Raw genomic sequence first — 144,179 nt, 5'->3', positions numbered from 1 at the left:
GAACAACCCTCGTAATTTTGAATTCATACTCTGAGTATAAAACTGATGTACACAAATTATTTTTTTTTTTTTTTGACGTGATAACGTCTTATAATTCGATTTAGCCAGCTGCACGCACGAAAAAATGTGTCGTTTTCTTGCTCATGCGTCGTTATCTTGCTCAATCGTCGTTATCTTGCTCATTCGTCGTTACCTTGCTTGAACTGCAAGCGACAGCTCAGAACGAACGAGAAAGAGCACAATTGGCCCCCGCATTCGGCAACGTTCGACATCTGGCTCTCTCCTACTTGAGTGAGCATATATATGTATGTATATGCGCATATGTATATAAATTCACATATTTGTATTTGCATATGCCTTCTTCCTGCGTGCATGGTAATGAACCATTTCTCTGTTGAGAATAGGACGATGATAGGAAAAGTAAGAAATGAAAGGGAGTATTTCGAGTGTAATGTGTCTTGAAAAAGTCAAATCGATGATGGTGCCTCTTAGAGTTGTTGACTTATTAACGTCTGATGCACAATCGAAATTGAAGATATCTTGCATGAATTTGATAAATGTTTCGTCATTTTTCACGTTTGTGTAAATGTAACTTAACCTATTCCATTGCAATTCCATTTACCTCCTTCTCTATATCCATACAAAATATCTGTTTTTTTTTTTTATTATTCCTACATTAATCATACATCTGTCATACTGACATCTAGTACATTTTTTGACAATTAGTTAAGAAAATTATTAAATATATTTCATCATGGCCAGTGCAAAGACGAATACAGCGATTACTTTTTAGGAATAGAAGTACATTTTATATATACAGTTATTTTAGTATACGAGAATTAATATTTAATTTAATAGGTCAATTGGTCGGTTTCTCTTCACACGTCGTAAAGTTCTTCTTTCAAGTTGTGAGAGTGTATTGACTTCTCTATTTTTGTGCTGGTTTATTTCGTTAAAATACCTTGTTGATATTGCTTTTATTTCTTCGTCGATTAATGGTATATTGAACGTAGTATGGATGTCATCATTTTTTGTGTACCTGTCGGACATTGTTATTATACGTAAGATTTTTGATTGTTGTCGCTGTACTTTGTTTATGTGAGTTCTTTTTACAATTCCCCACACTTGAAGTCCGTAGGTCCAGATTGGTTTAATGACCGCCTTGTATACTAAAAGTTTGTTGGCAATATTGAGCTTAGAATTTCTGCCTATTAGCCAATGCAATTGTCGAAATTTTTCCTTTATTTGTTTTATTTTCTTTTTGATATGATCTTTCCAATTTAGTTTTGAGTCCAGATGGATTCCAAGATATTTTGCAGATGTTTCAATTTGTATATTTTTATTGTTGAGCTTAATCGGCATAGCAGCAATCTCTGTTCTTGTCGTAAATATTACTTGAACAGATTTGCCCTCGTTTACTTTTAAACTCCATTTGTCAAGCCACTTCTTTACATTGTTGGTGTACATCTGTAATTTTGTTGTTGCGGTTGAGAGGTTTTTGTCAGATGACAATAAAATTATGTCGTCTGCGAATGTTGCTATAGTAGAATTAGTTTCGTCTGGTAGTGGTATGTCAGAGGTGAATAAGACATATAACAGTGGTCCTAGAACGCTGCCTTGAGGAACTCCTGCTGTTTTTGGATGTATATGTGAGTATTTGTCATTGTATTTAATGTAGAAGCATCGGTCAGTAAGGTAGCTCTTGATAATTAAATAATAGTCGAGTGGTAATATTGCCCTAATTTTATGCAAGAGGCCTTTGAGCCAAACTTTGTCAAAAGCTTTTGCGACGTCCAAAAATACAGCAACGCAGTATCGTTTATTTTCCATGTCTGAAATTATTTTTTGTGTAACTCGATGTATTTGTTGGATAGTTGAGTGTTTTTTTCGAAAACCGAATTGATGATTTGGAATGATGTGTTTCGTGTCAAGTATTGGGGTAATTCTGTCATGTAAAAGTTTTTCTGCAATTTTAGATATAGTCGGAAGTAGGCTTATAGGTCGATATGAAGTTAAAGCTGTTGGGTTTTTACCCGCCTTTGGTAGCGCAATGATTGTAAGCGAAACATTGCATTAAATACGTTTCTAAGAAATAGGTAAGCCTCAATTGGTAGTTCCGTAAGTGCTTTGCCTGTCAGCATATCATATCCGGGTGCTTTTTTATGTTTAATTCGAGTTTTGATGCATACTATCACTTCTTGTGTGCTTGTTTTTCTTATTTTTGTGATGGTATCAGTATTAACATTACTAATCGTGTCAATTTGTTTATGTTCATCGTTCGATAGGACATTTTCAAAATAATCTCCCAATGCCGCTGCTTTTTCATGATTTGTGTTGTCATCTTTTCTTAGTGGGGGTTGATGCTTTTTCTGGTTTTTGAGATTTTTTGTACATTTCCACAAGGAATAATTTGTGTCATGTGTAGGAGTTAAATTTTTTAGATATTTTTCAATTTCCTTATTTTGTATGTCACATAAACAAGCCTTCAAATTTTTTGTAGCTAAGTTTAACCTCTGTTTGTCTGCAGGAGATCTGGTTGTTTGCCATCTTTTTCTCAATTTTCTTTTTTCCTTGATTTGCTTCTTAATAGAAATGTCATTTGAAGTGTTTTGTGCGCTATATTTTTGCTGCGGTGTGAATCTGAATCCTGCGTCAATAACTATGTCATTAAAATGTATGATGCTACGCTCAATGTGAAGTTGTGTTTTCAAAGGTGTACTTAGAATGAGTTGTTGGGAGATTTGTTTTCGATACTCATCCCAGTCAGTCCTCTTTGTAAATATTTGGGGTGTTATCTGTATAGGGTCAATTTTTGATGTATAGTTAAGTATTATCGGCGAGTGGTCAGAAGATAGTTCATAACTTGGTTTAAGCTTTAGTTGGTTATGGTTAATATTTTTTGTTATACAGAAGTCAATTAAATCTGGAATTTTTTTAACATCCCTAGGCCAGTAAGTTGGTTCACCCGTACTTATAAACCTGCAATTTTTTTTATGGATTGCGTTAATTAAATATATACCTTTTTTTATTATCTTTATCAAGTGTCGTAGTGGACAGTAGATAGAAGATATTGATATGGGTCCATTGTTGTCAACAATTTGTATAGACGTTGCTTGGATGTGAGGTGACACATAGGGCAGTCGTTCAGTATGCTTTATGTTTGTTTCGATGATAATGGCTGTTCCTCCATGAGCTTTTCCGTCGGGATGATTAGTTGCATATAATAAATATCTATCAAACAAATAAAATTAAAATTTTGTTTTGAAAATTGCAACCATTACATCAGTATTTTCTTATGACGTTGTCACGTTAAACTATCGTCAGTAAACCGACTTTACAGACAACCTCTTTTATGTTTTTGTTTTTTATTTTTTGTAATTCTGAATTCTATAAAATCCTTGAGTTATCATAATTTTATCAAGCAGAATTTACATTACAGAATTTGTTTTTCGACAAAATTTTACATTTTGAATACCGAATTTTGCATGCAGAAAATTGCACACAAAATTTTCTCAAATTTTGCTGTTTCATGCGCCAAAATTTGAACTTACGCACTTCCGAATGGTAGTCTCGCATCAACTTATTCGGCTGCCTGCCTTCGAAATCATCGTTTTATTCACGGCAGCGCTCGGTGATAAGAAAATATACAGAAACGAATATGACAGGCCAAGTCATTTAATCCCTCTGTATTATTTTTTAAAGCCACTTGTCTTCGCTTTAGTGCTACTGTGGGTGTGCCAGTCAGATATTTAAGGAGACCCGGTGGTCTAGAAATTTCAAACAATCGATTTTTTGTTTTTTTTTCTATGTTTCAAAAGTATAGTATCTAAGGAATATACTGTGAAATTTTCATTCGGAAATTCCCAATATTATTCTACAGCCCATTAACTAGGTAGAAATTTCAATGAGTTGCTATTATTTCAATTATTTCGTATATTTTTGATTAAAAAACTGAAAAAAATCAATTTTTATAGTGTCAACTTCAGCCCATTCTTAATATTATTAAAATAAAAAAAATTTCAATTTAATTTTTTAAAAAGCCTAAAAAATTTAAATATCGGTTGTCATTTTTTTTATTCTAAAACAAATTCCTGAAAATACCCTAAATTTTGGAGCTCTAGCCCACCGGGATCCCTTATCGTAGTAGTCTGTTCAAATACCCATTTTTTAAAGTCCGCAAGTTGGTAATTTTAAAAAAGAAAAGCTCCATTGTAGCACCAGAATGACAACCCTACAGAATAATAATGAGTTTAACTTTTTCGTTTCAGATGTCTTGAAGAGCCGAAATCCTGTCCACCTATCTTTTTATTAAGACGCTTACTTTCGTGCCACCCTACTACAAAAAAATATGTAAAAAAAAATTGTTTTTGTATACTACTATTTCAAAGCAATCGAATTTTATTTTCTTAAAACCCAAAATTCCAAAAAATATCTATAAAATATAAGTATTTTCCTTATATTATTTTACTGGCCTACGTGAATAAGGTGACTACTATTGCAGACTTAAAATGTAACATCGAGGCTCAACATTCGTGACATATGATCATAAAGGCTTAAAAAAGTTGTCGAAAACTGGTTTATCCTGGAGGAATACCTCAGACACTTTTGCGGTGGAGCAAAAGCATTTTCCATTAATGATGTGATGAAGTTATCTACCAATTTGAAAATTCACATTTGACTAGCAATTACACCCTTTTTTTGGAATTTATGATCGTTTATCACCATTAACAAGACAGTCAAATGCAATTAAAAACAAAAAAAAAAACAAAATTGCAATCTTGAAAATTGTTAAGTCCAGCAAATGCTCATCATTAATTATTTATCTTGACAAATGTGCTTTATACTGTAACATCATGCATATATGGTAATTTATTTGAAAATTTAAATTATATTGTTTATTTAATTGCGCAGTCTCTTTATTAATACGTTTGACAATTTTTTTTTCAAATCAATATTTTATTTTATCTTTTTCTTCTTTTTCAGCGAAAATCTTCTCTCCGAAAATATTCTGTTTAAGAAAGCAAACAACATTTGCAAGCACAGTAGCTGCTCGATTATGCAAACTAATTTAGAGAAGAGGCGTTCACTAAATATTTTCATATACATACAATATAATTGAGCACAAACTAACACTTTATAAGACTCTCATCATGCCTGTCCTGTCATATGGCGCATAAGCTTGTACGTCGTACAATGTACGATGACAACATTCGATAAGGTGTCCCTTGGAGTGTTTGAGAGAAAGATTCTTACACTCACATACGGTCGCGAAGTGTTGGTGCTGAAATCAAATGAGGTCGATCAATTAATTTGTTTCGAAAGAAAGATTCTCAGAAAGATATATGGCCCTGTACGACTTGAAGAGGATACTTACCGCATTCGGTACAATGGCGAGTTACTCACACTTGTCAGAGGTGCAAATGCTATCAGATGCGCTAAAGTGCAAAGAATTCGATGGTACGATCCCATTCTGCGAATAAGTAATGATAGAATTGTAGATAAGATCTTCGAAACAAATCCACAAGGCGTGAGAGGAAGAGGTCGGCCGAGAAAAAGATGGAGAGATGGCATAGACGAAGCCTTACGAACTATGGGCATATCTGATATCAAAAGAAAAGCTGAAGTCCGAGTAACGTGACGTCGAATTATAACGGAAGCAATGGTTTACACCGACCTGCGATGCTACAATGATGACTATTTTTACCTACAAACTACTAGACTAAGTAATTCTAAGTAAATATAAAAATAATAACAGGAATTTATTTACCCTTAAGGGGGGCGTCTTATCGATTTTTTTACTGCAATCGATAGATATATTATAGGTTAATATGCCCTCAAAATTTAATAGCGGAATTCAAAGTGATTTCGGAGTTACAGGCCTGTGTACCGTCCCTTGTGTGAGTATACTGTCTGCCTTCTGAAAACTTTGAAACAGGTTTTCTCAAAACCATGTTTTTGAAAATGGCGAGTAAGATTTAAAAAAAACGACGAAAGTTATCGTTTCAAACCGATAATCTATATAAAGATAATTAAAATGCGCAACTAATTATCTAACAAAATACAAAAAAAAAATTCATTTTTTAATGTTAATTTACACCTTTATTGAAAAAATAGCGAAAAAAGCACTTTTTTCAATAATTAATTGTGTGTTCATTTTTTCATATTTTTATAAAAGAGTAGTCTATTATATGCGGGAACGCCTTCTGAATAAGAAAATATTTTTCTTTTGTGTTTCAGCTGAAAATTACGACCGCAATCTTACACGCCGTTTTACTAACGCGCAATGAGAAGCTGTGCGAGATCCCTCATATGTCCCCCATTTTGTTTTTTTATTTAATATATGTTAAAAAATTGTTTATTACTCTTCAATCATGCTTTCAAATAAATGCAAAAGATTATTCCTGTGTGTCGCTTTTTTCGCCTCGAAAAAAAATAGAGAAAAAAACACCTTTTTTTGAAGCCACTGATAAGAGGCCCCCCTTAAACCATTTCTACTTTCCGAGAGTAGGTCTAACTGACCACTTAACTCATTAGGTGCTTAACACATCGGTTAAGTGGTTTATTTAAGGATTAGTTGGTTCAACAAAGAGGACTGAGGTTCTCCGTCACACTGTTCCATAGCAGTGTAAAACTGTAGATGGAATAAAAAAGTATCGTCTAAGAATTTTTCACTGCTGACATCTAGGCGTCACTGTTATGTATATGCGTGTGCACTAGGTCGTACCACTTTACCAGAAGAAAACAGTGCCATGCACACCCCTGAGTCTAAAGCAATTTCCAGACGATTTTTTAATTTTTTATTTCAAAGTTTATTAGCCTCAAATAACCCGTTCCCGTGCTTACGGAGTAGATCTAAGTTTCTACTACCCTAATGTCAGTCGGGTAAAGCTCAACAAAAATCTTTAAATTTTTGCTAAGGAAGTATTTTGATTCGAAGGCATTTTTGATTCTGTTGTTTGCCTGACAAAGGGCGTCTTAATCTTCGGTAGGCGTAGGTGGGCCTTTCGACATTTTTCGTCATATCTTCGGTTTTTGCAGTCATAAAGGATATCATACTTCATGATGTTTTGCACTCGGATTTTTTGGTTTTTTTTGCTCAAAGTTAATTAGCCTCTGGCCACCGTTTCAGAGAAAAACAAAATTTCGAAATTGCCTTGAAAAAATATGTTAGACTCTCAGTCTGAGTGTACAGCGAACGTTTTTTCGGCACGGCCTAGTGTGCAAGCAAAGTATCTAGAAAAAAAAGATAAAAAAAACAAATGTTGATAAAAACTGAAATTCTGATTGTGTTTATAATTTTGTTCCTTATAACAACGCGTTTTAAAATAATTATTGTGCAACACTTTAATATTCCTTTTACCTATTCAAGAGAAGAGCAGTCTTTGAACTTAACCCTTAGCAATAGACCTCTTTACTGACTACGTAGAAAAACACCTTTCATTGAAATCTCGCCCGTACATATAATCGAGAAGTTGTGAAGTTGTGATGCCGGTGTTCATTCTTTGGATCCTCATATATTTAAATTTTATTTACTATTCACATTATTCAGTATTCACATTTAAGTCGACGTTCATATAATCGAGCGACTACTGTGCACCTATATTAGATATTTGTTTATATATGTTAACACATATTCAATATTCAATAATTATAAGTAATTGCTTTTGTAATTTGTGTAGGTACTTTAGTTTGACCTAGAATTTCCAAAGAAAAACCCGTTCACATTTAGACAACTTTCCAACTAAAACTGCTCGCTATCAGAGCACTGCAAATGAGTACGCTGCTCGGAAAACCCCATAATCCATAATATTAACATACAAAAGTATCTTGCAAATGATATATACATACACAGAGTGCATGCATACATATGCAAAAATATATGCAAAAGGCGGTAGCAATAATTTTATTATCACTAATTAGCGGCATAGCGAATGCATAACCACATACCGACCTTGCAACATGCTGCTATGGCAGATAGTGGAATCCCTCACACACGTATGTACAGGCCCGACGAGAGGGGGGGGGGGATCGGGTACTTTTACCCCCGGGCCCGGAGTTCTCAGAGGGGCCCGGACTCGAGATTATACGTATTTATATGAATTACACATTATTGGAAAGGGCCCGCATTTGCAATTTTCCCCCCGGGCCCGGATATGCTCTCTACGGCCCTGCGTATGTTTAAATATATACATATGTATATGTGCAAATCTTTATTGTAAACAGTTTGCTTACTTGCATATACTGCATTGCATTGGCGATCTGATCTTTAGCGCATGTGATTCCCAAGAAAACCCCTTACAAATCAGCTACTCAGTTGATAAGTTCTATACTCGCATCGCTTCATTTCTCTTCAATGCTTACCTACATACATATAAATGCACATGTATGCATTATATACAAGTAGGTGTGTATATTTGTAGAGATCACTTCGCATCCTCTCGTATCTTTGTACTTTTACGTATATTTGTTGGGGGAATTTTTGCGCTGGTTATCATTTTTCATCGGGAAAATACAAACAACTGTCAGAACATAAATACCCTGACAAATTAAGATAGGAGCGCTCACACACACATGTGCCATAGCAGTAGATGTATGCCGATAAGTGCAAGAGTTCCCCCGTTCATTTAAGCAGACATGTGCTCACCCCTCCAACACATCAACAAATCAACAGTCGCTTCTCCCCATGCCCAATAAGCAAATAAATGTGAATTCAAATTGAGGTTAGTTGAATTTGCCAAATTTTGCATGTCTATTGAAACATCAAAGCATTCTCAACAAACGGTATTAATGTTTTTTGGACGTTTATATTTGTGTTTTGTTGTTTTTTCAGTTAACAAAAACCTAATTCTCGTCTAAAAGTTTTAACTTTTTGTCGTGAAAGGCTTTCGATGTCATTCCTTAAATTAGCTTACCCCATAGGTCGTCTTAAGCTCATTTGTCTTCCCGCTCTTGCTAGCCGTGCAAAAATGTTAATAAAGGGTGGCCAGATTGGAGGTACTTCTCCAATAGGTTTTTTTGACACATCACACGTGACTACTGTCAAACTACATTCATAACTTTTTTCAGTATTTATTGACCTCTCATCATAGAAAGGCTTACGCCTCAACAACATTTACAAATCGTAAAATTGTGTTATGAAAATTGACGCTCTATGAAAAATGTTCACCGCGCGCTCTGGCCAACTTAAGGTGTACATAACCATTCTACGAACGCACTATTTGGCAAACCATCGGCAAAATTGAGAATAATTTTAAAATAAATTGCAAATCTCGTGCAGCCCGAAACGTAGAGAACATTGTGGTTGTAAATGAGAGTTTTGCCGAAGACCCGGAAGGATCGATTCGGCGCCGATCTCAACAACCTGGACCATCTTACGACACTACTTGGTCGATTTTATGCAAAAATTTTGGATCTTAAGACCCGCTTTTTGCTTAATAAATGCCGTATTTGGGCTGAAGAGCGACCCGAAGCCATTTAAGAACAGTCATTGAAAACAATCGTTTGCTGCGGTCAAGGGACTGGAGGAATCATCGGACTATATTTCTTTGAAGACGATGTTGGCGCTAATGTAACAGTGAATGACGAACGCTATCGCGTCATGATAAACCTCTTTTTGATGCCGGAAGTTGAACCGCTGATCTCCTCAATATGACGTGAGACATTGGATGTACTGCATCGTCGTTTCGGTGAGCAGCAATTTATCTCTCGCCTCGGACAAGTGGATTGGCCACCCAGATAATTGTGATATCACACCAGTCCAATGGTTTTTTGGGGGTTAATGGTTAATGGTTGTAAAGGGTTAAGGTGTTGATCTATTGTGCACCCTATGCTGTCTATTGACTGTTAAGTATGCTTAGGAATTGTACCAGCTCCTTCTGAGGGAGTGATTGAAGGTCTTCATCTGTAAGCATGAACTTGTTTAAACACCTTTTCCTTCTAAGCGTCAACCCCGGACATTCGATAACGAGCTGTTCTATAGACTCCTCTCATTCGCAGCAGAATCTGTAGGTGCTGGTGTTAGTTATGCCTAATTTATGTAAGTGTTTGTTGCAGGTGAAGTGACCCGTGAGGGCGCCTGTGAGAGTGCGAATGCTCTTTTTGTTTAACGTGAGGGCCATGTTAGCTCTTTTAGCGTTGAAACTTAGGAACTTTTTGGAGTGTCTAAGACCCTCTACATTGCTCCAATGCTGATTTAATAGAGTTTTGGCCCAGTATTTTACTTTTTGTTTCAGGTTGTTTTTGTTGAATCCGAACATAGGACTAGGTCCGATGAAGTTTTCATCTGCCCCTTTTTCGGCTTGAAAGGTACCCGTTACCTAAATTAATGAAACAATGTTTTTGGATGCCAGATTATTGAGTGCCTTGTGGCATTCTAAGAGGGTTTTTGAGTTGTAGGTATAGCTATCTAAAGCTTTTAGAACTGATTGGCTGTCCGAGAGTATTTTGATCTTTACTCTCTTGTGGTTTCAACGTTGCATGATGTTTACTGCTTCCATTATTGCGTATAGTTCCGCTTGGAAGATAGTGGTGTCCCTGGTGAGAGTGTATGATTTGTGGATTCTGGGCCCCACTACTCCTGCTCCTACACCATAAGGTGTTTTTGATCGATCCATCAGTGTACCATTTTTGTGAATCATCATTCATCCATTTCGGGTTTGTTTTCCACTCGATCCTCTCAGGAAAGGTAACTGTGTATCCTTTTGTGAAACAGAGGGTTGGGTCAATGTGGTCTGAAACTTGAGCCATGCTTATGGTGTTTTTGATTTTATTTAGGATATTTAGGTGACCGGTGAGGTTGCCCAATTTGAAATTTTGTTTCATTTGTAGCATGAGTGCTTGCGTAGCTGCTTCCTCTTGGATTGCTATATGAAGTGGTGGGAGATTAAGGAGTGCTTCCATGCCAGCTGTTGGGGTAGTTCTCATAGCCCCTGTGATGCATAGGCAAGCAAGCCTTTGTACTTTTCCCAGTTTGGTTATCGCTGTTTGTTGGATAGATTTGCTCCACCATACTAGTGCCCCATACAGTATGATTGGTCTAACCATTTTGGGTGTATATCCAGAGGGCCATACTAGGGCTGAGGCCCCAGGATCTCCGTTGTTTGGTTGTCCACAAGGATTTCGTGGCTTTTTTTGTTATATTATTTATATGTGATTCCCAAGTGAGTTTTTTATCTAAGGTTAAACCTAGATATTTGACCTCTTCCTTTAGTTCTATCACTGTTTCATTTATTTTCAATGCAGGAAACTCTAACTTTCTTTTTCTTGTGAAGGGGGATTATTGTGGTTTTGTTAGGGTTGATCGACAGCCCCTCCTTTTTACACCATTCCCATGTTGCGTTCAAGGCATTTTGCATTAAGTCTGTTAGTGTCCTTTCATGGTTGCCTTTTATTATAACAGATATGTCATCTGCATAACCAATGGTTATAAATCCCTTATTGTTTAGGTGCTGCACCAAGTCATCAACTAGTAGGGACCATAGCAGTGGAGAAAGAACTCCTCCTTGCGGACATCCCTTAACTGTTGTGACATTAAGTTCAGCTTGGCCTAAGGAGGCTTTAATAATCCTCTGATTAAGCATTTGGCTTATCCAATGTGTTAATATTGGGTTTGCACCTCTTTTTTCGAGTGCTGTTTCCATGGATTTATAATTTGCATTGTCGAAGGCTCCCTCTATGTCCATAAAGGAACATAGGGCTATTTCTTTCTGATTTAGAGCCTTTTCTATATTGACAACGAGTGTGTGCAGTGCTGTGACTGTGGATTTCCCTTTTTGGTAAGCAAATTGCAGCTTATGAAGGGGTTTTTTGAAGATTATTTCTTCTCTTAAATGGTATTCGAGTAGTTTTTCCATTGTCTTTAACATGAACGACGATAGACTGATTGGCCTGTAAGATTTTGGAGAATCAGGTTTGTTACCTCCCTTAGGAATAAATATTACCTTCACTTTCCTCCATATCTTTGGAATGTATTCCAATATTAGACTAGCTCTGAAGATTTTCACCATGACTCGGATCAGTTCCACAGTGCCTTTGGATAGAAGCGCTGGGAATATTCCATCCGGCCCTGGTGATTTAAAGGGTTTAAAGGAGTTAATTGCCCACTCTACCCTTTCGAAATTTATGATTTTATTGACAAATGAGACCGTCGATCTCCGTTGATGGTGAGTTACCATGTCTAGACTATTGTCGATTGATGGGTCATGACTTTTACAATCCGGGAAGTGAGTCTTTAGAAGAAGCTCTAGTGTTTCTACGAATGTGTTGGTAATAGTTCCGTTTGGACCTTTTAGTGTGCCTATGGGACTTGAGTCACCTTTGGAAAGTGATTTTTGGATTCTAGCTGTTGCTGGAGTATCTTTTAGATCCTCGCAGAAGTTTTTCCAAGAGTTTCGTTTGGATTTCCTTAGTTCTTTGTTATAGTTAGTTAGGGATTCCCTATATTCGTCCCATTTGTTTGTTTTCTTTGCAGTGTTGAATAGTTTTCTCGTTGCTTTCCGAAGTTTGTAAGGTTCGTTGTTCCACCAGGGAACCCTCTTCGTGGAGGATTTCATTTTTAGTGGACAACAGTCTTGATATGAGGCCATTATTGAGTCAGTCATTTGATGTTATTTTGCTTACGCTGTTATTAAGCTTAGCTGAAAGACATTCATTGTATCTTTTCCAGTTTGCTGTTTTTGTTCTTCTGTAAAATGTGGAGAACTTTACCACCCCATTTAGGTTAAAGAGTATGTGTTTGTGGTCAGACATTGAGTCCTCATCCGACTCTCCAGTTACTGATCATATTCAAAGATTTGTTAGTAATTAGAGTTAAATCGAGTACCTCTTGTCGTATTGCGTTTACAAAAGTGGGTTTATTACCCCTGTTTACTACTGTTATATTACTAAGTAATAAAAATTCAAGGTGTGACTCACCTCTGTTGTTTGTATTCGTGCTTCCCCATGCCACATTGTGGGAGTTGGCGTCGCATCCAATTACGAGGGTTTGATTTGATTACGACCTCTCTCTTGCTTCCACCAGACTCCGCTTCGACCAGTATTGTTGATGTGTCGACATCCATAAATTCTGTGAATGGCGAGAATTTAATATTGGTATCTATGATTATCGCAGCCCTAGGTTTGACAGCGCTTTTGTCATAAATTACCTGTGTGTTTTGGACATTGAGGCCTTGAGGACGGCCTCTGTAGATCCAGGGCTCTTGGATCAGCCCTATGTTGATACCTCCGGCAAGTCTTCTGCTAAGCTCAGTGGTAGCAGCCTTAGCACGGTGAAGATTTGCCTGGAGGCACCTCATTTCGTTGGTTGGTTTTCGGGTCTTTGGGAGGATTTTCATCCTCTTCTTGTAACTCCACTGCCTCCATTTGGTCAACTAACTCTTCGGTCGTTATGTTTTCAGATTTCAGCCTGAGGGTCACTTGTATGAAACGGTAGTTTACTCTACCATTGTACTCCTTCAGGCTGGCGGCTGATTTTTGGTCTACCGCTACGACTAGCGTTACGTTGGAGCCTCTTTCGGCTCTTTTTAGTAGGCGCCAGGAATCAACATTGAGGCCTTTATTCTGCCCCTGCACAAAGTCCAGTATCTTGGCTGTCTCGACTTTGACTGAGTTGGGAAAGTACCCCACTGCGATCCGAGAGTGAGGAATTTTGGATTCCTCTGTGGCCCACAGTGTTGCACCCTCGCACGGCGACGCATTTGAAATGGCCGCCTTGACCCATTCCGCCGATGTGCTCTCCTTACAATGCAGGACAAGGTATCCTGCCTTGTAAGTAGTGCCCAAGAACGCTGGTTTTGTGGCCATGTTTTTCCCCGCCAGTATTTTGTCTAACAGGAGTTGTTGGATGGAGTCCACTTGTTCGGTTGTCAGTACCGTATTGGGGTAGTCCCTAGCAAGTACTGCCAACCTGACTCCTGTTGTTACGTCTTTGTATGTGGCAGTGGGCTGCTACTTTTTGCTCCTTAGAGCTGCGTCTTTCGATGTGGACGGACCATCATCTTTAGGCCGCTTTTTTGCTGCTCCAGCGTCTTAGCATATGCTTCTTCTCTGGTTAGCCCTTTTTTTAGGAAGTGTGCAAGTCTTCTCCTCCCGCACCACTGAGCTTTTTTGGCTGTTCCGTTGTCGGCCCTTCGCCATCGGTGTTTGGAGTCGTCTCGGCAGTTCTCACGCCTTCAACTGCGGACCGTTCCTCCTTATTAGTTTGAGGCATGGTGGCCTCTTCCTGTTGGGGTGTGACCGCCTCTGTTTTTTGAGGTTTTTTGTTAGCCTCTTGGTTGAACCCTTCTTGGCCGCTTCCGCCATTTTTTTGTTTTTGTTTGCTGGTATTCATTTTTGTTCCCACGAGTAAAGGGGTATATCGGTCACCTGCGCCAGTGCCCCGGTAGCGCAGGAAGGCATTTTTGAAATGGGGCCTCGCCAGGGCGCCCCAAGTCCGCATACTAGCGACTAGATCCCCCTCTAGCCAAGCATCCCTCGGCGTATGCTGTTCCAACTTGGATTGGGGATTTATACTTACCCAAGGAAGTTTACTCTTCCCGCCCGACTATATTAGCCAGGACCCCAACAGAGACATGACCGTGCTGGGATAACCTGTTTCCAGTGGCCACCACGGGGAGGAATAGTCGAACTTCCGACAGTCTTGCAATTACGGCACAAAGTCCACGAAGGCCTTTGCGTTGTTCCCCCTACAAAGACTGCCAGCAATGACCACCTTTGTGGGGGTAAGTAACGTCTAAATGCTTTGTGGATAAGCCAGCTTCCATTGAGGCATTGGAAGCTGAACATTACTAAAGTTATCCATTTCGATCAATTTGAATTATTGTTGTTTTATTTCAATTTTATATTTATTTATTTATTTTTATCTGAAAGAAATTAACCTTTTTTTTTTTTTTTTTTTTTTTTTTTTTTTTTTTTTTGTCGGGACAGACTAGCAAGTACAGCACTCAGACACAATCAAATACTGCACGTGAGCTCCCTTTTCAATTTTCTTCAAATCAAAATTTCGCCGATTCACTCACAGATTGAATAACGCTGCAGAATTCCCTATAAGAAGCTCTTTTCGATTCCCGAATAAACCTCTTGTCAGTCCCCAGCAAAGTTAGTCTTGAGGGCCCGGCTTAGAAGTTTTCTCGACTCACGCCTCAACATCTGGAGCTCTCGACTCCACCAAGGAACGGGAGTCCGGTCAGGGAGAGGTCAAATTGGACAGGCTGATTCAAAATATTTAGTTAAGGCAGCGTTGAGTTGCTCAACAGCCGCCTCAATGCCCTGTTCTTACCGAAGTCTTGGTGGCGTCAAGGTCCCGCAACGCCCCCCCCCCCCCCCCCTAAACTTCTACCAGTTTGTTTTTCTGAGGCTTCTAGAGGGCAATGGCATTTGTGCCTCCTCGCCACACTGAAACTTAATGTACCTGTGGTCTGAGCACGAATCTTTAGCAAGGACTCTCCAGTTCTTGATTGACCACTCAAGTTTTGAGTTTCATAGGGTAGGATCAATCACCTCCTGCCTTCTAGCAGTTACATACGTCGGCTGTGTGCTCTTGTTGTATATATCTAGGCAAGAGGAAGCGATAAACTCGTATAGCCGGGAGCCCCGTCCATTGCACTTGCTGCTGCCCCAGATTGTATGCTGAGCATTTGCACCGCAACATAGAACAGGCTTAGATTGCGCTGCTCATAGAACCTCACGAAACTAGTGATCTGCCCAGGTGGTGGCCCATCCAGAGCATCGTAAGGAAAATAACCAGATGCAATCACAAACTTCCACCATCCGCGTCTACCCGCTGCTAGATCTTGACAACAGAATTGCTCAAGACCCGTCGCGGTGAGGTGGGATGATGCTATAAGACCGGTCTTAGATCTACTCAAATTCATATAATAATGTGGCCCCTTTCAAAGCGCTTAAGCCACAGAGGCGGCCCCTAAAGGGCTCTTGCACTGTTGTTATGTGGGGAATGTGTGCAGCTGGGTAAGCCTTCTACTTAGTAGTGCGGTAGGGGCTTTGGAATGCTGCAAGTTAATCTGTGTAACCGTCGAGAGTCTTACTCTTAAGTAGCAAGTCCTTTTAGGCCTACTTTGAAATCAATCAAAATACGAATTATGGGCTTAATAAACCATTTGAATTTTAATACCAAGATTTTAACTCTCATTACAAAACATTTCATAAATCGGACTGACTTTTTTCAGTTAAGAAAACGATGCTATCCTCTCTGAATACATGGTTGTCGATGGCATATCCCTAATTTTATATTCAGCTGATGACTTTTGCTGTAGTAGAAAAGAAATAGAATATTTTTGCTTAACAAACTTTTGCATTTCTTGGCCCTGCGCGAAAATGAAAGCTATCCGTATGTCATGCTGAGCGCGCCCCTTGTGTCGGTTGGGTCATTGATTTATTATAATTATTGTTATTATTTTGTGATTATAATAAAGTATTGTATATAAAATAGTTATATAATGGCAATAAATCAAGACTTAACGTTGCGTTGCATAAAGAAGACAACTCCCAGCTGGGTTTTTATTTCATTCGTTTAATGATTTTTTCCCAATGCACGTAAACTCCCGGTAAATAAAAACATGTTTTACTTGGATTGCAAACAATTATCGCTTCCAAAGGAACTCATTCAAGTTTTATATAGCACGCTTTTGAATATAAGTATGTACTAAAGACCATTTACTTGCAGCCAGTTATATATGTGTAGGTGTACAAATATAAGCAAGTTTATTATATGAGGTGCAGGCATGAGTGTTGTGTCGTTAAACATTGTTTTCAGTAAATAATCATTCATTCTTATAGCTGTATTGTGTAGTTCTTAATTAACATTTCTTATAAAGTTGTGCTTTTCATAGCATTTCCTATAACAAATCGTTGAACTCCATTGAATGCATGTAAATATATTGAAAAAAAGAGAATACTGCACTTGTAAACTGAATGTACGGCATAGAATATTTTTATAACACCTGGAAGCGACACCAGGCAGTGATGCACAAAGCGCATTCACATTGTGAATTAAAAAAAGAAAAGGAAAAAACAAGAACGTGAAATAATAAATTCATTCATAGCTCAAACGCCGTGCTTAAGATAATAAACAATTTGGTGATGTATTTGCTGCGATTATTTAGACACTTTAAAAGATAATTTTGCATTTTTTTAACAGCTCAATGGAATGCGGTTCGGTGTCAGCAAAACAAAAATTATCAGAAATCAGCGCAATTTTTGAGCCACTTCAAACTTACATATTATTATACCAAAATTCAATGGGCTATAAAACTGCGCACTTGAAAACTTTCCAAAGGGGCTGATTAAAAAGTTTGAGATTTTGGTGAAAACTTGTTGGATTTTTTTTTTAGTTTTTTATCATTTTTGTTGTTGTTTATACTCAATATTTCTATTTAATTTTGATTTTTTAAGCAAATAGAAATAGTCAGAAACTTGAAAGATATCGCGCTGCTATTATTGTGAAAATAGGTGTGCATATGGTCATACATATCTCGTTTTACAAAAATTAAAAAAAAAGTAGTTGAACTTTCCGCCTATGAAATAAAGTATGTGCAATGGCGACCTCTGCGTACATATTTACCTCAGCAACTTAAAGCCCTTTAAAAAACTAAATAGATAAGCAAGGCAGAGTATGCGGCATTATTACGCAGAGTATGCAACATTGTTACGCATTTTTAGTTGTTCTAAGAACGCGATTTTTATATTGTATGCCGATGATTTAAAGATATAATCAGGGGTTGCAGGGGTTTAAGGGGACAGATACCTGCAAACGGCCATATTTTCCCTGATTTTCATTAAAATTATTTAAATTGAAAAAGTCAATATATTTATTTCAAAATTGACATACAGTTTATTTATACATTAAAATGTATTTATTTTTATTATTTATTTTAATCATTTAAAATGGCGGATGTACACTCAATTCTTTCAGGAAGATCGCAGCGGGGCTCCTCAATCGGCGGGCTTTGAAGCATCGGCAGTGACCTGGATACAAAAAACAAAAACATTTTTACTTATTAATGTCATAATTTCTATATGAATTAAACAAAAATAGCAAAAAAATGGAATAAAATGGTTAAAAAAAAAACTAATTTTGGGGCGAATTTTCCTACAATTTTTGATTCGAAAAAAAATAGGTTTTTGAAAAATTTTCGAAAACTTATAAATTCACATAGAAAGTAATATCATAAAAAAGATGTATGCAAAATTCAGGCAGATCGATCAATAAATTTTCGAGTTATCGTGTTCGCCAATTCGAAAAATATAGTTTTGAGAAAAATGCGTCTAAAGTTTGAATACAACGTAACTATACCTCTCCCAGCTCTCGAACGCAAAGAATACAGTCGTCATGTCTGACGATCTATAAACTAAGAAATACTTTAATTTGCGTTCTAAAACTTTCTTGACATATTCTTAAAGGATTATATTAACATTTTATGAAATTTTACAGGTATCTGTCCCCTTAAACCTTCAATCTGATTTAGACAACGTTGTTGATTGGTGTAAAAGAAATAAGTTAGATTTAAATACCTATAAGCAAGTGTTTTTATGTTTCTTATTATAAATCTTGTTCTCTTGTGCCCACTTCCTACCACATGTGTGGCTTTACTTCATACAATCGAAGTGAAATTCTTGATCTTGGTGTGGTAATTCTCTTTCCAAAGACTTTTAATTTACACCATTTCAAAGTCTTATTCTGTACTTGCGTTTATTCAACGTTTCAGTTCGGACTTTGTTGATCCAAATACTCTAAAGTTTTTACATACGTCTCGGGTGCATTCGAAGTTGGAATACGCCGTCTTTATTTGGAGACCATATTATCCTTGTCATATTAGTAGGCTTGAACGTGGCCAGAAAGCTTTTGTGCGTTATGCTTTGCATTCTTTAAATTTTACTGATCCAATTCCATCCTATAAAAGTCGGTGCCTGGTCATAAATCTGAAATCACTTGATATTAGAAAGACTGTTCTCTCTTTCCCTTGAGTCCTTTTCGATTTGATAAATGGGGTCATTGACTCCCATTGCTACTAGAGAAAATCAGTTTCAATATTCCTCAGCAAAGTTTGAGGAATCATGATTTTTTCTGGTTAGGGATGGTAAGAAGTAATTATGCTTCCAATGCTCCATTTTGTAGAACTCTGGGAGATTTTAATTCGCTTTCAAATCAATTTTTCTTCCACAAAGAACCACTTCAAATTGGTACTAAATGAATTGTTGAAGTAAATTCTTTGTATTATCTAATAATCTTCCTCTGTAAATTATAAGAAATGTTATATTTTTTGTTTTGCTCATTACAATTGAAACTAGTTAATTATAAAATTAATTTTGTTTTGATTAATTTATTTAGCACTAGCGTACCCTCGCCCGCTTCGCTAGGCGATAAATTCAATGATTTGCTGAAAGAGAATAAAAAACATAGCAAATTCTTTGATAAAATTTCATCCATCTTTCGCGTAAATGCATAATGACGATGGTTTGTCTACTCGTGAGCAAGCTACATACAATTGTCCATGAGAAAAAATTGGGTATTCTAAATTAATACCGCACATTTGTAGAGACTGTCCTTGGGCCTTATTAATTGTCATAGCGAAGGCAAGGCGAATAGGGAACTGCAAACGTTTGAAATCGAATGGTAAATCCGTTAGAATCCGTAGAATCAAAACGTCTTCTCCTTTGTACTTTCCTTTCAAAATTGTTGCTTCGATAACGTTACCCACTAGCTTCTTCACAGCGAGTCTGGTACCGTTGCAAAGTCGTGGCACATTACTGTTGCGCAGAATAATAATCGGCGCTCCAATGGTAGGCCTGGCAAATCGAGTGAGTTTAAGAATTCAGTTGGATAATTTACGACATCATCTTGATCAGTAATAGTGTCCATTGACTTATATGCAACTATGTCACCAGGTATTTGATTCAAAATAGCTGCATTTATATCATTGACGTCCTTATTTTTCCCCACCTAAAATTGCACGTACGTTTGTAGCAAGTAGCCTGTTTACATGTCTCCATAAATACGATGATTTTAAACATGCATTGATTTCATCTGCAGCCGTAGATTTTGGGATCACAGGTAATGTTTGCCTGAAATCTCCAGCCAATAAAATCATGGCACCTCCAAAGACTGTTTGGCTTCCTCGTAGATCTTTCAAAGTTCTTTCAAGTGCTTCCAATGATTTCTTTTGTGCCATAGTACATTCGTCCCATACGATGAGCTTACATACTTTAAAAACTCTTGCCCTTCCAGATGTTTTCGAAATATTACATGTTGGTGTTTCATTTACCTGCATATTCAAAGGCAACTTTAATGCAGAATGTGTTGTGCGACCGCCTTCCAGTAATGTAGCCGCAATTCCGGAAGAAGCGAGTGCCAATGTAACGTTATTATTTGATCGAATTGTTGCTATTATCAATGAAATCAAAAAGGTCTTTCCTGTTCCCCCAGGAGCATCCAAGAAAAACAATCCACCAGTTCCATGGCTAACATTATTCATGATTGTATCATAAACATGTTGCTGTTGGTCATTCAATTTCGTTATATTTGATGTTACAAATGTGTTTAGTTCATTACAATCATAATGGTATTCACGCTCCAGTTCTCGATTGAGAACTTGAGATTGTGTTTTCGTTTCGTGATGAACAATTTCCGTCTTTGACTCGTTGTTCGTTGAATTTTCGTCTGAAACAACAATCACATTGTCCTCATCGATCTGAATTTCCATGTCTTCAAACACGCTCATATCGTTGGAGTTATCTGAATTTTGTGTATTCATGTGTTCATCCTCTTCGGTAAATAAATCCACAACTTTATTTAAATCTACCATTCCGAAAATGCAATGTTATTTTTTTCAATTCGTATCAATCCGGGAACAATGTATTCTATTGTAATCTTATCGATGTGAATACCCAAAGAAAACTGTCAACACACAAGGCCTATAGATTTACCAGGTCTGCTTGAAACTGCAAAAACAAATTTTTTCTGCCACATCACATGGGGAAATGTATAAAGTGGTATGCGTTGGTGTGCGGTATTCGTAAACAAACCGTTTGAACATTTCCCTTGTTCTTCCAAAATGTATATCTCGTTTGACATAAACCCAACAACAACTTCTGTCAAATTCTCTGAGAGGCGAATAACTGTTTTCTTGTCTGGCAAACCTTGGTAAATCTTTCATCCTTGCCTCGTTTGACGTAAACCCAAAAACAACTTCTGTCAAATTCTCTGAGAGCAGAATAACTGTTTCTTGTCTGGCAAACCTTGGCAAATCTATTATCCTTGGTCAACACACTTGTTGCTCTTACAAATGAACTGCACACAAAACACAAATCAGTAGTTCAGGGTTCGTGTATGTGTACTGAAGGATTTCTCTTCATAAAGAGCGTACAAACCTCTGTGTTTATGTTTACTCTCCGTCGAAAAAAGGTTGCAACTTAGCAACACGACCCAAATCATTTCACAACAACGAAAAATTCGTATATTTATTCAAAAAAAGTTGTACACAGAAAATGAATTTTCACTAAAAACACAATTTGTACAATATTTTGATTTTTTCTTTTTTTTATATGAAGAAAATATTTAAAAAAAAATTTTTTTTGCTAAAAACCTTCCCCTAGTGAATCCCTATAACATGAAAAAAGAACGAATAAAATTGGCCTCGTATCGGCCCAAAAAAATGCGTACAAACGAACATCATTTCATTTTTATATATATATAGATTTGTTTTCATAGTCTGTAAAAAATACTCTATTTTTCAGACTGTCAATTGAATAATTAAGTAAATTAATAAATAAATAAATAAAAAAAAATGTATGGTTTGTCGTGTACATGAAGCTTTGCTGGATAACTAAAAAATTTGATTTTTATCGCACGGTGTAGTACTCAAAAAATTGTCTCTAAAATGAGCTGTAAAATAGTATCTATGCCCAATCCGTCAAGGCAACGAGCATTTCGCAAAGCTACTACTGCCCTGCAATTACTCTCTCACTTATAAATGTGAGTGATAGGTTAGGTTAAGTTAGGTTGACATAGACCTATCGGTCCTTATCGGTATCAAAAGGAGCTTGACCCTTGAAGTGAAATTTGAATAGGTCGAGCCAAGAAGAACAAGGAGATTTAGTGGCTCCTAAAACACTTAGGCTAAAAAGCCCATTATACGAGGGGTGCCTTTTATATGTCGGGATTAGAGAACAAAAACAAATTTTAATCATCGAAAATCACTTTATTGTTTTTCAAAATATTCTCCATGAAGATCTATACACTTTTGCATGCGTTATAACCAATAGTCGGAGCACTTTTGCCACTCTGAAGAGGTACCTCCAAAACATGCATTCTGAATGCCGCAACCGCTTCTTCAGGTGTCGAAAAACGTTGACCTCTCAGTTTGTTTTTTACGTACGGGAATAAAAAGAAGTCATTCGGTGCCAAGTCAGAACTATACGGCGGATGACCCATTAATTCGATGTTTTGGGTGCTCAAAAATGCAGTTGATTGAGCCGATGTGTGAGAGCTCGCATTCTCCTGGTGAAGAGTGATCCGTCTTTGGCGATTGGTTTTCCTAACTTCTTGGAAGATAACTGGCAAATAAATGGTTGGGTACCACTCAGAATTTACTGTTCTGCGTTGTTCTAGTGGTGCGGTTGCGACATGTCCAGTTTTTCCGAAAAAGCAGGCGATCATTTGCTTGGAAGTGCCTCGAGCGCGAACAACTTTTGTTGGATTTGGCTCATCTTGAAACACCCATACAGTCGACTGCTGTTTACTTTCGGCCTCATACGTGTAAATCCATGATTCATCACCTGTCACGATGTCATAGACATGTTTCGAATCCCCGCGATCGTATTTTTTGAGCATTTCCTTCGACCAATCGAAAGGAGCCTTTTTTTGAGCGATTGCCAAATTGTGTGCGATCCAACGCGAACAAATTTTTTTGACAGTCAAATGTTTATGCAATATTGAATGTATGCTGGTCCCACTAATGCCTAAGATTGTCTCAATCTCATGATAGGTCACATGACGATCTTGCAATATCAGTTCGCGCACAGCATCAATGGTTTTCGGAACAACAACTGATTTTGGACGACCTTCACGAAATTCGTCTTGGAGTGAACTACGACCACGATTGAATTCACCATACCATCGATAAACACTGGTCCTTGATGGAGCTTCATCGCCAAAAAATGAATTAAGTTCATCCATGCAATGTTGCTGAGTTAATCCATGTCGAAAGTTGTAAAAAATAATCGCACGAAAATGTTCACGATTTAACTCCATTTTTGGACCGAGATGAATCTTTTAAGTTACTGTAAACAACACAAATAGCGCTGGTATTTCAAAACGTTCTGAGTACGTAAAAGCCAAAAAATATCAAACTTTGCGATACAGCTGTCAGTTGCCAGATTGCAACACCAGGGTTGCCAAATCGCGACATATACAAGGCACCCCTCGTATTTAGAGCTCTGGAAAGAGGGTAGAGAGTCAAAAAGGGAAGGAGAAAATTATCAGGAAAAGAGATAGAAAAGAATAGAGACAGAGACAGAGGTAGTTGGTCTGTGAGAACTTTCCAGATTCTTTGGAAAATCCGTAAATATTCCGCAGTTTTAGAGAACGAATATTACTCATTCTCATGACATCGGAACCCAAAACTCGTAGCCGTGCTCTAGCAAAGACAGGACACTCACAGAGAAAGTGCTCAGTATTATGATTCCAATGCTGGCCATATGCTGACCAATCTGAAAGCATTCTGGATTGCTCCATTACTCACACAATGGAAATCTGACATCAAATTTCCTCCCACATGAAACTATGGGTATCAGGTCGTCTTTAGGTTCCAAAAACAGTGGGTACTGCTCAGATAGCATCTTAAAGATTTCTTTGTGTCCCGAAGTTCCGTCTTCGTGCCAGAAGTCATCTTTATAGAGTCTACACATTGCTTTTATTGCTTCCTGTTGTATCTTAAGACCCAAGCTTGACCCTTACGCTTCCTTGTAGCAGGCGTCTTGTAATAATTCGTGTTCTAGCTAATGCGGGATAAGAACATAGAGCGGCTTTCCCTCTCTTCTAATTCACAGCGCTTTTGGCAATCTAGTGTGCAATAACGTTTCCTGTAATGTCCTTATGCCCGGGTACCGAATAGATGTGGAACCATCTGTCTGCGGCTAGTCTCTCTATGACTTCCCTGATCCTAAGAACGTTTTTAGAAGAAATCTCATATGAGTTTATTGATTTCATTGGCGCTTGACTGTCAACGTACGTATTTATGTTGGAGTTGCTCGATGTATTTGCTAGTGCTATTTCTGCAGCCTTTCCTACCGCAAAGACTTCTACTTGAAAAATACTGCAGTGGTCAAAAAGCGTAAGTGGCCGCCTGATGTCTAGCTTTGTGCCATAAATCCCTGCACCTACTCCGTTCATCATTTTTGAGCCGTCAGTAAATATATTAAGCATTATTGGGGCTAGGCTCCATACCCTATTTTTCTCTTTTATAAGTTGGCAGTGCTGAATCGCATGTGACAAAGCGCATTGAAGGAGTCTCCGAATCATCAGATGCATTACGTTGCGTAGTGGTATGAGAAACCAATGTTTTGAAACACTGCAGAAAAACTGTATTTTAAGAATTTAGAAGAGGAGAATTGCATTATCCAAGAGATATGATTAAACCCATCCAGGATATATGAAAAAAACATGAAATGGTTGCACATTTTTTGGATCTGATAATGTCTTAGAAGCGGCAGGCTAATCACCTACCCTGCCAAAAAACAAAAATAGATTAACGAAACCAACGCAAGACGTCTTGTTGAGGCCCTATGCTCCCGAGTGGAGTAAACAAGGAAAAAATGTCTCAGACAATTTCTTCTTAACTCTTCACATAACAGATTGCAATCATACAATGTTTTTGAACTAAAAACAACAATTTTTTGTTGACCAAATTCATGAACGATGAAAGCCACACATTTGTTTAAAATTCAAAAATTTTAAATTTTCTGGCAAACACAAAAACCAATTTAGATGAAAGGCGAATAAACAAGCGTTTCATCTACAAAATTACGAATCGATAAAGGAGCCATAGTGCATTGAACTATTTAAATACACTTGTACACATATATATGTACGCAAACATATACTTGTGTAGGTCTGTATGTGAATAAGCTTACAACACCTGTGTATATATGTATGAATCTATTTATTAAATAAACATAAAGGGAACAATTAATCTTTTCTACAACATAAGAAAGGGAACAGTGCAAGAACAAACTCGTTTTTGTTTCCCTTCAATATGCAAATATAAGCACAATAAGTTTTACAAAAAGGTGTTATTAATTTTTGTATGAATTTTTATAAACATTCTTTTTATTCAGCCGAAAAATTATCAACTCAGGTAGCTGAAGACAAAATCATAAGAAAAATCATTCAAAGATTATGAATCATATGCCAGAAGAAGACAGGCTAACAACGTTCAATATACACATACAACTACATACTTGTATATGCGTATGAGTGCGTGTAACTGTAAGTACCCAGCAGGAAAATTTTGGCCATGTCCAGTGTCTTACACTCTCACCGGAAGTCAAGTATCTTGGTGTAATACTTGACCCCAAGCTCCACTGGAAGGCGAGAGTGCAACGATGGCTTAACGAGGCTAAGTTAGATTTAGCCAGTAACAAAACCGAGGCAGTTCTAATAAGTGCTGAAGGGCGAAAGTCCTTTGAGCTGAACATAGGTGCACACCGTATAGTCTCGAAAAGGCGATCAAATATCTTGGGGTCTGGATCGACACAAGACTTTGCTTCAGGCAGCATTTAATAAATGTAAGTTCCAAGGCGGCTTCTATCAATCGTGCCCTAACGCGATTTCTCCCTAATATAGGAGGGCCCCAGGGAAATCGCAGACGGCTACTGTCATTGGTTGCTGACTCCATAATTCTGTATGCAGCACCTATCTGGGCGGGGACCAAAAAGTCTAATCTACGGGAAGTCACCCAGACATACAGGCAAGGCATGCTCCGTGTAGCTTGCGCGTATAGGACGGTGTCTGATGATGCAATCTGCGTAATAGCGAGAAAGATACCCCTAAACCTCTTGGCAGATGAAATGTTTCGGCTCTATAACAGACAGGGAACGCGGCCCACACCTGGAGAAAAAGCAGCGGCGCGACTGCTGACAATAGGCCGGTGGCAGGAGCGGTGGGATGAGTCATAAAGCGGACGTTGGACCTACAAACTCATACCACGTGTTGATGAGTGGTTAATGAGAAAATATGGAGACACCGACTATCACCTTTCACAATTGCTCAGCGGACATGGCTGTTTTCAGGAATATATGCACCGTTTTAAGCTGGCAGACAGCCCTTTCTGTCGAAACTGCCCCAACACAGACGAAAACGCAGAACACGTCATGTTTTATTGCGACCGCTTTAGAGAGGAACGAGCTATACTGGAGCAAGCCCTGAGTCATAAACCGTCCTCCAGCACCTTCATACGAGATATATGCGCAACCAGCGGTAAGTGGGAGGCAACGCACACGTTTGCAGGTAAGATTATGACGCGACTCCGCCATATTGATTGGGAACGCAAAGCGTTTCAGCAACAGAGAAGGCGGACAATCTCTGACTAACCGACAACAAGCACAGTCGTTTGAGTGAAACACTCAATACAGTATCATACAGAAGACAAGACGGTAGTGAATTAAGATAACACTACTGCAAGCTTTCCGATGCCTCCTTTACTTTGGACCACCTATAAACATAGTCGGAGTAATTGAGACTATCGACGGTGTATAACCTTCATACGCCTACAGGAGAGGAACCTGGACGCGGGTACCTGTTGTGTCTTCGGACATAAACGCGGCTCTACCCAGAAGTTATACTTTTGCGGTCTCAGGGAAGAACTAGCCGAGGTGGAGGATTGTTATAGTATTAGTGGGAGCGTGCCCCATATACCATTGGTGTGACGGCACCTTTAAGAGTGCAGAGACCTGCATGTGTGGGCATCACTGGTGCTTGTAGAACATGTCCCACTACTGCTCTCAACGTCATTCTGTACTTACATCCCATGGATCTGCAAGTTAAATCCATTGCTGCTCAGAGCGCTATTAGGTTGAAGGAGATTGGCCTCTGGAGGCAACTTTCTGTAGGACATAGTAGCATCTTAAAGCAGATCTTCCCTTCCTTCTCTGTATTTCGCACTAATCTCTGCATCCGCAAACTGGGTTTTGAGGGTTGTGCTAGGGTTATCTTTCCGAGCAAGCAAGATTGGAAAGAGAGGAGAGTTGGCACGGATATAAGTGCCTCTGTTTTCACTGACGGATCCAAGATGGAATCTGGAGTGGGAGCGGGGGTTTTCTCTAAATCAGCCAACATTGCGTTTTTCAAGCAGCCGTCTTCGCGATCTTGCAAGCTTGCAAAATGCTTAGGGATCGCTGTTGGGAGAGAGACATTCATATTTTTTCCGATAGTCAAGCTGCGATCAAGGCCCTGTCATCGCCGTATTGTAGGTCTCTTCTAGTAAACTCCTGGAAGGAGGAACTTACACGTCTCGAACGTGCAGGATATTGAGGGAAATGAAATTGCCGATGAGCTTGCCAGGAAGGGGTCGACAGAATTGGTTTCAGTTGTCTCCTTCTCAGACATCGGTGTCCCTTTGACCGTTGTTAAAGGAAAACTACACAATTTCTTTCTAAAAAAAGCTGAAGGCAAAAGGCAAGAGGTCTGTCTCATCGTGTACTATATTGACAACAATACGCCTTCAATACGATATATACTAGGGCGGGTCGATTTAAAAAACGCTCATTGCTCTGTGAAAATCGTATTCTAGGGATCAAAATAAGAAACTTTGCCGAAAGAACCATACCTCTAAAACGAATTCTGATGTCCCCCAATTTGGGTTTTCGCAGGTATATCATTTTTCCACATTATATCAAAACGGCACATAAGTGCTACTTGTAGTGTACCTGGGGTACTCTTGCCATCTATCCTACCTACCTTCAAAACTTCTACTCATCTAAAAAATTTAGAACTAATCTAAGCAAAACGCACCAAAATGGTTCAACTGCTGTCAGAGTAAAGCACCTCCAGGTACCAGCGTTTGAGAAAAAAAGAGCGCGGAAAGCATCAGGATAGTTGCAAAATTGTTAAGACTAAATTCTATAATGTACAGGGCTTGAGAGACTAAATCATTTTGACCATAGTTTTTAGGGACAATCTGAATTTTTTTGGTGTGTGGAAAAAAGGGTTTAAAACAAAACTTTTTGTTTAGAAAGAAAGCAGTCTTGAAAAGATGGAGGGTAATAATGATGCCTGGTGGCACATTTTGTTGCATATTATATTTCTAGAACCTCAGAAACAAAACGATAGTTACAGTAAACTTTACGGGGGCTCTACCAACAGGTTTTGCAACATTTTCAACCTCCAGCGCACAAACTTAAAAAATGTGAGCACTGAAAATCGACACAAATGGCTTCACTAACACGAATGACTATCGAAAAAAATAATTTCAAAGAGTTGACTGTTTGAGTGAATGTCTCGAAACTTCCACCTAACCTCAACTTGTTGCTGTTATTGTTGTAACAGCGTAAACATTCCCAATACATATAAGGGGAATGCTGCTGAAGTGACAGTCCTTGGCCGAACATAAATCCGAGTCGTTTCGGTTACGTAGAACCGACTGTCGTGAGAACGAAAGATACTTTTTGTATTAATTTTTGTGTTTCATGCATGGAGATTCGACCCTGCGCACTTCCTATTACGAGTAGTAGTTATACAGCGACCTATTCGGCCACGGTTACAGCTCAGAAAAGCATGCCTTTCTCAGTGATTTCGCTGTAGATCCGTTGTACAGTCTGTAAAAAACAGTAGTCGGAATTGATCATTTAAAAAGCCTGTTAAAAGATATTATCGGAGCTCAAAATAAAAGGAAAGACGTTAAATACAGAATATGATCACGTCGTTATGTGATACCTCAAAGAGCAAATTTGTCGAAAAAGGCCAGACTTGTGTGACGAAAACTCATGGATTTTGTACGACCATCATTTTGCGTTCTAAAATGGCTTGCATTTCCCGTCACTATTTGCTCAAAAACTCGACCCATAAGTAGAGTTCCGCTACAATCCTATTCATATATATAAGGTTTTCCAAACAGAGGTGTTATTTTGATATTCAAAGAAAAATGCTATTTTTTAATATAAATGATCGGATGTTTATTTCGTTATAAAGAGGAGTAATTGACCAGCATGACCACGATTACAGGGCAATATACTTTTCATGAAATTTTCCATAACCGAATTGTAAGGAGGCTGCCCTATGTCCTCGATAGCCTCACGAATTCCATCTTTGAGGTCTTGAATCGACCCTGGGCTGTTGGCGTAGTCCTTCTCTTTCACGTGGCCCCAAAGAAAAAAGTCACAAAATGTTAAATCACAAGATCTCGGTGGTCAATTGTGATCACCTCTTCGAGAGATAAGACGGTCCAGAAACTTTTCCCGTAAAAGACCAATGGTTTCGTTGCTTGTGTGGCACGTAGCGCCGTCTTGTTGAAAATAAACGTTGTCCAAATCAATACCATCCAATTCCGGTTATAAAAAATCATTAATCATCTCTCGATAGCCCAATCCATTCCATAAAAACACCAACAAAAACCCTTTATGTTAAATGTATTATTTCGAAAATGGCTTATCTTGAAGCTGATACCATAAGTTTAAATGAATAACAAATATTTTGTATTGTATTTCATCGATCAATGCACGATCCTTTTTTCAAAAACTATAGGAAAAGTAAAAAAGCATTTCCATACATTACCCGATCACCATGAGCAAAATTTCCACTTGGGCATATCTCTGTACCTTTAAAAAATTTATGCGATTTCCAGTGGCTAATAATTCTTAGTAAACAACCGTGAAATTTATTCTCTATTATTTTTTTCTTAGCTTGGCTGCGGTGCAACTTCAAAAGATTTGCCGTATACAACTCACATCGTTTTTGTTTTTATACTAACTGTTAACTATTTTGTAACCCATGTATGATAACATAGGGCATAGACAAATTAATTTAGTCATCTTCACAAACACATACCATACATACATACTTATATATATGTACCATATATAAGTATATATTGTAGCAGCATTTTCCCACTGGGCGGCCGCCGTAGCCGAATGGGTTGGTGCGTGATTACCATTCAGAATTCACAGAGAGGTCGTTGGTTCGAATCTCGGTGAAGGCAAAATTAATAAAAACATTTTTCTAATAGCGGTCGCCCCTCGGCAGGCAATGGCAAACCTCCGAGTGTATTTCTGCCATGAAAAAGCTCCTCATAAAAATATCTGCCGTTCGGAGTCGGCTTGAAACTGTAGGTCCCTCCATTTGTGGAACAACATCAAGACGCACACCACAAATAGGAGGAGGAGCTCGGCCAAACACCTAACAGAAGTGTACACGCCAATTATTTTTTTTTTTTTTTTTTTTTTCCCACTGAATCCCACCGTGGCAGATGAACAATGGCATTAAGTTATAGGCTTTCATTCAGCTCTGACAGTAATGGCTTCACGAAGTGATCGATCGTAATGCGTTTGCCAGGCTAGAGCATGAGCCATCATCGAGACGGGGCATATGCAAAACAGCTGGATACTATCTGATGAACTCTGGGCAACATGACACATTAAAGTAGGCGCCATTTTATGCGGATCTTAGTTTATTGGAATATAAGAGTATGGCAGGAAATTTTAGGGCGAACACACGTTAGTATAGTATTTGCTAATTTAAAATTTATATTTAAAGATTTTATAACATAAAAACGATAAGTTTGAAACGGTAAGAATTTTTAGGTTATATTGCCCGAATCGGCACAGAAAACAATCATAAAGTGTATACTTTATGAAATGAGGTGACATGTATGGTATTCCGACATCAATTTTTGGGAATTTTAATGGAGTTTCATGAGTTTTAGTGGATTAACTAACACGATGAGTACTACCCCGATCCCTGTATACCGTCGCTAATCTTTCCCCGTATCCGGCTCCGGTTCGTGAGGACCGTCGTTATACTTTTCGCGGGCCCGATAGTATTAAAGATAAAAGATGTATGTAACCTGAATAAACGTAGTCAAATGTACTTTTAATGAGTTTTATTGGAGCATTCTAAGCATACATCCACACCGAAATCCCACATGCAACAAAATGTAACAACTTTTTTTGCTAAAATTTTGTCATTCTTAGATCCAAATAATCTTGAATTTTCATTATAACAACCAGAACAGAATATTCGAACTTCATGGACGTCTCCTTCCTTTCTCTGTAACTTATGAACAATTTTTCCGAAGTGGAATGATCTATCCGCTGTGTCAGTCCATTGACCAATTGCCTATATTTTGATAGTTTTTGTCCGGTTATGTCTTGAAAGAGGAGCAGGCAATTGATCTCTGATAATATTACAGACGATATCAGCGATCCACTCACTACCAACGCAGGCGTAAGGCAAGGTTGTTCCCTGTCGTCCCTTCTCTTCGCCATCGTCCTTTATGACGTCTTGAGACAACTGATCCTGCACAAAAAAGGCATCGTATGGAGTTTCACCAGACATCTTGAGGACATGGACTTCGCCAATGACATCTGCCGCCTCTCTCACAAACTCTCTGACAAGCAAGCGAAGGCGGACAAATTTGTCGCACTGGCACGCACTGTCGGACAGTAGGTCAACATTGCCAAGACCAAGGCTATGAGAGTTAACCACAATAACGCAAGGCATATATTGGCTGACGGATGCCCAGTGGTACTCGGTCAAAGCTTCTGCTACCTCGGCTGCATCATCACGGCAGATGGCGGAGCAGATGAAGATGTCAACTGCAGGCTAAAAAGAAACAAGGGCGGCATTCGGGCGATTTCATACAGTATGGGAGAGTTGGCAAATCTCCAGGCGCACTAAACTACGAATATTCGGCTCATGCGTGAAGTCCGTATTGTTGTATGGAAGTGAAACATGGCTGGTATCTAACACCATCAGACAGAAGCTACAATCCTTCATCAACAAATGCCTCCGCATCATATGCAGAATATTCTAGCCAAACACCATAAGTAACGCCGCACTGTGGAGATTTACGAACGAGGAACCCGCCCTTAGGCAAATCAAATGCAAAAAGTGGCGATGGATAGGTCACACATTGGGAAAACCACCAGATAGCATCACGAGAATGGCACTGTACTGGAACCCGCAAGGGAGCACAGGTCGCGGTCGAACGAAAAAATATTTTGAGAAGGTCGATGCTGTGCGAACTAGCAGATGCCGACATCTCAATGGATGGTGCAAAAACAACAGCACAGAGCCGTGTACGATGGAAGAGTATTGTCGAGGTATTATGTGCCTGTCGTGCTTGGAGGAGGCGGATAGCACTGAGCATTTTCTCTTTGAGGGTCCTGTATTTGCTAGAGCAAGGCTACGAGTTTTGGGTTCCGATGTTACGAGAATGAGTAATATTTGTTCTCTAAAACTGGAGGATATTTACAGATTGGCCAAAGAATCTGGAAAATTCTCACAGGACTAACTATCTCTATCTCTGTCTCTATTCTTTCCTATTTCTTTCTCTGATACGTTTCTCCTTCCCTCCTTGACTATCCAGAACTCTACAAATACAATGGGCTTTTTAGCCTGAGTGTTTCAGGAGCCACCAAATCTCCTGGTGCTCCTTGGCTCGACCTTTTCAAAATTTCAATTTTCAATTCTTGTCGAGGCCCTATGCGGCCGAGAGGAGTGAACAAGGAAACAAAAATATTATATTACCTTATGGCATACTTAGAGAGCGACCGCTTTCTGCTGGCTGATGAAAAAAGGTCGGAAATATCGGCGCCGGGCTCAACATATTAATATACGATATCATCACTGGAGTTAGTGGTATTCCGAGGAGTAATTTTTCACAAGTGTATACCACTTATCAAACCAGACTTCACCTTGATTGGTTGTCAGTTGATAGGAGCATGGAATGAAACTGCAAGACAAATCACGTCTGCCCAAATAACGCTTAATATTGTTTTGCATGCGATAACAAAGAGATGTTTGGTATGTCTCGTTCCGCTTTTCCCCAAGCCAAACTGCTGCGATCTAGTAAACCTTTGGATTTAATCTTTTAAGTATTGCGTTTCATGACTCGCCGTCACGCGCCTATTTTTAATGCATTTCTCAACACTAGAAATTTCTATGCCATATGCACTGACATATATTTATTACATTTTTTCAACCTTGACGCTAATACTCAGTATATTTTCAAAGCACTAAAATCCGGAAAAATTTGTCCTATACTGTTGGAGATAAAGTGCCATTCAACTCCAAAGTTATTTGAGGTAATGAAATGTGCAAATTAGCAGTTAATATCAGTTACTTACCTCTGCTCACATTAAGCCGTTAATTTGGTTTTACTTTCGGCCACCCACATTACGATTACGATAAAAATCAAGCGCGAAACACGTTCTGCAACAATAAATCTGCTCATTAACCAAAAAACAAGCAAACCTAAAAATGAATCTAAAACACTGCATGTAAGTACATACGGGTATATGGCATAGTAGTGCATATGTATGTGTTGGCGAAAAATTTGCATTTGCATTTGCATTTGCACTTCCTTTACAAAGTAATACAATATTCATTGCAGCAGCAACGCTAGGCACGATCACAAAAAGGGTAGTAAAATAGTACAAATTCCTGCAATGTTTCCTCATGAAAAGTGGCTTAGATAAACGAAAAAATTAACCAAAATTTGTTCACAAATAAAAAATCAAAGCCAAGTAATGAATTTGGTTTTGGCGCAGGTGCAACTTTCCTTTCGAAAATTTTGTAGCAAAACAAAAAAAAAACAATACTACAATACAAAAAATAGTATCAAAAACCTATTTTGATAGCACAGACATATGTACGTGTAAACGCGCATGCACACAATTAAGCTGCCCCATACATAATGCATGTGGTACAATACTCGTATGTGTGGGTATGTATGCGGTATGTGGTAGCTTGGTGCACTTTTAAAAGAAGAAAGGCAAGACAGCCAGCCGCCAGCCATTGACGCGACGACCATAAAATTCACTAAATTAAATCAGCTGGTAGGAATTGGTAAACTCAGTAGGGCTTTGGTATTTGGTATTGAATGTGATTTTAATGCGGCCGAAAGTTAAAAAAAAACACCAAATTTTCCTGCCAAAAAAACGATACAATACATTAACAGTATACTTTACACATGCATATGTACATATGTACATAGTTACTTAGCCCAGCTAGAGTTGTAGTGAATAGATAATGCTTGGTGGCGGTGATTATCTGGCCCATGGCATTTCCTCCATGTCGATATGATGGGTCACAGTTTGAATAGCAAAGGCATGCCAAAGTAAGGAATATATTGGTATGGTGGTGAAAAGTATGCTAGTCAGGCTGTCAGCCGTCTTCGTTGTGCTACAGCTACAAACTAATGTGACATTTGCATATTTTTGTGGCTGATTGTTTATCGGTGTGAATTACTCTTCTAACTACTTTTTTATATCAACTTTCATATGCCTTTGGCGTGCGAGTGTGATACTCGTATTGGTATTGTGATAGTAATAGCCTGTGCTGGTGTGCTATTGGCAAAGCCGGCTGGTTTGATAAAGATCTCTTGTACACAACGAAAAATTTTGGTAACAAACAAATAGAATAGTTGGGAATTTGGATGGCAATGAGTTGAGTCAGAGACTAGGCGGGGATCAATCGGAGATTAGACAGGGATCAATTGAAGATCAGACAGCGATCAATCGGAGATAAGACAGGGATCAGTCGGAGATTAGACAGGGATCAATCGGAGATTAAACAGGGATTAATCGGAGATTAGTCGGGGACTAGTCGGAGATAAGTCGGGGACTAGTCGAGGACTAGTTGGAGGTTAGTCGGGGTCAAGTCGGAGATAAGTCGGGGATTTGTGGGAGATTAGCCGGGGAGTGGTCGAGGCCTTCGCAAAGGAAGATTATATTATATTATAATCAATATTTATCCCTTTTTTTGATATTTATTTTAATTTTATAAAAGTTCACATAACCATAATCATTATATAAAATAACAAATTACCGCATCACTAGCAGCAGAGGACAAAGGAGGTCAGAGTATTTTAGGTATTTGTATATGCTTGTTATGTTATCAGCTGTGGGATTTCTAAATAACTGAATAGAATCTGCATTACTAAAGTAATAATGTCTCTGGGATCAGAGTGCGAAACAGGATGACAAAAGATGATTCAAGCTGAGTGAAAGGTTGCCAAACAGGCATGCCCAAGGTTCAGCGCCTTGAAGTAAGTGGGAGTGGGTGATAATTGTATGGCCACGATGAAGCCAAGAGAAAGTTAATTAAGAGAGCGAATAAATATTTAGTAGTGTCCATATTCCACTTGTTATTCAAATATAATAATACTATCAGTTTTTCATTCCCTGACAACAAATAATTTAATGTAGAAAAATTTAAATGAAAACCGAATTTGTATTTTAGTACCACAACTCATTAAATGTACTCATTGGTTAATTATATTAAATTTATAAAGTAATAATCGCTCACAAACTATTTAACAAAATACATTCCCTAGGGCATAGAGTTTAGAATATTAGCCAAATTGATTTTGTGAAAGAAAAGGGCGCTCAATGCGAGCATAATCCGGTTTGGCATTGTCAGCATAGAAAAATAGAAAAAAACTCAGAGTATTATTAAAACTTATTGCTCTAAGAGCGAAAGGCCATTACACGAAATAAAAGTTAAGGAGAGAAAATACCTTCTTTATTTAAAGATTTAAACTCAGCATGAAAGCTGCAATTAGTGGGGCCGTAGCCATAACGCCAAAGTCGTAACTATTAGGTGCGCAACTAAGTTCCCGCGGTTTGTGCTAGTCGATTCTAACATAACCTAAACCTCATAAACCAAGCTTAGATATATAGTAAACAAACTGCTTCGACATATTAATGATTTTGTTTTGTCATATACTTTTTTGTGGAAATGTCTGATTTTATGCCGAATAATCGTCATTTGCGGGAAGTGTTGATTTTGCTCTTTCATTCGAAAAAAACGCATCGAGATCTACACAAAGTTTATGGAGGTGCTGCTTTAAGTGAAACAACGTGCCGAGATTAGTTCCGTCGCTTCAAAGACGATGATTTTAATGTTGACGACCGTCCGCGTGACGGAAGGCCAAAATTCTTCGAAGACGCTGAATTGGAGGCATTGCTCAATGAGGGGAAAAAGGAAGGGTTTTCTTCATCGCATCGTGATGGGCAATAAAAATCTAAAGAAAATAAATTCATGGGGACTGCCCGGTCATGTTTCTATGTCATCGCCTAGGCCGAATATTCACGCTCCGAAGGTTATGCTACGTATTTGGTGGAGCCAAGTTGGTGTTATTTATTATGAACTGTTAAAACGAAGCGAAACCATCACTGGGGATCGGTATCGACTTCAATTGATGCGATTGAGCCGAGCACTGCGCGAGAAGCGGCCGCAATACGCGGAGAGGCATGAAAAAGTGATTGTACAGCATGACAACGCTCGGCATCACGTTGCCAAACCCGTTAAAACCTTACCTGGAAATACTGAAATGAGCGTCAAACAATTTTGAGGAACACCTTCTGGATGCGTTCTATTCTATCGCTATAGAAATGAAAGAGAACAAAGCGAATCTATTAAAGGTTGGTCCATGTGATTGTCAGCACAGAATGAAACAAGGCGAATTCATTCATTGTTTCCTACTTTGCCAATACTTTGCTTGTTCAATCAAAGATTTAAAATATTGTTGTTGGTCTACTGCACTAACCTCTAAGGAATGCGCCTTGATAGAAAGGGTGCCAGATTTTCGGCGCATACGCCAAATGAGAACAAAGGAAGGCGGTACTTATATATAGCAATTTTAAGATGGTTGGATCATAGAATTTAATGTAATTCCACCGCACTTGGCCAAATTACGAAAAAAATAAAATTAATTAATTTACATGAAGGCTTCACTTTGTTAGAATAGAAATGCATACTTCAGTTTACGTTTTTTAAAAATTTCGCTCAGTGTACTTAATCAATTTAGCTGAGTTGTTTTTTCATTCATCATACGAAACTACAAATCAGAAACATAATTTTCGGTCAATCACATGTCCATCTGAAAAATGCCCATTTGGTCCATTTTTTCTGCTTTGGGTTGCTTAACCTCTATTTGCCGCAGGCAAATTTACTCATTGACTATTTGCTGTTTTTGTAGTATAATAATTTTACATATAAACGCACATACAAATCTGTATTAATAAATTGAATGACCACTCTCGAATGCGTGCGTTTATTTGTGCTGTTATAAAGTGCTCTCTATTGTTATTGTTAGAGTTGTCGTTGATGGTGTCCCCAAGTGTTGCTTTAGCTCCACTCAACAAAAAACAAAACTCAACACAGCTGCAATACGAGTAATAACAAGTCAGCGCTTAGCGGTGAAAAGGCTAAAACGCATGAACCTTTAGCTATTATCGGCATTTACTTTTATAATTTTTTTTTCGCTTTTTTTTTACTTTTTACCTTTATCTGTGGATGCCCGTTGTTTTGGGCGAGTTCTTGGGTGACTGCGCAAAGAAACGCAGTCGAAACCAGAAATACCAAATTTACAATATACGTATTTATGTATGTATGTATGTAAGAGTACTTTTTTTTTAATTTCCAAAGAATTCATTGACCTTTCTCTTCCATGGCTCTCTCACGCATTCAGCATATTTTTTTAGCAAAGTTAACAAACAACAACAAAACAAAATCGATCGTACTCAGCGAATTGAAGGCAAGTGATTCGGCGGTCGGGCTTAAGCAGCAATCAACCAACAACGTACAAGTATAAACAACAAAATGTGTTGAGGCAAGAAGTCAGCTGTGGAGTTTATTGTAACGCGCTAACAAGTGTATTGCCTGACTTGTGGACGAATCCGCCGTTTCAGCAGCCCAAATCAAGAATATACGCTTAGCACCGTTCAGGTGAGGGCTGTTGTTGTGTTTTTGCTTATGTTGTGCTTACCGTAGCTTAAATTTTTTGAATTTTCATGTGGATTTGGGTTCTTGTTTTGGGAGACAGTGCTGCGTGTGCGTTTTTCGGCAGCGTTTCCTTTTGAGTTTTGAACTTTTTCTTTTTGTTATTCTTAAATTTCTAGTGTCTGACTGAAGTATTTTGATATGGGCTTCAACTGTTTGGGTTTCGCTATGTATTTATTTATTAAATTGATTAGTGCATTAAGGTTTAGTGTTTTTGTACACAACAACACAAGTATTAACATTGATGTAAACACGCAAAATATTGGAAATTTTAACTAAAGAATTTGATATAATTAGATACCTTTGCGAACTTCCTTTTCTCATACATTTTCTGTTCCTATTTTCCATTTTTCCAAGGCTTGACTAATTTTTTCTATCAAATGCTACCTACTCTTCCATTCCACTGAAAAAACCAATTAAATAAATAAACAAACTTTGGCCCAACTCCCAGCAGGTAGGCGACCATGCCAATATACCCGCACCTCACATCCAATTCAACTATTAGAGAAACATTTATCGAGGTGTTCTCTAACAGTAATACCAATGTGCGCCAGATGTCCACTAATTTCCCCTTCACTTTCCAGGTTTTCAGCTAGGAGAGAGAGTTGAATTCCTTAAGCTCCAAATATGCACCGCCATTCAAAGTGCTAGATAGAAAATGAGAGCCAATCAAATGGCGACCAACTACACTCGCCTATATTTAAGAAAATTTTTTTTTTGTCAAGAGACTTGATTTTGCAATATGGGTTTTTACTTTTATCAGCCCATTCCAGCTGGATTTCGGTAAAATCTCCCTCTAAATCAGAAAATTAAGCATCTTTTTTCAAATTCTATTTAATTAAATTTGTTCCCGAGCTATTATCGGGAAAGAGTGAGTGAAACTCAAGAAGTATATTTTATGTTTAAAAATTTATTTTTTATAAACTAGAATCAAATTATTACCTAATGTTCTTTTTTTCCGTGCTAAGTATGATCAAATTGGCATCCCTATTGGAATTGCTAGTACGACACTTTTATATTCTGAAACCCAACATAGTAGTGGTGAGGCCTATTTTTATTTATTCGCATATTTCCAAATTTTAATGCTTTTGTATAATTGTGGCAAAATTTCAAGGAAATCAAAGAAAAACTGAAGGAATTACGAAACATTGACTGAAAGAGTTTAGGCAGGGCAACTTGGTACTAGTGAGGTTTTACCCTCATTTGGCCGATTTTAATTAATCCTATTTTGGTATTTTTTGGCATATTTAAAAGGGCAAAAGTTTTCGTAATTTTGTGTAAAAATTTCAAAGAAATCAGAGAAAAACTGGGGCATTTATAGTGAAAATAGTGTAAATAAGCAGTCGCCGTAGCCGAATGGATTGGTGCGTGACTACCAAATGAAACTACTTAGATTCGAGTCTCCGTACATGAAGCACCAAAATGATCACCTCTTCTTATTCATAGTTGCCAGATTTTTCGATCTTGTCTCGTTGTATAAATTCGTATATTTCATGTCACTTTTTATCTGCCTCGGCCATGTATGGCGGGGTCGGCCTGGCCCCCTCGGCGCCGTGACGCTGTCTAGAATTTACTTTGTCATATCGGATTTAAGCTTTCTCTGGACATGACCATATCAGCAAAGAAGGCTGTCTCGTAGTTCCTACCGAAATTCCTACCGTAGTTCGTACTTCAATCCGCGCGATTTTAAGGCTTCCACGAATGTAGTTTGAAGTTTTCTTTCGTGCAGTTTTTAGAAGTCAGTATTCGGCTTCCCGGGTGGGACGCACCACAGCCATTTTATAGATTTTGTCCTTTAAATGGAGTGGCATCCTTCTGTCCAACAGCACGCCATTTAGGGTTTTCCATTTTAACACTGCTGAGTTTACCTTATGCTGCACGTATCCACTGACTTCTCCGGTATTCGTTACAATGGATGCCAAAACTAACGAACAAACAAATCTAACACTCTATAAGTCGCTCATCATGCCCGTCCTAATGCATGACGCAGAAGTTGAACGATGACACAATCCGATGAGGCGTCCCTTGGAGTGTTTGAGAAAAAGATTCCACAGAAGGTTTTTGAACCTTTGCAATTTGGTGACGGCGAGTATCGCAGGCTCTGAGAAAGAAACGGCTGGTACGCTTTGGTAAACTCGGCCAAAATCGGGTAAGCGGTTATCGCGCTAATCAAGAAGAAGAAGAAGAAGATTAGATGGATTGGCCTTATTATAAGAATGCCAAAGGCAAAAATTAAAAAAAGAGGAGGAAGGAAAGAGGCCGACCGAGAAAAAGATAGCTTGATAACTTGAGAGCGATGAACGTTCGTATTCGGAAAAATGTAGCAAGAGAGAGAGAGCGAGCGGGAGAGAGCTGTGTGAAGCTAAGAAGAAGAAGAATATTACAGAAAAGAAATATTGAAAACTCGTCAAAATGTTGAAATACTATATTTTTTCGTGGACTGTATTTGCCTTAATCTGTTAAAAATTGGTTTTTTAGCCGAAAGTATAGTTTTTGAGAGTCAGTTCAAAATTCCAAGTATGCAGTTTTCTTCTACTTCACTCGACCTACAATTTGATGTTTGGCTTGAGAAAGTCATATTTTTACTGTCACGTAGTGTAATTGTAATGGAAATATGTCTTGAATGAAATTTATGCATTACTTTTTCTAACTTAAATTCAGTAGGTGAAATTAATGCATATTTTTCTATTACAAAATAAAAGAACATAAAAGTTATAGCCAGCGACTTTGTTACCCTAGAATCACTTTGAATTAGAAAATAATTGTTTAAACGCGCCCTATATATGCAGTTTTCATCTTATTTTTGCTCTATTTTCTTAAGGCGTTTTGGCTCTTTTAGGGAGGCAAAAGAGTGTCAAAATAATTCAGCCTAAAACTTAATATTTTTAATTCAAGTAAAATTAAATATTGTACGTCAATACTCTGCTAATAATATGTGCATACATACGTACATATATCATAACCTCCTTTATTTTAATGTAAATATTTTTTTTGGTTTTTATCCAGACAAGTGTTGTGATGCTAAATAGAACAATAAATTTCTTATTCTCAGCCATGGCGTGTACTTTTTCACCCAGCAACTTGTCACGCTTTTTAGTACGCCCCATACGCATACATGCATCCATATACATATACATACACCCACACATGCATACATCCACACATCCACGCATACATCCATAGACACATACATCCACATTTCACTTCGCTTTTCAGTAGTCGCACCTACGAATGCCTGAGTAAATTTTAGCGTCCATTTTGATTTACTTTCTTTAATCAGTCGCACCTCCTTGTTCTTTTATTTTTTTTTACTTATTCTGAATTCATTTTTTCGACAAATATTTGTAGGGCTGTTGTGCTCGATTACTTGTGTTTAAACATATGTTTTCACCTCTCTGAGCCTGTTTTTGTTTAGCTGTCACCTTTTCTTTTCCACATGCAAGCAAAGCTGCCTTACTTCTTGGCATTTCGGATACATTGGTATGTGTATGTGTGTATGTGGTGTGCATGCGCATATATATGAATGTATATGTGATCTATCTAGTGCACATATACGTTCTAAATATTTCTCCTAATATTCCACCTACCCAGTTATTATTCGAATGATAGTTTTTTGGTAGGCAAATACACACTTTCTGTGTTAAAATCTTGAATTACGCTTTTTTGAATGTTAAATATTTGCGAGTAAATAAGCTAATAATTTGAAAATACAGGGTGGCTGATGAAAGCCGCTACCAAAAAAAAATTGAATAACTTTTTTTCTTTTTAAGTTATATGTTCCATTTTTGTTTTAATTTGCAGATTGATCTTTAAAATTTATTAAAATGGATAACTGGGACACGCAAACAAGAATTTGGATAGTCCGCCGCTATCACGCACTGGAGTCCGTAGTTTTGGTACAAAGAGAGTACAGGCGGATGTTTGGCGGCGATCCCCCGAGCAGATGGACCATAATGAGACTGGTGAAAAATTTTGCTGAGCAAGGAACAGTCGCAAGAAGGCCTTATCATCGAAACCCACCAGTTCGGACGGAGGAAACGATCGCTGCTGTAGCCGCAGTCTTTGCAAACAATAATGCACAAAGATTTAGACTTATTTCCCTACAAAATTCAAATGGTTAACAAACTGAATGCAGCAGACTTGCCGATTCGCTTGGAATTTTGCCAGAAGATCCTGCAAATGGTGGAAGAAGACCAAAACATGTTAAACTGCCTTTTCATGTCTGATGAGGCCCATTTCGATTTAAACGGCAATGTGAACAAACAAAATTGTCGAATATGGAGTACTTCTAACCCACAGATACTCCACGAGACGGAATTGCATCCTCTTCGCGTGACAGTGTGGTGTGCGGTCTTCACGCTGTATTGTCGGGCCTTATTTTTTTGAAGAAAATGGTCACACCGTTACGGTTACTGGAGGCCGTTATTTGAAAATGCTGAAAGAATTTTTCTATCCAGAACTACGCCGAAAGAGAATTCCTTTCAACTCTGTGTGGTTTCAACAAGATGGGGCAACGTCTCACATAGCCCAGACTGTTATGACAGAGTTGCGACGAAAATTTCCCAATAAACTGATTTCAAGAAACTCCGAATTTCGTTGGCCCCCCAGGTCGCCTGACCTTACTGCACCTGACTTTTTCTTGTGGGGTTTATGTAAACAAGAAGTTTATAAAACAAAGCCAACAAATTTGGATGAACTAAAACAATCCATTCGGGCAACAATTGCGGCTATTCCTGTCGCAACTCTCAAAGCAGTAATGAACAACTTTTTACTAAGATGCCGCATTTGTGTCAACGAGCATGGGGGGCATTTAAATTCAATTATTTTTAAAACTAGTTAAGCTACATTTAATATATTAAAATTTAATGACCTTCAACTTGAAAAAAATAAATAAATGAATTCCATACACTAAAAAAAAAGTTATTTGAGTTTCTTAATGTAGCAAAATTCATCAGCCACCCTGTATATAATATTTAAAAACGTTGTTTACTGTTTTTTTTTTTTGACTTAAGAAGTCAGGTAACTTCTAAACCCATTTCGTATTCTATGTAAAAATTATTGCCAAATAAATATTTACTGCAATGAAAAGGATTCAGCGACTCGCTGCCCTATGCATAACAGGAGCGATGAAAACCACCCCAACGGCGGCGTTGGAAATGATACTCAGCATGCCACCTATTGACCTTATGGCGGAAATTCTGGCAGCGAAATCCGCGGGGAGGTTAGTGGCTGCTGGAGTATTCACTTGTAGAATCTTCGGACATAGCTCAATAGGATAGAGGAGTTCAGATTGCACAGACTACATGACTCCGTACATTAATTGAGAGAAAAGGTTTCGTACTACAATTGAAGAGAAGGGATGGCACAAAGGCATGAAGCCTAGCCATAGAGCTTTTCACATCTCCACAGGCGGCTCTAAAACTTTAGAGGGAGTGGGAGCGGGCATTTACTGTTAAAAACTAGGGATTAGGCAGCATATCAAGCTGCCAGACCAGAGCAGTATTTTTCAAGCGGAAGTTTTTGCTGTGGGGAAAGCCGCGGAGCTAGCCTACACAAGAACAAAAAAGAACTCAACAATTAATATTTTTAAAGGGTGGCTAAGTTTCAAGGGCCGGCGTTGGTTTTGAATAAAATACAATTTTTTTGGGAAATTATTGTCATTTCTCTTTATTATGATAATATTGGTACAGCTCAATTACGTATAGAACTAAATATCGCTGCGGCCTCGGCGGCACACCTCCATCCGATGGTCCGAGTTTTCGATGACGCTGAGGCATAATTGAGATTCTATACCGTTAACTAGGATTATCATTCGCCCAAATTCGGCAATTCTGCTTATTGACGGATCCACTGAGGTGAAAATGTGCCTCATCACTGAAGATGGTTTCTTTGATATGCATTTTGATTTGAACGCCCGTTTTCATAATAAGCCTGCATATTTTTAACGCGTTGCTCGATTGTGTATCTTTCCATAGTTCAAATTGAATTAGTCTGAAATTGAAAAATGTTAAATGAAATGCAGAAAAAAACTTGACGTTTAGGTGTGGTTCACATGCATCGGCCCTTGAAATTTAACCACCCTTTATTAAGTCCAAAAATTTTCAACGTTTGTCCGGCATTATTAAAAACTCGTTTAAAACGCCTGGGAGCCCCACTATTTGAGGGTCTAGAGGACGTCTCAAAAGCGTATCTCTCAGTTCTGCTTAGATTCACCAAAAGCGTTGACATGATGTCTACTTTCAGATCTGTCTTTATCTGGGTATCGCTAGGGACCAAAAGGTCTATGCGTGGCTTAATGCCAACCAGGCTAACCTAACCTGACCTTAATAATTGCAGCATTTAAGTTTGATACTCGTATACTGAAACCATCAAACCGGAAGGTGACTTTATTTATAAATTTTACAATCTGTATTCTGCTTCCAAAGCAATTTCTTTCCCTTCAGTGTCTCCCCCTCTGACATATATTACTATTATTATTATGCAAGGATTTAGCTATGCGACCTGAAAACTCTATTGAGCCCCATTCATGGATTAAGCGCATTTATCGGAGCTCAACTTCGTCAAAAAGGTTTAGTATTTTTCCTACTTTATTGAGTTTTATTATCTCCTATGGTAAAATGTGTTCACCTCAGTTCTTCTGTCACTTAGGCATCAGTCCTAGGTATGATACGATGCCAGGGCATATTTGTCGGCTTCTTCTTTCTCCCTACAGAACCTGCAAGAGCCATTGAAGTAAATTCCTAAGTTAGTAAGATGATAGTTTCAGAAGCAGACCGTTGACAAATGAACTAACACGGATACCTGCAAAATAACTAAACAAACGGGGCCCAATTTCAACGAATCCAGAATTACGTCAACAATAACCGAGCACTGGCCTTTTTGAGACCATTCCAGGAAGATGGAGTGGACGTACAACAATAAATGTAGAAGCTGCAATCAAGAAGATTCTAAGGAAGCAGTATTTCACTTTTTGTGTGAGTGCCCAAGCCTGGGTGCTCTACGACATTGAATGCTTTGGGAATTCTCTTGGTTAACTTGAAACAAATTACAGAAAAGAAAATAGTCGACATAGGCAGATTCATATCAAGATGGATCGACTTATAAAAAGTAGTGGTTCTACAAATGAAGTATCAAAATGGCATTTTTTGTGCTAATTGGGTCTGGGCTGTGTCACTCAGACAACATCCACCACCGAAGATGATAATGCCTATAAAATTTCTGTGGTGATTTCTTGTCTAAATCCATCCAATATTTGAATCGGTCTTGCAGCAAGGCATTTGACATTTTTCATTTTACGGACATTCAATCTACTCACTTATATTTCTATGTCTCTATATGAGTCTATGGTTGTGACAGCCGATAAATTTCTATCTCATCTAACGCCTTTTATTCTACTCTAAAGCCAAGAAAAAAGCTTGCGGTTTTACGGCAGCTGTGCTAGCACACTGCCCCTCAAACTGTGAACTTCCTGTTACAGAACTGCTTCATCAGCACTGCTCTCTAGTGTCAGCATAAAGGCAAACCACAACATAACACTCAGGCGCAATGCCTTAGCGTGCGTGCATAATTTGTAGACACTGTTGCTAACAATGCACCCATTTGCCACGTTTTTCTGCGCCGCTGATAACTCTGCCAAATTCACGAAAAGCATTCAAACGCGTGGTGGTCGCGATATGACTTCTTGTCTTTTATGTGTATTTAAATGAGACTTCCTTTTGAAATAAGTTTGAAATGGGTAATACAATATATTATAAAACTTACCTTCTTTAAGAATTTATACAGGGTGGGCCATATAGCGTTTGCTTTTTGAACTACCTATTTTTTTGAGAATGGTAACAAGTCAAATGTGTTCATAATTTACTTAAAGGTGTGACATTTACGAAATGGGACGCTATACGATTGAACAAAATTGGGAAATATTGAAAACCTATTTCCAAAGAGGTGAGTCTTCTTCTTCTTCCGCGGTTACAGTAAATGGCGAGCGTTACCGTGACATGCTCAACGAGTTTTTGTTTCCAAAAATTGAAGAGGATGACATGGTCGACATTTGATTTCAACAGGACGGTGCAACTTGTCACACTGCCAAAGTTACACTCGAACTTTTGGCTACCGTTTTTTGAAAACCGAATAATCAGCCGAAATTCCGATATCATTTGGCCGCCTCGGAGCTGTGGTTTAAGCCCGTTGGACTAGCCGTTAAGGACAAATGCTATGCGAACGATCCAGAGACGATTAAAACACGAAATCGAAGTTGCCATTCATGAAATTGGAGCCCAAACAATCGAAAATGTGCTTAAAAATTAGGTTGATCGAATGGCCTACCGTAAAGCCAGTCGTGGCAGTCATTTGAACGATATTATTTTTCATTCATAAATGACAATGTCCAATCTTCAAAATAAAAAAAAAATTGAAAAAATATTGTTTTTTTTTTTTAGCCGATTCAAAATCAAATTTTACATGGCCCACCCTCTAGTAGAGTTGTATGTGTTTATAGTTCTTTGTAATTATAATTAAGGAAATAAACTGCTCGATTTGCGAAATTAACAAAATTCGTAACATTGACAAACTAAGCGTCAAGCTCCTTACTACATATCGCTCAAAATCTTATGTGATTTCATTGCTTTCGCGCTTGAAAGTATGCACTGAGAAATTAGAATTCATCTTTCAATGCTTACAACCAAGGATGCTAGATACCAGGTTTGCTCGGTAGGTACGAGTATGGGGAAAAAAAAATTGTTTGAGGGGAACTTTTGATTCTACGACATTTGTTTTATGTTTCACAAAATTTAGCATTATCTTAGTGAAACACTAAACGAATGGCGTCGGCATATCTATCAAATTCGCTCATAGCCTAATAACGGTCTGCTAGGTAGTACACCTTTAAAAGTCTTTCTCCCATGGGTGTGACCAATATCAGACCGTTACCCGGCTCTCAGCGATATGGGCAGAATCAGTGGATGAGCTGACTTAGTCCGTATAACGAATCGACTTGTTAACGAAAACACTAAGAGTGAGTTAGTGATATATGAAAAAAAATAACTAATGTCACTTCGTTACCATCTGCACAACGACAGATTTGACGAGTGTGTGAATATGTGTTTGGAGTAGTGTGTGAATATGTGTGAAACGATCGTGCAGAATTCGGCTGGCGATTCACGAATCGTTACGTGGTTCCCCTCACAATTTTGTTTTTCACCATTTTCACCATCCTTGATCACTTCCTCCGCATAGTTCCACGAAAGGTGAGTTAGTTTTTAAAATTGTTTTGAGTAATATAAAAAATCACTCCGTTGAAAGGAGGAGGAAATGTTTGTTTTTGGTTTTGTTTTTGGCAATTGCATACTCAGTCATGAAAAAGAAAGCTCAGTCTATTTTTTTTGTTTCAATAAAAGAATCAATCTTTTGTTAGTAACATAAAAATGTCGTTTATTAATATTTACTTAATTCAATTAAATTTAACCAACTTATTATAATGCAATATTTACATTCTCCGAAGCGAAAACTAATTTACTTAATTTTAGCTGCTTTCACAAACATACATTTCGCAAATAGAAATTTTAAGCCTGCTTGAATTAAATTAAAACTATTTAAAAAATTTAGCCTAAATACATTTTTGTTGCAAAAATCATAATACTATTTTACACGATTTGCACACACACACGTACGTTAGTTAGAAAGTAGAAAGTTCAGATCACCGATTGTATTTTTTTTTTTAATTTTGAACACTAACTAAGATTTATATTAATTAGCACAAATTTTTAGAGAAATTTACTAATTTGGTTTTAAATTGAGTGCCAACAATTTAAACCAAAAATGAAGAGGAAATTTTTAAATGATAAACTGAAATAAATTAAGAAAATACGCAGAATTTAAGATTTTTAGAAAGAAAAATATTATTAGACGTTGGAATTTATAAAATAAAAAAATAAAAACAAGTAAGAAATATTTAAATAAAAAATAAAAATGTGCAAATCAGCAAAAAATTGACTAAATAAATAAAAAAAAGAAACAAGAAAAAAAACAATACAAAATAAGAAATATTCAATCGAATACTAAAAAATTAGTAAATCAGAACAAATTGACTAAATAAATAAAAAATTAAAAAAGAAACTTTTTTAGAGAAACCAAAAAAAAAAAAAAATACAAAGAATTTCGAAATCAATTTGTTACAGAAAATTTAAAACTAAAATTGAATTCAACAGTCTGTAGTTAATATTTTTTTTTACCTAAAACATCATAAAATGAAAAAAGTTTGCAATTAGCATTTAATATAAATTTGTTTGAAATACTGAATTTTTTGTAATTTTGAAATATTATTAGCATACAGTTGAGTTTTAAAATAAAAAAAAGAAATATTCAAACAAAAAATAAAAATGAATATGAAAAAATTTTGGAACTAAAATTTAATTGAACTAAAGAAATAAATAAAAAAACTCCTCAAAAAAATATCTGCCGTTCGCAGTCGGCTCAAAACTGTAGGTCCCTCCATTTGTGGAATAACATCAAGACGCACACCACAAAGAGGAGGAGGACCTCGGCCAAACACCCAAAAAGAGTGTACGCGCCAGTTATATGTATATATATATTAAGAAATAATATGGAACAAATGTTGCGGCCATAATCACTAAAAGCCGTTTACATTAAATTTTAGTTATATTTGAGGGCTTAAAAAACATTTTGGGCGTTTAAAATTTTATAAAAAAAATTTTCTTTTCATATAAACTAATCTGGCTATGAGCCAGAAGACAAAATGACTGATGAACATTTATGTAAAGTGAATATTTATGAAAAAAATCAAACTAAACGATGAATATGAAATAAAAAAATTACACAACTTTCTCAAATCTCAAATCTTAAATGCAAAAATGGTTGCGAAGTTGGTTACAAATTGAAATTAAAACAAATTACGAAATTTACGAAACAAAAACAAAAAAAATTATAATAATTTAAAAATGTATGAAAAGTATTAAAAAAATTATGAAAATTTAAATAATAAATAAATTTGAAACTTTATTTGACATGGAATCGTCAAGCGGATTCAAGCATTTTGGACTTGGCTTTAAATTTTGAAATTGAAATTAAAAATACCAAAATTTATAATAATTGCAAAATGTATGAAAAGTATTAAAAAAATTATGTAATTTAGTTCTAAAACAAAAAATAAAAAAAAAACTTGACGAAAGCATTTTGAACTTAGCTTTAAATTTTGAAATTGAAATTAAAACTTTTTTTTTTATTTACAATAGTACAAACATAGAAAACAAAAAACCAAAAATGTTTTAATTTAAAGTCAAGTCCAAAACTAAAACTAATTACGAAATTTAAAAAAAGGATAGTTAAAATATGTATGAAAAGTATTTAAAAAATTACATTTATTTACGACTGCCAATTTTAAATCAGAAAATTTAGTTCAAAAATAAATTTGAAAATTTAGCAATTCCATGTCAAGAGGATTCAAGCATTTAAGGCATGGCTTTAAATTTTTCTAATTTTTTTTTAGGCTTTATTAATATAAACAGTTAACTGGAAAGGTTTTGAAACAAATTTTATAATTTTTAGATCTTTTCAATTTCGAAAATTTTGATACGGAGTTTTAAAGTAAAATACCTTTTTCTATAGTCTTTCTTCTGTTCTTTTCATATTTGTATAAATTTTGTTTTAGAATTTTTGGAAAAAATATATATATTTTGTATTTAAAACGTGCTAAAAATTTAATTAATTTAATTATATTAATAAAAATTTATTAATTTAAGTGTTGGTAAATCAGCTGATTTGTGTTTTTTTTCTTTCGCTATGTCCATGTGGCTGTCAGCACAGAATAAAACAAGGCGAATTAATTTTTTGTTTTCTACTTTTCCAATACTTTGCCGTGACAATCAAACGTATAAAACATTGTTGCTGGTCTAGTGCCACCACCTTTAATAAGTGCGCATTGGAAATTTGAAATCAAAATAATTGTGAAACCCCGAGAAAATGGCAACCCAAAAAAATAAAAAAATATTCAAAATATTAAAAAGTCCTCTTAACTTATTTTATTTCAAAGCAACATTTCTGCATACTCCAAATTCTTTTTCACGCACCCTGGGCGTTTAGGCCTCGTTCCGGCCTCGAGCATTTCTAATACCAGAAACCAGGCGCCGTCTGGTGTTTCCATTGGAAAGTTTGACATATTTTACCACAAGCGCCGTGCCAGTGTGAGGCATCTTTTGATGTTTAAGGCATTTCATTTTATTATCATAAATTTTTTGAATGAATAAAAATGGAATTATACCTCGAACATTCTAATGCGTTTATTTTTGACAAATTTCAACGTGAATTAATAGGCAAGAGTGCATCGACGAACCAAAATCATTATATGGTGCAGTAGCCCAGCAACAATAAATTGGAATAAGTGATTTCACCTAATATGCGATTGGGGCGTTCTCGGGCATTAGTATGAGGAGCAGCAATTTGATTTTGCATGGTAAAAAAAGTTTATTCGCATTAGATTCCGCACAATCTAAACACCGTTTTCAAACGTAATAGTGAAATTTCATTATATTTGGATGGAAAATCACAACCAGCAATTGTTCGTGAGCTCGAACACCTTAAAGTAAATAAAGTTTTTGTTTATCGCGCCATTACTCATTACAATGATACTGGTAGCATTGCGAAATGCCATGGAGGTGGTCATCAAAAGACTGCAACGTCACGTTGAACAAGACTCGGCATCGTCTCACAAAGCTCGAGTGAACCACGAATGGCTAAAAAACCACGCTCCAAATTTCATAACGTCTACACAATGGCTCTCAAATTCACCAGACGCGAATCTGTTGGATTATTCTCTTTGCACCATTTTGGAGCGCCAGGTCTGAACTAAAAGATGCCCCAGTCTCGAGGCCCTGTAAAAAGGCATTGCTCGCGAGTGGACCAAAACACTTGCAAGTCACATTCGGGCAGCTTGCGATTCGTTTCTGGACCGTCTCAAGACCATGGTCAAGGCAAAAGGTGGGCATATCGAGCAAAAGTACATTGATTCTTAATTTTGTATTATTTTCACACATTTTTTACTTTGAATTGAATAAAAGTAATTTTCCAAACTAAATTTATGGCCTTTTTAATTGGTTACACTTCGAGTGCCGGGCCCTGTACTCATATGTAAACAACTTCAATACTGCTTTATCGCTAGAATTTCAAAGAAGTTCATCTAAAAATGTTGAAAATTAATTAAGAAATGTTCCTAATTTTTTGGTACTCGTTGTTTGATTCTAAATTGTTTGCTATCTAAATTTTTTCATAATTTTTTGTCATTTTGAAACTAAAAAAGATCTAATTGCGATAAATGAAAGTGTCATAAATTAATAAAAAAAGCACAAAAAAACAAAAAGTGCTTATTTTCGTTAAAAAAATTATAAATTAATAGAAAAAAGTGTTTAATTGCGATAAATAAAATTGTAATAAATTAATACAAAAAATAAAAAAAAATAAAAAATAAAAATAATATAAAAATCAAACACTGCGCATTAAATAATAGTAAGGCCAAGATTGCAGCTAAGCTTATTTGTCTACGTTCTCGATAAATTTTCCCACTAAATTTATATCCTTAACTACTTTATAAATACATATACATATAAAAATTCATACACACTAAATTATGCACTATTAAAAAAAAAAGTTCTTTTAAATTAAAAATAAATACTCAATATGAGTAATTTCTGGCTTACAATTAGTAAATGCACTTCACTGGACAAACATTTCTCTTAGCAAAGCGCTTACAACAACAAATGTAGAAATCTTATTTTACTGCAGATCAACATTCTGAAAAACATATTCGAGTTGAATATGTTTTGTATTACTATTTCTTCTTCTTCTTCTTCTTCTTGTTCTTATTTTTTCGTTTTTTTTTTTGTGGCAGACTTAGCGCCTCTAATGGCACATAAAATGATACTATACAACATTTCACGAAGCGTTCCGCAGACATATTTACACAATTCTACATAACCAGTTGACGTAACCAGTTTAGGACGCATCTCGGCAAGCTGCCAAGCAGCTAAGGGCACATTTGAGCAACCAAAGGTACGAGTATATTTAGTCTACTATAATAAAGGCAGTGTTCACACACATCAGTGATCAGTTGAGAAGCTATTGAAGCGCTTCCTTTAGCCACATCCAATACGCGCTCTCACCCCCCTTGCGTGGTGGTATTGTAGTACCGCCCATTGCCTTTGCGCCACTAGAACTTCTCATCATCAATATTCGAACGATAATTGTTCAGCTGATGGGAGTTGCGCTTCAATGTGCCCGTCTCGCAGTCATTGTAAGTCTTCGCCAACACTTTGGGTGTGTGATTGTGTGTCATATTATTTCGCGTTAGTGTGCCCGTATTGCAGCTCTTCGATGGCGATGGTGAGCACATATTGAAACTGGATTGTCGTTTCACTTTCGGTCGCACCTCGTAGATCTGTAAATTTAAAGACTGCTAATATTTAGAGAGCTTCAAGTGGGTTTTAGGGTGGAGTGTATTTGACTACTTACATCCTTTGTCGGTAGACTGGAATACTGATTGGCATAGGAGTCGTAGTTGGGCGCAGCAGGTGTGTTATTCTTATTCAATCCCAAATCGATGGGTTTCATAAAACGTTTGGTCAGATAGAAAGTGCCAATGATGGTGGCGATGTAGATTATAGATACTAGTAGGATGATCCAAGGCCATGAAGTAGAAGACGATAGGCGGACGGCTGGAAGAGAGAAAAGAAAAATGCATAGTTTAGTGAGAGTGGCCGATACTCAAGTGGAAACAAATATAATATTTTTGAAGATAATCATTTAAATAGCAGCACATCGCTTGATAGCAGAAGCTCTATTCTTTGTGTCCATTTTTTATTCGCATCCTTACTGGAACTATGGATTGCCTTTCCCATCTACCTAAAATACAATTTTATATTAGTAATAAGAAACTTCGACAGTGTGAAACCTCGAAAATTGGCTTCTCTGCAACCAATTCTAGGGTGAATGCTTCGATTTCCAGCACACGTGCGGATTTAACACTCCGTTGGGTACCCGGGTCTGACCATACTTTTTCGATGCTGGACGAGAATTTCACATATTTCTATTATAGCTAACGACTTCAGCTTCCAGGTTTCCTAAAAGCTTCAGGCTTCCTAAAACTAAAATTCCTATCGATTTATGGATATAACCTTTAAAGAAGGATCCTCGAAGAGGACGAAAAAATGTGAAACCCCGGTACCCAACAGCAGGTTTTATTTAAAAAGGTGTCCAATGGAGGTTTAAATTTGTTTTTCAATTCTTCTGGTGCTGATTTTACATTTCCGTAAGGGGTAGAGTAGAATGGGGTAAGATAGGTCATTTTTTTTTGGAGAGCTCTTGCTACGGTGTTTTTGCATTGATTTTGAAAAATAAGCAAGATTTTGAAAGGTTATTTATCTGCTAACATTTTGGTTATACTGACTTATGTTTGGCTAAATATTTTGGAAGCTGCATTCAATAAGACAAAGGTACTTTTTTTCGATATTTTTAAAATCGGGGGGCACGATAGGTAACTATATGTGAGGGGGAAAAGAACAATGTACATGGCTTGGAAATTAACGTTTTAACTTTTATTTATAGAGTATGAACACTGAACATATTATAAAAGTTAGGAATTTTTCTTTAATTCATCACGCGAGCACGTAAGGTTTCGAACGGAATTTTAAATTGTTTAGAGGCTGATCGAACACTAGCGCCATCTCGGACTGCCGCAATTGCGTTTTTTACGTCCTCTTCACTTCGTTTCGGCGTTTTTCGCACATAATTACGCACCATTTTGCTGCAAAGACAATTAAAATTTATTTTATTCAATTAAAAGTAGTGACCTATAATGCCCCCAGAAGGCTGACCTATAGTGCCCCCAAGCACATGTTTTATGTTTTTTTTAAAAACAAAAATATCGAAAAACTAACACGTTATTCGTGTTCAGCATTATTTTCTACGTAAAATAAAACTCACCTGACAAATATTTACATACATTAAATGCACTGCACCGTAGAATAAAAAAAATGCTATGTCGGAGAAAAGCTCACAAAAAACTAAACGACGCCAGAACTAGGATAACTAATCAATGGTGACGGCCGAAATGAAAGTCGCGAACGTTGTTCCCCACCATGTATTCAATTCACATAAGACGAGTGACCTCTGCAAAAACAGTGCGACGAAAACCCCACCTACCTATTGTGCCCCCATACCTATCTTACCCCATTCTACTCTATTAGTCAATCACCGTTTTTTTCTTAGTAAGTAAAAAGGAATTAAAGTGGGTTGATGTAAACTAATGATAAGATTTAGAAGAGCAAAGCTAGTACAAACAGCTTTAACTCCTCTTTTTCTGATAGAATAAAATTCACTCTTGATTTCGTCCACAACCATGTCGCTGATGCTGAGGACTATTTTCAGGCAGCCTTAAGGGGACCGTCTAGTTTAGCACTTTTTGTCAATTTTTGTTTTTTTACTTTTTTCGAAAGTATATGTATGTAGAAATATTGTGTTTAAATTTCAGAGAGTTCGGAGCAGTGTAAATATATTTTTTTTCTTACCTGAACATCACTACCTACAACTTTAAACGCGTTTTTCTCAAAACAACGTTTTAAAAACGGTACCAAGGAGTTTACAAAACCTGTTAGACCGATTCTTTTGAAATTTAAACCACATAATCTACACATACTAAACGAGGGAGTCCACCTATAAAATATTAAAATTTTGCATTGTTACTAATTGTTTATTTAAAAAAACAGCGAAAAAAAAATGAATTTTTTCTTTTTCAATTTTTGTTCTCCATTTTGATATTTTTCGATAAATATCGATTTTTATAAGTGGATTAACTAGTATTTGTTATACTGAATCTAAACCATTTTGATTTTTTTGTTTCAGACTAGCCGTTCCCGAGATCTGCTCGGTACCGTTTTGCTCTTCGATTTTAAGGCGTTTACGCGCGGCCACCATTTTGTACATTAAAATGCAATAAAATGAATAAAATTTTTTTTTTACACAATTTAAGACTTTATTTATTATATCTAACAATATCTATATCTGTATCTTTCATTACATACTCAAACACCCATTCTCTGGGCGTGTCAACAGATTAGGCAGTGCCCCGTAATAATTGAAATCAGTGTGTTAAGACTGTGCTTATCTCTTCTTAGTAGAAGCTCCGTCCGTTTAGCATTGAGAGTCAGCCACAGCTGTCGGGCGATTTCGCAAGCGGCATCATTACGCCATCTTTCATTCGCTACTCTTACAATTTCCTCGTGGATACGTAGTTTACATGTTTGCAAGGGTATACCTATATCTCATCAGTCAATTTGGTACCGATTTTCGGTAGTTCATCGGCTCTGCAGTTCTTCTCAATGTCACAATGGCAAGGACCCCAGGTTATCATTAGGTGAAATGACTCAGCCATCTCGTTAAGAAATGCGCGGCATTTCATGGCTACCTTGGAGGTTGTCGACTATTTCGTGAGGGATTTTATCGCCGCCTAGCTATCAGTGAAAATGTAGATATTTTATCATCTCCAGATATCGTATCACACTGCACTAATGTCACGGCTTTCATTATTGCCATCAGTTCAAACTGAAAGGCACAACAGTAGTCGGGAAGACGAAAACTGAAGGAGATTCCCAGATGCTCGGAATATACACCTTCGCTCACCCTGCCATCGAGCTGTGAGTCATCTGTGTATATATGGATTGACTCGCCCTGTCTTACATCGTCCCGTTCCCACTCTTCCCTTGAGGGTAGAAGGGTCACGAACGTTGTAGTGGCAAGTATAGGCGGGACTGTATAGCCCCTTACTTAAAAAGCTCAGCCTTATTGCTGCTTCTGGCCTAACAATGGAAAAATTAAAATTGGTGGCTGAAAATGGTTTTACTGTTTTTCAAAATATTCATCATGCGGATCAATACACATTGGCATTTGTTTGAACTTATTTTCGAGGCACTTTCCGGTCACTTTCCAAAACGTTTTTCAAGTTGTGTGGGATCCAATGCGTACGTAACTTTTTTATCACAAGGTGATTATGGAAAATCATATCAGGCTCTTCATACTAATACCCGAAGATACCTCAATCTCACAGTATGCGCCATGACGATTCTGCTCAATGATTTCGCCCACAGCATTGACATTTTCTAGTAGAGCAACTGATTTTGTACAACCTTATCGGAATTAGCCGCTAACAGCGACTATGTGAGTTTTCTCGTTGTTGTTGTTGTACCAATTTTTAATGATTTCGGCTCATCGAGGCATTCTTGTTTTGTTAAGCCACGTCGAAACTCCTCAAAAATAAATGCATTGGAATGAATATTTAAACAACTCTAATACGGCTCACACGTCACAGCATTCTGAGCGCGCTTATGGTAAAATATATCAAACTTCCCAATGGAAACACCAAAAGTACTTAAAAGCAGAGGTATAAATAGCAACCCTCGTAAACTATTAAAGAGTGATTCAAGAACATTTGGAGAGAGAAAAGGAAATTTGCGGTCTAATTGCAGATAAGTGGCAAATGCCAGCCGCAACTATGTGTTCCCGAAAGCTGGAGCTTGGGAGTGAGATAGAGAGAAGGTACAGTAAAAACCTTAAACACTAATTACACTGTGTGACAAAAATAAAAAAATTAAATATACTTTTATGGAGACCTAGCACAACTTGTGGCTATAGAAAAACTAAACAAAATGGTATAGGAGAAATTTCCAATACACTCCCAAAATCTCGTTTTATGGCCATAAAACCGTTTTTCAGTAGGTTGATGTGTAGAATCACTCCTAACTTTGCCAATTTCCATCCGATTTCGAATTTGGTTTTTTAGTTCGAAAGAACAAAAACAAGCCTTTTTGACAGTGTGTTGACAATTTTTCTGAAATGACAACTGACAAGACTGTAGGCGGAAGTATTATTTAGAATTTTTTTTATTTTTTCTCTGTTTTTTCAACTTTGACATAATTTTTACGAATTATCCGATATTGAGGGTTTTTTTAATACACTACTGTTATAGTAAATTTAATTTTGCGTCGAATGAGCTATATTTGACTGTAATTGAATTAAAATTAATAGAGTTGTGTGGGTTTCAAGATTTTATTTATTTTTTTTTACTAATTTGGTATGCCTACATACGAAGCATGAAAATGATAATAAGTGTCATTATAAACACATAATATTTATTGGAGTATTGTGCAGTGCAGCACTGTACGGTATGGTACAGTGCGGTACGGTGCAGTACACAAAGGAACTGGTTCCAAACTTAAAAATGCATTGGAAACGGCCCTTTGGAGTTTAGTATGGTTCGGTACATTTGTCATTCTCTTCATCAGTTTTGTATACTTCTCTGTAAGAAATTCGATCATCATCATTCATCTTCAAGCCGTCATCAACTAAATTCCATTGTTTAAATCGAGAAGCGAGCGTTTCAGATTGTCTTCCCGATAGAAGTAAATCACGAGAAAGATCCTGAAAATCTGAATTTGATACAATGTGTCGTTCTGAAGACTTAGAACCAGTCGGAAAGTACTCTTCATCATCAGGTTTATTGTTATCAGTTTGATCATCATCAGCAATGAGTTGAACTTCCTTCAGTTCCTGCAGTTGAGTCAATCATATCGTCTAAGACTACGGGGTTCTTAACAGTTGGAACATCAGCATACTTTATGTGCTTTCGAGCTTTATAATGATGACCGCTTACGTCCGTTTTATAAAAATAACAATCATCTGGTTTATGAGAAATTCGACTTTTCTGGCAACGTTTTGATTTATATCTCTTGAATTTCAATGAAACAAACAATAAAACTTTGACGTTTTAATAAGGTTAAATTATAATAACAATCTTCTTTTGTTAATCAATGTACAGTGTGAACTTTGGTACACTTGGGAGCTTTTTCATATTTCTATTGGAAAAAATAATGTGTGATAATATGTCATATGTCGTAAGTTTTAACCAGTTCTGTTGTATGCAGTACAGTACATATACACTCCAATAAATATTACGTATCTATAATAACGCATCAAAACACGTCCTTATTCGCATTTAGCGTAAGTTATACCTACGTACCAAATTAGTAAAAAAAAAAAAAAACAAATCTTAAAACTCACACAACTCTATTAATTTGAATTCAATTACTGTCAAATATAGCTCATTCGACGCAAAATTAAATTTACTATAACAGTAGTGTAGTAAATAAAATCCTCAATATCGGATAATATCGTAAAAATTATGTCAAAGTTGAAAAAATAGAGAAAAAATAAAAAAAAATCCGAATACTTCCGTCTACAGTCTCGTCAATTGTCATTTCAGAAAAATTCTCAACAGACTGTCAAAAAGGCTTGTTTTTGTTCTTTCGAACTAAAAAACCAAATTCGAAATCGGATGGAAATTGGCAAAGTTAGGAGTGATTCTTCACATCAACCTACTGAAAAACGGTTTTATGGCCATAAAATGAGATTTTGGGGGTGTATTGGAAATTTCTCCTATACCATTTTGTTTAGTTTTTCTATACCTACAAGTTGTACTAGGTCTCCATTAAAGTATAAAATCACTGTCGCACAGTGTTATTTAAGGCCGAAGACAATTTAGACAAATGTTTTGGTATTATATATATATAATTGACGCGTACACCCTCTTTGAGTGTCTGGCCGAGCTCCTCCTCCTATTTGTGGTGACCGACTTGATGTTGTTCCACAAATGGAAGAACCTAAAGTTTTAAGCCGACTCCGAACGGCAGATAGAGGATGAGGAGCTTTTTCATGGCAGAAATATACTCAGAGGTTTGCCATTGCCTGCCGAGGGGCGATCGCTATTGGAAAAAACGTTTTTTTCATTTTGGTCTTTCAACGATATTCGGACCTACGTTCTCTCTGAACTCCGAATGGTAGTCACACACCAACTCATTCGGCACGGGGCGGCCGCCTAAATGTTTTAGTATTATCTCATCGAAATTAAATGAAAATTTCTCATGATATCTACATACATACATATGTATATATATAAAAATGAAATGATGTTCGTTTGTACGCATTTTTTTGTGCCGATACGAGGCCAATTTTATTCGTTCTTTTTTCATGTTATAGGGATCCACTAGGGGAAGGTTTTTAGCAAAAAAAATTTTTTTTTTAATATTTTCTTCATATAAAAAAAAAGAAAAAATCAAAATATTGTACAAATTGTGTTTTTAGTGAAAATTCATTTTCTGTGTACAACTTTTTTTGAATAAATATACGAATTTTTCGTTGTTGTGAAATGATTTGGGTCGTGTTGCTAAGTTGCAACCTTTTTTCGACGGAGAGTAAACATAAACACAGAGGTTTGTACGCTCTTTATGAAGAGAAATGCTTCAGTACACATACACGAACGCTGAACTACTGATTTGTGTTTTGTGTGCAGTTCATTTGTAAGAGGAACAAGTGTGTTGACCAAGGATAATAGATTTGCCAAGGTTTGCCAGACAAGAAACAGTTATTCTGCTCTCAGAGAATCTGACAGAAGTTGTTTTTGGGTTTACGTCAAACGAGGCAAGGATGAAAGATTTACCAAGGTTTGCCAGACAAGAAAACAGTTATTCGCCTCTCAGAGAATTGACAGAAGTTGTTTTTGGGTTTACGTTAAACGAGATATACATTTTGTAAGAACAAAGGAAATATTCAAACGGTTTGTTTACGAATACCGCACACCAGAGCACACCACTTTATACATTTCCCCATGCGATGTGGCAGAAAAAATTTGTTTTTGCAGTTTCAAGCAGACCTGGTAAATCTATAGGCCTTGTGTGTTGACAGTTTTCTTTGGGTATTCACATCGATAAGATTACAATAGAATACATTGTTCCCGGATTGATACGAATTGAAAAAAATAACATTGCATTTTCGGAATGGTAGATTTAAATAAAGTTGTGGATTTATTTACCGAAGAGGATGAACACATGAATACACAAAATTCAGATAACTCCAACGGTATGAGCGTGTTTGAAGACATGGAAATTCAGATCGATGAGGACAATGTGATTGTTGTTTCAGACGAAAATTCAACGAACAACGAGTCAAAGACGGAAATTGTTCATCACGAAACGAAAACACAATCTCAAGTTCTCAATCGAGAACTGGAGCGTGAATACCATTATGATTGTAATGAACTAAACACATTTGTAACATCAAATATAACGAAATTGAATGACCAACAGCAACATGTTTATGATACAATCATGAATAATGTTAGCCATGGAACTGGTGGATTGTTTTTCTTGGATGCTCCTGGGGGAACAGGAAAGACCTTTTTGATTTCATTGATATTAGCAACAATTCGATCAGATAATAACGTTGCATTGGCACTCGCTTCTTCCGGAATTGCGGCTACATTACTGGAAGGCGGTCGCACAACACATTCTGCATAAAAGTTGCCTTTGAATATGCAGGTAAATGAAACACCAACATGTAATATTTCGAAAACATCTGGAATGGCAAAAGTTCTTAAAGTATGTAAGCTCATCGTATGGGACGAGTGTACTATGGCACACAAGAAATCATTGGAAGCACTTGATAGAACTTTGAAAGATCTACGAGGAAGCCAAACAGTCTTTGGAGGTACCATGATTTTATTGGCTGGAGACTTCAGGCAAACATTACCTGTGATCCCAAAATCTACGGCTACAGATGAAATCAATGCATGTTTAAAATCATCGTATTTATGGAGACATGTAAACACGCTTACACTTGCTACAAACGTACGTGTTCAACTACAGAACGATCCGTCAGCAGCTGAATTTTCACACCAATTACTGAAAATCGGAAATGGCCAAATGTCTGTCGATCCAACAGGAATGATTACATTGCGTAACAATTTCTGCACTTTTGCACAGTCTAAAGAGGCATTGATACAGAGTGTATTTCCAAACATAGTTCAACATTACAAAAACCATGATTGGCTCAGCGAAAGAGCAATTTTAGCTGGGAAAAATAAGGGCATCAATGATATAAATGCAGCTATTTTGGATCAAATACCTGGTAACATAGTTGCATATAAGTAAGTCAATGGACACTATTACTGATCAAGATGATGTCGTAAATTATCCAACTGAATTCTTAAACTCACTCGATACATACATACACACATGCCCCGCAAAGTCTGCGTTAACCCGAATAGCCTTCTTAAATTTATTAAAAACAAAATAGAATATTATGATTAAATTGAAATCTTTACAATTTGTTTATTCACTACATTCCCAGCTGTCAAGGGCAAAAAAAAAAACAAGATTCCCCACTTCACTTTTTAGATATGGCCTCTGGAGACGGTCAATCATTGTTGACAAGAACTTTATATGTGTGCGTGTCGGCTGATTGACGCTAATATCTAAAATTTTTGATTTTCATCATTCAAAAGCCGACAACAAGTATGTGTGACACGACGACACCCGACTGCACTAACACACACAAAGCTCAGTCAAGCATGCTGTATCGTCTCCAGAGGCCAATAAGGGGAAAATAGTTGCAGCTGCATGTAAATGTGGCACCAAAAAGTCTGCGTTCAGCCTGTTTATTTTAATGATACGGTTAATTTTAAGATATTTTTCCTTGTCTATATATATAAAAATGAAATGATGTTCGTTTGTACGCATTTTTTTGGGCCGATACGAGGCCAATTTTATTCGTTCTTTTTTCATATTATAGGGATCCACTAGGGGAAGGTTTTAAGCAAAAACAAATTTTTTTAAAATACTTTCTTCCTATAAAAAAAGAAAAAATCAAAATATTGTACAAATTGTGTTTTTAGTGAAAATTGCCGCAGAACTTCTCAGATTAAGTTTCGAATTAACATTCATTTTATGTGTACAACTTTTTTGGAATAAATATACGAATTTTTCGTTATTGTGAAACGATTTGTGTCGAGTTGCTAAGTTGCAATTTTTTTTCGACGGAGAGTAAACATAAACACAGAGGTGTGTACGCTCTTTATGAAGAGAAATCCTTCAGTACACATACACGAACACCGAACTACTGATTTGAGTTTTTGTGCAGTTCATTTGTGAGAGGAACAAGTGTGTTGACCAAGGATAATAGATTTGCCAAGGTTTGCCAGACAAGAAACAGTTATTCTGCTCTCAGAGAATTTGACAGAAGTTGTTGTTGGGTTTACGTCAAACGAGGCAAGGATGAAAGATTTACCAAGGTTTGCCAGACAAGAAAACAGTTATTCGCCTCTCAGAGAATTTGACAGAAGTTGTTGTTGGGTTTATGTCAAACGAGATATACATTTTGTAAGAACAAGGGAAATGTTCAAACGGTTTGTTTACGAATACCGCACACCAACGCATACCACTTTATACATTTCCCCATGTGATGTGGCAGAAAAAATTTGTTTTTGCAGTTTCAAGCAGACCTGGTAAATGTATAGGCCTTGTGTGTTGACAGTTTTCTTTGGGTATTCACATCGATAAGATTACAATAGAATACATTGTTCCCGAATTGATACGAATTGAAAAAAATAACATTGCATTTTCGGAATGGTAGATTTAAATAAAGTTGTGGATTTATTTACCGAAGAGGATGAACACATGAATAGACAAAATTCAGATAACTCCAACGATATGAGCGTGTTTAAAGACATGGAAATTCAGATCGATGAGGACAATGTGATTGTTGTTTCAGACGAAAATTCAACGAACAACGAGTCAAAGACGGAAATTGTTCATCACGAAACGAAAACACAATCTCAAGTTCTCAATCGAGAACTGGAGCGTGAATACCATTATGATTGTAATGAACTAAACACATTTGTAACATCAAATATAACGAAATTGAATGATCAACAGCAACATGTTTATGATACAATCATGAATAATGTTAGCCATGGAACTGGTGGATTGTTTTTCTTGGATGCTCCTGGGGGAACAGGAAAGACCTTTTTGATTTCATTGATATTAGCAACAATTCGATCAGATAATAACGTTACATTGGCACTCGCTTCTTCCGGAATTGCGGCTACATTACTGGAAGGCGGTCGCACAACACATTCTGCATTAAAGTTGCCTTTGAATATGCAGGTAAATGAAACACCAACATGTAATATTTCGAAAACATCTGGAAGGGCAAAAGTTTTTAAAGTATGTAAGCTCATCGTATGGGACGAATGTACTATGTCACACAAGAAATCATTGGAAGCACTTAAAAGAACTTTGAAAGATCTACGAGGAAGCCAAACAGTCTTTGGAGGTGCCATGATTTTATTGGCTCGAGATTTCAGGCAAACATTACCTGTGATCCCAAAATCTACGGCTACAGATGAAATCAATGCATGTTTAAAATCATCGTATTTATGGAGACATGTAAACAGGCTACTTGCTACAAACGTACGTGCAATTTTAGGTGGGGAAAAATAAGGACGTCAATGATATAAATGCAGCTATTTTGAATCAAATACCTGGTGACATAGTTGCATATAAGTCAATGGACACTATTACTGATCAAGATGATGTCGTAAATTATCCAGCTGAATTCTTAAACTCACTCGATTTGCCAGGCCTACCATTGGAGCGCCGATTATTATTCTGCACAACAGTAATGTGCCACGACTTTGCAACGGTACCAGACTCGCTGTGAAGAAGCTAATGGGTAACGTTATCGAAGCAACAATTTTGAAAGGAAAGTACAAAGGAGAAGACGTTTTGATACCCAGAATTCCACAGATTCTAACGGATTTACCATTCGATTTCAAACGTTTGCAGTTCCCTATTCGCCTTGCCTTCGCTATGACAATTAATAAGGCGCAAGGACAGTCTCTACAAATGTGCGGTATTAATTTAGAATACCCAATTTTTTCTCATGGACAATTGTATGTAGCTTGCTCACGAGTAGACAAACCATCGTCATTATACATTTACGCGAAAGATAGATGAAATTGTATCAAAGAACTTGCTATGTTTTTTTATTCTCTTTCAGCAAATCATTGAATTTATCGCCTAGCGAAGCGGGCGAGGGTACGCTAGTTATAAATAAATGAGGCTCTCACAGACTACAAAATTGCACATTTTGTTGAGGCTGGTCTTTACTCGAAGTTTCTATAGTTAAAAAAGAACCGGAAAGAATACATTTCGAGCTCTATAGATCTGCATAAAGAAGTGGGTAGGAGTGAAGTAGAGATTTGCGAAAGTACATGGAACTTTACTGGTACAACCCTTCTGGTCGTAACATCAATAATCACATTGTGTATATCTCAAACATAGAATAATATCCATTAGTTTAGTTAAGAATTGCATATAAACTATGAACGGTAAAGAAAAATATTGCACTCACCTTCATATTCTTTCGCCAGGCATGCAGTCTTCTCAAACTCAGCACCACGGCACTCGGACGGTGAGGGCACATCTACCAAACATTTGCGATGCCTTATGCGTATTCCATCGCTGGAGCATTCCGACCAAGCGCTCCATGCACTCCAACCAACAAAATCTGCAAGCAGAAAGCAAAATGCAATTAATATTTCATCCCTTTGAATGCCTTGCGAATCACGCTACTCACCAGTACAAGGCGTCATGGCGCACTTTTCCTCCTCAATAGCCTTCCCATTGCACAGCTTATCGTGGCCGCCCAGGCACCGGCGCGTGCGTCGTCTAATACCCATGCCGCAAGTCACCGAGCATGGTGACCAATCGGTCCAACAACCCCACTCATGCGCCAACACAACCTCATTCAGATTCGCTGCCGGCGCCGCGGCCGGTTCTTCACAAGCTTGTATGTTGCACACACGCGCTAGTGTGGCATGACGTCCTCGATGCTTGGGCCCACCACCACCTTCATGCAGGCGATATTGCATGCCACCACCGCAGCTAGCACTACATGGACCCCATTCACTATACTCTTCACGCTCCTCTGCCGCTGCTAGTTGGCCAGCTGCAACCGCTGAGGCGCCGTACACCTCGTGATGTCGTTGGCAACTGCCATCCGCATGGCATGTGCGCGTCTCTTCCTTAGCTAATGATATGCGCAAGCTGTTCATATCGGTGGTACTACCACGGCAGGCGTATCTAAACCGACGCTCGACATAGGTGCCACTGGCTTCTGCGCTCTTGCGACTGTCGTTGTACTCCACCAACCAAGGCGTCCACGAACTTAGTTTCTTCACTTCGGGGCAGGCATGCACGTTGCACACTTCATAGTCGATAGCACAACCTGGACATTCCTGGCCATCGTTTTGTGGCGCCGGATCGTTGCATTCGCGGCGACGTATACGAAAGCCACCGCCACACTGGGCGCTACATTCGCTCCACACACCCCAAGGACCCCAGCCGCCATCGATCGCTTGTAACTTCGGTGTGGGGCAAGGTGGTAAATGACGGCAATACATCTCCTGATGATCATCACCTACGCAGGTGCGTCCACCGTGCGCTGGTTTCGGATTGCCACACGAGCGTCGACGCGTCTTCACTGCAATTCCGCAGGACTGCGAGCAAGCGGACCATTCGGACCAGTTCGTCCAGTCACCATGCACGGTACAGTTGGTCACTTCTGTTGTTATGCCATCACAGGAGCGCCCACCATTTTGCGGCAATGGATTGTTGCATTCGCGCGAGCGGCACATACAATTGCCATCATCATCGCCTTGCTTCTTGCATTTATACCACTCCGACCAGGTAGACCAAGCGCCGTCGATGGGTGCGTTCAAAATGGGGCACTGCAAAGTATCGGGTTGTAGCCAAAACTTGTTCAATTGCTGCACCAATTCCTGTGGCGTGCAACGCTCAATTAGCTCATTCCAACCGCAATACGGATCCATAGCATTCAGGCAGCTGCTTTGCGACACATGACGACTACAACGCTGCGCTGGTATGCGCACCAGCGACTGCTCCGTGCCAAGATACAGCGACTCGGTTACTTTCAGATACTCCATTTTTAAAATCGCGCCATCAGCGCCACTATACTCCGCCGACTGCCACACCTCAATCAGGCACGTCTGTGCACGACGCTCTTCTAACTGATGCTTGACCGACAGTTTTTTTATGCGCTTATCTTCCGTCGAAATGAACAAGACATGCACCTTCTCGGTTTTCGTATGCAATGTGTCCAAAGCTACATGCTGGAAACGCTCCAATTTGGAGTAGTACAGCGGCTGATCGGTCATTGGTTGTACGGCTTGAGCCATAAGTTGGAATTTCGACGACTCGAGCAGACGTTTGTAGCGCATATCTGGCGAGGGAGTCTCACATTGGAACTGACTGCGATGAGGCATATCTACCACACGCCAATCGGAGTCGGCGGAGTCTTGGTAGCGGAATGGGCCGTCAAAGGCGGCATTTATGGCAGAGAGATTGTACGAACAGACCGCTGAGCCGTGAATGCTGTTCCTGTGTGCAGAAAACCAAAGTTATAAAGTTGATTAAAGTTAAGCCATTCAAGGAAAGTATTTTTTTTTTCAGCAGAACTACTTACTCTGGCGTTGAAAAGGTCGCATATAGTACATCTTCATCCGCCGAGTAGGTCATGCCTTGTATCTCATCAAAATAAAACGGATATTCGCCAGGTAGTGAGCAATTCAAGCGCGCCTTGACGAAGGAAGTCCAACTGTTTTTCAAAATGTGATCGCCCCCGACGTCATTTTTGCAAACGCGTGCAATGCGCGAGTAGATTATCTTTTGAGGAAAAAGAAAAAAATTTAATATTTATAAATATTTAATACTTAGCGCTAAAAAGTATTTCAAAAAGTATATTTTTCTGTCAGCACCAACCTTGCCCCAATTGCTATACTCCACGGCCGGCTCACGGAAGAGAAAGTAAACAAAACTGCCAGCCTCAAAGTTGCCCACGAAGTGCGGATTATTCAACCAATTGTTGTTGTATTGCTGCGTGCGTACAATGTGGCGATAGCCGAACTGTGTGAGTAAAATGAGTAAAAAAATTAATAAAAATAAATATAAAAAACAAAATTATTAGAATCATCAGAGCATAGCAGCAGCATTGCCTTCCACTTACAATTTTCTTTGGCTGCACCTCGGTGCGCAAAATCGCCGCATCGCCACCTGAGAAGTCCGTCGCTGTGCCCACAAACATTTTATCAGTGCTGGACATTAGACTCGTTATGCTCGAATGCGGATTGAAGGGACACTTTCCCACCCCATTATCATAGGCCACAATGGTAAGGTTCTCCATCTGTGCCAACCCAAAGCAATGGGAAATGAAGCATGAAACAAAAACCAAGACAAGACAAGAGATTACGAAATGCAATGAATTATTGATTGCCACGCGAATTAAGCAAATGCAGCAAATCCAGCAAACAACCGACAATCATCAAACTCAGGCAAGCAACGCAACAACAAAACAACCAATCGACAAGTCAACTATGCAGCAAGCGAAACAAGTAGTAATCCCACCAGCTTAAATGCAACTTGCTAATATTTGCGGCTAATGTTTATTTCACTGGCTGTACATTTGTTTTTTTTTGTTTTTGCCATTTCGATTTTTTTTTTTTATAGTGGACTTATGCCAACGCTAGATTGCTGGTTGCGTTGATTGTAGTTGCGGTGTTTTGTTTTATTGGTTATTTCTTAAGATATGTGTTTGAGTACCAACCTGGCGCCATGAACATTGCGGCTGAAAGGCGTTCGTCCCACACGCGTACAACTGATTCTCACCATAGCTTTGCAGTACGCGCACATAGTTGCGACACAAACGCTCCGACTGGCCTTTTACCTGACAAATGCCGATCTGTTCGGGCGGTGCTGCCCAAATGGCACGTTCCAGTGGCTCCAAATCGAAGGACATGCGATAAATTGAGTCGCTGTAAGTATTAAAAAAAAAAAAAAATAAGAAATAAAAAATCAAAAATATAATTGGTTATTTTTAAATTTTATGCAAATGCCTAAAAAGTGTGGGTTGTTAGATTTGCCAGCAAAAAAAAAAAAAATAAATAAATAAAAAATAAAAACAACGAAAATAAAATGTATGGAAAATATGTAAATATAAGAATGCTTGAGGGATTTATGCGTTTTAAGAGTAGTTGCGAAGGCTTTGAGCACTTTTAATTTTATGTCTTTTAATTCTAATCTGGTGTTGAAGTGGACAACTTTATAAACGAGTGTAAACATATCGAGCATTTGCTGCAAGCAAGTCATAAGCCAAAAAACAAAGTTGTCGAGAAAAACAGCATCCAAGTTATCAATTTACTAGGCCCCCCTAAAGAAAGGTAGAAACACATAGTCATCATCTATTTAGGTAGGTAAGTAGACGGGTGAAATGGTTGAAGTGCCACTCTGGCACTCCCCAGGTATCACTAAAGCGCCGTTCTGATACTATTATGAGACCTCCAACAGGCAGATATCTACAGCCAACCAGAGCTGCTGATGTAATGGAGATGGGATTTCGATGGTCGCACTACCCACTATTAGAAAACAGTTTTTCTATGATTTTGCTCTTTCAGCACGGAGATTCAAACCTACGAACTACTGAAAACTATATGTAACACAACGTAAAAATATATGCCAAAACTTGCATTAAAAGTACGTGGGTTCATCCGAAAGTGAGAATAATACGAACGAGAAATAATTTTACTGTTCTATTCCAGAAAATCATTTATTTTTAGGAATTTTTCTTTTTTTCTGGTTAAAGTTTAGCGTTTCTTTTTTAAAGTTAAGCATTTCCTCTTTTAATTTGCACGTGCTTTTTCTCTTACAACTAACAAAATATTCTCACATACACCGTCAGGTATGAAATCCAGTCCCGTCCATTTTGGTCCATTGGCGGTAAAAATATACTACAAAAACCAAAGACATAAATCCAAGTACGGGTATAAAGAATGCTTGGCATTGTTCTCTATGAAAAAGAATACTCAAGAATACAGTCAGCAAAAAAATTTCATAAATTAACTCGACTTTTACGCCACCCCAAACTTACACGTTATTAGATCAAATGTCAATGGGCTGTAGCCCTGCATATTTGAAATTTTTCTAAAAATTTTGATTAAAAAGTTCGGGTTTTTAGTGGGCATTTATTTATTTGCACTAAGTTTTAAATTTGGAATTATATCATTTTTGCAGGAGAATGAATTAGGTTTTCATAAAAAAATTATTAAATTTAAAAAAGAAGCAAATAAATTTTCAAAACTTGTCAAAAAGTCGCGGTGCTGTAATTATTAAACTCAATGAGCTTCTGCGAAAGAGTACTTCCGTACCACTTTCACTGAGCTGTAAAAGTGTGGGCAAGACGCTCGCTCCCTATAAGCTCTTAATCAAGGAATGCTTGTACTTCCGTTTCTGCAACTCAGCTAAACTTGTGTGGCCAGATTGGAGTATGAGCAGAGAAATACTCAGAGGACTCAGATATATAAGGAGAGCGGCAGAGATACTAATATGACCGAAAAGGGCTGGAGCGTAGAAACCTGGAAAATTCGAAAATACGGCAAATGGCTCATAAATAAAATATAGAAATTGAGTCCATGTGATATCATAAATGTATCGTAGGTGATGGATCGGTGAGCTGTGTAGGCTTTACGGCGACATAATGCAGTGAATAAAGATCTCGCGTATTCGTTGACTATTTCCGAACGGATGCAAACACTCCGACTATTGGAGCAGAGCAAAAGGAAGGCATCATCTGAATTGAGAGCATGGCTTCACATGGTGAGTCCAACTGGCGCCGGTTAGCACGAGAAAGAAACCAGCATACGAGATAACTTGAGCAGTTATCGCGTCAATCAAAAAGAGGGAGAGTTATCACAAAGGGCACAACTCGAGCTTGCATGTGCTGAAGGAATTATCGGCAGTTACCTAACCTAATCAGTATTCGAATGGTAGTAGACACTTTCGCTACTGTTACCGCACAGCTTTTAGCCACGGCCATAAACCATATTTTTCTCTTAAGGCAAGTGACTCCTAACTTAAAAGGCCCTAAATTACTACTCTTCTCAGTTTTCTCTGCATTCGTTTCCTCTAATATGATCAAGTCCCCGGTCTTACGCTTATTTCCAAAGACTTCTACATACATTCAAATATTTCAAATCCATGTAATCCCAATCTGTTAACCGAAGGCACGCAATGTGTGGCCTCAATTTAATTAAATTCGACTAGAGCCCGAAATGGCGTTAGCTGGCTAACAAATTACATTTTAAAGCTTTGTTTATATGAATCTACTTCACTCCAGCTAACATGAAAGAATTCAAGGTCGCATGCAAATTTTTCTTGCATTCAAAATTTCAATGCCATAACTCATAGCATTACGCAGTTCATTTGGCATGAAGGTGGGAGGGACCCAGTCGACTGAAAATTACAAACGCTTAAGATCATGACGTTTATGGGTGAAAAGCTTAGACACGCTAATACTTTTGTTAGTATTATTATAAGTACACACAAAATATATTAAATGATATACAGCAAAAACTTAAAAATATGCATCAGCAGACGAAAAAAAATCATAAAAAAATGCCCAAAGAAATGCATTTGCGCAGGCGTCAACAAGTGTGTCGCGCGCCGTCGCTATTGCAGCCGTCAACTATGCTGAGCAAAAAATAAATAAACACTTGCAAGAACGATTACGAAAATATTCAACGACCAACTGCCTCACTTTAAGTTTGTGCCACACATTTTTTAATAACCCGAAATTAAGTAGTTTTTCGCGGAAAAATAAATAAGCAAATACGAAAATATGCAAAATTGCCAAAATGAGAAGCGAACAAGTTTTTTGGCGTTGCAAATATCGCCCGAATGATTCGATGATTGCATGACTTACTGACTGACTGCCCGGCTAACTGACTTGCACACTAACTACTTGACCAACTTGCAGCCAGCTTTTCTGCACCTGCTCTCCACCGTCATCGTCCGTCTGTAAGTGCGCGCTGGCTGTTGCTGCCATTTAATTACGAATGCGAATGTAAAATTTATGCGTGAGAGTGCGCACATGTTTGCAACCTGCAACACGAACAACAATACAACAACTCAATAGTACAACAATACAAACAACAGCTACTTTTGTCGCTTGTTAAGTTGACTGCAAACGCCATCAAATCGGCCAAATCAACAACAGTCAGACAACCAACAAATAGCGCCCGCGGCGGTAGTGAACCGCTTAATGTTGTACAACAAGCGGCAGTTCACTTGGCACGCGGTTGATTTGCGGCAGCCGCAGTGACAGCGCTGATCGCAACATAGGCCTGTGCAGTAGCGGCAACTGTGGGGGCAAACTGCTTGCGCAACAACAAACGTTAGCAACTTCAGCAGCAATGGAGGGTATTTGGCAGCAGCGGTAGTAAAAGAACGTCGCCATCGAGGCGCTAGGCAGCCGCCCACACGTGGCGGCCAAAGAGTGCAGCACTTAGGTCGCCGAAAGAAAGAATAAAATAAAAATTGAAATCTTAAAAGTATTGCTGGCGTCTAAAAGCCGCATTGAATGCTATTAAACTAGATGTATGCGCTTGTTGTTGTTAGATTTTTATAAAACTAATATTGCTATACATTTTTTTTATTTCCATTTGAAACTGTTTGTTGTTGCAACCGTAGTAATGTATGTAAGTTTACGCAAACTGCATTTTATGGGCACTACGCTTTGTGACTGAGCCAAATTTTCCATGACTCTTTTGTGCTTCATCTGACACTGCTGGGCACTGCTGGTGCGCGTACTCGAAAGCAATAGTTGCGCATGCGCCTGCAGCGCTGTAACAGAATGTTTTGCATGTGTCGCCAGCAGGCGATACAATTTCATAAATGACAATTCTGGTTGCAAGGTGCGCAGAAAGAGCAGGCAAATGTAAAGGTAGATGTCGAAAAAGACATGTGAATGGGAAAGCATCTACGGGTATTGTAAAATAGTAATAAATAAATGAAAGTAAAAGAAACAGACGAGTAAGGAGAATATAGAAGCATTTAACTGGCATAAAATCAATGTAGGAAAGCCAAACTGTTTAAGGGGCTACAAACGTCCAGTAGCGCCAAAAAATGCGCTAAAAGAAAAGCTGTATTCAGAAGAGATAACAATAGAAATAAATATTTAAAAAATGTATACATTGCTTACTAGTACTTGAACTTTATAAAAAAAAATATTTTCGTTTTTCTTAAGAAAAGTTAGTATACAAAATTCAGGTGACCCAAAGCACAATGAAAAAAAGTTGCTCCACGGTCTCCCTCATTTCTCCTTGAAATGGTGATGGATCTGTCAAAAGTTTTTTTTTTTTTGTTTTTTTTTAAACTTTATTTTGTATTCTGTCTATACTTACAATTCTTAGAAGACATTTTACAAATATTTGGTTACATAGAGTGGCTTTGATTTTAGTATTAAAGGAATATTTCCAGTGAAATATCCTTTCTAATAAATAAATTCAATGGCCCCTATTATGAGTTGCATTCGATCTTCGATATTCGTTGGTTGTCGAAGATCGAAAATCGAATGTCAATTTGGTATTATGAGCGGTGCAACGCTGTCGAAATTTTCGTTGTATACCGAATTTAGAGTCGAATGCAAATTTGCTTTCGATTGTGTAGCGTATTGTGGGAAAACTTGTTAAAATGTAAGTTGTTTGCGATTATTTATTGTTTTATAGTAACCAAATAATAAATATATACTAATTTTGTTAATATTATGCAGGAATATGTTAATATTTTGCGAGGAATTTACAACGGAGCTGAATTGCTTGGGACCACCAGTTAGAACGGCAGCAAAATGGATTAAGGTTAATAATGTTTTTTTTTGTGATGTTTATAGAAATACATTTTTATTTTTTTATTATTTTCCCTTGGCAGGTATGGGCTGAAATACGTAGAGGAACTGAAATACATATTTTTTTCGAATGACGAATAATTGAATAACGAAAATTTATAACAAAAATAAAACAGAAACTGTGGCGTAAAGGTTTCTATTTAATACTTTTTAGATTTTTCTATAATATTCTAAGAATTTCATTTCTTATGTTTTCTGCTTCTCCGTTATTTGGCTCCACTTCAATATCTTCAGCATCATCGTTGAGGGTCTCATCGGATAACTTTTCATCCGGAAGTTGAACATTATAAAACAAGCAAATGTTGTGCAAAGCTGCACACACATTAATAATTTGTGTTGCTTTTTTTGGAGAATAGTGAAGAGCTCTTGGCTCGGGTGCACTGCTGCAACTGGTTTTTTATACTGGACAGTAGGTTCATAAACGGCTCTTTAGATAATCTAAAGTTCTTTAAAAAACTGTAAGGAAATTTCTGTAATATTATGTACGTCAACACATTTTGAAAATACTAAACTTACTCAGTGGAAGCCATTTCAAGGGGGTTGGATGCGCCCCTCAGCTGTTTTCTACATCTAGCTAGTTCCACTAATCTTTCATCGAGCGTTGAATCGTCGAACCACAACTCCGTTGTACTCCATTTTCACAAAAAATACTTTTTTTTTAACTTTTAAAATTGTTGTTAGCAAAGAATTTCAACACATCGGTTTTTCTTTTATTTTGATTTACTGTATCAGCTGAGAAAAATTATCTATTGTAAATGCATCGAGCGATCGAAATTCACAATAGTCCTATTCTTCAACGAATGAGCACCATAATACCAAATGAAAATTCGTTCGATCAGCACTTTCGACTATAGTCGAAGATCGAATGTTGCTCATAATAAGGGCCAATATTTTATAAATGGCCCTTGGACGAGCTGAATTGGTGTTTTTCTTTTCAACCTTAAAAAGACACATGATGGTGACATGAGGGTAGAGGCCAGTTCATTTGGGTGCGATTGAAGTCGATTTCGGTATTTACTGGTTACATTTTGTATTTCCTCTTTTATTGAAGGGATGTCTAAGTCCCGATGAATTTGGGCATTTGTAACGTACTACGGAGCGTTGACTAGGGTGCGTAGAGTCTTGGACTGGACACGCAGCAGGATTTCCAAGTTTGAATTTGACGCAGTACCCCACAGTTGGATTCCGTAAGTCCAGACTGGTTTTATCACAGATTTGTAAAGGATAAGTTTGTTGTCCATTGAGAGGGTGGATTTGCGGTTTAGCCGCCAGTAAATATTACGAAATATTAAACCTTGAGCTTTCCTTTTTGTAAAGATATGCGTTTTCCACGTAATGCATAATAACACTATCACATTGCGGAATTGGAATACGGTTTAAGTTGATTTGTGGGCAGGTGGTTCTTTTTGTGGTAAAGGTTACGTGTTGAGATTTATGTTCGTTTACTTTCAACCGCCAGCTCCGGAGCCATTTGGAGATTTTATTTATGCTTATTTGGAGCATATAAGAGACTTCTACGGGATCCACTGCTGTCGCCATAATAGCGGTGTCATCGGCAAAAGTGCCAGTTAGTACACCTTTTGTGGTTGGCAGATCGTGTGTAAAAATTAAGTACAGGATTGGACCTAATATACTGCTTTGTGGGACCCCAGCTTTAATTTGTTGGAAATTGGAAATTTCATTTTCGTAATTTACGTAGAACATTCGTTGGTTTAGATATGATTTAAGGAGCAAATAGGCATTTAGGGGTAATTTCTTTTTTATTTTAAAGAGTGGGCCTTGGTGCCACACTCGGTCGAAGGCTTGTGATATGTCCAGGAAAACTGCTGAACAGATTTGTTTTCGGTCGAGCGCTGTTTGTATTTTTTCGACAAGTCTATGGACTTGCTCAATTGTCGAATGCTCATTCCTGAAACCAAACTGATGTTTCGGAATTATTTGTTTGCGTTCGATAAAAACCATTAAACGTTTAAGGAAAATCTTTTCAAAAACTTTTGGCAGTATTGGTAGAAGACTGATAGGTCGATAGGATTTCACTTCATCGCCTGGTTTTCCTGTCTTGAGCACCATTTTAATTTCTGGTACTTTCCATTGCGCTGGGAAAATGTTTCTGGTTAAGCACGCATTAAACAAATGGGTAATGAAATTATAGGGTTCAGGAGGTAGTTTTTTGAGAATTTCGGCCGTGATGCGATCATATCCTGGTGCCTTGTGATCTTTTAGCTTTTTAATAGTGCTAACTATTTCACTTTTGGTGAACTTCTTCATCGGTAGCTCCATTTGGTAGGGTTCGTTTAAAAAGGCAGCAACAGTGCTGTCAAAACAAAGATCAGCTTCAGTATCGTTCGGTGTAAAAATATCTTTTAGATATTTAGAAAAAAGCTCAGATTTCTCGATTGCGGTTTTCGCCCATGAACCATCTTTTTTACGAAGTGGAGGACGGTGCTCTTTTGTGGTACTTACTTTTTTGCTGACTTTCCACAGGGAATAATTGGTGAGGTGTGTTGGTTCCAACCCCCATAGAAACTGCCTCATTTCTTTATCGTGCTGCTCTTTCAATAATAATTTTATTTCTTTTGATAACACAGGCCGACAAAATTTAACCAACATTCAGACCCAGAAACCAGACTATATATTTCTGAAGGTTTATGATGCGCTGAATCCAAATCTGGCCTCAGAATTGCTCTATTAGTTTGAGTTTTCGAGATATCCTAACCTAAAAGTGCAAAAAACCCCATTTTTGCCCATATTTGAGGTTATGTAGCCTTGCAGATGTTTTCTTTCACCAAAATTAAAGGATGGCATCTTTAAATACAATCCTTCTTTTTTCAAATGGCGTTTTGTTTGCTCAAATATCATTTTTTTTCGCAGAGATATCGCATTTTGAAATTTTCATGTTTCGAAATTTTCCTACACCTGAAAATCGATTAAGATAACATAGACATGATATAGTCGCTTACTAATTTTCTTGGGTTTGAGGGCCTGAAATATATGGATTAATATTATGTAAATTTGGAGTTTGTGGGAAAGCCTGCTTGTGGTTATGTGGGTTAGCCTGCTCGCGGTATGATAGGGGTGGTTTCTAGGGGTTAGGTACCCAAAGGTTAGATAGTGTAGGGATGTGGTGAGTCAGCACACTTATGGTGTGAGACAAAATTTTAAGAAAAATAAGACTCAATTCAAGAAAATTAGTAATCGAATATATCATGTCTATGTTATCTTAATCGATTTTCAGGTGTAGGAAAATTTCGAAACATGAAAATTTCAAAATGCGATATCTCTGCGAAAAAAAATGATATTTGAGCAAACAAAACGCCATTTGAAAAAAGAAGGATTGTATTTAAAGATGCCATCCTTTAATTTTGGTGAAAGAAAACATCTGCAAGGCTACATAACCTCAAATATGGGCAAAAATGGGGTTTTTTGCACTTTTAGGTTAGGATATCTCGAAAACTCAAACTAATAAATTAATTTTAGTTATCAATCCGAATTTTGCATGGACAGAGAAGCAGATATTAGTTTAAATTATTTCGGATACTTTTCCTTGTAGACTAGTGTAATTTGTTAAAACGGCTTTTATATTCAGGAAATCTTGTTTGTTGCCATATTTTTCTTGCCTGGCGTTTCTCTTTCAGTTTGTTTCTTAGGAAGATACCGATGTTTGAATTTCTTTGTGTACGAGTATGAGGACTCACATGAGTGGTGGATGACCACGCTGCATCCTGGATGCATTTTGTAAGATATTCGGTAGACTCGATTATATCTTCCTCGTTTTTTAGAGCAACTTTTATGCCAAGTGTCGACGTCAAAATGGTTTTAAATTGAGTCCAATTTGTACGGCTGTTGGTAAGTTGGTAGTTTTGGGGCCTATTTTCGAGTTTATCATTTATTGTGATTATCACTGGCGAATGGTCAGAAGAAAGATCCAGGCAGGAGTTACAGGTTATCTGCAGGTACGATAGACCTTTGATGACACAAAAATCAACAAGGTCAGGAATCTTTTTTGGGTCTGAAGGCCAATAAGTTGGCTCTCCCGTTGAGAAAACTTTCAAGTTCATTGATGTCGTTGCGTTGTGCAATTCGCGTCCCTTTGTTGTCGTAAGCCGAGAACCCCATAGTGTATTTTTTGCATTATAGTCACCTCCTGCTATAAAGCGTGGTCCCAGGGTTTTAATTTTGTGTTTTGGTGGACTGTATATTGCAGAAATAAGTAATGCACCGATTGAGTCTTGTACTATGACATTAGTTGCTAGAATTTCTTCTGTTCTATAATGTGTAGATTCATATTTCTTGATTGATTTCTTTATAAGAATAGCAGAGCCTCCGTGAGCAGATCCGTCAGGATGCATGGTGTGATAGAAACAGTAGAAGGGAATATTGAAAAAACTCTTTTTGGTGAAATGGGGTTCTGATACTAGGAAGATGTCTATATTGTGTTTTTGCAAGAAAATTTTTAACTCATTTGAGTGTTGTGACAGCCCATTTGCATTCCAAAAAAGCAAGGTTTAAGGGCATGGAATATGGGGCTTTTGGACAAGACTTACTAAAAGGTTTGTCATGGCAGTCATTTGGCTCATTACATCTCTTAATAGCTTCATCATTTCCCGGATTTCACTGATCAAGGCGTTGTTTTCGTTGGTGTTTTGGTTTATTTCATTACTAGCAACTTGTGCATACGATAGCTTCTGTTGGTTAAAATTTAGTTGTACTTGTTGGTGGCTTGGATCATTTTGGGTGCTCTGAGATGGCATTATCTTCTTCCTCAGTGCAGGAAAGGAGGTTGCTTGCAGCTTTTTATATACGGTGCATCCTTTATAGTTCGCCGGGTGATTACCCTCACACAGTGCACATTTGACGTCTTTGGATCTCGTCTTTCGTTCGCATTCAGATGTTAAATGATCGTTGATCTTCGACAACCAGATTTTGTATGGCCATAGTTTTGGCATCACGAACACTGTGACAGGTCGCGTTTTGGCCGGGGGGGGGGGTCAAAAGTAATGCGACTGGGGAGTAAGTTTCTAATATCATAGATTGATTTATTGTTAGGATTTCGCACCATTTCTACGACAAACATTGGAAGTGCTCTTTTGTTTTGAGAGTGTTTCATATTCCAAACATTTGTGACAGAGTGACCATATTCCTTTAATGCAAGTTTGATTTCTTCAGGTTCAACTGACGGATGCATATTTCTTAAAATTACTTTAAACTTCTTTCATTTTTTGGTTTGTATGTGTAAAACTCTGTCTTCTTACTTTCAAGCAATTTAACTATGTTAGTGAATGCTTCCGGTGTTTTTGGCTGGATTTTTACACGATTTGACCCCATGACTCTTAATTCGTAGTTATTACTTTCAAATTCGTTGAGCGTGTTTAATAACGGGAGAATATTCTCGACTCTGTCTACGAAGATTGGAGGAGGTTTGAGAGGTTTTTCCTTTTCAGGTAATTTATCTGATTTTAATTCGTTGTTATCATCCATTGAAAGAGCATCGAATTTGTTTTCATTACTTAGCCAATAGCTAAGTTTTTGTTGCTTTGCTTTGCTAACATTTTGCGGGCTACCTAAAGGCCTTTTTGGATTTTTGACTAGGGTCCAATTTTTATCACTTGACGTAGAATTTGTAATATTCGTTTCATTCGGATTTATTGAACTCATAGAAGAGGAGCGTTGCTTTTGAGTTTCATTTGTCACAATCATAACCTTATTGGTTGTATATGGATTAATATTCCCTTGACGAGAAGCGCCATCTGTTGGCTGTTTGGTTGATGAATGGTTCGCGTCCGAGCTGTGAGGTGGACTGCGATTTAATGGCATGGCCGAAGCCTGGCAACACCTCTACCAGCTGTGTTTTTGATAACAGGTGTCACTTTTAGGCAAAATAGTGTGAAAACAAAAAACCGCGAACGGGACAAATTGATTATGATGGTTAGCAATAACGACAGCTTCTCTTCTTTTTTTGTTTTTGTTTTTTTTTTTTTTTTTCTTTTTGTTTTTCTTTTAACCGTACAATGATATATTTATATGCACAGCAAAAAGAATAAGGAAAATATGTGTTTTGTAAATCACAAGGCTGATTTATTTATATGTATGTACATACAAAATTACTGATTTTAGTAACACTATACCAATATGGTATCACCAAATCACCATCAGAATGAATAAAAGTCACTTGCGATTTTAATATTATATTATACAATTGAAAGATGCGGAGCGAAAGCAAAACACGTCTCCCGATGTTGACTATCGAACCCGCACATGAAAGTAAAGTCAAAAGTAAAAAAATTCTTGTAAAATAAATTTGTGGTTATAGTCGAGCCGGATTTTTAAATTTCGAAAAATTTTGCAATTAAAAAAAAGGAATTAATTAATTATTGTATATTTATAAAAATGTTTAATAAAAATATCAAAAACCAAATCCAACTCTTGAAAACTCTTTCGAATATTAAAAAAAAATATCATGCAGACCGTGCCGGAAAAAGTAGTTTCGAAAAAAACAAGTTTACAGTTTGATGTATAGGAGGACCGCGGACCGCTCTCTACCTAGTTAATGGGCTGTAGAATCTATAATAATGGGAACTTCCGCATGAAATTTTCACAGTATATTCTTCTGATACTATGCTATCGAAATATCGAAAAAAAATGGATTTTTTGAAAATTTTGGACGTATGTTACGCCTTAACTAATTGCCCGACGAGCCGGCAATTCAAAGGTTGGTGTCAAAATTTCAGGTAATACCAGGTTCTGTAGAGGATAGAAAAAGGAATGGCAGACCAAAAGCTGGACTTTCTGTTGAGAATATCATTGATGTAGCGCAAAGTTTTGCTGGACAACCTTCAGCATCGGCAACTCGACGTTCTCAACAATGAGGCATTTATGAATCGACTGCTTGGCGGACTTTACCTGTAGATGTGCTCATAGTGCGCTTTTAAATGATGTAATTTTTTACATACTCGTATAATTGTTAATAGCCGTATTTATACACACAAAAAAAAATTAAATAACTTGAAATAATCTAAAGTTTTACATATTTTATTTTAAAACAACATCTAGGCGAAAAACCCTTTATTTCAAAAGTTTCAACGATTTCATATCACAATATATGCAATTAATATTAATATAGATATATCGGCCGCCGTAGCCGAATGGGTTGGTGCGTGATTACCATTTGGAATTCACAGAGAGAACGTCGGTTCAAATCTCGGTGAAAGAACAAAATTAAGAAAAACATTTTTCTAATAGCGGTCGCCCCTCGGCAGGCAATGTCAAACCTCCGAGCGTATTTCTGCCATGAAAAAGCACCTCATAAAAAAATATCTACCGTTCGGAGTCGGCTTGAAACTGTAGGTCCCTCCATTTGTGGAACAACATCAAGACGCACACCACAAATAGGAGGAGGAGCTTGGCCAAACACCCAAAAAGGGTGTACGCGCCAATTATATATATGTATATATATATATTATAATATTATTTAAAAATGTATACCGAACTCATAATTATAATTGACATACACATAGGCATTATTAAGAAAAATATTAAACAATTTTTTGTTTATGCTGCTACAAAAACAACAACAAGGCATTTATAGGCAACTAATTTCATTGAACCACAACTTACTACCAACATAAATACAAAATAAAAACGACAGAAAAAATTACAACCAACAGATAACAATTTGACAATAAAATAAAAACGGAAAAAAGTTACAACCAACTGACAAGCATTTTACAACAAAATAAAAACGGAAAAAAATTACAACCAACTGACATACATTTTACAACAAAATAAAAAGACAAAAAAAATTACAACTAACTGACAACAATTTTACAACAAAATATAAACTACGAAAAAAAAATACAACCAACCGACAACAATTTTACAATAGAATAAAAACGACAAAAAAATTACAACCGACAGACAACAGTTTTACAATAAAATAAAAATGCAAAAAAAAATTAAAACCAACTGACAACAATAAAATAGAAACGACAATAAAAACTACAAAAATATTTTATAATCTAAAAACAACTTGAATTAAAATAAAATGCTAATTACAACCAATGGATAAGGGATGCTTGCAGGGTAATTAGAAACCATCCATAACAACTATCGGAAGTAAGTTTTCAGATAGTCAAGCAGCCACCTCAGATTTAAAGTCACCTACAACCAATTCAAAAATCGTCAGACAATGCACAGAAGAATTTAATGCTGTAGCGCATGACTGACATCACTCTCATCTGGGTAGCTGACCATAGGAACATAGAAGGAAATGAGAAAGCTGATGAACTGGCAAGGCAAGGGGCATCCTATAACAAATTCGAAGCGGTAGAAATAGGCTGTCCACAAGGTGTGCGTAAAAGGGATATCCAGAAGCAGGCCGTTGACAGATGGACTAACACAAAAATAAATAACTGGCGCAATTTCAACAAATCTAGAGCTGAGGAGTTATTAAGAAACTCACGAGCAGATATATTCAGAAGTGCGTCCACAATAACGGCCATTGGCCTTTGGGAGACCATGCCAGCAAGATGGGGAGGCCGTACAACAATAGATGTAAAAGCTGCAATCAATAAGAAGCTAAGAAAGAAGTTGAGCAGTTTTATATGTAAATTTAAAAATTTTCAATAGAATCAGAAAAATTCAGAATATTTTGAATTCTGCAAAAAAAAATTGTTTAATTGAAGAAAGCATAACCAAGCGGCTCGTTGTCATTGTTACTATTAAAAATTATTATCATTAATATTTTTATTTTGTTGTTATTATTATTATTATATATTTTGTAATTATTATTTTTTTGTTGATGGCTGCACTTGATGACACTCTCTTATTGCAAAATATAATATATGAACATACAGCGCAAAAATTCCATGAAAATCCTCCACAACATCGCAATGCATTAACAATAACAACAGCAACAAGTACACGCAAAGGATTGTTGTTGCTAGCAGAAAGTGCTAAGAATATATAAGAAATAATAACATCAATTTACGATATTCGATTATAAATAAGTTCAACAGCTCGGCAACAACAGCAATAATATAATGAGCCCCAAATACAATGACCTAAATAGTTTTTGCTGCAACAATAGCACCAAAAACGCATTAAATGAAAGACAAAAAATGTTGGCGCAGCAAAAAAGGAAACGGCGAACAACATTTTTCAGCTGCACGGTGGGGTCGCTAAGCTTCAGCAAGCCGCCAGTGCTTTGATATGCCGCCAACACTGTTGCTGCTACAATTTTAGCTAAGTAATTTTATTATTTGTTTTCATTTGAATTTTTTTAATTTTATTTTTAATTTAATTTTTTTACTCTCATTTGTTTCTTTCGAATTTTTTCAACTAAATTTGTTTTTTGTTCTCAATTTACAAACTATTTTTCCTATTCCACACATTCTTTTTTTTTTTTTTTTTAATAATTCCTATTTTTTTCAATCAACACCACCATTAGCACCAAGCGCCAACAACCACTTTGTCGCCATACATACAGTCCGCCGGTGCTCCACTGTCGACCATGTCCAGCGCTGGTTATTGCATGTCCATGGCTACGTAAGCTTTATTGTTAGTGTTGTTGCTACAAAATATTTCACAGTTGTACTTGGTGTTGTAGCAATTGTTACAATAGCTAATTTCATTGTTGTACTTGTATTCGCATTACGTACTTGCTGTCGTGTGGCGCACGCGCAGTCTCCGCTGTGGCCACGAACATATTGACAACAGAAATCGATCACTTTTTGAGGTCTTACTCAATCGCTCACCAACTATGCTGGAATTGGCAGCGAAGATTAGTTTTCGTTTGGCATTTGGCCGCTGATCGGCCAGTTTACGGCTGTATTGTATCTGTATTGATCAATTAATTTTTTTCTTAACAGTTTAATGCATACCTAAGCATATCCATTTTCTCTTTTCCTCAATTATGAGCGCAAATACTTCGTGCCATATATTTCAAATAAAATATTTAGTTTCAATAATTTCTGACAATTTGTAGAAAGGAAACATTTAACACGCAAACCTTTTAAGAAATTCTTAGCTAATTTTATTTGCCGGGTATATTTGAATTGCGCTTTTTAAGCGATTTATTTAAAAAAAAAATATTTTCTTCTACTGTGAATTGAGAATCCAGTCCGGTGAATGAGTAAGTAAGCTGGTAATTAAAATATATTTTAATATGAACTGCATACAATATTCAAGTTCATTACCTGCTTTTAAAGTAAATCGCATTTTATGTTGCTTAGGGCTTACTTAAGACTTAGGGCTTATAGCCCATATTATTGATCCAAGCAATAACACAATAGTTATGCATGCACATAACCAAGTAGTCCTAAAATTATATAAATTAAACCAACTTTCTTTTACTTAATAGACCACTGGGCTAATAGCTCTGTGAGGAATGGCGAAGTGCTGCGCATTCACTTTCTTTTAGTCCTCAGTTTGCTGGTTATTTTTCAGTTTTACAGTTTGATTCCCATTTAGTCATCTGAGTAGATCTTGTGGTGCCAGACATTGCAAGTATCGGTTCTTGTGAAAAAAAAAATATGTATAAAGTGGCGCAAAAATTAATCTTGCCATTTGGGTTTTGAACTATTCTTTACTAAATAAAACAAACAAAATTTTGAATGATGATTTTTTTACATTTATGCGCTGCCTTACCTAGTTCACAAGTGTCAAATATGATTGACGACATTTGCAAATATTATATTATACATCTAGGGTGATTAATTTTGCGCCAGCTGATATATTATATAGTTGGGGCTTACACACTTTACTGGCTGTCTGGCCGAGCTCCTCCTTTTATTTGTAACGTGCGTCCTGTGTTTTTCCACAAATTGACTAACAATTTTTTGCCGCCTGCGAACGGAAGTCGGAAGTGATTTTTTCGAAAAAGAAACTTGCATAGTCTAGATGATTGCAATAGTCAAAGAGAAATCAATTTGGAAAGCTGCTTTTATTTTGGTAGCGTAGCACCAGCAAGTGTGATCATAGTGGCCAGACAATGTCTTTTGGTTGAATACTCCCCTAGAAGATCTTCATGCTTAAATAATGCCACTCAGAGCATTTCTGAGGCTACAAATTTGTTTGATGTGAGAGTCTGATTGGACTATTCTCCTGATTAGTCTATTCTCAAAAACTTGGGCAGGCAACCAGAACGATATAAAGGGTGTTTCTTTAAGAGCTATAGGAAAGATTTTCAATAAATCAAACGTAAAATTCAGAAAAATGCATGAAATTTTTATTTAAATCGATAGTACAGTCCATATAATTTAATGTTTGAAGATTATTTCATGCAAATGTTGACCGCGACTGCGCTTTAAATGGTCCATCCGCTTAGTCCAATTTTGGCATACTCTTTTCAATGTTTCGGCCGGTATCTCACATATAAATGCTTTAATGTTGTCTTCCAATGCGTTAATTGAAGCAGGCTTGTCTGAATAGAGATGAGCTTTAACATAGCCCCACAAAAAATAATCTAAAGGCGTTATATCGCACGATCTGGGTGGCCAATTGATAGGTCCCGAACGTGAAATAAAATGTTCACCGAACTCGCCTCTCAACAAGTCCATTGTTACGCGCGCTGTGTGGCATGTCTGCTGAAACCACATGTCATGCAAGTCAAGCGCTTGCATTTTGGGCAAAAAAAGTTGGATATCATTTCACGGTAGCCCTCACCATTCACAGTTACGTTACGATTCGCAGCATCCTTGAATAAGTACGGTCCAATGATACCTCCAGCCCATAAACCGCACTAAACTGTGACCTTTTCTGGATACATTGGTAGTTCTTGCAACTCTTCTGGCTGATCTTCACTCCAAAATCGACAATTCTGCTTATTTACGTACCCATTGGTCCAAAAATTAGCTTCGTCGCTGAACACAATTTTTCGATAAAAAAGTGGATCTTCGGCCAACTTTCCAAGAGCCCATTCATCAAAAATTCTGCATTGCGGTAGGTTGTTCGGCTTCAATTCTTGCACTAGCTGTATTTTGAAAGGCTTCACACCTAACACCTAACAGAGGCCCAATTGCTGCGAACAGCGACGAATCGATAATTGATGGTCATCATTAACACTGGCCGATACAGCAGCGATATTTTCTTCAGTTCGCACTCTACGTAAGCGTGTTGGTGGTTTGATTTCACAATAGCTCGAATAGCCGCTTCAGTAGGTCGATTAAACTGACCATAAAATGGAAGAAGCGCGCGATAAACTTTCTTAACAGAACACGCATTTTTATAATAAAATTCAATGATTTGCAAGCGTTATTCGTTTGCAAGACGATTCATGGTTAAATTATAGACCAAACTGAAGATGTTTGACAGTAAAACAAAACACGAAACGTGCGTCAGCTGTTTAAACCAACTGTTTAAAAAGATAATAGCTAAAAAATCCCTCGTTACTTACACGGAAAATTGTAATACCAAATCAGAGTTCATTCTCATAATAAATGCCTTAAATGTACTTTTACATCAGCAAACGCGACCTAATCTTAAGACGTCTAATAAATCCAGCTCTTAGTTGAAAGGCTTTTCCAGGTGACTGTAAATATACTATTTCCAGGCAATCCTATCAGACCGTGGTCTGCCGTAAACTTAGTCACTTTCGAATATATCTGATTCTTTTAAGTTTGGAATAAACCACCATTTCTTTCTACCTCATTTCTTCCACTCAATATTCATCAATCAGATTTCAGGATAAGCAACTTCAACTATTAAACATCACGTAAATGACACTCTGTCGTTACTCTCCTCATAACCTAAATTGTAAGATTGTAAAAGAAATAGATCTGCATGGTGCATACACACACATTGTAGTAATAATTTTTTTAGTGACTAGAGCTATCGATCAAACAATCGTTGCCATAATCTGCAACATATGGACTGCATATTAAACTGCAATACAGACAAAACAATTCAAAGCACTCCTTTGGCGATCGTGATCCATCAGCCATCATTAGCGATTGCAATTCAGAGCAAATTTTAAGTGCAAAAATTAAAATTCCACATCCGGTATTCGATTGCTTACAGCGACTGCATAGCAACTGCCATAAAACGACTTTAACTGTTGAGCTGTTGTTGCTGCTGCTGCTGCTGCTACTTCTGCTGCTGGTTTCAATGCAATATTACAAGTGACCACATACCATACATGTCAAGTTCAGCAAATATTGAAGTGAGCAGCTGAGCAACATTTGAAAGCAACAAATAGCACAATCACAGTGCAAACTCACTGAACAATAATAAGAAATGTGAAATTGTAATACTTAACTGACAGTGAGCGACTTAGTGCAGGTGAAAGATGGAGAGCAGTGTACAGTTCAGAGAAAAACGAAGCAAACAAAAACAAGGATCATTTCTCATGGTAACTACGACAAGTGGATTTCATACGCGGATATATGAGTGAAGTATGCATTTAGCTACCTGTGTATGCAAGTATGTGTGCATTCACTATGAGAGATGTGTTCGGCCACAGGCAACCGGTCAACGTGATTTTCATTTCGTCGTTTTGTTTTTGTTTTGTTTTTGATTTGTCTCCCATTTGTGTGTGTGTGAGATTGTCTCTGGCATAAGACGGTCATTCAACTGCAAGGCAAACAGGTACGTATATTACACCAACGTTAGCTAGTGTGTTGCACACAACATAAAACAACAACAAAGTAAAAATTAAAAACAAAGAATTGAGATGGCTGTTGCGCTTTTATTGCTTGACTGTTGCTTGCCGATGCGTTTTTTGTTGTTCTTATGGTAAACAAACAGAGGCGTTGCAACCCACTGATAGTGCAACCGTCAAATGAATTTCTAGCTCTTTTTTTTTAATTTTATATATTGTATTATACAGATCTAATAAATACACACATACATATATTTCTCTATGACTAGATACAGTGCTACATATTCGTTTAAACGCATTGCATTTTTTTCGTTTACTTTAGAACTGTTTTAAGATTACAACAATAACAACAACAAATATTCTTCCAAACTATTCGTTTAGGTAACAGTAAACCATCGTTGCATTTGTTTCTTATCTATTGCTTTTTGTTGTAACATAACGGGTCTCTATTTAAAATTATGCTTAAAAATGCTACATATTCGTATAAACGCATAGTTTGTTAAAGACTGCAGTAGTGAAGTTAAAAGTGATTAACTTGTGAATATTGTTTGTAACTGAATATTTTGGTAAATTCTTACAATGTTTTTACACATTCATTCAAATTTCTTAGTTAAATTAAATTTTTTAACCTAATTTTTTCAGATTTTCTAAAATGCCTAAGGCAAAATACTTAAATGATGAGGAACGGGTATTGGTCAGTGTTTACCATGAGGAGGGCTATTCCAATCGTGAAATTGGACGAAAAATTGGAAGATCGGAAGGAGTTGTGCGTGCTTTCTTAAAGAAAGCAGGCAATTATGGAATAAAGAAAGCAACAAGAGGCAACACAAAATTGTCACAGCGTGACAAAAACAAAATAAAGTATTAGGCTACGAAAAATTTTTTGAATTGCACACAAATAAAAAATAAATTGGGTCTTCCTGTAACGGCAAAACACACTTTACACATTTTACGAAGTGATGAAAATATAAAATGGAAAAAACCAAAGTCTAAGCCAATGTTAAAGGAACATCAAAAAAAGCTCGTTTGGAATTTGCCCGAAAACACATTCATTGGACTACGGAATGGATGAAAGTTGTGTTTTCGGACGAGAAGAAGTTCAATTTAGATGGCCCTGACTCACACTCATGTTATTGGTATGATCTACAAAAAAATAATGTACGCATGTCGAAGTGTGACTTTGGTGGTGGCAGTGTTGTGGTGTGGGCAGCATTTTCGTCAGCTGGCAAGGCTCAACTGTGCTTTGTGCCGTCAAAAATGAACTCAAAAACGTACACCGATATATTAGAAGATGCCCTCATCACATTTTTAGTCGAAAAAATGGACGAAGACAGCATTTTTCAGCAAGACAACGCTTCCATCCATGTGCCAAGAGAGTCTCGAAATTGGCTTAAGGAGCAATTCTTTAAGAAAGCACGCACAACTCCTTCCGATCTTCCAATTTTTCGTCCAATTTCACGATTGGAATAGCCCTCCTCGTGGTAAACACTGACCAATACCCGTTCCTCATCATTTAAGTATTTTGCCTTAGGCATTTTAGAAAATCTGAAAAAATTAGGTTAAAAAATTTAATTTAACTAAGAAATTTGAATGAATGTGTAAAAACATTGTAAGAATTTACCAAAATATTCAGTTACAAACAATATTCACAAGTTAATCACTTTTAACTTCACTACTGCAGTCTTTAACAAACTATGCGTTTATACGAATATGTAGCATTTTTAAGCATAATTTTAAATAGAGACCCGTTATGTTACAACAAAAAGCAATAGATAAGAAACAAATGCAACGATGGTTTACTGTTACCTAAACGAATAGTTTGGAAGAATATTTGTTGTTGTTATTGTTGTAATCTTAAAACAGTTCTAAAGTAAACGAAAAAAATGCAATGCGTTTAAACGAATATGTAGCACTGTAGTAGCCCCATATTATAGCTCCTTATACGAGTTTGTATCTCATTGTCCACTGATCAAGCGATCAAATCAGGCGATTGCTTAGTCGGCTTGCGGTTGGCTTGGTCGCAGCTGTGGTGAAGTAGAAAGCAGTCTGCGGTTGAATACAAATCTACAATATAAAAAAAATGTTTATGTCTGTAAAACCTTTATTCTCAGCCCTTTCTACTTCGTTGCGGTTGACAAAGGCAGTCCGACTTACACGATTGTCGCAATGTACATACCTACATATGTATGTATGTATATGAAAATTTAAAAGCAACAGCAATAAAATGAAACAGTAGCAAGGCCATAGTTAGAGGTGTTAGGAAATGTGTACTACTCAAACGCGCATGCGCGAAGACCTTTTCGAGTGAACAAGCTGATTGCAACATACAAATGTACCATATTTATTTAAGAGCATGTATGTATGGTATGTATGTACCAGTGCAGCTTTGCCACAAGTATGAGTGACAATCGTTAAAAAATGATTCAAACGACAACCATGAAGGCCGGCGGGCCAATTAAAAGGTCAAAAAATCGATTTTTTTTTTTATGAAATCAATAGCTTAGATATTCAAGAACATGAGACACAAATTTTCAGAGTTAAATTCCAAGTATTTGCAGAGCTACAGAGCCGAGCGTAGTGCGGCGTCGAGCAACCGTGCGCTTATTGTTGTACTTTGAAGCGCGTTTTCTCGGCTTTTCATTTTCACGATTTTACCTAATTTATGTACACGATTGCAAAAAAACTAAACGAGCTATCCATTTCATTCAAAATGCGTTATCTTCAGTATTGTTTTCTCTTCTATGTGAACTAAAAAAAACATCCAAAAACTTTTTTTAAGCGACTTTTTTACCCAGTTAAAGAGTTTTTTTTTCCTTGAAAACCCACTTTTTTTTTCTAATATACCTTCCCCAAAAATTCGAATTTTACGTGTTTCTCCCAATTTTCTTAGTTCACATCGAAGATAATTACATCAAAATTAATAATCTTTTTTTTTTTTTGTTTTCAGATGAAAATTGCAAGTTGTATCTTGTACAGAAGTTGGATACTTCAGTGGCAAGGCGCTCTGGGAATCTATTGATAACTCGGCTTACAATATATTGTTGGAGATTGTACAAATTTTTTTTTTTTAGTTCAAATATATATTAAACTATCCCCAAAACTTCATTTGGCTAATTGTTTTTTTTCTCATCCTACAACGCTTCGCGAAAACTACTGAATTTAGGACATCTAATTGGCCCGCCGGCCTGAAGTGAAGATCAGTGTTAATAACTATATAACAGACACGGTTTTAATATCCAGGGTATTGATCAACTAAATTGGAAAAAAATATTTTGAAAATAAGTTATGAATATGAGTGAATTTTTCTTTTGTGATAGGTGAAATTTGAAAATTTTATATCTGATTTGAAATAGCAGATGTGAAATAATTAAAAATGTTAGTTTACACACTCTCTCCCAAAAGAGAATTTTTTTTGTTATGGCATAAATGCAGAAAAATCTCCAAAAATAAGTGTACAAGCCCATGAGGAGTTGCCTAGTCTTCCATCGAGCGCGTCCCAGATGTTGGATAGGGAAGCCTTGGCATCCCACGAGTGGCCTTTCCAATTGGGTTAGGTTATAATACTCGTATGATGACTCATAGAATCAGGATACCATCCGTGAACCAAACTGGCTATGGAGGAGTCCCGATTTAAAACCTTCTGAAGGTAATGGACAACAATAAGATTTTTACTTCAAGTGAAACCCACACAAGTGGCAATCAACCTGCTTCGGCGGCAGGGGCAGCGAGTCTGGAGGCCCCAACCCTTACCAAATGACCAAAGTCTTTCAGTTTTATGAGCGAGAGCACATTCTGGAGCTAGCGGGGGTTACTATAGCAATTCTCTATTCTTCAGAGACACAGAGTCGTTCTCCGATTTCGCCAGCTTTCGTTGTGAAGTCACTGCGATGGCGGCACGACCTCCCGAAGAAGCCGGTAAATCGAGCGATAGGGTGAAGAGAGAAAGGAGAAAGCCGTTAGCAGGGCTCATGCGGGAGAAATCCTCATGTGGCTCTGCCGGCCCTTCAGCGTCTGTGCCTTCCAAAAGAACCCAGTTGGCGGAAGTGATACCCACGGAAGACGTCGAGTTCGCGGTGGGCATTTGACTTTTAGTGAGTGACTATTATTTTATTCGCCTATCTGCTATTTTCAGAGGAATTTATAATTTTTGCAAATGCGTCGTACTTCAATTTGACAGCTGCAGTATCTAAACAGGCAAGCAATACAGCGCAGAAAGGTCAAAATAAAGTTACCCATCACTTAAAATCATTTTTTTTATTTACTAAAAAATGTATTAAAAAAAAAAAGATCGGATGATTAATTTTGTGCCACCTTGTATATCAATAGTTCTTTAGCCCGCTCAAAACATTGCACGCACTCTTTCACTAAAAAAAATCAACAGGCGGCGTAGCACACGGCCATCCAAAAGTTTTCAGGGTCTATCAGTCGATTTATTGAATTCGCATATTTAAATTAATTTTAACTTAGCAACATCATCAACAGCGTCAGCTATAATGTTGGAGCAGATAGCACGAGTTGCACAACTAAATTTTTTACAAGAGCCTGCATTTACAGGCGCATGCTGATGATATCTACATCAACGGCCTTAACAAAGCTGCTGTTAATTCTGGAGTTTCCAATTCGGCCAGAGAAGCGAGACGTTTGGGTCTGGAGGTAAAGGAAAGCAGAACGAAGTACCTCCTGTCGGCACACAAAAAAAAATCAGCGCATTCACACCTTAACAACCCCACTGTTGGCAGGATTCCAGGGACGCAGCATCAGCAGCGGAATCAACGTCAGCTTTGAAATTCTCTCATTTTGCTTTTAACCGGAGTGCTTGAAATACTTCTCGGTGAACATTTGTACTTCTCGTGAAGATGACCAGGTTATCAGCAAAGCGACATATTTGCGGAGCTTTGTTAAATATAGTCTCTGAAGGATCAATGATTGACGATTGAACACAAGCGTAGACAGCGGATCTCTCTGCTTTACTTCTGATTCAATTTTGAATAAATCAGACGCTTTGCCTTGTATAAGCACTTAGGAATAGGTCTCAAAGCCAATTTTTTCGGTATTCCTTACACGCGTAGCAAGTGCCTCTTTCAATACTAAAAATCCGTTTATTGTGGCATTAATGAAAGTAAAATAATCAGTCAAAACCCCATTAAAAGGTTAGAAAATGACTTCGCTGTACCGCTCTGAGTTTATCAACTAAATTTAATGTGCGTTCCTACTTTAAATAATACTTATTGGTGTGTAGGTTTAGAAGCGATATACTAGAGGTACAAATTTGTATTTAGATATGGAAAAAGTGAGTCTCTAAGTTGTGTCACAAATGGCAAGATATCGCTTATCTGAAATGCACTTAATGCAAATATCAGAGTAATAATAAAAGGAGTGACTGGGATGGTTTATAATTTTGTTTTTCACACAAACACCTCTAACAACCTTATCAACGTCCTTGCCTATCTGTGAAACCTGTTGATCAAATTTATGAACCAGGTGGCACACACTTATGCGAGTATGAAGAAGGTGTGCGTGTATGTATGAGCGTGTGAAATCACCTGATTTTTATCTACTACTCTCAAGCAACACACAACAGACAACGCCATTGTCAAATAATCGAGTACTAGCGTCAAACAACAACAAACAGCAACAACAATAAAAAATTGTAATAAAAAACTTTTAAAAAGCGACAATTGTGTAAACACTCGATACTCATATTCAGTTTGCTACATGCACACATACACACATACATGCATACAGCTACAATTCCAAAATAAGGTGCTCACTTGCAGATTAAATATTATTTTTATTGCTATTTCTTTTTTTGGTTCGTTTTTTTTTGTTGCAAAATTTTTATCACGCATTTGATAGCAGCAACGAGAGCGAGTACATAAAGATAGACCTGCTTCACAATTGTCAACAGCGACACCAACTCAGCAAGTGAATACGCAGCACCGGCATGGCACACCAATTTTGAAACAAAAATGTTATATTATATAAAAATTGCGCATTCATCAGAAAGTTTAAATATTTTATATTTGGCTTCTCAAGGATATGTTAATATATTCTGAGGGTGTTGCAGTTTTGGCAAGAATGTGATCAGCAAATTTTTACTGGCTGCGCTTTGAGGCCATTAGTATTTATTTATTTGCACATTCGTTTATAATTTGACGCATTAATTTGGCGTACAGATACTTTGCTATTATTTATATTTAACTTTAATATATTATTTATTTTTCTACATTCAAGCACGCAAATAGTAACGTATTTTCTATATTTTATTTATACTCCAGCAGATATGCATAAAGAACAGCAACAGAAGCAGCCGTGAATCCATTGAGGCGTTCGGTTTTTAGTAAAAATAAATTTATCGATTAATGTGATTGTTTTACAACAACTATAGATAGTCAAGCATAAATTCTCAAGTAAACTACTGTACTAACTATGTAAGCACAGATGTGAATTAGGGGTAAATCATGGAGAAATAAATTTGTTAAATCAACAAACCAATTTGATGGGCGGTATTGTGCTCACGAGTAGCTTTAACGATTAGACAGCAACAATAAAAAGCGAAATCAATTCAATTCATTTTGTATTTAATGAAAATTGTCTTGATTCTTGACTGTTCTTTATAAGAATACTTATTCTTGTTTGTGTTTCAACTTTTACGAAGCCCCAGCACTGAAGGAAAAGCGGCTATGAGCGCGCGAAAGTAAATTCAATGATTTGAGCCACAATCGGTCCAAAACGCAAAAATGCGCAACTTCTGCAATTGAATTTTCCTGAGTAGATTTTTCCTCGCCAAGGTGGCGCGTTTAAAAATTTACAAATTTATAAATTTCGCAATATTCACGAATGTACTAAAGACATCAGACAGTCGATCAGTATTTTAGTAGGGCAAAAAAAATGATATTCGAGCAAATTCAAGGCCATTCGAAAAAAATACATTGCTTAAGTTGATATTAATTTCGTTGCTACATATAGTATCCTCAAATATGGGCTTAAGTCGTTTTTTTGCACTTTTACGTTAAAATATCTCCTAACCTCATCAACTGGAGCTATTCAGACTAGGATTCAAGCGTTGAATGCCTTTGACAAAGTATACTTTTATTTCTTAAAAAAAAAATAACCCTTAAAAAATTCTTAAACAAAATATTACAATATAAATTTTTTTTTTATTAAATTTTAAAACCTTTTTTTTTAGTTTGTTGTTTTTAATTAAATTAAACAAAAATTTTGAATGAAAACTTTTTTTAATGTAAAATTTAAATTTTATTCAATTTATTTTTTTTTTAGTTTTTAATTTTAATTATTATTGATTTAATGAATTTAATTTTAATTATTATTTATTTTTTTTTTTTAATGTAAAATTTTTTTAATTTAATTTTTTCTAAGTTTTTAATTAAATTTTAAATGGAATAAAATTTTTGAATTAAACATTTGTTTTTATGTAAAATTTATTCAATTTAATTTTTTTTTAGTTGTTAATTTTAGTTGAATTACATTAAATTTTTGAATTAAAATTTTTTTAAATTTATTTTTTTTAATGTAAAATTTATTTAATTTAATTTTTTGTTAAGTTTTTAATTAAATTTTAAATGAAATAAAATTTTTGAATTAAACATGTTTTTTTTATGTAAAATTTATTCAATTTAATTTTTTTTTTAGTTTTTAATTTTAATTAAATTAAATTAAATTTTTGAATTAAAATTTTTTTTAGTTTATTGTTTTTAATGTAAAATTTATTCAATTTAATTTTTTTTTAAGTTTCTAATTTTAATTACATTTTAAAACTTATTTTTAGTTTTTAATTAAACTAAATGAAATTTTTGAATTAATATTCTCTTTGATTATTTTTTTTAAAATGTAACATTTATTAAATTAAATTTTTTTTTAGTTCTTAATTTTAGTTAAATTTCATAACTTGTTTTTATTTTTTTTTTGTTTTTAATTAAATTAAATTTTTGAATTATTTTATTTTTAAAGTAAAATTTATTCAATTAAATTTTTTTTCTTGTTTTGACAATATATTCTCTAAATTAATAAATTTTTGGTGTTATTTTTTTTCTGGGTCCCAAGATTGATGTGAAAACAGCGAAATAAGAATATCCGACAGAGAAGATTGACAGACCAGAGACATATCAGATGATAGTAGTCACCATATGTATACTGACGACTCAAAGAGGAACAAACGGCACTGGGTCGGAGTGTATTGGGAACAATTATCCCTAAATTGTTTCTTTAAACTCCCAGATCGGTGCAACGTCTTCCAAACTGAGATCTATAGAAAAAGCAGCAAAGACGATAAGACTAATGGACTTACCTCCGACAAACCAAACCTTACCATTTTCCTTGATAGTCAAGCAGCGATCAAAGCACTGGCCTCAGCGCCCACCTGTTCAAGATGTGTTAAAGAATGCAGATGTCGCACTCTCGCTTATCCAACAACACAACACCACACTTTGTTGGGTTCCCGGTCACTCTGGAGTGAAGGGAAATGAAGGAGCGGATGAGTGTGCAAGGAAAGTATGTGAGCTTGGCCTTGAACGGGGGACAGAGGGCATAAGCTTTCCTCTAAACAAATTGTACACTGCGATTGACCGATTGACTTGAGCGTAGTCGCGGTAATAATAGGAGGTGGTATCAGACTATTAACTACAGGGATTCCAAAGCGATCGCTCTGGCCAAAACTGAATCTTAAAAGGAAAAAATGTCTGCTTGGATTCAACAAATCAACAATCAGCGTCTCCACAGGTGTTATAACGGGTCACTGCACTATTGGCTTCTAGGCAGTAGAACGGGTGTACTTCACAATGATTTCTGAAGAAGAAATGGAGTCGGTGAACACCTTCTCTGTGAATGTACTGCACTTCAAAGAAGCCGTGCCAAATATTTTGGCGATTATTTCCTTGAAGAAATGTCTCAATGGAGTGACTACTTATAGCTACCTTCTTAAATCGAACTAAGTGATTTAAGGGCACCGGTGGTCTAGAAATTTCAAAACATCGATTTTTTTTCTATATTTCGAAAGTGTAGTATCTTAAGAATATACTGTGCAATTTTCATGCGGAAATCCCCAATATTATAGCTTCTACAGCCCATTAACTAGGTAGAAAGCAATCCGCGCGCTCCTGTACCTCATACCTCGGCCTGGTGTAGTCAAAAACAAAAAAATTTCGCCGAATCATCTGAAATTTTAATATATTGTTTACAACATTAATGGCTGTCGCCCGTACTAGAATCATTTTTTTTCCTTGATCACTGCACTCGGGAGCATAGGGCCTCAACAAGGTGTCTTGCGCTGATTTGATTTTTGACAGGGTAAGTGATTAGTCTGCCGCCAGAGCCATATTATTATTTCAATTATTTCGTTTTTTTATTTTTTTTTATTTTTTGATTAAAAACATTTAAAAAACTTGATTTTTAGAGTGTGAAATTCAAACCCGCGTCATTTTGTAAAATTTTCTTTTATTTTATTTTTTTAATTCTACTACAGGACATAGCTACAGTCAGACTGATTAATAATTTTTTTTTGGTTTTTGTGTTTCAGATAAATAGAAGAGCCAAAATGAACAACACCAGGTCGAGTTTTTCGGCAAGGTCCAGTTCAGCGGCATTCTTAAAATTATTAAAATTTTTTTTTAATTTTTGTGCGTCACAGAAGCCTAAAAATTTGAATATCGTTTTAAATTTTTTTTTTGTAAAAAAATTCCAGAAAATGCCCTAAATTTTCGAGCTCTAGACCACCGAGACCCCTTAAGCAACTTAGTTAGGCGATGGAAACCAAATGCAGTTATCACAATGGGCCTTAGGGTCACCGACTGTCTTGTCTTAGGCAAGCAACCTGGCTAACCTAACACCGAAAGGTGGTAATGTTTAAAGGTAAACGCTAAAAACATTTAAAAACATTGCATTTTTTGTAGAGCAACTACAGCACTCAGACCAAATATAAAGATTAATATTTAAATAAAAATTACGAGAAACCCTCCTTGGTTGTGTTTTTCAAGATTATTTCTGGAACTTATAATTTATTTTATAATTTAGCTATAAAGGATATTATGATTTTTGATTTTATTTAGACATTTTTAAGATAGGTTTTTTAAGTTTAGACGGTTTTTTAAAGCACTTTGGTGCTTTTCAGTTCAACTTCATTTACTAAAGTTAGTAGTTTTAAATGGGCTACTGCCATAACGACCAACCTTAAGTACGCGCTGTAAAATATACCCAAAAAATATAAAACACAAGTTAACTTATCTAAGACATGTAACCACTTTTTTTTAATTTCTTTTTTAATTGTTTTTTTTTTTTTTTTTTTTTGAATTCTAAAGAACTTTCAATAATGCTGAACACAACAACTAATTTCTTGGACCAATTGAACCGCTCGTGAAGACAGTTCGCTGACGCGAACTTTATTCACGCGGCATATTCACGTGGAAAAATAACGAAGTCAGTAAAGCGTAAATAAAGCGAAAACAGCGATGACTGCACTCCTTAGCAAGCCTATGCGAACCCATATAAATGTACTTTGTACGTACATATGTATGTGTGTATGTCAGATACATATAATATATCAGTATGTAAGCAGGCATATAATCGGCACACACACACACATGTCACCTCACGACTTGCGCAATCAGCAGTTGGCTGAAGTTGCTGGAGTCAGCGGATTTTTTGCAGCCAAACAGTCTACTCTGTCCGGCTGTTGAGTTGTTAGTGTTATATTTGCATTTACTTATATTATATATAGTAAATAAATATGTAAATATGCATATGTATAATTTTCAGTTTTTTTTTTGTTTTTGTTTTTTATTTGCCTGTACACTTGTATAGAATGTAAATATCAGTAGCAAGCAAAAAAGAGAAATTCTGTGTTAACAGCTGCTTAGAAAAGTGCAATTATCAGCGCGATATGTGGCATTTATCACGTCTACACGGAGTGTGACGACAATTCGCTGGCCTTTGGTACTTTTGATAAAAATATCTACCTATGCATTTATTTATAAGTAGGTATTTATGTGCGTTCACATGCCTGTATTAAGTGCAAACTTAGGTATTGCCAATATTTATTGTTGATTAGGAAAGCTTAATTTGGTATTGGCAGCATATAAATGATTACTTGTTTATTCAGTGATATTGCTTTTATCGCTGACTGTGTGAAATTCTTAGTAAATTTTTACAAATTATTACCGGCCATTTTTCAAAACCCTCGTGAACTTTTTTATTGAAATGTATAGCTTTTTTATGTACTCGTTTTAAAGTCCACTCCTTTGGAATCATATGCGCATCTCAAGGTTTCCCGCGTTACACTGCAGTGTTAACAAAAACACTGAATAACAATGAATTCGCTTATGAGAGCACGTGGGGAATAAGTAGGTAGGCGGAAAAAATAGCAAGTGGTTATATACCAGAATTTAAAAAAAAATCAATTTTTTTACATATTATTATTTTTTATAGTTTAAGACGTATTTCTGTGGAAGTCGATTGTAAAAATTCCAAAGATACAAAGGTTGTTGTTGTTGTAGCAGCATAAACATTCCCATTATACAAAAAATTGTATAAACATAATTAAAGTGTGATATTTATGAAATTTTTTAAATTGCAAAATTTTTAGAAATTCAAAAAACCTGCTCGACAGACTATAACTACAACTTTAGTTTACAAGATTTTTTTTTTTTAATTTTTACAGATCCATCAACATTTCAAGGAGATTTGATGCAGATCGTGGAGCAACTTTTTTTCATTGTACTTTGGGTTACGTGATTTTTTATATACTAATATAATTTTTGTAAAGAAAAATTAAAATAAATTTTTTTTGTAAAGTTTAAGTACTAATAAACAATGCCCATCTTAGACTCTTATACGGATATACCCAGGAATTGTAATTATAATCCTCCTATTTTCTGCTTCGAAAAAAATTTCTCAGTGAAAATCCCTTCTAGACTGGAAAGACTTGAAGAGGATCCATCACCCAAAACACCCGTTAAGAGCTACATGGACGGATCTGAAATAGATACCAGTGTAGGATCAGGGTTATATTGCGAAGAGCTTTTTACCAGTGAATCCTTTAAACTACCGGATCACTGTAGTGTTTTCAAGCGGAAATAAAAGCTACTCATGAAGCTTAAGCTGGTTAGAGATATACAGAATATCATCAAACGATATCTGCATTCTAACAGACAGCCAATCTGCCCCACGGGCCCTGGATGCATTCCAAATAACATCAAGGAGAGTCTGACATTGTAGCCAATCTCTTAAATGGGTGGCTAAACAGTATCGTATTATCTTACGCTCGGTGCCAGGCCACAGAGATATTCCAGGCATTTGTAGGGTGGACCAAATGTATGCAAACATAAATAATTTTATGAGGGTACCTCTCGCAACTTGTAAGCTTCTTGTTATGGACGCACTAATCAATTCTGTAAATCAGAAATGAATTAGTGCCCATACCTGTAAAATTGCAGGGGCAAACATGGCCAAGGCTAAATTTACGTCTGCCCAAGAATATTATACAATTGAGTAGATTCCAAATTAGGACCTTAGTAATGTATCATATCACGCAAGGAGATTTGGCGGCGTGATTTCTATCGTAGCGGCAGAAATCAGGAGGAGTTGGAAACAATTCAACACCTCTTTGCACATGCCCGCCTCTAGGCAGAAGCAGGAACCGATATTTGAGATTCTACTTCTTAATACATATAAATAATCTATACACTTTATGTATCAATAACCTATTACGCTTTGTCAAAAGCTCAGGATGGTTCAATATGGAAGAGGAAATATAGCCCACCCTAAATAAGCGGCATCGCTGTTGCACCAAACCTACTTATCTACCTAGTTTGAAGAAAAAAAACGATTTTTTTAAATTTTTGTGCAAATAGTTTTAAACTGTTTCGTGGTCGAGTTACGGTTCTTTGTTTTAGTGAAAGTTTTTGGGTATTCAAGAAATCCAGTCTCAGTGAATCTAACAATGTAATCTATGAAGGTAAAAAAAAGAAGTAATGATGTTGCTAATTCTCTTTTTATACGAATTTTGTTTACATTAATTTGATTTAACACGAATTAAAAAGAAAAAAAATATTTTTTTAGACGAAGAAAAGATATACTTTTTTTTGGTTTACCACGATTTTCAATATTTCATGTATTTTTCTTGAATCTAATAGAGCAAATAGATTGAGATTTTCGACGCATGTACGAGGCGTTTAAATTAGTCTCAGGAAAAGTCTCTGAGACTCGGTAGAATGATAGAAGCAAGATTGAGTCCATCAGGGGGTGCATGACGTCACCTTGGCTGAGTTGTGCAGTGTTGCCAATCAGTTGCTCTTCACAATAAATTTAGTGCTTTTTTATGTGTCAAAATGCGATTTTTAATGCAAATTTTTAAGTTTGGCGTTTGTTTCTTATTTCTAATTTAAAGCTACCGAAACTGTAAGTTAAAAAAAGCTGTATTATTAAACAAAAGAAGGTTAAAAAAGGTTACTCTGAGATGATTTTAGTGCTAAAATTTGTTGATTCTTATAAAATTTGATATTTTGGAAGTGCAAATTTTATTTTTTGTTCCTTTTAAGTTAATGCAAGAATATAAAATCTTCTTCTCTCAACTTTTCGTAACATTAAAAACCTTTTTACACATTTTAAAAAGCGTTTGAATTTACTGAATGCGAATTAAAACCATAAAGGTTTAATCGCTTCTTCCAGTCCTCAATACTTAGTTGGACATAGGGCTTCAAGAGGTGTATTCCTAGTAAAAATCAGCAAAAAAATACTAGAAAATACTAAAGAAACCATAATAACATTTTTACGAAAAGAGTACCTTATCTAGTTACATAACCTCAAATTTAGCAAATAAATCGTTCCCTTAACAAAAGAGTATCTCTTAACAAAAAAACTCATAAATTAAATTGTACATAACCATAACGTTTTTATTTAAAAAAAACGCACATTTTAAAGACAATTTGTCACGCAAACAAAGTTTTTTAATAAACTCAATAAAAAGTTGGTGTTTTATTTTCTTTAAATGGGCATTTTGGTGTGCTTTATATCCAAAGCTAGGCAACACTGCAAATGCGATAGAGATTTAACTGCTGAAAGAAGAAGAACACCAACAACAACTGCAATCGCGCCAGATGTTAACAAAAGTAAACCTAAATAAAACTGAGTGAATTATTGAACTAATTTTTAAAAAAATTATATTTTACAAAATTATAAACATTACTTTTAATTAGAACAGGCTAGAAATATGTCATGAAGAAAGAACTAAAACTCCGAGACTAAAAAACAAACAAAAAAAATGCTAAATCAAGTTACGAAAATGGTAATCTGGCTATACTGGTGCTAATATGACGTCATTCATTTTCAAATTCGCTGAGAGCAAAGTAATGATACCACGATAGGCGCCATCTCATTATTCTTTCCATCATGAATTTTTTAATATTGTTTTCACCTAACTCTCTTTTTTTTTGGTCTTTTTTTTACACATTTTTTTTTGGGAACGTATCAATCGTGAAAATAGAGAATTAGGTGTACATAGGTACATGAAACAAATTGCTGTCTGCTACTTTTCTACTCGACAAACTTAAGACTCGTAAACTTACCTACAAGAAAATGGCCTATGTGAATATTTCGCTTGAAATGCAAGGGCGACAGTTCAGTTCACCAAGCGTAGCAAATGAATTTCAGTTATTTATGACAATTTTCGAAAGCAATAAGCCATTAAAGTGCCGAGCAACTGCAAAAAGCGGGTCGCCAAAGAATTTAAGAGATATTAACGAAATTTAAGTAAATACTTACAAAAACCACTCGTATTACAAGAAGTTCAATAAACAAACAAGAAAAGCAAAAAAAAAAAAACCGAAAAATACCATAACCAATCGCTAAACGAAAAAACCAATCGTATTAGGGGATAAAATATGAGCCCGACCGCAGCGCATGCACTCACTTTCAATAATTTCACACTGACTTCTGCAGATAGGGAGCGCAGCGCTGATCGCATGAGTACGTGCCGAATGAGTAGCACTCAATTTTCATATATTTATAAAACATAATATGTTAAAGGTCTTCGTAAAACCCGATAAGCTACACCACGGGTGCATCATTAGCGGCTGACAAAGGATCGGATTTCCTTATTGATTCGGTGTAAAGTGCAGTAAACACTTAGAAGCAGAGTAGGTGGTGTGCATAAGTACGTCAAAAGTGCTCACATAAAATATATTATTTGGCACATGCATACAACGTGCATGTGTGTGTATGTGTGAGAGCAAGGAAAGTGACACATAGTGGAGTAGTGCAGTGTAATTAACTTTCCACAAAACAATGCAATCCACTATCTACTTACACATGCAAACATATGTGTGTGTATATGGTATGTCAGTCGTAGTCGTCGTACAGAGTTGCAATATTTAGCAGTGAACTTGTTTTCAGTTACAGAGTTACAGAGTTATTGGTAATTTGATATATTTGCATTGCCTGCATATTCCTTACAAGGCGCTCAAAGGCGGCAAGTAAATATAAGTTTGTATTTGCTGAAACGAAGTGCCACGAAAGTGGTCACTTAATTCACTTATGCCAGTATTTACAAATTGAAAGTGAAAACGGTTCAATGGGGTTTATTGGGGTGATACGGCCACAAAATTTGATACTTTTAAAGTCGACAAAAAAAAATTGCTGGAATTGTATGAGTTCGCACCGCTGCTATATTAAAGGGCAATAGCGTAAGTCTTCTGGAGGATTAAATTTATATAAATTTGTAAATGTCAACTCAAGGGGCATCTAAACAAGTTGCTAAACATGAATGGCAACTATAATTACTTTGTTATAATACAAGGACAGCCCTTGTCAAAGAATTGATGCGAGTTGCAGAGTGAGGCATGAAAACATTATGAGCAATCGTATCCAAGTTAAAACAAGAGTAAGGCAGGGATGCGTGTTATCCCCGCTTCTATTCAACCTAGTGCTGTACCTCATAATGCTGCAAGTTTCAGCAGCTAATAGCAGTATTTCTTGGGTTTGAACAGCAACCTGGAAGACTTAGACTACGCTAATGGCCTCCGTCTGTTGTCACACAAATTCACACATACACAGTCAAAGATGAGGGCTGTAAGCGATTGCGCAGCTAAACCAGATCCGAGGATTAACATTCTCTAAAGAAATGACTGGCGAGTCTTCCATATACGCGGTACTAACATTGAAGAAGTAGACGAATTCTGTTATCTCGGTAGCATCATTAACAGAACTGACGGGTCATCAGCTGACATACGCAATAGAATAGGAAACGGTCGCGCTGTATATGACATGTTAGGCAAAGTTTGGAGATCTTCGTATATATCCAGGCATACGAAATTAATATTCAAATCAAATCAAACGTGAAGTCTGTCGTTCTGTATGGCTGCGAAACACGGAATACGACAATGTGCGATGTACAAGCTCTGTAAACATTCATCAATCGTTGTTTCCGAAGGATTGTGCGCGTTTTCTGGCCAAACACCATCTTCAACACTGCCCTCTGTAGTTTGACGAAGCAGGTTTCGGTTTATCTCGATATTCGGCGACGAAAATGGAAAATGATTGGACATACACTTCGTATGCCTCATGGAGATATTGCAAAAAACAGCCTTAGACTGGGACCCACAAGGAAGTCGCAGGCGCGGGAGACCATCCAACACGAGGAGACGATGAGTCGAAACAGAAGCGCTTCAAGCAGCCGTGCATGGCAAATTTCTAGCATTGGATGAAGGCCTATGTTCCTCCTAGGCACCACGAAATATATATACGCAAAGTTAAGCACCCTTTCCAAATGGTGTTGCACGTCAATTGCGGCCGCCGTAGCCGAATAGGTTGATGCGTGACTCTATTCGGGAGTGCGAAGGTTCGATCTCCGTGCGTGATCATCAAACAAAAGAATAATAGAACAATTGTGTTCTAATAGGGTCGACCCCCGGCAGGCAACGGCAAACCTCCGAGTGTATTTCTGCCATTAGAAAGCTCCTGATAAAAAAAACCGTTTGCCGTTCGGAGTCGGCTTAAAACTGTAGGCTTCAGTCCGAAAACCTGGTCTTCTTTTCGCTGTACAAAGCTATAGGTTCCTCGTTTCTTTCGCCTTGAGTTACCTATGCTTCTGAACCCTGGGAGAAGGGTAAGACGGCCGAGGAAAAGCTTTACATATTTGAGCGAAAAATTCCACGCCGCATTGTTAAACCGGTACGGTAGATCACGTCAGCTGTCACCTACGTTAAAACGATGAATGCCTTGCAGAGCTTGCCGACTTCCAAATCGCCGACTACATCAAGCTTCATCGACTTAAGTGGGCTGGACAAGTTCAGAGGATGAACCCAGAGAGTTTTTACGTCGCGGGTCCCAAACCCAGCGCACAACCAGATATCCTGAGTTGATTCGCCGTCTCGCTCTCACACGGATGTTCGGAAGCTACCCAGAGGATACTTGGGCGAAGTCCGAAAGTTGTGAACTGCTTTGGCCGCATGCAGAAGCAACGTCCTGGCTACTCCCAAGTAAATGGCAATCAGATACTTTCCCCACTTGCGTGGAACACACGGAACCCTTCTCCAAATCTAACGGAGAATCTCTCCTGGCAACAAGTGCTACTTTGGACTAAGTAGGCGATTGAGTAGTAAAGTCTTTTCTCGACGTATAAAACTAACAACTCTACAAGGCTCTACTCATACTCGTCCTAACGTATGGCACAGAAGCTTGGACGATGACAATATCCGATGAGGCGGCCTTTGAAGTGTTTGAGAGAAAGATTCTGTGCAAGATTTTTGGACGTTTGCACTTTGGTGGCGGCGAGTATCGTAGGCTATGGAACAATGAACTGTTTGAGCTTTACGGCGGCATAGACATAGCGCAGCGAATAGAGATCCAGCGGCTACGTTGGCTGGGTCATGTCGTCCGAATGGATACAAAGTCTCCGGCTATGAAAGTATTCTGCTATGATGCGGTACCAGCTGGTGGTAGCAGAGGAAGAGGAAGGCCTCTTCTACGTTGGAAAATCAGGTGGGTAAAGACACTTGGTGTGTCCAACAGGGGGTGATTAGCACGAGAAAGAAATCATTGGCGCGCTTTATTAAACTCGGCAGTTATTACGCCAATCAAACAGAAGAATACTTTGTATAACCATAAAAGTATGTCATTGCTACAACTTTTTGATTTAGCGCCGATATGCCACACAAAAACCTTTTACGTGATTAGGTACTTGAATTTACCCGAATCCAACAACTAATAAAAACGACCAGTTATCTAATATATGAATCAAATTTGTTGCTCCACAAAAACGGTGCTTATCATAAAAATATAAATACAAAATTCTATAATCACAAAATTTTCCAATACTACAGAATATACAAATTTATGGGTTGAGGCTACCGAAAAGGCCATAACGGCACAGAAATGTTAGTGGCGGCAAATAAAAGTAATCGTTCGATAAATTTAAACAATAATTCTTATGTACATATGTATGTATGTGCTTATGTTACAATTATACTTTTACTGACGTATTAATCGTATTAGTGACGTATTAATCAAGTTAATATAAAAATGTGCAAACTGCCAAGCGGCAATCCACTTTTTTCTAGACCGATGGCGGAGTACAAACTAGAGATACCCCCAAACGTACTTGACAAATTGAGCACAGTGTAGTGGAGCAGTTAAAGATTTTAGTCATATATAAGCGCATACACATAGGTATACATATGCATGTATGTACACATATTTATGGAAGTATTTGAGACACAAGGAAGCTAAAGCAGAAGCGGCAATGTAGCGTAAAAAAGTGTGTACTTGTCGTATTAAGCGCTTATTTACCTCTATTTTTTTTCTTACATATGTACGCATGCATTCTCTTATCTCATATATGTGCTTATATGCACAGACATACTGTGTGTATGTCTAAGGCAAGCATTAATTCAAATATTTTTTTTTTTTATATTGTGATTTTTTACTATCAGTTTCCATATGTTTGTATGTATTTTAGTAGCTTTACTATTTGTTAGTATATATTCTCGTCATAGCAAGTGAATCAAGCAATTGTGTAAGTTACGATTTTTATTAGATTTCTTGTGTTTCATTTTTTTAATTTTTTTCGTTTTTAGTGGTACTTTGCGCTTCTTCATCTATTAGTATTGCTGCCTGTACTTTCAAAACAAAAGAAACACTTGTCTGTCTCGCAAAGATTTTATTTATTTTGTTGGCTGGGTTGATTGCGCCTGAAATTATTTTATTTTGTGTTTCTTTACAGGCCTGCATAGTGTAAAATGCAAAGAAAACTCCACAGGTTTGCTTATCATCTCGCTCGAGAAGTAAATACATACATATAATATACATACATCAAAGTAATGAATCTGTCGCAACTACCACTGAGTCCAATGTACCTATTCATGTGTATGTGTGAATGCCCGAATTTAAGTGCTCTAACTTGAAAATTATTGATATTTTATTTGAAAAATCACATTGCCAAATTTTTTGTTTGCGTAATACATTTTTTTGTATTTTTTTTTCAAGAAATAGTCAAGAAATAGCATACGATTTCTTCAATGCGTGTTTCATAAGAACTGTTCCCAAGTAATTCAAAGATTTATATAAACTTTGTGTGTGTTCGATTGTAATTTGTTGTTTTTATTAAATTTCAGTTTTATCTTCCATTTTCTAGCTTTGTGACTGTGTCTGTGTCTCCATCTCTATCCCGATCTCTATCTTTATCTCTATTTCAATCTCTCTCTCTGTCTCCATCTCTATCTCGATCTCCATCTCCATCTCGATCTCTATCTTTATCTCAATCGCAATCTCAATCTCTATCTCCATCTCTATCTCCATATCTATCTCTATCTCTATGTCCAATCCTATCTTTATTTCTATCTCTATCTCTATCTCCATCTCCATCTCCGTCCCTGTCTCTATCTCTATCCCAACTCTATCTCTATTTCTATTTTGATCTCTATTTTTTTTACCTACATCTTCATACTTATCTTTATTTTTAGCGTCATCTTTATCTTTATCTACATATTCACCTTTACCTTTGCCTTTATTTAATTACGTTACTTTGTTTTTATTTTTATCTTAGCTTTTATTCTTTTCTTACGTAAATTTATTTTTACTTTAACCCTTGCAATAATCTTTATTTAAATCTTAGTCTTACACCGCTGCGTAACACGTCTCTCTAATTCGGTATCAATATTAAAGCATACATTTAGGAGCTATATATGCATACGTCTTTTGGCATCTGTATTCGTCAGATTTCTAATTGCTTTCATCTCTTTATATTAAACTTATTTAATTTCCATATGTAAGAGATATGTAAAGCAAACATGTTTGGCTCTCAATACATACATATGTTCAAGGTACATACATATAGTTCTGTCACGTATAACCAAGAGCTCGATTTCTTTAATTCCACCAATTTCAATACTCCGTGTACTTTTTCGTTATTAACCAACTTCGCCTTCTTTTAGCTCATGACTTTCAACTAATCTATAAATTTCGCCTCCCGATATACCACATAGATTGCGATAAGCCTTGAGGACCGCCATATAAATTATTGTTCCTATAGTTCTTTACTGTAAATGGTTTATTTATTTATTCTTCATATCTGACCGGGTCTTTCTACTTAAGATATGGTTTATTTGTACGTCGCTTATGCGCTTTGGTTTAATCAACTGGCTCAAGGGGTTTTCAACGTTTTTTCCAGACATACTTGCATATGTACATATGTGTGTAGATATATGTGATCATATCAGACCTATGAAGGTGCATACATTGAAATTCAAATAAAAAACTAATTCTTATTTATTAAACCCCAATTGCGCTGTGGCAAGAAGTATGCTTCAAGTTGGTACGCACACATACATATATATGTGTTATATATATCTGTACATATCTGTTTATGTATGTATAAAAGTCAAGTTTTTACTTGGTTAGAAAAATGAAATGAAGTGAAAATTTTAATTTGTTTCAACATATTTTATCAACCTTAATTTGGTGGAAAGATTAACACATGACTTTGTAGATAAGCGTTTGGCTGCTATTGTTTATGCGTTTATATGTATGTATAACTATATGTGAAACTTGGTTGAGAAGCCTGAAAATTTATAAAAAAAATAAACTCAAATATACTTTAAGTCAGGCAGCCGCCTTACCCGAATGATTTACGCATGGCTACCATTCAATTGGCTCCCTGAGTTTGAATTTCGTTATGGGCAGGCGACATTAAATGCTATAAAAAACAAAAATTCTAAAAGAGATCGCCCCTCGTCAGGCACTGACAGGCCTCAGAGTGCATTTCTGCCTTGAAAACATTCAAGTTTCCCATAAAAACCATAGAACAACATCAAAATGCACATTACAAGTTATAGCAGCAGTTTGGCTAACCGACAATCAAAATCAAAGGATTTACGCTTCAATTATTAACATACATATGCACGTCCATATGCATATCAATTATATAATTATAAATGTATATACATCGCTCCACGTTAAGTGAGCCACCCCTCTGTCCAGAACAGGTTATGAATAAAAAGATGTCTATGGGTAGAAAGTTTATTTTAATAGTAAGCACTCAAATATAAGAAATCGGAAATAGTTGAGAGATAATCTCTTAGGTCAGACTGTCGTAGACATTTATCAGACATAAGTATGTATGTACATATGAAGTATCAAAAAATGTTCGTACTTCAAATCTCTGGCATTAGAGATGCATATTAAATTTTGTACTAAAATATATTGATTTGATAAACATCTTCTGAAATTAAGTTCTCGTCGTGATACGGAAAACAGAGAAGTTCAGACACATATAACTTGAATCTTAGGGAAATATGACCAGACTTCTTAACTTTTCCTTATCTATGTGATCGTCACCGCAGCCCCGTAGGTTTGTATGTGATTGACGTGTGAATAGCATAGGGACTTTTATTCTTATTTAATTTAGATTATTTTTTTTTATGAATTGGTTCGAGCTCCCATCAAAACCATATAAATTCAAGTTTTAAATTATATGCAAGCTAAAAAAAAATCATTAAATTTCCTTCAAAACTATGTATATTTTAATCAGAATCAAAAAAAAAATTCCAAGCATGCAGTTAGGCCAACTTATGCGTGTTCAGCGATGAGCCCCATTTTTGGCTTAATGGCTACGTCAATAAGCAAAATTGCCGTATCTGGGCTGAATAGTAACCCGAAGCCCATTCAAGAACAGCCATTACACCCATTGAAAACAGCCTATGGTGCGGCCTATGCGCTGGAGGAATCATCTGCCCATATTTCTCCAAAGACGAGGCTGGCGCCAATGTAACAGTGAATGGCGAACACTAACGCGCCATGATAAATGACTTTTTGATACCGGAAATTGAAATAGGCAGAATTGAATCGAGGTGCAAATCTGCACCGAAGCTTGCACCTCTGTATTCATTGACAGTTCCAAAATGGAATCGGGAGTCGGAGCAAAACAGCCGAATACTGCTAGTGTTTTTCAAACAGAAGTCTTTGCGATCCTGCAGGCATGCAAAGTGCTTAGGGAACGCGGAGCGAGGGATGTATTAGCATTTTCTCGAATAGTCAACACGCGAGCAAGGCTCTGACGACGCCATGGTGCAGAACAAAATTAGTACACTCCTGTAAGGAGGAGATCAAATCTTTTGGGTGTGCAGGTAAAATTTTTCTGATCTGGGTTCCAAGACATAGGAACATAGAGAGAAATGAAATTGCTGATGAGCTTGGTAGGAAGGGGATTGACCTCCTACCCTGCACAAATTATTTCTCAAGGAAGCGCAGAAAAGATGGAGCTACATTTTTTCATGTGCTATTTCGAAAACTCTTCGGTCCCAGTACAATATACGAAGGACTCAGAAAGTCTTTTGGACTCCTCGCCATTCAATTTCCAAGCTCGTAGCTGTGTTTACCGGTCACTGGACGGTCGGCACACACGCGGAAGCGCGAGGATTACCAGTTAAGCCCCATTGCAGAAGCTGTGGGGACCTTTCAGAGAAGGAGACTGTTGAGTACTTTCTCTGTAAATGTCCGGGTTTGGCAGCTAGACGATTATGGTCACTGGGTCCCCCTTTCTTCGATAGCCAGGGGCAGTGCGTCAACCTAAATCCCATTAATCTTCTCCATTATATCAACAGTTCTGGTTGGCTGTAGATATCTGCCTGTTGGAGGTCTCATAATAGTATCAAAACAGCGCTTCAGTAATACTTGAGCACTGCCAAACTGGCACTTCAACCATTTCACCTACCTACCTAAGACGGTGCTACTGGCCATACAGCTCGTGAAACAATAGATTAGTGCTTTTGTCGCTCGTCTCGGACCAGTGGATTAGCCATAAAGATCGTGTGATATCACAGCTTTGGACTTTTATTGTAATTTTGTAAAGCACAAATGCTTTGCGGATAAAGGCATTCGACTGAGGCATTGGAAGCCAACATTACTAAAGTAATTCAGGAGATACCCATCTACCGACCGAAGTCCTCCAGCGAGTTATTCAAAATTGGTGTATACGGGTGGCCGAATTACGGTGCAGTTGCGGCCAACATTTTAAAGGGAATATCTTTAAAAAATAAATGTCATGAAAGATTCTCCACAAAAATATTAAGATTGTCCAATCAACTTGAGTTTTCGTTGTTTTATTTCAATTCAAAATCCGATACCTCACCCTATGATCACCCTATACATATGTACAATATAAAATTTCGTACCTATACACGCATTTTCATTATATTCTTTAATGATAAACACTTACCGTGCACCAACAATGACCTGATTTCGCGCCACATCAAATAACATTTGCGCAAAGTAAGTCGTGTTTGGATCGTTGAAACGTTTCGAGGTCGACATTAAATCTGATAAAAAATATGCAAAGAAATTACTATTAGTAGCGCATAAATAGTAATAGAAATGTGGAAGTGAAATGTAAATTGCAGTTGATGGTAAAAAAAATATACAAATATAAAATCTGGCGGAACTGAAAATCATATAAAATGAAAAGAGTAATTGAAATTTTCACGGATACTTAAAGTTTTACGGCGCATGCTCCAAATCAGGTAAAGCATATATAAGGCACCTTAAAAGCTACATGCAAACTTCATTCGTACATCAAAGGCAAATTACTTGATTTCGCAAAAACCGCAACTGATTCACAGCTTTCCGCAAAACATGCGTACATGCACACACACACGGCCACATAACATGCGGATATCGGCGCTGTTGTGGTGTTTTTATCAGTCTTAAATATTTAATTACTCTGTACGAGCGAAAAATGCAGCGGAACTCAAGCAAACATTGCGCAAAACGCAAATTTAAGTGAACAGTTTAAAATGGAAAAAAATAACAAAATAAAAAAACTGAAAAGTAAAGACTAAATATAAAAATGCTTTCAAATTAAATAAATCAATTAAAACTTTAACCGAAAACGAGTGTTGCCGGCTGTCGGCCACGTGGCTCTTCTGTTCGTATTTATGCAATTTTACGCTTTCTTCATTTATTTTGTATATTTTTTTCCTTAACATTCATCGATTAAACTGCTTGCATTCATTTATGAAAATGTTTTATAGTATGAAATAAATTTAATTTACCTTGATATGATATGAAACGAGAGTCGTTGTCCAAGAGTTCGTAATTGGCCGCCTTGTGGCGGTAAGCGTCCGTGCACTGTTGCAGACATAGCATTGATGTCAACAACAGCAACAACACGAAATGTGTAAACATTATATGTAATTTCAGGATTAACATGCTGAAAAGAGAGAGAGAGAGGGGGAATAAAATTAAAAATTAATGTTTATAGATCGGGTAGTTTTTTAAGAGCTTAAGAACTTAAAATGATAATACAAAACAGAAATTTTTTCAAAAATAAATGATTAATTCTGCGCCACCTAGTGTTTAAATGCCATTAAAAAAAAAATTCGAATACAACAATACGCCTAGATCTTACTGTATAATATTTCTAATTTCATGTCTATAGGCCTCTTCTATTTGCCACTTCTCTACTCGCTTGCCCACTTGGCGAAAAGAAGAGACCTAATATTCAGAGCGTGTTCGATAACATTGAAATTTGAAAAGTCGATAAACTTTCAAAATCTGACTCATTTTACTGTGCAACTTTATCAGGCTGGTCACTTGGGTAGCCTGGTATTATTTTATTCAATATTTGAGAAATGAAAAAAAAAATCAAATATTTGGAAAGTATTTATTAAAACCGAATTGTAACTCGACTAACTAAAAGTAGATTTAATGGCATGCAATCAACTCCAAAATCGGATGCAAGTGCACTTTTTATCCACAAATAATTCATTCGTTTTATGGAGAAAATACGCAACATCCTACACAAAAGATATCATCAAAAATCTACACGATTTTTGAGCGAAGTCAAGCTTACTCTTCATTTCACAAATAGTTCATTCGTTAAGAAACTGCACACCCATATTTTTTCAAAAAAATCAAAATAAAAGGTTGGAGATTTTGATGTGCTTTGTTTTTATTTTTGAGATTTGTTCAATTGTTATAAATTTGTTACAAAGTTTGGAGCTTTGAGTTACATGATTTTTCGTTATAGAATGCACTATAGCTTTATAAAAAATAAAAATAAAAATGAAAAATTGAAGAAAAGAATTTTTTTCTTAAAATTCAAAAAAAATAAATTAAAAAATTTTATAAAAAATTAAATTAAAAAATTTAATAAAAAAAACTTAAAAACAAAAAACTTTGAGACTTGGTAATTTGTCGCTCTACTATTAATTTGAACACAGGTGTATGTACATTGGTATTTACTAAATTCACAAAAAATTGATATAACCATACAAACTCAAATTTTGGTATTTTAACAAGCTTGAAAATCTAAGCTCAAAAAATTTCAATGCTTAAAATTATTTTCGCCAGATTTTTTGTATAAATTCTTAAACATTTTTTGTATCCATACAAACTATAATTTTTGTGTTTAAAAAGCTTTAAAATCTAAACTCAAAAAATGTCAATGCTTAAAATTATTTTTGCCTGATTTTTTGTATAAATTGACAAACATTTTGAATGTCGATACAAACTACCATATACGAGTAATTTGGACGTTTTGAAAAATTAAATAATTTAAGCTGAAAAAGTTTTAATGCTTTAAATAATTTTCGCCTGATATATATATATATATTTTTTTTTTCATGACTAAAAGTTAAACAAAAATCTTACTTTAATTTCTGTGGATTTTAGCCTTCACTTTTAACAGAATATTTCCACTCACACTTTCTTCACCAATTCATATATTTTGTATATCTGTATATAACGGTATTATAATCACTTTTGTATAAATTTTTGTTTTAACAATTCAATTGTAAACTTCATTAAGGCACAAAATGTTCAATTTCATATTCATGTTTCATATTTTCATTCATCTTTTCATTACTTTTCACTTTATTTATTTCATTGCTCATTTCTTTACTTTTTAACCACTTTTTCCATTAACTATCATCTTCCCAAACTCATTTCTCTTTGCGTTACTATTAAATTCTTAAAAATCATTTTTCATTTTTAATCTCTTTGGTAAACTGAATTTCTCATAAATAACATCCAACAATAGTTACAAGGAACATCCGATATATCAACCGTATAAATATGAAAGTAAACAAATAAAGCTTTAGCGCAAAACACCTATTCCTCGATTCTCTCACATTTATCGTTCCGTAACCGAATATGCGCGCGCACTCTCTTAACGCCAGCAACTGACGAAACGAAACTGAAAACTTAACTCAACCAACTTCTGAAAATGCAACCACTGACCGGCGATATCGGCTATACGATTCGTTGGTTGTATGCGTGTATGAAAGTATATTATTTTATAGGTGTGTGTACTTGCATACATACAAATATTGTTTGTGGTTACCCGGCAGGAATTATTATTATTATTATCATCGACATTAATATTTCTCTCTAGGTTAATTTTCCATTGTATTATTTTGATGAACGTTCGCAGATAGTAATGGATTCGACAAATTCGATATGTTTAGAGAAACGTTTTTCTTCGGGTGAAGAATATTTTTTTGGAAATATGTATAGATATGAGCTAAAAAATGTATGAAGAATTCATCAAAAGTACTAAAATATGGTAAAGGGTTTTCCAATAACAGGTGTTATTTTGAATAGGATTGCGCTATCGAGACATAATAACGATTTTTTATGGCCGAAATTGGATGGTATAGATCTGGACAACGTTTATTTTCAACAAGACGGCGCTTCGTGCCACACAAGCAACAAAACTATTGATTTTTTACGGAAAAAGTTTCCGGACCGTGATTTAACACCTTCTGACTTTTTTCTTTGGGGCCACGTGAAAGAGAAGGTCGACGCCAACAGCCCAGGGTCGATTCAAGACCTCAAAGATGGAATTCGTGAGGCTGTCGAGGACATAGGGCAGCCACTTTGCAATTCGGTTATAGAAAATTTCATGAAAAGGATATTGCCCTGTAAGCGTAGTCGTTTGGTCATTTGCATATGTTATTTTCCACTATTAACGGCATACCTTCCTCTTTATAATGAAATAAGCATCCGATTATTTATATTAAAAAATAGCATTTTTCTTTGAATATCAAAATAACACCTCTTATTGGAAAACCCTTTACATAGTTGTTCTAAATACGAGTAGTAAACACCTATATTTGTGGTTTACTTTATGAAAATCCAAAAATTTTCGTTATGTGCCATGTGTCAGATTGATGTGGTTTTTAACCAAAGATTTTCGATGGCTACGAAAAATGTTTTAAGACTCAGTTTAGAGAACCCAATTCACTTGCTATTCCTATCGTATAGCGCAGAAGCTTGGACGACTACAACATGCGATGAGGCGTCTCTTGGAGTATTTAAGAGAAGATTTTTTGCATGTTAGCAGCGGTGAGTATCGTAGGCTATGGAACAATGAGCTGCAAGGGCTTTACGACGACATAGACATAGGGGAGCGAATAAAGATCTAGCGGCTCTGTTGGCTATTTCATGTCTTTCGAATGGTTCCAAACGCTCCGACTCTAAAAGTTTTCGATGCGAAAGAGAAAGAATTCGTAGCAAGTGGAATCAATTTCGGTCACCATTTTTTTCCTGCTTCTATACTTATAAATGTTCTACACTTTTTGTTGAACTTTCAACATTTGGGTCGTTCAATGCAAAGTGTTATTTTTTTTTATAATTCAAGTTTATGCGAGAATGTAAAAAATTGAAAAGTTGTGTAAGTTCTGAAAATGTAAGTAAATTGTTTGCACTCTAATTTCGACAACAAATTTTGCCTTGACTTTTCTTTCCTTTTTAAATATTTTCCAAGGAACTTGCATTGCAGAAGCAAAGTAGTTAACCGTAATTTGCCATGTGGAAATTTTACCGCCGAAAATAAGTTTAGGGATTATCTTCCGAATGCATTTAATAAAGACGACCTATGAACAAAAGCAGCAAGTTTTCGTGCTTTGCTATAACAGTCGGATTAAAAACTGATAAATGGAGGCTTATTTTCAAGCAGAAATTGGTCTCTTTTGACAACCGTTACCAAAATGTTGGTGTATTGTAAGAATATTGCAAGAGCCCAGAAAAAACAGGGCCTCCAAAGTAATGACAATTCTTTTCTGAACCATCGGCTAATAATTGTAGGTACTGCGGTACAACAGAGACACAATTATCTTCCTTCACAGCACCTGACTAAATGTTTCACAACTGATTCTTCATCACTTTACCAAAGTTGAGTATGAAGTTTTGCAGCATCCACTGCCTTCCCCAGACTTATCGCAAACAGAGCAAACCTTAGCAACAGGAGCAGACTTCCTGAAATCTTGTTTATCACTGAATTCTTTGGATGATTTGTAGTGAAGAAATGAAAAATTTGCATATTTGAGTTATTAAAGAAATAGCGGAAATTCTAATTGGGAAAATTATTTGCAATAAATAATTCTGCTTATTACACTATAGCTTCTATGTTAAAACAACTAATTCAGAATTTCCACATTCAACGACCAATGCTTAACTGGCAGTAGTATCTCCTACAGGGTGTGTCGACTCAATTTCAAGTATGTACATACATCAACAAACAAGCAAATCGTAGAACGAATAACAAGCGAACAAACACTCCCGCTTGCCAACTACAGCGAGCGTCGTCAGTGTCAAGCAATCGGGCTGAAGAGGAAATGTTTGAACATTTACAAGAGCGATGCAGCCAATGCAATCGTTTATCTTTCCCGATACATAAACATTTTCTACTTTCAATGCATTTTGAGAATCACATTTCAATGATGTTCGCTCTCCTTCTCTCCATTGCATCTTGGCATAGGCCCTAGTGAGTCCTAACTGAATCCCAGATGATGCCGGATGGACAAAGGTATTGAAGGCTTAGCTGGATTAGCATTGACTTTTAGTTTGACTAATTTCATATATTAAAATTGTGGTATATTTTATTCTGCAACTGCATACTTACATATTTTAAATGGCATAACCAGAGTTTATTGTAGCTGCTACAGATAAAAAATCCTTTGATTTTCCTTTGATCACCCTTATAATTGAGAGCACACAATAGAAAAGGAATGCTCCACCTGCTTTGTAGTTCGTATAACTCAAAATCGATTGTTCAAGACATACCTGTGATTTTTTCTTGAGACTGTAAATATCAAATGGTACACGAGCTTGGTACAGCGTTATTCTTTTAAGAAACCTGGTTCAAATTTAATTTAGCTTCACTCTAATTTCACTAATGAGAATATATAAAGACGACAAACTCACAAAATCACTTAACCGACTAAAACGGCTTTTTACTTAATAATTTGTTCACCTTAACTTGTAAAAAACATTGCAATGCAGAACAACGATATTGTAAAGGGATAGTAAAAGCGTAAAGTTTTGTGAGAAATGTTGCATCTCTCTTGAAATTGAAAATTAGCAAGAGATTTTGGATTTACTAGCCTGCCTACAGCACTTGGTGTAGGATGTTAATGAATCAGAAAAATCAAGAGGTTTCCGAGCGAAACGAATAAAATCTCGTTGCACCCTTTATATTATATTTAAATGAGCAGCTTAGTTTCGATTCCAAATCAGAGATGCTTCTTCTTCTAATTCTAATTCTAATTAATTCACGCGGTAACCGCTTAAGCGATTTTGGCCGAGTTTAATAAAGCGCGCCAGTCGGTTTTTCTCGTGATAACTGGCGCAAGATGTACGTTTTTTGCTGCACAGAGACGTGTGCGCAGTTTGGATGTGACGAGGTAATGATCCGAGTCGATGTTGGGTCCTCGGATCGTACATACATCTAATACACTTGAAGAGTGTCTTCCATCTATCACAACATGATCGATCTGGTTTCGCGTTTTTCGATCAGGAGACAGCCAGGTAGCTTGGTGTATCTTCTTATTCTGGAATCTGGAGCTGCAGACTACGGGCCCCGGCGATGTCGATCAGGGCGACCGGCGATCAGTCTCTGTCTGTGGGACCAAAAATTCCCTCCTTGCCCTCCCTGGCGTTGAAGTCGCCAAGCACGATTTTTATGTCGTGGCGGTGGCAGCGCTCATAGGAACGTTCCAAGCGCTCATAGAAGGAATTTTTGGTTGTATCGCCTTTCTCTTCCATCGGGGCGTGAGCGCAAAATGAGCGGGATGTTAAAAAAAAACGCGAATGCGGATTATTGCGAGGCGCCGGAATGAACGACAGTACTTGGCGACGAAGTCTCTCTCCCACAACAAATCCGACACCGAGCTGTAGTAGACGTCGCAAGGTCCTATGTTTTTTTGCCTTGCCCCGTCCATCGCATTTCTTGATGGCAGTGATGTCAACCCTTACTCTCACGAGGCCATCAACCAACCGGGCAGAGGCACCTTCCCCATTAAGTGATCGGACATTCCAGGTGCATGCCCTCAAATCGTATTCCTTATTTCGTTTGCAGGGGTCGTCATCAGTATAGGAAGTTCTCTTTCGAGGCTTTGTATATACAACCAACTATACTGGGAAGAATGATAAATGGGCATAGAATGAACTAGGGAGTTATACAAAATTTTCCTAGCATAGGGAGATGCCCCTCTCCTCACTTCGCCCCTCTCATAACGCTTCAGAAATGCTAAATTAGCATAGGTTTATGGCATAATCTTGTTAACATGATTTACGATCCTAAACCCAGTATTAAATGCCACGCCTAGATCCTAGCATTAGAAAGAACAACATTTCCCTACCAAAAAACTCCTCAGCCGAAGTAGAAACCTTTGAGCCAAGCTCAGTTATAGATATATAATTGGCGCGTACACCCTTTTTGGGTGTTTGGCCGAGCTCCTTCTCCTATTTGTAGCGCGTGTCTTAAAGTTGTTCCACAAATAGAGGGGCCTACAGTTTCAAGCCGACTCCGAACGGCAGACATTTTTTATGAGGAGCTTTTTCATGGCAGAAATACACTCGGAGGTTGGCCATTGCTGCCGAGGAGCGAACGCTATTAGAAAAAACGTTTTCCTCATTTTGGTGCTTCACCCAGATTCGAACCTACGTACTCTCTGAATTCTGAATGGTAGTCACGTACCAATACATTCGGCTACGGCGGCCGCCAAGCTCAGTTAGTCTACCGATATAGGTATAAACCATCGGTTTATTTTTGTTTCTGATGGAGCGAAGTCCCATAACACTTTTCAAGTAATTGCTTCGCTTGAAACACGAAATTCGTTTTGATCCATTGTTTTGAAAATAAAAAAAATTGCGCCACTCTTAGCACAATAACTCACGATCTAATGAATAGAATATCATGAAATTTTAACAGCTGTCTTTCTAAGGTTGGTACTAACTGAAAAAGAAGTGAATGCAGTAAAACTAGTGCCATCTATGTGATAGGCCCGGGACTTTTCAGCCCATGTGTTACATAGTAAGAAACCGAATTGCCGACTCAAGGCGTGGTACTAAAAATATAATTGCATTTATACTTAATGAACAGTGGGCCTCTAATGTATTTCTCAATATTTGAATTTTGGGTGTTTTTAAGGAAATGATAGCAAACAGGTCTGGCATTTCCACAGTAAAAAGAATACACTAAACTCGCACGTGCAGCTGGATTGCAACGTAAATACAATGCATAAACAATTTTCTTTGCTGAAACGAACCTTTTTCTAACACAACCTTTGTGAGATCACACGCCATATTCCTATGTGTTGAAGTATTGTTGAGCGTGAGTTGGATTGTTGTAGGCACAGTGGGTTATTATTTCTGAGCATATATGTATGTATGTATGTGTATGGTAACCGTGTACTTACATATTTATTTGTGGCAACCGAATGCGCAGGCGCATTGACGTGCCTTCTAACAAAAAGGAAATCAAAATAAACAACGTTTGTTGATTGCTGATGCCTAACCGGATTAGGGACGAACGTACAGGCAAAAGGTCATAGCTGGAAGCGCATATCGCTTGTTTGATGCAAAAACGTTATAAGTAAAAAGAATTTTTTTTAAATAAGTAGGTATAAATGAGCACCACCACTTCCTTTTTGATGTGTAAAAAACGTATGGGAATATCCATTGGCACTAACCCATTAGATGTAAATTTGTCTTCACTTTTCTTAGCTAAGTAAAAAAATTAATTGAAAATTGCTGCAATTTTTCTCGAATCTAAATTTTTCAGTTATGACGTTTTTTCAGTGCTTACGTACATACAGACTTGTGAGTGTTTAAAGGTCTTTTTCTGGACGTATTGCATTCAGAATTAAAATCGCTTGTTTAGGTATGCAGGTGGTGGGACACATTTGCCAAGTTTTGTGGAAAGGGCGAGTAGAAAGCAAAGCATGGAATACAAATATACTTACACAACTAATTCGAGGTACATATACATAATTACATACACATAGAATACGAGTATGCTCATACCTATATGATTCAACATGCGGAAACAATAAGCAAAGTAGTTTTATTAAAATAAAAAACAAATCCCCATACAAATGAGGGCGAATGTGATGGAACATTTCCAATGTGTTGGCACGTGTGCGGAGAGTGCATCCTGACAGTGTATGGAATCAATAAATTACGTAACACAATCACTCGAATGTTGTACAGTCAGTCTTCCCAAACTGAATTGAATTTCCATTCTATTCGCTCACACTAAAATAGAAATAAATAAGAATTTGATATGGATATCTGCGCTTACACCGCGCATACGTTCGTTCCAGCCCTAATGAACCGCCCGACTAGCCGTTGTGGTTTAGCTGATGATCGAGCTCATGTCACATCACCTACACACAGCAGGAGTGGCGATCCTACAGCGAGATCGAGACGATCAATTTTGTCAGATATCAAAAGTGCGCTTGGGATAAATATTTGTTTGTATGTATGTATGTATGTATTGTAGTTAAGGCCAAACCAGACGACACCACAAAATAGAGACTGGCAAGCCAATGGAGAAACAGAAATGCATATGGGTAAGTTGGAACATGCAGCGTAGCGAGCGTGACCGTGACAATGACTCGGCAGCGTACGAGCGATCGGCGCGGCGATTGCAGATGGCAATGACAAATAGTGACACAGAGGAAACCCACTTGAGACGTAGTGCAAGTGAGATGAGAAACTTCAGGCAAGTAATAGCTGTTTAACAAACAAATGCCCTCCCTATGCTGCTTGGATAAAATACACAACAGTTTTCGGTGTTTAGCGTTCCTCTATTTTTCTTTTGTTCTTCCAGCAAAAGTTGAAAAACAATGTTTTTTTTTTGTGATTTAATGAAAATGTTTTTTAAATATAATATATACATACATACATATGTAGGTATGTGTGCACAAAAATAGCAGCGCGGCATAATGCAAAGATTTAACTATTTATTTTTTTATTTCATTTCTTTTTTTTTCATAAAAATATAGTTTACACTACAACAAAATCCATGCAACTTAAATATTGTGAAAAATTAAAAAAGTGCACATTTTTTAACCAAAAATTCAAATTTTTTGATCAAAACTTTTAGGAAAGTATTAAAGTTTTTTTTTTATCCTGGGTCAACATTTGTGTGGCCCAATGAATTTTGTTATCCCACGCGTAAGTATGAAGTGCCTTGAAAATAGAGTTGATTTTTGAAAATTTTTTTTAATCCCCTTTTTTAATTTCAAGCATTCGTTGTATGAAAAACAATGCATCGCAAAACCGCCAATAAAACAAAAAAAATACAAAATCAACAGACTACGGAGTCAAGCTACTATTAAAGCAATAATGGCTGAAATGACTAGCTCGGATGTGTGCAACTCTGTAGATCGAAAATAGATAAGCTCTGTGAGAATAGGCACAATTTACTGGATACTAGGGGACAAGAGAATAGAGTAAAATGATGGAGTTGATGAGCTTGCTAAGACAGGCACCCGCTTGCCTGGGATGAGTACGTCGAACATATATCACTCACTCTCAATTTTGAAAACGGAACTAGACGAGGAACTGGACTCTGGAAGCACAGTCCACTTATGCCTCGACCTCCCCCAGGATTGCCAAAATAATGCTACGAATTTGCAACACGAAAGCAACCAATTTTATTTTATCACTCCCGAGGAAGGAATGAAAAATATGGGTTGGAGTACTGACGAGACATTGTCTGACTCCATATCATGCAGTTAAAATCAAATTGGTCCAAAACGGCGGGTGTAACTGTTGCGAGGAAGAAAGGGGTGCGTTAGAACACCTCCTTTGCGACTATCCTGTTCTAAGCAGAACGTAACAACTGCCTGGGATCGGTATACTTTTCATATCTGCAGGATATTGCTGACTAAAGTTTAAACTGTTTATTGAAACTCGCCAAGACATGTGTCATGAACTATGTTTAACACAACTCCAACAACACTGGTAATACTTTTTTTTGTCGAGACAACTAGCCAGTACAGCACTCAGACAACATTAAGTCCTGAGTAGATTCTTCGGGTGCCAAGGAGCTAAGGTGGTCGCTTCTTATTTTATAACACTACAGCCCCTTGTGGTCTATGTGAGATCTATTCAGTTCAGTCAGATATAACTAACCTAACATTGGAGTGCCTTTATACCTAGTAAAATTTCAGATATAGATGAAAAATAAAAAAATAAAAATGAGCAAAAAATTAGCACCAAAATTCAGTAGGCTACAAATCTGCATGCCCAAAAATTTTCTAAAAATTCATTTCATTTCCATTTTTTATTTTTTATTTTATTTTTATTTGTATCTTAAATTTTACTAATATAGATATAAAGGAACTTCAAGGTTAGGTAACTTCTTTAATTTTACACAAAGTTTTAAGCTTTGAGTTATAAAATTTGTTGTACTATGGATATTTGAAAACAAGAAAATTTGAAAAAAATATACAAAAAAAATTTTTAAATGAATAAATTCTCAAAACTTTGCAATATGTCAAATTTTATTTTTACACAAAATTTAATCGGCAATAAAACTGAATACCCAGAATTTTTGTAAAAAACTTTAAATATTTATGAAAATTTGTTCAGCTTTTTTTAAATCTTGTGCAAAGTTTGAAGCTTTAATTATAATATTTTGTTGTATTATGGAAACTTAATGAAAGAAAATTCGAAAAAATTAAATTAAAAAAAAATTTCAAATTAATAACATAGAACAAAAAATAAATAGAACATTAAAACAAAAAAAAAATATTCGAAAAAATTACACTAAAACAAAAATAAAATATTAATAAATAGAACGTTCAAAAACAAAAAAACAAAAAATATCCAAAAAAATTAAAAATTTATAAATAGTCAAAATTTTGCAGTTATAAGACAATACAAAAAAAAAATGTTCGAAATACTTAAATTAAAAAAATTAAAAATTTATAAATAGTCAAAACTTTGCAGTTATAAGATTTTGTTGTAGTACGAACATTAAAAAAAAACAAATATTTCAAAAAATTAAATTATAAAAATTAAAAGTTTATAAATAGTCTAAAATTTGCAGTTATAATAATATAATATACAATATATATAAATAAAAAATATAATAATAAATAAAAAAATAAATAAAAAAATTTAAAAATTAATAAATAATCAGAAATTTCCATTATGTCGCGCTGAGATTATTCTGAACACAGATGTACATACGGGCATACACACTTGAGTATATACGAATGTCCACAGAAACAACAAACTAAAAATAATGTTTGAAAAATGCTAATTTAGAAACTACTGTCAAGGTAATAAACTGCTTTCGAAACACTTGCTCTGCAGCAGGGCAGAACAGAACAGGGAAGAAAGACCTGCTGCTTGCTGCGCTGCCCAAATGGCCCGGCCACACTCACTATTTCATGATCTTTTCACTGCTTCGTCTAGCCTAATAGTTGCCTGTCTGCCGGACCAACAGACGTCGTCTGCGAGCTATCACTCATATGGATGCGCATACATCCATACATGTAAGAATGTGTGTGCATATGTAAGTACCTACTGTAATAATCAACAACAGAAAGTAAGTATGTATGCGCGCGTATTTCGTTTTATTGCATTGCCTTGCTTGGCTAAGCAGTAATCGTAATTGCGGCGCTTTTCGTATGATTTTCTCACACTTGCATGAAAATGAGTGACTGGCTAGTGAAAATTTAGTTACCTTTGCAGACAGCAGACAGTAGACTGCAGTAAAACCGTAATTTTAATTTCCTGCGCAACCAAAGTGACGCTCCTAATAGTTTTGCGGTTAGTTAAGGGTTTTGAGAAATGACGATCGTCGATGATCGAAGTTAGCAAATAATAATCGTACGAAATTTAGTACCTTTCTTCTTTTGTTCTTAGCAAACATTACTTGTTTTCTTGCACGTTAAACTCGATTTTAGCGCATTTGTTATTTTTTTATGTCAACGATAAATATTTAGTCTGCGGCTTTAAGTGCCACATTCGATGCTGTCCTTTCTACTGCATTTGCACATTTCTTTGCTGTAAAATTTGTGTATCAAAAGCAGCAGCGCTCGCATTGAACTTTATTATTCGTTTTATGTATGTATGTATATATGTTACCAAAATTTTTCATATCATTTTTCACACGTCCCTTTCCACTTTCCTCATTCTGCTTATACGAGTACAGATGTGCCTAGACAATTATTACCCCCTTCACCTTTTCTTTGTTTAGTTCCCATTTCTATAATATTTATTTACCTTTACTCCTTTATTGTCAAACGGAAACGGAAGCACTTTAAACAGTGGTGATTTTAATATAAAGACACCCATATAAATATTTTATTTTTATCACCCACCAGCGCCGATATTGACAGGCAAAATGTTGCGCATGACGACTACGCAAAGACTGGCAAAGGCTGTCTTTCAAAAATTGAATAAAATCCTGTGCACAAACATAAATAAAAATATATAAATAAGAGAGAGAGTAATAAATAAAGAAAATAAAGCGCAAATCAAATAAGAAATAAGTAAAATTGGGTATAAAAAAGAAAACACGAAAGGCAAAAATATATGGCTACTATTACTTTGAGTATACGAAATTGCAGGTGCTATATTCTATTGGTTGAAAACAAAAAACATTGGCGGGAAATATTCCATGTGGAATCTCTATTTGAGAAACGAAGGTCTTCCGGCTCGTGTGTGCACAATTCTGAGTACAAAAAATGTTCAAGCATTGCTCTTTACGGTTCACGGCGCCAGTTCGATTTTCTTTGCTTTTGCAGAAGGATGGCCACCGTGCATTTTTTGTGGTAATTTATGAGCCAGCCAGGATGAGTGTCGCTGCAAATGTGATAATTTTGCTCATTCGAAACGTAAGTCAGAAGTGAGCGCAACACTGAACACAATTGTTGAACATACATACATACATACATATATCCATATATACATGCATACATGCATAAGCATTTGTCAATATGAAATCTATTTTCCCAAACATTCATTTTCGAAATCAGAAAATCAGAAAAGGAAACGTAAGCACTGCCCGGAATGGTTAAAACCCCGTTTTGATGTTAACCTATACCAAATTTTCTGCTCCATTGGTTAACTCTGTTGAAGTACAATACATTCGAGGTTTTTGTAGAAAAGCGTCACTGACGGGACGTAGCCCAGTAGCTGCGTATGTTTATGAGATAGGAATCTGGGACAGCGAGGAATGCATAAAATGTAGAGAGCAGGGCTCAAAAGAAAGTGTAGAGCGTCTCCTTTGCGGATGTCCTGTGTTATTCAAAACTCGCTTAAAATATCTGGTGGGGGCACCACAGTTTTATGGATTGGAAGATATCTCAGCTGTAAGCTGGAAATGTCTGCTTAAATTCGCAATAGACATCATGCGGGTGGACTATTTGAAATGAACTAATGAATTCCATCTGGTATCGGACTATGGGTGACTGCAATACAATCAGGGCAACCTAATCTAATGCATGCAGTGTGAGAGATATTGCCACATGTTCCACGGCCTGGAACTAGCCAAGCATAAAACCGAAGTTAGCCTTATGACACGAGGTCACATGCCACTCGAGAACAGCATGCAAATAGGCGACACGTCCTTAGTGTCGGGAAGTTCACGGGAATGCTAAATAGATTAATGGCAAACATCGGTGAGCCAAGACAGAGCAAAAGGAAGCTAATTATGGCAGTCACAAACTCAATTCTCCTGTACGGCAGCGAAGTATGGGGAATTGTGATAAAGCCAAGCGCAAAGCACTGGAGGCTGTGCCTCAAATAGCGGCACTCAGAGTTGCCTCAGCCTACCGCACAGAACACCCGTCGATCTCATGGTCCGGGAACGAATGAATGCGTGAGTCTCCAAGAAGAAACACGTCATCACTACCTACTCAGAACGGAGATGCCAAACCATGCTGCGGTGGCAAAGCCGATGGGACACTGAACCAAGTGGCAGATGGACAGCATCAATTGACAAATGGGTCCAAAGGAACTTCGGGGAAGTGAACTACTTCTTAACTCAGTTCCTTTCGGACCACAGATACTTCCGGAAGCTGGAAAGCGGTAAAGAAATAAATCGAGAACGTACTACGAAAAAAAAGATTGACTTCGACACAGTGCAACAAAGCGAAGTCGCACAGATAGAAACACAAGAAGACGAGCCTATAGCATGAAAGCTATAAATATGGTGGACCCAGACGTGTGTGAATAGAATTGGTCGTTTATCGATGCCGATCTGGGCCTTCCCGAAGTAATATAGAAAGCAGTTCCGGGAAGAGTTTCTCCCCAGAAAGAGAGGAGAGATCGTTTTAGTGGCCACACCATACGACACAGTAGTCGACGGTCGCTGTAAGTGCGAAGGCATTTTGAATTTTGAACCCAAAAAAAAAAAAAACGAGTAAACATACGAATAATAGGGGCACTGACAAATACTTAGTTACATTCGTTGGATTTACAAAAACAAAATAGCGTAAAACTTTCAAGTAATGAAGCAACAATTCTACAATTTTTTTTACAATTATACAATTTCTACTAGACTACAAAAAAGTAATTATTATCGTCCTGTATCGGTCGTCATTAACAGTGAGCGCATAAGAACCGAAATCCACATCAAGTGGTGATTTTTTTGGCAGTGTAGATGCACCTGAAGAATCACCCATGAATTTCACTGGATTATTACGTCACTTAAACAGGAACACAAATCGAACGACTACAAAAAACCAGAAATTGGGCATAGCGCATTGAACATTTACCAAACAAAGCAGTGATTTTGATTAAAAAAAAACCTATTTCAAATTTTGGCACAATGTTGATTTGTGCTATTCCAGCGTTAAATATCAAAACTAAATAAGTATTCCCACCAAATTGACAGCTGTAGCTTTACCAAGATGACCGCTTTGTACGACCACAGCTCGAGCGCGCCTATTGGAAACCCCTTTATTAACCTTTACAACAATTTAACTCATTTTTGGGTGTTTTTATGTTCGCTGCTACTTCGTAGGCAGTTGCACTCACCTATCTCTACTTTTTTATTACGTTTTTTATTTAAATAACCTTTTTCAGGTTACTCCCATCTATTTAATTAAGCCGAATTGGGATGTTATCGCGGCTACTTACTTTATTGCATTTTTATCAATTGCTAGTCTCATTTCTTTAAATTCATAAATTCATAGTAAAGAAAACTTTCAAACTAAACAAAAAACTGCATTTATTAAAACGCTCATCAATAAGCTGTAAAATTGTTCAACCACAAAATAATTTAAACATTTATGCGACCTTTGACACTTAAAATTACACGCCCATAACCTCCTTAAAGACCATAAATTCAGTGAACCACTTAATTTCGAAATAAGAGAAAAAAATCAAAAACCTATAAATTTTAATAAGGGCATTTAATTGTATATGGCCGCTCATTTGGAAGCTGTGTTGCAATTCCAGATTTTGGATGGCTGGCTTGCTACTAGGCGGAGTACAAACAAATGGCTGCGCCTAGAATCAGAAAGCAAATGCTCAGACATACGTACATATATGTATGTATGTATTTATGTATTTAAAAAGCTTTTGTAGTTCAATATTTTTTTGTATAAGTAATTAATAATCAAGTGCATATTTTATTGTTATTGACTCGAAATTTTATAGATAACAGCAATCAGAGTTTCTGTTAGATTTCATAGCCCTTTTACATAAATTTAAAAAAATATGTTAAGAAGGCGGGTTCTGGTAGCATAAAAGAAATAGGTTTGGTTAAATTTCTTATTTTAATTCACAATTATTGTTTATTGTTATTAAATTTGTTAAAAATACTAAATTGTCTTGCTATTGTAAGTTACGTTAGATTAGAAGTGTTGTCCCAGAAAATGCACTATTACAAGGTGAAGTCCAAAATAAAAACGGCTGAGCTAAAACAGAAACGACAGGAACTTTGTTTTGATAATTTCGAGTTTACTTATTCAAAATAGTCCAGTCTGGCCTGGTTATACTGTTTTGCGCGATATAAAAGCTTTTTGAAAGAGTGTATCAGATCATTGCCCGGAATCTGGAGGACATTCGGTACAAACCTTTTGGATGGTCGCTACGGACGCAAAATGTTTTCTTTCATGGCCAAATGCAATTTTTCGAATAGGTAAAAGTCACAAGGAGTCATATCAGGCGAATACGTCAAAAAATCAGTCACAAGAGTGGATCGATGAGATAAATCAATAAGCGCTCCACCTTTGCGGTATTCTGGGCGAATTCGACGAATGCGATGCAACTAAGGCGACAAAACGCCAAGATAGAAACTTGCATTGACGAATTGACCCGTACGCACGAACTCTTTGTGGACAATTCCCTTGAAATCGTAAAAACAAATGAGCATCGATTTGATTTTTGACTTCTCCAAACGCGATTTTTTAGGTGGCGGCTTATCTGGGCCTTCCATTCGGCACCTTGACGCTTAGTTTCGGTTCATTTTGGAAAAACCACGTTCCACCACCAATTGATCTGTTAAAATGCGATGACTCGATGTTTTGGAGATGTTCAACTCCGATTCCATGAATTTCAACGCTGATTTCGGTTCATTTTTGATAAATTTACGCACGATTTCGATGAAGTTTTCGGTGATTACTGCCCGGTGATTGAGCGGTCCGTATGTTCATAGTCATTTATGTCGTCACAACGATCTCTGAAACGTGTAAACCACTCATGAACTCTGGCACAAAATAGACAATCATCGCCATAAACTTTTTTCAACAATTCAAATGTTTCGGTAAACATTTTACCAATTTTAAAACCAAATTTGATGTTAGCTCTTTGTTCGAAACTCATTTTTGTACCGACGACATAAACATACTGACACTTTAGACGCAATAACTTCGCTTGGACTGAACCGAATGTCACCAGGCTGTCAATGAAAGTCAGCTGGGGATGTAGCTTCCAACGCACTAACTCATCAAAAAGATGGCGCATCAAAAAAAATTTTATGACACCAGTCTTGTTTAGACATCTAATCAGAAGCAAGTCAGTGAGTGCGGATATGAAACGACATCGCAAATCTATAAGCTTATTTCTAAACTTTCAACGGTTTCAATGCTCAAAATTGTAAAACAAAAATTATACTTCGTTGTAAATCGTAATACAATATATCAAGTAACCAACATGGTTTTATGACTTCTAGGTCAACTATTACTGATTTTGCTATTTTTTTCAAATTTTTGTACGTTGGCTTTCAATAATAGCCTTGAAATTGACGCTGTTTATATGAATTTTTCCAAGGCTTTCGTTAAAGCCTGCCAATCAAACTTAGTCTCAAAACCAATTAGGTTTGGGTTTCAGTCGATATTCCCTGAATGGATAAAGTCGTACTTTTTCAATCGTGAATGTGTAGTTTTTGCCTGTAATGTATCTTCTTATCCTTTCGGTGTCCCTCAGGGCAACATTTTGGCTCCTTTGTTCTTTGTAATTTGTATTAATGACATATCTCAATATTTTCATTTTTCCGAGTTTTTTTCATATGCAGATGACCTAAAAATTTATAAAAATTTTCCTAAGCCTGTCTGATCCATACAATCATCAATCAGACCTTAACAACGTTGTGTCTTGGTGTGATAAGAATCTACTTCAACTGAATATTAAGAAATGCTCTCATGTGCCATTTACTAAGTCACATTTAATCTCTACCTCAAAGAACTCGCGTCTAAATACTCTTAATAAAATCACTGATTTCGGAATAATCTTTGACTCAACTTTTCAGTTTCTTAGTTATTTGAATTTTGTCATCGCCAATTCGTATTATGCGCTTGCCCTCATTCGGCGGTTTGCTTCCAATTTTACGGATCCATACACTTTTAAGTCACCATTTACTTCACTCATACAATCCTAGCTTTGCTAGCCTTGCCCTTGCTAACCCACGCTGCTCTTCGAAATTAGTCGGTGAATGTAAGACAAAACTGAACGGTGTTGCAAAACACAACAAAGTTCGTCTTATTTGAATACCTGGGCATTGTGGTATTACAGGGAACGAGTTAGCTGATAAACTGGCTAATGAAGATTCTGCAAGTATGCCACTAGGCCCTGAACCGTTTCTTATCTATCAATCTATCTATTCTGCAACGATTCAACTATGGATTGACGACTGCATGAGGTCTACCCATAGAGGACATTGGTGTAGGTTGAACTCGTGCAGAGTAGCCAAGTGCTTTGTGAAAGAACCTCACAGGAAAATAGCGACCTTTCTGCTAAAACTCAGCACAAAGGACGTGAGAGTACTGGTGGGTGTAATCACAAGCCACAACGCATATGACTGCCATGGGGGTCGTCGACAACCCGATATGCCTATCCTGTCTTGAAGATGACGACACTGCAGAGCATTTTCTCTGTGGCTGTCCGGCGTTTTCCAAAATCAGGGTTGCGATATACTGAGTATGGATAAAGTTCATACTCTTCCTCTTCCAGATCTCTTAAGATTCATCAATGAATCCAAGAGATTTGTGAAAGAGTGGCCTCAAACTAATTTTTCCGTCTTACCACACACATTTGATCTTTCCTATCTCACTATTTTTCCTACTGAATTATATCCGGGTGTAGTACAATGATCCCCTGACTGAGTGCTTGGACTTGTCCAACCCCCACAAATCTAATCTTATCTAATCTAAACGATGCAAGGTGGAGTATACCGTCTTTATGTGGAGGCCATACCATCAGTGCCACATCAGTAGACTTGAACACATTCAAAAGAGATTTCTTCGTTTTGCATTCAGATCTTTGTACTTCACTGATCCGATTCCTTCATGTAATGCAAGGTGTGCATTACTAAATTTAAATCGTGTCAACGTAGAAGAAGTATACTTTCTTTCTGCTTTGTTTTCGATATTATAAATCGGACAGTTGACTCGACTTTGCCCTAAGAATTAGTGTACGCAGTAGTACATAATTTCAATAAAAACTGCGCTTAGCTTGAAGCACAAGGAAAGTCAGAATATTGCAGCACTGCTATCTATTCATTTTGAATACTGACGCTGATCTCGTAATTGAATATTTTTGCATAGATATTTTTTATAATCTTGCTGCGAGAAATCTTATCTCAAATCAAAAATTCACCATTTTGTTGACAATTTACAAATTTGTTGCTGCGATACTTGTATATTGCATACTAATTATTTAGCGCGTTTGCCAACAACGTAAATTTATTCATAAATTCATATGTACTTGCATAAATAACACAACTCAGTAGGAGCATAAAAGTTGTGTGAAAAAAATTTTAATTCTCAATTCAAGAACCAAAAATTTTGCATTTGAAAGTTGTGTTTCTTTTTGCAAATCTTCAAGGTTAGCAGGTTTTCGGGGTAAATGAGTACTGGTAGAATTTAAAAATGGAAGAAATTTATTTGTATGAGTAAATAAGAAGAGACGTATAAGAACAGAAATTACAATATATTTGGCAACAATACCTTATTATTTACTACTAACTGATACATCTAAGTTTTTGCAAAAATTGTACGCAAAGAATGAATGAAAAATCGGCTTTGGTGAAGTAAAAAATCAAGACGATGCTTATTTGTTTTTACGATTCCCAGGGAATTGTCCACAAGAAGTTCATGCCAACGGATCAAACCGTCAATGCAATTTTCTATCTTGACGTTTTGACGCCTTTGTTGCATCGCATTCGTCGAATTCGCCCTGAATACCGCGAAGGAGAAAGCTGGCGCTTAATGCGTGGTAAAGCACCACCTCATCGATTTACTTTTGGGACTGAGTGTTTGACTAGAAATCGCATTTTAAACATCAACCACTCACCGTATTCGTCTGATTTGGGGCTCCCTGTGACATCTACCTATTCGGAAAATTTGGCCATGAAAGGAAAACGTTTTGCGTCCTTAGAGGCCATCCAAAAGGATTGTAGCGACATCCTGAAGGATATTCCGGTCAATGACCTGAAACACTCTTTCGGAAAGCTTTTAGATCGCGCAAAATAATGTATCGAGGCCAGAGAGGACTATTTTGAATAAATAAGCTCGAAGTTATCAGAACAAAGCTCCTGTCGTGTCTATTTTAGCTCAGCCTATTATGGACTTCACTTTGTACTACGTTTTACAACTCAAAGAGCTTTGAAGCCGTTGAAAGTTTGGAAATAGGCCTATAGTTCTGCGATGTCGTTTCATGTCCGCACTCACTGACTTGCTTCTGATTAAATATCTTTAGTGAGCCGTATCTCACCATACATATATATATACAAGGTGGCGCAAAATGTATCACCTTACTTTGTTTTTAAATACTCTTTTTACTAACTTCTAGCAAAATAATTTTGAGCGCAGATGTAATGATTTTAAGGCGATATTACGCATTTTTATGACTTTTCGCCGAACTGAAGGTAAGAAGTACAGCTACAGCAAGGTGAAAAGTGGCAGTAGGCGGTCAACAAAATTTGTACTATTCCAATATAGACGCAATACGGTATGGAATGCTATAGCAAATCAATCGTTCCGACAATCCCGTTCTGGTAGTATTGGTGTCGAAGGTGGGTAGGGCAGGCCAGTCAGACCAGCAAGTTAGACCAGCAAGTGAGCTCTTATTCCAACACCTAGAAAGTGGAGTTTAACCCAGTAATGACAAAGTATGATATATCATACGCAAAAAGAGCTTTTTTCAAAAATTCACCAAAAACCCACTATTATATAAAAGATTTTTATATTTAGAGGACGAGTGAGATAAAAGAGTAATTTGAATAGAAAAGCTTTTTGGTTGTCATTTAAACCTCTTTTGTTTACAGTTTTCGCGCCAATTCATGTAGTGTTTTTCGGAAAAGTAAATAATGTCACGCAGGTCAGTTTTATATCTTAAAAAAAACCAAGCAACAGTATTATATACATAAAAACGTGCATTAACTCAAAGTTGAAACCATGAGGCATCGAATACATATAAATAGCAGTGAAAAATCTGCCCCGAAATGTGTTTTAGCTTTTTGTAAATCATTGCGTATGTTTTATCATACGTAAACGCTACCCCAGTTTGTCTTTACGGGCATTCATATATGTACATATAATACCTTTTTATAGACAAGCAACAACTGAGGAGATAATTAGATGGCTTGAAGATCTGAATGGGGACGATCATGCAGACATTATAGACGACATCAGAAATGCCAATTCAATCGGTGCGACTTTATTTCCACCTGAAGAACAAGAGTTATCTGATTGCGATGATGCTGATGAGGACGATGAAGATACACTGGGCGACTTGGGCTCTAAAAAGGCCATGCGAGATAAAAATTGCCAATTCAGAAGTGGATAATATACAATTTTTTAATGATGGCAAACCTATACGGTATGGGTACAAAATTTGGTGCCTGACCACTTCAAAAGGGCACTTGTCGATTTGTACACCGGAAAACGCGTGGTTCGATTTAATGAGCATTTAGGTTTGTCTGTCACAAAGAATTTATGCTGTGGCATAGTTCCCGAAAACAGCTCTATATTTCTAGATAACTATTTTAATAGTTTCAAATTATTGGAAGAGTTTGATTCCAGAAATATAACATTAGTGGGAACAATTCGCAATCGTATAGAAAATGCTTCTTTGAGCAATTTGAAAGGAGAAAGCCGTGGTGCTTGCGAAGCAGTTAAATCAAAAAAAAAGTGTAGTTAGGTGGAATGATAATAATAACGACACTATTGCAACAAACTGTAAAAACGATAGCATAACGAGCACAACAGGACTATGCAAAAGATATGATCGGCAACAAAGACGTAGACAAGACGTAGAGCAATCAGTAATCATCAAGGAGTATAATTGCGGAATGGGTGGAGTCGATCTCTTCGATCAGCAAAGGGCAGCTTACCGAACTCGCATTAGATAAAGGAAATGTTATTGGCCCATTTTCAGATTTTGTCTAAATGGAGCTATTGTAAACTTGTGGATGGTATTTCGAAAAGCTTATCCAAAAGTTACTCTTCTCGGATTTATCCCACGTCTTACAAGAAGCATTCTTTCAAAACCGATAGAAGATAAAGAGAAAACGAAACTAGATACGATGGAGTCGAGCACTACGTAAATTACTCAAGAACTCAACGCGGATGCAAATTTTGTGGCCAGTGTACAAAATGTATATGCATGAAATGTAATTTCGGATTGCACCCAGATAACTGTTTTTACAAATATCATGTAGCTGACTCATCAAATAAAATCATTTAAAAATGTATAGATATAGGTATAATATGTCACTTTATAGATAAAATTTTGATTTGAATTCAAAACCTATGTATACTACTGTGGGCAAAAAGTAAGGTGAATTTATTTGTCAAACTTCGCGGGATTAAAATTTCGCTATAGTTTTTTTTTCATGAGTTGGCAGCACTGTTAATAACATCTGGGCCATGATGCAAAGAATAATGAGATGGCGCCCATCGTGGCCCCGTTACTTTGCGCTCAGCGAATTTGACAACTAGTTACGTGATTTTAGCTCCAATATGGCCAGATTACCATTTTCGTAACTTGATTTAGCATTTTTTTTTTGTTATTTTTATTATTTTTTGTCTCGGAGTTTTAGTTCATTCCACAGGACATTTTTCTAGCCTATTCTATTGTAATTAAAAGTAATGTTTATAATTTTGTAAAATATACATTTTTTAATAATTATTTAAATAATTCACTCAGTTTTATTTAGCTTTACTTTTTTTTAACATCTGGTGGCATTGCCCGCGATTGCCGGTGTTGTTGGTGTTCTTCTGCTTTCGGCAGTCAAATCTCTCTCTCGCTACTGCAGAGTTGCCTAGCTTTGGATATAAAAACGCACTAAATGCCCATTTAAAGAAAATAAAACACGAAATTTTTATTGTGTTACTTAAAGAACTTTGTATGCGTGACAAATTGTCTGTAGAATGTGCGTTTTTTTTTAAATAAATGTGTTATGCTTATGTACAATTTAATTTATAAGTTTTTTTTGTTAAGCGAGACTCTTTTATTAAGGGAACGACGTTTTTGCTATATTTGAAGTTATGTAACTAGATAAGGTACTCTTTCTGTAAAAATGTCGTTATGGTTTCTTTAGTATTTTCTGATATTTTGTTGCTTATTTTTACTATGAATACACCTCTTGACGCTCCATGTCTCACTAAGGATTGATGACCGGAAGAAACGATTACACCTCTATGGTTTTAATTCGCATTCAATAAATTCAAAGGCTTTTTAAAATGTGTAAAAAGATTTTCAATCTTAAGAAGAGTTGTGAGAGGGGGGGGGGGATTTAATATTTTTGCATAGCCTTAAATGGAGCCAAAAATTAAATTTGCACTTTCAAATTATCAAATTTTGTAAGAGTAAAAAAATGTTCATTAGCACTAAAATCTTCTCAGAGTGACCTTTTTTAACCTGTTTTTGTTTAATAATATAGTTTGTTTTTTAACCTAAAGTTTCGGTAGCTAACAAAAAGAAACAAACACCAAACTTAAAAATTGTCGCATTTTCGGTATTAAAAAGCACTAAATTTATTGCGAAGAGCAAATGGTTGGCAATACTGCACAACTCAGCAAACGTGACGTCACGTACGCTCTGATGGGCGCAATCTTCTTTCTATCATTCTTGCATCTCGGCCAACTTGTCGTTATTAGTAATATATTTACGCTTGTGTTTACCAAACGACCAAGAGTGCATTTTTCGATTTTTACAATGTCTGATTTGATTGAGCAGAGAAGTGCCATCAAATTTTGTTTGCGGAATAAAATTTCGGCTGCGGAAACGTTTAGCATGTTGCAGAAGGTATTTGGTGATTCGACCATGTCGTAGAAAAATGTTTATAAGTGGTACAAAGACTTCAAAGAGGATCGAGAACGTGTTGATGACGTGTTGGAGCGCTCCGGACGACCATCGACGTCAACAGAAGACCACCACGTCAATAAAGTGAAGGAGTTAGTGCTCAAAAATCGTCGGTTGACTATTAAAGACTTTACTGATATGATCGGAATATCAGAAGGATCTGTGAAAACCATTTTGAAAGACCATTTGGGCCTACGAAAAGTCAAATCTCGATTGGTACCGAAAACTCTCAAATTCTTGGAAAAAAGTCGTCGCGTTGATGTGTGTGAAACAATGCTTTCAGACTATCAGGACAAGCTCAAATGCATCATTACGGGAGATGAGACTTGGATTTATGCTTACGACCCTGAAGCAACCGACCAATCAAGCGAATATCGTGCTAAAGGCGAGGCCAGACCGAAAAGAGCACGTCAAAGTCGTTCAAAAATAAAGGTCATGATGACAGTTTTTTTCGATTTTCGTGGTGTGGTGCACTATGAATTCCTATGGCTATACCGAAAATGGACTATTTGGCATGTTTCGGGGATTCGAAAAATCGTTGGCATAAGTGTATTTCATAGAGAGGGGATTAGTTTGAAGGGGATGAAATTGATTTACAAGAATAAATAAAGATTTTTCATTTTACAACCAAATTCCCCTTACTTTTTGCCCACAGTAGTATATTGTATTTTTATTTTCATAGAAGTAGCTCTCCGAATACGCTTATGTATGATATATCATACGCTTTGCCATGCCCACATCTTTTGAGATATTTTTTTGAAAAATGGAAATGAACCGTTTAACATCAACACAAATATTTGGTGAAAATTTTAGTCACCTATCTTAAGCCGTTTTATGTGTGAGCATTAATGGGTTAACTAGAAAATCGGTTGGTTTCATTCAGAGTTAATTTTAATACTAACAATAAGGTTTCGACTCTTAACTTAAATTATAGCTTTCTGAAGAAGGTTAAGGTCGTTATGGGGCCTCAAATATGCGTCACAGGGTCAATTCTCCTGAGACGTCAAGAATTGACGGTACGTAACAGCGATCGAGCCAATGGATTTGGGTGCTGTGTCAGTCTGTAGTAGCCGTTTTGTTGGATTGCTGCCATTTCTGCTACCACTAATGGAAGATTTAGGTCTCGATGGATATTTTCATTGCTTATGTAACACGGTAAAACTGAAGATATAGTGACAATGAAACCTTTATTTTAATTAGCACTAAAAATTATTGTCGCTTTGGAACGCAAAAAAAACCAAATTTAGTAGTAGTGCAAAATGCCCAACCCTGGTTTCATTTGCTTAGGGCTAGCCTTAGAAGAGAAAGATCAATGCATGGATGCCACATTTATGCATTAACTTTTGAACCGAATTGACGTCTACAATACCTTGCTGAAGCGTAGCGAAACCTACCTTTTTTCGAAACGGATGGTGCCTGGCAAGAAAGGTGGAGGAACAGCCTAAAAAAATATAAAAAGATCGTAGTCAAATTGATCTGAGCCGGCGTAAATATATGCGCTTTAATGTCAAGCGGGCTTTCACCCATAGACATTCTCACATGGGAAAATAAGAAGGGAGAAAATAAAAACTGATTCAGATGATCTTGCAATATACCAAACGACCGAAGTGCGCCACCTCGTATCCCTGATGAATAATAACATTCAACGCACCTAACCTCATCTGTAGATGACTAGAAAACATTAATCTACTGTTGCTCTCTTGCGTTGGCGCTATAAAATTAAAGACCATTAAATATTTCAAACCACTTCTATGCTGCTCAAACCAGCTTAATTCTGCATTTCTCTTAATTCAATATTACTAGCGGCCAAGCTAAGTAACTTTTCACACAATTAACATACCTGGCCATATGTGTTGACTTCAAATGTTCGTACAAGTAGTTAACTACTGACCTCCAATGCATCAATCTCACCTTGGCACAAAACCTTCAGAACGCCAAAGAACCAAAGCAAGTATTCTAAAACCACCTCCATTTTCTAGTCGCGTTAGTCAACAGCATTCATCAATGAATGAAATTTTCGCTCAAATAAACTTCAATTAAGGCATTCGCTCACTATCCAGCATTCAAACTATTAAGCGAGTAAGTCCCACATTTGATTTGGAGCCACACAACAAGCAAAGTGCATGCGCCGAATCTCAGCACAAATCACAACGCAAGCAGTTCACGTGATTTTATCAAAATAAAACCCATTCGTGGATTCGAACGCGCGCCAATTTAAAGAGCTGTGCATTTTCACATCGATCACTGGCAGCGCGAACGCTCAGCGGCGCAGCTGTGTGGGTACAACGACGATGCCTTGACGACGCCTGCAAAGCGTGCACTGTATGCATGTGTGTGTGTGTGCGTGTGCATGTATTGATTTAATTTATGTGATAAAATGACAAGCGGACTTTACCAAAAATGGACGTTTAAAAAGGCGAGCTAAGGAAAGGAGTTTGGAAAAAATTTAATGTAAATGTAAAAATAAAAATGTTGAATTTTTTTTTGTTTGAACTTTTCTTAAATGTAAACGGATATTTGGTTTACAAAAATATTAAATAAACATTTATGACAGCAGAGCGCATTTTAGTTGCTTACAACTTACAAGTTGCTAATTAAATTGTGCCCAAATATGGCAACACCAAGCAAATGTATTTTTGCTTTAAAACCAATGAGACAGCCACAAAAAAAAAACACAGAATGTTGCGAAAATGTCAAACAGCAAATGAAACAAACGATTAATAATCCCTCGTTAAAAATTAGCGATACTCCAGAAAAACGAAAAAGGAAAAGAATTTGGAAATCATTGCAACTGGTTTAGGACTACCTGAGTGGTTGACTTTTTTGTTTATATTTTTATTTTTAATTTTATTTCTATCTTAAATTTAAAAATTTTTTCTTGTTGTCGCGCTCATAAATCTGTGCAGGTTTATGCCAATATTTAAGTAAATTTTTAAGGTGAGTTCAGTGTTTTCATTATCTCCATGCACCCGTCACTCTGTGTGACTGCCTTTTGTGCATTTCCCATTAGTTGCGTTTAACTCATTTGTAATACCAAAAACGTATAAATACGCTGTAACAGGTGACATTTTTTTGAAAATCCTCCAGGCACAAATGAATCTTGCAGCTTACTTCTTTGTATTTTTCTTTATATTTTGCACTATTGGAAATGAGACAGGCAATAAATCTTTGTTACTAAATTAAAACTTACATTTTGACAGTCAGACGCAGGCATTTAAAATAAATTTTCCATAAATTTTCATAAATAAAAGCGCGGGTAAAGCGAAAATGCCAACTAAAAACGGCATAAATGCCCACTTAAATATAGGTTCGTATCAACGGAATAAAATTAGTACATTTTTTTATGGAATTTTCAACGTTTTTTGCAAGTTAATTAAGGCAAATGATGGCGTTGCGCGCTACCACAAGACAGAATTGGAAGTAACCTGTCCCAGCCGTTCGAAACCAAACGAGGTTTCAGTCTCTATCTTGTGACTTTTTCAAGCTTCTTTCTTGGCGCTGTTGAGCTAAACCGCACCAATACTATCTTTCATAAGAGCCGAAGATATCGACATTATCAGCGAAGCCAACCGCGCTGTATGCTCAACATACTTCAGTTTAAAGAAACAGGCGAGCAATGTGGGTCTTGCCGCGAATGAGGGCAAAACAAAGTACCTGCTGTCAACACACAAGGAAAGGAGTATTTGCGTCTTGGACAATATGTCTGTGTCTATGACAACCCACAATCCGAAGTTGTGAAGTACTTTGTCTACCTTGCGACCAGCATTAACAACATAAATGATTTCAGCCTGGAGATTAACCGGATAATAACTTTTATTAACGGGTGTTACTTAGGGCTCAGTAGGCAACTGAGAAGTAGAGCCCTATCTCAAAGGACCAAACTGGCACTCTACAAAACGCTCAACATATGGCGCAGAAGCATGGACGATGCCAACAGCAGATGAGAAAGTTTTGGGAGCCTTCGAGAGAAAAATTCTGCGTAAGATCTTTGGATCTCTCCGCGTTAGTGAGGAGTACCGCGTACGGTAGAACAGCGAGCTGTATGAGCTTTATAGGGATATGGACATAGTTAAGCGTTCCCTTGGCCATGTCACCCGTATGAAAGAAGACGCTTTAACAAGGCGAATTTACGACACGGCACCCCGAAAAAGAAGACGTGGCAGAGAAAGAGAACATTTCTGTTGGAAGCGGCCAAGTGCTGCAGAACCTGTCATCACTCGAGATTTCCGACTGACATCAACGAGCGCAGGACAGAAACAGCTGGCGCGTTATTTTGGATTAGGCCAAAACCGACACACGGTCTTAGTGCCACATAAAAAGAAAAAGAAGTATAGGGAAAACTAAAAAACTCAACCAAATCATGAAAGGTATTTTCTGACTCTTAATTTTTTTTTGGTAAACTATAATGCCATGGTAAGTATACAAAATTTTGTTTCGCAAAAGTCATAAAGTTTTTAATATTTTTATAAAGTCCTTTAAAAAAAATAAACTCTTTTATCATTTGAGGTTTTTGTTAGTATTTGTTCTTCTTCTTCTTAGTCTTTTTTTCTTGTTTATTCTGACATTCAAAAAATTTTTAGCTCTCTTACAATCTGAGGTGAAAAAAAATGTTCTTCTTCTTCTTCTTTGCCCTTTTAAAAAATATTCAAGACCATTCAAAAAATTTAACTCTTTTTTATCATCGTTTTTGGAAAAAATGTTTTTCTTCCCCTTTTCTTTTAAATTTTTACCCAGACCTTTAAAAAAATTAAAATTTTTTATCTTCTGAGGCGATTTTTTGGAAAAATATGTTTCTTCTTCTTCTTCTTCTTAGTCCCCTTTTTTAATTTTTACTCAGACCTTTAAAAAAAACTAAACTCTTTTTACCATCTGAGTCTATTTTTTGGCAAAAATATTTTCCTACTTCCTCTTCTTAGTCTTTTCTATAGGCTTGCTTTTCTTCACACAATTTTCGGATAAAATTGAGCGATTTATAGGTATAAATTAACAACTTAAATAAATACATACAAAAAATATTTTGAAAAACTAATTTTGTTTATAAAAAAACCTCGGGTCTCTTTCCAGCCGGTCCAGCTCACATAGGTTAGATCAGATTAGGCAATCATCGCAAGCCATGCTCCTTGAGTATATGGAAGGACCCATTAAGGCCTGGAGGTTCACTGTGATACCACTTGTTTGGGCATAAGTCTCGCTCTTTAACAGCCTAGGCAAACATTCGCGGTGATCGGGATTAACGATTCAATATGAAATTATCTCCGTATATATTTCGGATTAGCGATTAGACTTAATTCTCATAATTTAAGGAGAATTTTTGATGGCAACATTCCCGAAAAATTACATTAACTGTCATCTATTGTAAATGAAAAATGATGAAACTTTTAAAAAAAGAAGAAGAAAGACTGGATGCAATGCTAGTTTGTACTAACTCTTTCGAAATTATATTAATTGTTTTGATATTTTGGAGCAGTTTGAGAAATTGCAACTTAAGATTTTTTTTTAATATTATAAATAATTATTTCTTAGCATCAGAGCAGCTTATACCCGTTGGTGCCTGCTTATCTACGTGGCAACCGTCTGCCACACTATAAGTACAATTTTAAACAGAATTCCCTACGCCGGTAGTCCCATTTAACGCCGCCGTCTGTCTAGGCTATAATTCCCAATATACTGAAATTACCAACCGGCTTATCTTATTTCTGACAAATTCAGCAAAGCTTATCAAGCTTACAGTATAGTAAGATGGCCTAAAAAAATGTTAAATGTTAAAAAAGAAAAAACAAAAATTTTTTAACTTGTTTTCGTTTCTTTTTTGTCTAAGAAGTTTTTAATAACAAACGACTATATTTTTATAATCTTTTTGAATATTTTTCAAATTACTACGTACTTTGGTAGGAAGATAGCCGGTATTTTTCACAGAATTGCTGTACGTATTCGAATACAACTCCCAGAAAATTCTGGGAATGCCGTTACGCGACTTGAAGGGATTACAGAGCACAGTCTCAACTTATAATAAAAGTAACTTAGGAAAAAATTTGAGATGGAGGGTAAAACAACAAAAATTAAACTTTTTTTGCGAAAATTCAAGAACAAATATATAATTTTTTTTCAAATAAAAATTTTTTTAAACTAAAAAGTTATATAAATTTTTTCAAAAGCAAAAAAACAATTTTCTAAAAATTAAAAAAAAAACAAATTTCCAAAAACAAAATTATTAACAAAAAACATGTTTCACAAAAACACATTTTTTTAACAAAGAAAATATTTTTAATAGGTTAGGTAAGGTTACAAAATTATTAACAAAATAAATGTTAAAACAATATATAAATTTTTAAAGAAAAAAAAAACAGTTTTTTTTTTAATTATTAAAAAAGAAACCCAAAAACAAATGTTTGACAAAAAAAAAATGTTCAACAAAAAAAAAATATTTTTAATGGGTTAGGTTAAGTTGGAAAATTATTAGCAAAACAAATGTTACGATAAAATCTCATAAAATCCAGATCTAGTAACTCTAAATATAAAATAAAATATTTTAGTGGGAGCCTCAGGAAATAATCAATTTTACAAACGAATTTTTTTTTGTCTGCAGAGCCATGCTCCCTAGTATTTATCAATATATAGGTATATGTATATGTGTGTATATCCATGCATGCTCTTACTCAAAATCGCTAAGTGCCTCTGCTCCTCAAGCAACGAAAAGCAGGCAGAAAATATTCACTAAAAAAATTAGCATGAACTGATTTGCAATAGAAATTTGAATATAAAAATTGGTAAATAGTTATTTAAAGTTTTTTTTGTATTGATTTTGTTTCTACTTCTTCGGGTCAAACGTTTAACCAGTTGCTTGGCTTCCAACCATCTTAATATAACTGGGATCACAAGCAATAACCGGCTAACTCGAGAGTCATAGTAACTTTCGAGAAAAACTACGAAAACTATATTAATATACTTAACTGTACATTCAACTAAAACAAATATGTCAGCGAATAAGCCAATATATTTTTATTAATAATTAAAAAAGCATTTTAGGAAGTTACGTAGAAGTGGCAGTCGGTCTTTAAGCCAATTCACGTAGACTGTTGGCGATAGGAAGTTATATATTTCACGCAAATATTCAAGCAGCATAGTTTTTTTAGTACAACTCAAACTCAATACTTGCTTAACTGTACTTAGATGCTTATTGCTTGTGACCATAGACTGGATATTTACATTTATGAAAATCAATAAATAATTTTAATGCGTACATAAATATCTAATCAAATTTGTAGTAAATAAAATTATGCAAATTTAACTAGGCATGTATTCAGTTGCTTGAGTGACTTTTAACGCTTCAATATGCAGATATCATCCATGTATAAGTACTCATATGTCCATGTCAAAAACATGTTAAGGCTACTTCGCTCGTGCATGGGCATAAACATATTTTTCACGCAGTGAAACTTTGCGCTTGACGGCAGGTGTTGATTGGTAGTGGCGTAGCCTTTGTGCGATAATTTTTGTTAAATATCGTTAAGACACTTGTTAGGCGATTGATTTGTGCGTCTGGTTGAATGGCAAATTAATTGACTGCCTTGTTTTACAACAAAATGATGGCATAATAAAAATCAAACAAAGTTATTTCAAGGACTTCACTGTAACTTGAAACGGCTATTTACAAGCAAGTGTTTAGAGAGCAGTTAAAGCATCGAAAATTTGAATAGAAATACTTAGTAATGAATTGATGAACTAAAGATGCAGATATTTTTAAATAACAATGGGAATGTTTGCCCAACACATGACTCATAAGCAAACTTGAGATATGGCGTGGCCTTTATTTATAGGAAAAAAACGAGATACACAAAACGTTTGAGACAAAACTCAAAGGGGGCATACAAATGCAGGGCAGTCCAGTTGATCAAGAGGGAGAATAAACATTAGAAGAGAGGTTTGGCTAAGCGAAATGACAAAAACCTAGAGATTACATACAAATACAGGTCACTTCACACACAGCTTAAATTTTAATTTACTTTCTCACTCATTTTATTAAAAGGCAATTTTACGAAAATGTTGTCATACGTCCTGTGAAACTGTTACAGGGTCCGGCACTCGAAGTGTAACCAACTTCAGACCTCTCGCGCAGCTGATGCACGGGCGTCAGTTGCCAGTATACAAGCACGTGGAAGCATTTTGTCGAGAGTAAACTCGAAAACAGAAAATCAGTCATGGGGTTCAATCGTATTAGTGTGATTCCATTACATTTGGGTGGAAAATCACAACCAGCGATTGTTCGTGAGCTCGAGCACCTTAAAGTAAATACTGGTATCATCGCGAAACGTCATGGAGGTGGCCATCAAAAGACTGCAACGTCACGTGAAATGGTTCAAAAAGTGAAGAAGCGACTTGAGCGAATTCCCAACGAAGTGCCAATCAAATAGCGAAAGAACTGAAAATATCTGACCCTAGCATCCGCCCCATACTGAAAAATTATGTCAAGATGCAAAAGGCGCATGATCTCACACCAAAGCAGCAACAAGTCAGACTTGAGAGAGCGAATGAGTTGCTTCGTTTGGCCGAAAGCGGTAAATTTCCGAATATTGTGTTTTCTGACGAGAACATTTTTCAAGTTAAGTGACTCACAGAACGATAGGGTTTATTTGACCAAACGTTCATACGAGAATTTGTGTCATCGATTGGCCACCAGGATGCAGCACCCGCCACAAGTAATGGTTTGTGCCGCTGTAACCACAGATGGGCGCTCTACAATCGTTTTCATCGAGTTTGGCGTCAAGGTAAATGCAGGGTCTGCGGGGGCAGACAAATATTTCGGTGACAGACCATGGACGTTTCAACAGGACTCGGCACCGTCTCACAATGCTCGAGTGAACCAAGAATGGCTAAAAACAACGTTCAGAACTTTATGACGTCCATACAATGGCTCTCAAATTCACCAGACGTGAGTTCGATGGATTATTTCCTTTGGGCCATTTTGCAGAGCAAAGTCCGAACTAAAAGATTAACCAGTTTCGAGGCGCTGAAAAAAGTCATTGTCCGCGAGTGGGCCAATATACCTGCAAGTCTCATTCGGGCAGCTTGCGATTCGTTTCTGCACCGTCTCAAGCCCATAGTCAAGGCAAAAGGTGGACATATCGAGCAAAAAATTGATTTTTAATTTTGTATTATTTTCACCCATTTTTTACTTTGAATTGAATAAAAATAATTTTCCTAACTAACTAAATTTAGGGTATTTTTAATTGGTTGCACTTCGAGTGCCGGATCATGTACTTATTGTGTTCTTTTTTATTATTTATCTGTTGTATTGTTTTCACTTTTTTATTTATT

At 36.6% G+C, this 144,179-nt stretch overlaps 2 protein-coding genes across 3 annotated transcripts; both read right to left on the bottom strand.

Moving 5' to 3' along the window:
* Window positions 1-4,977: 4,977 nt before the first annotated feature.
* Window positions 4,978-7,723, bottom strand: LOC128862507 (uncharacterized). Its single transcript, XM_054101167.1, has 3 exons — window positions 7,435-7,723; window positions 5,375-5,470; window positions 4,978-5,281 (listed from the first exon to the last, which is right to left on the bottom strand). Exons 1-3 carry the CDS (start codon window positions 7,512-7,514, stop codon window positions 5,149-5,151), a joined length of 309 nt encoding a protein of 102 aa, XP_053957142.1. The 5' UTR covers window positions 7,515-7,723; the 3' UTR covers window positions 4,978-5,148.
* Window positions 7,724-49,298: 41,575 nt separating this feature from the next.
* On the bottom strand, window positions 49,299-112,980 carry LOC128861129 (semaphorin-5B). 2 transcript variants are annotated; one of them, XM_054099044.1, is made up of 11 exons: window positions 112,455-112,980; window positions 110,855-111,012; window positions 110,023-110,122; window positions 67,580-67,787; window positions 66,983-67,159; window positions 66,739-66,882; window positions 66,443-66,642; window positions 64,535-66,357; window positions 64,310-64,465; window positions 52,526-52,728; window positions 49,299-52,466 (listed from the first exon to the last, which is right to left on the bottom strand). In XM_054099044.1, exons 2-11 carry the CDS (start codon window positions 111,009-111,011, stop codon window positions 52,224-52,226), a joined length of 3,411 nt encoding a protein of 1,136 aa, XP_053955019.1. In that variant the 5' UTR covers window position 111,012; window positions 112,455-112,980; the 3' UTR covers window positions 49,299-52,223. The 2 variants fall into 2 exon arrangements, with proteins under 2 accessions (XP_053955019.1, XP_053955020.1); XM_054099045.1 differs by having other exon boundaries at window positions 49,299-52,451.
* Between the last annotated feature and the right edge of the window lie 31,199 nt (window positions 112,981-144,179).

Source organism: Anastrepha ludens, chromosome 4 (assembly GCF_028408465.1).
Source record: "Anastrepha ludens isolate Willacy chromosome 4, idAnaLude1.1, whole genome shotgun sequence".
In the NCBI taxonomy this organism is placed as follows: domain Eukaryota; kingdom Metazoa; phylum Arthropoda; class Insecta; order Diptera; family Tephritidae; genus Anastrepha; species Anastrepha ludens.
The sequence above is the reverse complement of the archived record's forward strand: the minus strand, read 5'-3'. Positions and strand labels throughout refer to the sequence as shown.

Excerpts from the sequence above, each read along its gene's own strand:
- LOC128862507 (XM_054101167.1), bottom strand. The coding sequence starts at position 7,514 with ATGAGGATCCAAAGAATGAACACCGGCATCACAACTTCACAACTTCTC. Across the intron at positions 5,471-7,434 it reads GGGCGAGATTTCAATGAAAG|AATGGGATCGTACCATCGAA; the intron begins GTGTTTTTCTAC and ends ACTTATTCGCAG. Across the intron at positions 5,282-5,374 it reads TCGCCATTGTACCGAATGCG|CACCAACACTTCGCGACCGT; the intron begins GTAAGTATCCTC and ends ATTTGATTTCAG.
- LOC128861129 (XM_054099044.1), bottom strand. The coding sequence starts at position 111,011 with ATGTTAATCCTGAAATTACATATAATGTTTACACATTTCGTGTTGTTG. Across the intron at positions 66,358-66,442 it reads GCGACCTTTTCAACGCCAGA|GAACAGCATTCACGGCTCAG; the intron begins GTAAGTAGTTCT and ends TTCTGCACACAG. Across the intron at positions 52,729-64,309 it reads CCTGGCGAAAGAATATGAAG|CCGTCCGCCTATCGTCTTCT; the intron begins GTGAGTGCAATA and ends TCTCTCTTCCAG.